This window comes from Armigeres subalbatus, chromosome 2 (genome assembly GCF_024139115.2).
Source record: "Armigeres subalbatus isolate Guangzhou_Male chromosome 2, GZ_Asu_2, whole genome shotgun sequence".
Taxonomy (NCBI): domain Eukaryota; kingdom Metazoa; phylum Arthropoda; class Insecta; order Diptera; family Culicidae; genus Armigeres; species Armigeres subalbatus.
Window position 1 is genome coordinate 395,351,616 of NC_085140.1, and position 140,975 is coordinate 395,492,590.

General features: G+C 38.8%; 3 protein-coding genes and 1 pseudogene across 4 annotated transcripts; 3 read left to right on the forward strand and 1 right to left on the reverse strand.

Annotated features, from left to right (window-relative positions):
* The first annotated feature begins 11,428 nt into the window (after positions 1-11,428).
* Positions 11,429-52,485, forward strand: LOC134217450 (phospholipase A1-like). Its single transcript, XM_062696216.1, has 8 exons — positions 11,429-11,707; positions 11,912-12,023; positions 46,639-46,784; positions 50,872-50,987; positions 51,457-51,583; positions 51,785-51,976; positions 52,037-52,232; positions 52,298-52,485. Exons 1-8 carry the CDS (start codon positions 11,662-11,664, stop codon positions 52,353-52,355), a joined length of 993 nt encoding a protein of 330 aa, XP_062552200.1. The 5' UTR covers positions 11,429-11,661; the 3' UTR covers positions 52,356-52,485.
* Positions 52,486-60,411: 7,926 nt separating this feature from the next.
* Positions 60,412-68,518, reverse strand: LOC134210219 (uncharacterized; annotated as a pseudogene).
* A 7,689-nt stretch (positions 68,519-76,207) lies between these two features.
* Positions 76,208-91,491, forward strand: LOC134217451 (phospholipase A1 VesT1.02-like). Its single transcript, XM_062696217.1, has 7 exons — positions 76,208-76,703; positions 77,297-77,463; positions 90,235-90,358; positions 90,416-90,661; positions 90,727-90,909; positions 90,973-91,180; positions 91,237-91,491. The coding sequence occupies exons 1-7, from the start codon at positions 76,643-76,645 to the stop codon at positions 91,325-91,327; spliced, it is 1,080 nt and encodes a 359-aa protein (XP_062552201.1). The 5' UTR covers positions 76,208-76,642; the 3' UTR covers positions 91,328-91,491.
* Positions 91,492-106,077: 14,586 nt separating this feature from the next.
* LOC134217452 (lipase member I-like) lies at positions 106,078-137,969 on the forward strand. Of its 2 annotated transcripts, XM_062696219.1 has the most exons (6): positions 106,121-106,190; positions 106,506-106,651; positions 106,717-106,980; positions 131,428-131,613; positions 137,024-137,261; positions 137,440-137,969. In XM_062696219.1, exons 2-6 carry the CDS (start codon positions 106,528-106,530, stop codon positions 137,498-137,500), a joined length of 873 nt encoding a protein of 290 aa, XP_062552203.1. In that variant the 5' UTR covers positions 106,121-106,190; positions 106,506-106,527; the 3' UTR covers positions 137,501-137,969. The 2 variants fall into 2 exon arrangements, with proteins under 2 accessions (XP_062552202.1, XP_062552203.1); XM_062696218.1 differs by having other exon boundaries at positions 106,078-106,651.
* Positions 137,970-140,975: the final 3,006 nt, after the last annotated feature.

Below are 140,975 nucleotides of genomic sequence, written 5' to 3' on the forward strand. Positions count from 1 at the left end.
TGACCGTGAACATATCCAATGGATGCATTCTATTATATGTACCACAAAGGGGTTGTATCATTTTTGAAACAAGGCAAAATATTTCTGGTTACGCGTGTAGATCTTAAGGCCTATTCCAGGGTTTTCTTGGATGGCCGTGAACCTATGCAATGGTTATGTTCTATCCAATGTATCACAAAACACAGGTCCAAGCTCCAGGAGGTTCTTGTAAAACTTTAAATACGTGAAAACGATGATGAACGTCTTACTGTGCGTTATCAAGGATCTGCACCACTCATGACTTCTTGATTTTTTGGCGTACCAAGAACATCTTAAGGCATTCAAACAATTGGACGACCACGATAACGGAAACAATTTGGACGACCCTAATACCAAAATTGGTAAAAGACACATCTTAAGACTAAAAGTGAGTTAAATATCAAATTTTGCTTACCTAAAAGATTGCAAACTTTTTTTACGCTCCAAATTCCAAATAGCGCTCCCTCCTTTTACGCTCAAAATTCCAAATAACGCTCCCTCTTTTTACGCCCTAAATTCGAAATAACGCTCCCTCTTTTTACGCTCTGATTCCATTTACGCTCCCCCGTTTTGGGCGCAAAAAGAGGTTTTGCAGTAGTATTAGCCCGTCTCTTGTATCAATCGATCGCCGGTTCGCTTGAACGTCGTTTGGCTTAATTATAATTAAACAAAATGTTAATCGGAATAGGAACATGCAGCATAGGTTTTACGTAAGGATTTGAAGAAAAATTAAACTTCAGTTGTTTTTCAAATTAATTGAGAATAGGTTGCTGTCAAAAACTGCAGCAATGTAGTTGACTTATTTAAAAATTCCAAGCATAAATACTTTTTTTATATTCGGTTGTGGATACCTCTATTAAATAATAAATAAATATATTACACCTCTTAGTGAATAAACGTCGATGAATGCATAAAAAGAATTTCTGAAGTTTGCATGCTAAAAATAAAAAAAAATGATTCCGGTCTGATTCACATTCTTCTGCCCTCTTTACCTTCTTCAAGGGCAAAAGAATGTGAATCAGACCGGAAGAGGAGACTGCACAGGAAAAAAACTGAACAACTTGCGAGCGAAATCAGCAGAGGAAGTCCGTACTGACAAACCCACCGTTCAGATCATCGAAGGATTCGTCGTGAACCGTTCGACGCAGCAGTTTACGGAGGAACAACTAGCCCACCTCAATAAGAGACTGGGGTTTGCGATAAAACAGAAATCAGTCGTGGGTCAGATCATCGTGGACATGGAGACAGCGATTTTCCGAAATATCGAGCAACAGGATCAAAATACAGCGAGGAACATCGTGGCAAACGCCACCAAAGAAGGACGGCTCGAGACATCGAACCATGACGAGAGATGGATTCTAAAGGAGCTAAAGGAAAAACCAGTATACTACAAAACCAGTGTACTACGTAAAAGCCGATAAGGGCAATGCAGTAGTGGTAATGGATAAAGAGGACTACGACGAACAGATGACGACGAAAATCAGCAGAGGACCTTATATACATTTGAGAGTGGATCCGCTACCAAGACTCAAGCCAAGCTAAGACTCACGGACAAAACAATAAAGGAGTGTAAGGCGATCATCGGAAATGCTCGAGTGAAGTCAGTAAACCCGGTTCTACCTAGGATTAAAGGACTAACAAAAATCCATAAACCCGGGAAGGTGATGCGATAGATAGTTTCATCAGTGGGTTCCCCTACCCAAAACATAGCCAAATGGTTGGTAAAGGCAAAGGAGTATGCCGAAACCATTCCCCAGCAGGTCAGTCATCAACACCCAGGAGTTCGCCAAGAAGCTTTTGGAATCAGGACACATCGAAGAAGATGACATAATGGTATCATTTGACGTAGCGGCATTGTTCCCTAGCGTTCCAATGAAATATGCTCTGAATCTTCTAGAGTATTGGCTGATCTAGCATCGTAGGTATTTTAAACCAATAATTCTTATTTTTTATGTGCTAAAATATTACATAAAGATACACATTTTTCTTAAATTTGTGTGGTGAAAATATTTGATTTTTCTCAAAATTGAGCCCGCAAAATTTCGGAATAAATAGTGGAACGGAACCCAATTTTAATTATCTTTGATATGCATTGATAAAACTTCGTAATATTTTAGCACATAAAAAAAATTAAAATTGTTAGTTTAGAATACATACGAGGCAAAATCTACTCATATTCTTTGTATTGAGCTAACAAAACCCAAAATCGGATGTAAGACGGCGAAAATACGACCAAAAATTTTTGCCTGTATTTTTCGAGGGTGAATCCAAACTTTTGGCGGGGAGTGTACGTCGACGACATCTTCAGCATCATCAACCGAAAGGATCTACCCAGGATTTTGGAAGCGCTAAACAACGTGCATAAGGACATCAGATTTACCTTCGAGGAGAAAAAAGAAGGTAAACTACCATTCTTGGATCTACTGGTCATCAGGGAAACAAATACAACATTGAGCCTCGAAATCTACAGGAAGCCCACGAACACCATGAGAGCCATCCCATAATCCCATATACATCGAACCATTCGTATTAACATAAAATGGCAGCATTTCATCACATGATCCACAGGATGCAGACGATACCCCTGAGCGAAGAAAGAAAAACGAAGGAACTGAACTACGACACATCTTGATAACAGCGAAGATCAACGGATACCAGGAGAGGACTGTACGAGCGATCATCAACAAGAAGGAAATGACCCTACGACGAAATGGGCTTACAACGCTGACACCGATTGATGAGCCACTAAAAAGAGTTTCGGTCACATATGGTCGGAGTTCAGCCAAAACACACCAGGCGTCAACGAAAAATAACCGATTTTTCTGCTCAAACTTTCGTTTAGCAGATTTAATTGATCGTAAATCGTATCGGATATCCCTGAATCCCATAACTGAGGATATCTTACTGCAAATGTACGTTTAAAGTGATATGAAACTATTTCCGTTGTCCTTTGACGAACAAAATATCACAAGTCAGTCGAAAAGCCGCTTGGTGCGGTTTGGCTGAACCCCGATCATATGATAAACACATCACCAGCCAGCTACACCCTCGACTAAAGAAATTCGGCATCGACCTAGTATTCTCCAGTAGAAACAACCAGCTCAAGTCTTTATTGGGTTCAACGAAGGATAAAGTAGAAATGTTAAATAAGGCAGGCGTTTATTAAATAAGTTGTTCCCAATGTGAAAAAATCTATGTTGGCCAAACAAAAAGATCATTAGATGTAAGGATCAAGGAACATATGGCGGAAGTAAGTAAGGCGAAAAGAGAAAACTATAAGGGATTACATTACGAATTTAGATCTAAGGTAGGCAAAGCATGTGTATAAGGAAAATCACCCAATTACAGCATCAAATATTAAAGTTTTAAGAAATGTTCCTTCCCCATGGAAACTCAATGTAGCTGAGAGTTTGAAAATCTACCGACAGGTATAAACGGCGCTGTTGAATCAGGGTCAACGGCAGCTCATGGCTCTTCATGTTTCTATCTTAGCAATAAGGTAATTAGTTGTATAGGTAAATAAAGTTGGCAAATTAGATTAGATTAGGTACCTAGCTTTGTATAAATAGTGTAAGCTGCGATTGTTTTCTTCAAGTCGAGTCAAGTACGTGACACTGAAAACGACCTCACAGTTGAGATCGAAATACGTATCTGCAAAGATAACAAAACTTAGTGGAATTAAATGGAAAGTAGTAAACTCGTCTAAGACGGTTGAATACATTCCACTAAAAAGAGCTTAACATATTTTTCCGTCATTTGTTCTTAAAACTAAAATTCCAATTACGCAATTTTCTATTTTTTTTAAATATTGCAGGATAAATGTAATGGAAAGGCGAATATTTTGTAGATAGTGACAACCTAAACACTAAATTATTGAAAATGTTCTCCTAGGAGAATTTTTTTTAATGAATTTATGAAAGGATAAGAGTCGTTTGGCCGAAACCCATTTGACCATGTGGTGTATGCCATCCTAACAGACAATCATTAGTGCTGTACACATACCATGTTGGATATTGTTAAGAGGTGAAATAAACAATGCGAGCCGTAGCTCGTCCACTTCTTCTAGGCTATGCTGGAAGTGGCTGGGATCAAATTCTGGCCCGGTCTTTATCGATGAATCGATTGAAAATTTTCTCGACTTTCTATTGGCTTTAAAGTTTCAACGAATGAACACTGAGCTATTGTTAATAATATTCCGCAAAATAGTACATTCCGCCAAAGGTCATTTGGCGAAATGTTATACAATCGGCCGAATAGGAAATTTGGCTGAATAGGGCATTTGGCCGAACAAGACATTTGGCCGAATAGGTCATTTGACCGAACATGTCATTTGGCTGAACAGGTCATTTGGCCGAATAGGTCATTTGAAAAGTGAGACATCTTACTTCTTACTACATCCAACCAGCGGATGGCAGATTTTAATACAATTCTGCATAAGAACCTTACAGAAACTGTATAATAATTTGGCATATACAATTTCGGAAGATTTTAATACAATTTTTGTATTGAAATAATACAGATTTGTATTATTTTAATACAATATTTGTATAAAAAGCTTACAGAATTGTATAAGGTACCCCGGGGCAAGTGGGACCTAAAAAACGCTAGTTCAGCAAAATCGCTAAAGCATACTTAGAAAGCAAGGCATTTCAGGACATTAGCCACGGATACATCATTATATGCTTCCGTTGTTGAAGTGTAGACGTGTTGTAAGCAATTTATTAAGTTACAAAAATATTGGTAGTGACTTAAATAAATTTACCTGTGGGACCCACTTACCCCTTCAAACGGGGCAAGTGGGACCTATTCTGCTCTATACTGTCGAACGAAACTAATTTGAAAAATGTAGATATAACGCTCATGTAATTTCTGAGTCGTAGTATTTCAGATCATGGATGAAGGTTTATTGCTTGTCAGACTTTTGTTTTTTGGCAAAACGAAAGGATTACAATGTTAGCAGATATAAAATCAAGGCAACAGCCGGATTACCGTTTAATTGTCTGTTGTCTGGCTTTACATTAGCTTACTTTCTTACCAAATGTGTTAGATGGAAGAGATAAGCAAATCTTTGTTCACTTTTCGAATGAATGTTTCTATGTTTAACACAAATCATTACATAAATTAGAACCTAAAAAGGAACGTTTTTATTCAGGCGGTGTTGTAAATTTGTAATAGAACGAAATGGCCAATTTATGTCTTAAGCACTTTATTCATCCTAAAATCTGTTAATCTGATGCGAAGTTTAAAAATAACAAAACACAAGACAAAACCTGTTGATCTATTGTAGAATAAGTAGATTGTTTGCACTGTAAACGGAAAATTTTGCATAGTTATAACCATTGCTCTTTTCCATGATGGAGATTATTTTCAGAAAGTAAAATACACATTCGGTAAATCAACTGTACACTACTTCTTAACAACTAAACCAACGATATCAACTGCATTTGATTCAGATCCATATGATATATGAGTGTCGAAGTTATTTTTCACTAGACAACAATCTAAAAACAGGTAAAATGGCCCTATCGAAAATGTTGTTCAAATATGTCCCACTTGCCCCATGTATGTTAAAAATCAAGGGAAAGTGAAAATTGCAGATTTTGGCTTCAATAAAAACTTTTAAATCGTTTTTGATGTCACACAATTATTTAATTGCTCAAAATATTCACTTTCCACATCAATGATGAATTTAGGAACGACTATTTTGTTGGAAATCCATTGAATTAAAATAAAAGTGATAGATTTTGCCGGTAGTTTAAAGTCATGATTTAACAATACCATTAGTATGGTGCCGCAAATGGTTTTGATTCCAAAATTTTTTGTGCCAGGCGAATTCGTTGATAATTCTGCTTCATCTTTCTATAACATTGTTACCATTAAAAACGTTCACCGATTAATTGGCAGCCATAGTACCCACTTACCCCGTATTTTCACTTGCCCCGGGGTACCTTATGCCAAGATTTTATACAATTATTGCCAGATTTGTTTCTTGGGTGTACTTATTTCCCACTTCTCACTGTGAAAAGTGAGTAGTGCGAAGTGAGAAGTGAGACATCTCACTACTAACTTCTCACTTTTCACTCCTCATTTCTCACTTTTCAAATGACCGATTCGGCCAAATAACTTTTTGTTCAAATGATCTATTCGGCCAAAGGACCTGTTCAGCCAAATAACCTTTTTGGCCAAATGTCTTGTTCGGCCAAATGACTTTTTCGACAAAATGGCCCATTCGCCCATATGACCTATTTGGCCAAATGATCTGTTCGGCCTAATGGAGTTTGCGGTAGCCATCGAGCAAGTAAGTACAGTGCGTGTTTCAGTCGTCGCGAAAATGAAAAATATCTATTTCGTGTTCGGTGGCTCATGCGCATGTACTGCGCTTTGCTCCGGTCGAAACAATCGTGATCTTCAATAGTTTGCGGTAGCCATCGAGCAAGTAAGTACAGTGCGTGTTCCACTCGTCGCGAAGTAGTTAAGATATCGAATCAGTCTGATGACTGATCAGACTGATCAAAGCAACGGTGGATAGTGTGCAAAACTGTGTGAAGATTTCGGGCGAACACTCCACACAGCAAATAATTTTTAAAATTCAACGGCGTGTAAAATTGCAGCTTATCCCATCAAACGAATTAACATTCGATATTCAATTAAATTTGACTGAATTTTACAAGCAAGCACAGTTTAAATTTATTTCGGTTTAAAAGAATAGTGAGATCGATTGAATGTTACGTTTATTTGCATGCTCCAAATATGTGCATGAAAATACATTTAAAATCACAACATATTTTTATCTGTGCAGCTCGTTCGAATCGCGCCGGGGACAAAGACAAGGTGATGGATTTTCGTGACTGTTGTTCAACATTGCGCTAGAAGGTGTCATGCGGAGAGCCGGGTGTAACAGTCGGGGTACGATTTTCAACAGATCCAGTCAATTTATTTGCTTCGCGGATGACATGGACATTGTCGGCCGAACATTTGCAAAGGTGGCAGAACTGTACACCCACCTGAAACGTGAAGCAACAAAAGTTCGACTGGTGGTGAATGCGTCAAAGACAAAGTACATACTTGTGGGCGGAACCGAGCGCGACAGGGCCCGCCTGGGAAGCAGTGTTACGATAGACGGGGATACCTTCGAGGTAGTCGGATCCTTGCTAACGCTGATCCCAAAACAAAACGTAATTAAAATCTGATTGATGTACGATACGGAAAAAGTTCTGAAGTACATGTTAAGAATTTTACAGTAGCTTTTCAGTTAACGAATGTCGTTTGAAAACTGCAACCCATTCTAGACGTCAAACGGTTGTCAATCGACGTCAGATGCAATAAAAGTGCATCTAAATGTGCAGCGCAATGCAGCTGTCATTGAGTTTGACATCAGTTTGAAGTTTAGCGTCCGATAACTACAAAACTGTTGCAACTATCGAATTGCAGTTAAATGACTTGCAGTTATCGAACGTCTACTGTATCATACTGAACTTTTTTCCGCATTTTAAAATTATCTTTCTGTGTGCTGTAGAATCTGTCAAAGTTAACACCACCGGTCATCTTCTTCTTAGTTTTACTTGGATTCGTCTATATCCAGGTAGATAATGGTGTAGTACACATCGACTGTTTAAGGAAATCTTGTAGATCAGCAGACTTCAATTAAGAGCAGATAAACATGGATTTGGCAACTTTTTTTTCTCCTTCTTCTTGCATGGCTCTTCATTCCAACTGAAACTTGGCTTACTTTTCAGTTTAGTATTCTATTAGCATTTCTTCGGTTATTAATTGAAAGTTTTCTATGTTTGCCATTGCATGAGTATGTATCTTGTATGGCAAGTACAATGAATACACTATGCCCAGGGAGTCGGGAATGTTTCTCACCCGAAAACATCAGACCGGGCCGAGATTCGAACTCGCCATCTCTAGATTGGCAATTCTACGTCTGAATGCGTTGAAATCAAGAAGAGAGTTTCATCTATTCGAGACTGAACTACCATGTGGAAATACTTTTCTTCCTAATCTTCCCGTCGTCTAAAGACTAAATCGAAAACAGCAAACTTTATTGATACTTTAGGGTATATGTATACAGAATTTTTGCCTATTCTACATTTTTACAATTTTTGGTTATTGCGGTTCTGCCCGGGCCCATCAAGCCGCCGTATGGGTTCGATGCGCGCGTTCAGAACGTGGTGCTGCTGAGTCTAGCACAAACAAATCGAACTGACCTATGCTGGTAGTGCACTGCACTGAGGCGCACTCGTAATTAATTATGTGCGGACGCGTCACTGTATGAATCATTTTCATTGTTTTGGGTACATCGGCGCGCGCCAGCGTCGTTCGTTTGGGATCAGATTTCTGTTGTGATTGTCGCGTCGGTAACACATACAGTCCTCAAAATTTATCTTAAATAGAGTCTATATTCATCATCTTGAAGGAACATGAAATTTGACACTTATGTATGCATGGTCCAAAATCGACCCCTTCATCGGAGGCCCCTTGGAACCTGCTATAAAAAAGGCAGTAGCCACTATCATCCTGAAAATATTTCTAAAATAATCGTCTCGCAAAACCATGAAGTTAGATTAGGTTTTTGCTTCACTACTGGAAAATTTCAGAGAATTTTGAGCAAGTTCACTTATAAAGTTGTATCAGTCTAATCTATTATATTTGCGAAACCAGGGTTGTTAATCGTTAATTTATCGTTATCGCCGATAAAGTTGATTGTGATCAACGTTATCGGTTGCTACGATAACGATGAATCAACTGAATTATTATCGGAGTTCGATAATTTAACGTAAGTTAACTCGATAATTTTGCGATAATGGGGTTACTAGATTACGCGAATGATGTTGGTGTAAAATTTTGACAGAAGCCGAGAATGAAACAAATTGTTTGCAGCTGGTTGATGAGAGTTAGATTGAAGCGGGGTACTCTAAAATTATTGCTTAATACGAAACAATGAGAAGTGAGGTGCTCTGTTTGTGGTTTAGTGCTTTTTTTCACTATGCAGCATAGATGTTCCAATGCATTCCAGGCAGCACCAGTACCGAGTAAACATTATCTGTTCTCGTCACCTATTCAATATGATTTGGTTAGACTAAACTGCTTAGTCTAACCAAATCATATTGAATAGGTGACGAGAATATTCATATAACTGGGTACTCCGGATCTTCAAAACAGAATTTTTTTTAATCATGCTAGATTAAACATAAGTATAGGTAGACATTGAAAATGCTCTCAGATTCTCTACTATGAACACCTGCGACTCTGTAAGAACTTTAATGATTGAATGAAATAGTGTTTTGGTCAATTCGGTGACCTCCTTGAATCCCAATTTAATTCCAGGATTTAAAGGCGTTCCTGAATATTATACACCCAGGGTTTTTTGCACGGTTTGGTTTTAGTTGATTAAGACCTTCAGCGTCAATGAAACCATAAGTTAACCCAACGAAAAATTTTAGAAAAATAAAAGAAAATTCAGGGGGTATTTAAAAAGCTGTGAAAGTTTAGGTTGACCGAGAAATTAATGAATTCCAACCGTGTGAAAAAAAACCTGGGTGTATGGCGATACAATATTTTTAAAATAGATATTGCAAATCCAACTTGTGAATATTTGCACTTTGAACTATAGTACATGTTACAGTTAACTCGATAATTGTCGATAAATCAACGAATACTCGATAACGATAACGTTAATTCAACGCTCACTTTATCGTCAGCGAAGCATTATCGTAAAAGCATCATCGTTATCGAAGTTGGCGTTAAATTAACGACGATAATTTATCGATTAACAACCCTGTGCGAAACAAAAAAGTAATTGTGAGGCGAAAATTCAGCATGACTACTCTTATTTTCAACGGAAAAGACCACCACATAAGATTCATCTAACTGGAATGAGGCATCCTTGCGGCTGTTTAATTGAACTCAAAATAATACACAGTAGATCAAACCGAACGGAAATAAACTTCTTCTCTACTTCCACTGCGTGCTTTTTATTTGCGTGGTTTATCCATCTTCAACATCAATCTCACCTAAATCATCCAAAATGAATCAACTTCACACCATACATCATGTCGAACAAAAACAACCACCGCAATTCTATCCGATCATGATCATCCTCTGCCACTAACATCTGTCTTAGCGTAATTTTCCGGAACATCATTTATGCTTCCTAACCACCTAACCAGACCGCATACTCCTCACATGAATTTATTTGTTTTGTACACATCTGCGGAGCTGCACTTTATAGCACCGCTTTTCATCATGATCATCGCAAATGCCTAACGTGGCTCTTGGTATCAAGGTCCCATAAAATGCATCACTTTTTGCACGACTCTATTGTTGTTGCATTTTATTGCCCCGCATGGTTGTGTTTACTCCTCTGATGCGGTATACGACGCGACGCGTTGATCTTACTTGATCGGGAAACCGAGAAAAGCTCTGTGAAAAAGTTACGTGTGTCTCCGGAATAGGAACTGATGCGTTCGTGAGGGGTGAGAGTCCCACACGTACGGAGGCGACAATAATAGAAGTATAGTAAGGCTTGTTTTTCTTCAACGTGTGGTGGGCGACAAAGCGAAGTAATGCTGAGATTGATTGGTGTGAATTAAACTGTAAACTTAACTTCAATTAGTTTTTTTATATGTTGAAAGTTGAGTTACAGTAGCAAAGTTTAATATATTGATTTCTATTCTCTTATTCCATGAAAGAAACCAATTTAAAAAAATCCTTCTTAAAAATATTTGACATAAGATGAGTTAGCACTATTAGTGTTAATTCCACCACTTTGTAGCTCTATGGATACGTATTCAACTCGTCTGAAGTTCGAGATACATTGACTTGACAAGGAGAGTCAAGTACGAGAAGTCCTTAGTGTTGAAGTGGAAGTACATATGTGAATAAGTGGAATAGTTCTGACTCGCCGATGGCAAGCTATCTCCTTAATGAAAAAAAATGTAGCTCTTAATTACAGACTAAACGTTTATTCACTTCTTCGTTTGTTTACACTCACAGTGCCAGTCAATGAGATTAAGTAAGCGATTCAGAAGGTGGAAAATGCTCTACAAAAAACTTAATTTGAACTAATTGCAAAATTATCACACTTTCCGCCCGATTGACGATCATCGGAAAATTCCGCCACAAAAGCCGTTGGACCTGTTTTGCTATATTTCTTGTGTTTCAAGCAGTGCTCGCCTGAATGGTACATACATACTGTATGGCGGTAGCGCAGAACCCATCGGCCGGGAAAACAACACACGAGAGAAATGGCAAATCTGGTGAAAGAAAAAAAAATCGCTAACTAGAAAATTGAGGTAGCTGAGGAGAGCTCCACTGGCAACGACCGTACGGTAGATGGATAGCGTGGGGCCCTCGTTTGCCGGCTCAGCCATCTGTGGGTACCCGCTTAGCGGCGCAAACTTTTCAGTTCTATTCGCGCTTCCGTAACGATGAGGTCGTACTTTCTTCGAGCCTTCGGTGGAAATTGTCGGTGCTTCGTGGTGGAAAACCATTTGTAGCAACTGCCCTCGAAAGGAGCATGAGCGATTATTGTTGGTGAAGTGATCAAGTTTCGATGCCCTAAGGGTCAATTATTGGCATTGCTGTTGGATGGTTTATTTTAATAGCGATTAGAAAACGTTTCAATTATCATAAAGGAAAATGAGTTCGTTGGTGCGACTGTTACTAATTCTATCGTTGCTAATAGGTAATGGAGTTTGAGCTATTTTCGAGCGGGCTAGTATGAGCCCGATAGTGAAATGGAAAGTGTTTTTCTACTGTTTCAACGGCCTCCGATTAGCTCTAATTTGAAACATGCAAAAATATTAAAAATTTATAGAGCTGCAAATGATCACGCTGAAGCGAAATTGTGGCTAGCTAGTAAAATGAGTGAGTGTTTTGATTGTTTCAGAGACGTGGAGCTTATTTTCCGGTGGCATTTTTGATCTAAATTTCTTCAAGTGCATGTGGAAGAAAGACTACGACTGCCCGCATGAGGATATTCGATTTTTCCTGTACACTCCGTAAGTATAAAGCCTGTGGCCCGCGAAGCAATTTTAATCCATTCTAATAACCTCCGGTTCAAGAGCGCTGTAACCTTTAGGTCGTTCAGAGATCATTACAATCATCCAGTGGACTAGAGGAATGGAATGTTTTAGCAGTTTGTGATCTGGGGTAAATTCAAGTTTAATTTTGCTTTTCACAGAAGCCACTGGAGATTCATAACGGTTCCGAAACGCACAGGAAAGATGTTCCGTTCATTATGATTGTAGATGCCTCTGTAAATAACATACAGGTATTTTGGATACTCACTGTAATGTTTGAAGAGTGTAGACAGATGTGTCAGAGTAGAAGCTGGGCTGTTCTCCATAAGTAGTTTAAAAGCAATGCGTAAGTTTAACCAGGGAGCAAACGCTTGATTCGTTTGAAACTTTGTACTAGTTCATAATGCTGGAAGCATCGAGTAGTGCTTGACCAGAATTTTGTGTAGGTTAGCGGTAAAATGTGCAGCTTCCATGTTGAAAGTTGGATTGAATCTTGGTTCTAGAGTAAGATCACTAGCGGAGCTAAGCTGGGGCATGATGGGGAAATTTAATTATATATGCCAAATTTGCTCTGAGAAAAAAAAAATTATTTTCCTAGAATTTCTAATTCTGATAAGTATTTCTTCGAAAATTCTATTGGAAATTCCTTCGTAAATTCCTGTAAGAATTCCTTCGGAAAAAGTTTTAGCAATTCCTTTAGAAATTACTTTGAAAAATCTTTCCGAAATCTTTTTCTCTAGGAATTCTTTCCACTTCAGGAATAACTTAGAAAATTACGTTCAGAAAATCCTCTGAAGAGGCGTTCGTAAGTTCATCATGATATTTCTTCATAACTTCCTCTTGCTTTTAGTAAAGCCATACAAGATTCCTTATAAAATTGATGCAGGTAATATCCCGAAAAAAAATTCGGAGACTTTTTTCCTGAAATAGAAAATTCTAAAGAAAGTTTTGGTAAAAATGTAATCTGATGAAATCAGATGAAATGTCCGACGGAACTCTTGAAGTATTTTCTGAATGATTCCTAAAAGAATGTCTGAATGAATTTCTGATTTCCAAAAGAATTTCTAAAGGAGTGTTTGAAAACCTTAAAGAATTTTTAATTAAACTTGAGGAATTTGCAATAAATTTTCTCAAGATTTCTTGAGTGAAATTATGAAGATATTCCCAAGATGAATTTCGAAGGAATTCCAAGAGTTTCGGAAGGGAATTCGTAAGGAATTACTGGAAGAATTTGTTTGAGAAAATCCTGAAATAATTGCTGATGAATACCATTTTAAAAAGTTGAAGGGGTTCCTTATTCAATTTGGGCATGGATTCCTAAAGCAATTTCCAAAGCAATGCATAAAGTATTTCAAAAAAAAATCTTCTTAAGAAGTTTTGGAAGGTTTTGTTAAAACAATTTTCGTATTTACATATAAAGGAATTTCTGAAGAGGTTTCCGTAGGAATTCCAAACACAATTTCCAAGTTTTGTAAAAAAAATACAGAAGGAGTTTCTAAAATAATTTCGGAAACAGTTCTCAAAAGAACTTGCAACGGAATTCTCGAAGGAATTTCTAGAAGCATTTCCGAGGGAATTTCTAAAGGAATTTTCGAAGAAATTTCCCAAAGTATTTCCGAAAATAATTTGGACTTTCTAAGGATTTCCTGAAGAAATTTCTGAAAGATTTCTCCTAAAACAATTTCCGTAGGTATTCCTGATATATTTCCCGAAGGATTTTCCAGAGGTATTTTCTAAGAATTTTCCAAATTCTTAAGGAAATTTACAAAAGAATTTCTAAAACATATTCGTAAAAGAAGTTCTAAACGGAATCTCCAAATTAAATTCTGTGGGAACTTTCAACATTTTTAAACATTTTTCTTGGACATTCTTTCAAGAATTCTTTCAGAATGTCTTGGGATTTCTTCTGAAAATCCTCCGGAAGTTGCATCGGAGATAAATCCAGAAATTTATTCGGATGAAATTGAAGGAAAATTTGAAAAGACTCTTCTTTAATGATTTTTTTTCAGTACTTACAACACAATGGAAATTGTTTTAGGATTGCCTTTAGAAATTCTTTTAGGAATTTCTGCGGAATAAATTTTAAGAACCCTAATAGTACTTTTTCAAAAAATCCCTTTGTAAACTCTAGGAAGATATTCTTGAAATTCCTACGAAATTTCACTCAGGAATTTCTTTAGAGCTTACCCCAAGATTTCTTTCGAGAATTCTTTTAAGTATTCCTTCGAATTTATTTAGCAATTCTGTAAGAAATTCTTCTAGACTTTCGAAGTTTCCATTTGAAATTCCTTCGAACTTTATTTCGGGAATATCTTCAAAAAATCCTTCAGAATTTCTTCTATGAATCCTTCGTAAATTTTATTTGGAAATTATTTTGAGGATTTCTTTGAGAACTCTTTAGATTTTTTTACGAAGTTTTCCTGGAAACCCTTTGAAATTTCCGTTAGAAGCTCCTCCAAAACTTCATTTAGGATTTTCTATTTCATTCTTCAATAATTTTCCGGATGAACTTTTTCAAAAAAAAATTCTGGGATAATGCATGCATGAATTTTGGAAGAAATCTTACATTGAAATTTCTGGAGAAATTTACAAAGGCCTTTCGGAAGGCTTTACGAAATAATCCTTGGAGAAATATCCAAATGAACTACAGGGGGAATTTTGTAAATTATTCCTAAAGGAGCTCCGGAAAGAATTTTTGGAGAAATTTTAGAAGAAATTCCTGGAGGCATTTGAAAATGTATTTAAGGAAGAATTTCCTAAGACCAACCCGAATAGATTTATGCCAATAATTTTGAAACGAATGACTGAAGGAATTTCCTAGGGAATTATTAAAAAATGCGGGCAGCAGGGACTATGTCCAAGGTCTTGACAATCCCTCCCCAGGCCATCTGCGAGTTGTGGGGCTTGCCTAGGATGTGGTGTGGTTTGACAGTGGGCCCTGTTAAATTCCTATAAAAAGCTGCATTGAGCGATTCCAAGCAACAGCATCAAAATTTAAGAAAATTTTTAATTCATGATTTTCTATTGAGTTGAAACTTTGCACAGTTTTTCAATTTCATCTAAATCGTCATTTTTCGATATCAAGTCTTCATATTGAGTCACGACTAACTTTTCAAAAGGGTGTATGTGAAAATGGTTCAAAAATATTTAAAAAGCTGCACAGCAAAAACGGAATGTTCGATTGTTATGATTTTTTCAGCAAAGTTAGACAACTAAATGGTGATTCTTAAGAAAATGTGCACAGTAAAATTTTTGCCTTTAAAAATATCATTTTGTCACAAAACTCAAATATCTCAAAACCCTATCTTTTTCGAACGTAATTTTTTAGGGAAAACGGTCCATTATATTAGCTATCTACCATAAAAATTTGGTGATGGTAAACTAATAAACAAAAAAGTTATGACATTTCAAACATTTCACAATTTTCACATATAGTAAACAAAAAAATTTCCGTGTATTTTTTTTTCAAGAATCGCAGTTTGATGCTGATTTTTATTGTTAAGGGCCTTGCGTGAGTTAAACAAGTTGTTTGTATGATATTCCATATTTATGTATTCATCGATATTATGTATATTATATGTATAAATATTATATGTATAAATAAATAAAATGAATTAATATTATCCTAAGTATTAAATTAAATGTGGCAGTTACACAATGTTGTTATAGAAACTCTAAGAGTTTTGGGTTTGAATTTTGGTATGGGTTATGATATCATGAAAACAGTTTATTAATACTTATTTTTATTTATTTTATTCAAATTTTTAAAATATCGAACACTTTTGAATTATTATCAGCACAGTTTGAGTATAGTTTTGCTTTAATTTTATTTTCCGACAATGGAATGAAACAGTGAAATTTTTGGGTTCCTTGGATCGTTTTCGCGTTATTAAATTGCTCTCTGAGCTCTGAAGCCTTTATTTCGTACTCTTCAGTAGTAGTAAAACAAAATGATAATTTGGTTAAATCTTTGTCTTTTCTACGATTTGCCCAATCAAAAAGTTCTTTCGCAGTGTTAATTGGAGGCTCACGTTCTTTGGCTAAACTTGCTCTTGTGGCCATGCGCTTTATTGTTCCTCCAATAGCATCACAAGGACCTTTGCCATGTGATGTAGCAAAAAATGCCATTCTGCATCAATTCCGTACATTGATTTAAATTGACATAGGCTCGAAAAATTCTTACGATTTTTGTACTGCGACGCTGCTCCATCAGACATGAAATATATCTTTTGACTTCTTTATGCTTATCAACGCGTAAAAAGTTAATCATTTTTCAATGAACAAGTTTACGGATACTGAATCGTGTCTTAAATCTTCGGAAATTATAATAAAACTTAAGTGTTCAATTTGCGTACTTCCATTAAAATAAATAACGAATGGATGAATTGTAGCTTGTTGTACGTTCCAGTGATGGGACTGCACTTCATCTTGCAATACAAAGCTGTAATTTTCAGAAAAATCACAAATGACTAAAATTCACCATTTTGTAATGTATTTTTCGTATTTTTAAAAAGCTGGATTGTTCTGTTTTAATGAAATCGTGAGGGATTAAACTTTCTAATGTCAAGCAAAATATGACACAAACTCATCTACAGGTTTTACAATAGTTTCTATGTCACACCTATCCGTGGTCACCCATTGCTCAAATGATAACTGATCAATATATTTTCTTCAAACTCAGCGAATAAAGTATTTTCCAATGATGAAGAATCTGGACAATCCGAACAAGATCGTAGATAGCAATTTGATGTTGTATTTTCACACAAAAGACTACCAGTTAACATTTTAATATCCTTTGTTAAATTGATTCTTTTCAAACTATGTAAAATAAGATTAATATTCTCATGGGTTGTGCACACACACATTATGTGTTCCTGAATTGGAAAGAAGCTTACATTGCCTTGGCCGAAGGCTTGCAAATGAGGAAAAACCTATTTTAATATTATCGTGAATTTCCTTGAAGCGTGTGTACGCTTCTTTCAATGTCGTCATCATTAATCGTTTTGGATTGCTTGACGCTTTCCATCTTTTTACTGATACATAATCTTTTTGACCAGGCATAGCTCGACTTACTTCATCATCTTCAAAATATTGAACTACTATTTCTTTTGTCTCATCTGTTAATGCAGTACTAGACCTAGTATTTTTGGTTGAAAGACAGTTATTCTTCAATTGTTTTGCCTCTTTTACTGTATTTCTATTGGTTTTGAACTCATCAATGGCATCCTGAATAGACCACGAACTTGGCAGCATCGACAAAATCAATAATTTTTCTTTCCTTGTCGTGGCTGCATTCGAGAACCTTTCCTTCATATTTATAATTACCTCATCGTAGTCTGTATTTTCCACATCATCAGGTCCTAATTTGAAGAGGTTTCTTCGTACAGCTTCGTTTATTTCACGGTATTTTTCTCCGGGTAATAAACGTAGTCCATCTTACTCCATTTAATCAGAGTCACTTTTATCCCAGCTATGCCCTCGTTAAAGCGTTCGATGTTGACCTTTTGGATACACTCATCTTCCGATTGATATGTTGAAACAGATTTCGCTGATGGTACGGTGGCAAGGCTCTCAGCACTTAATACTTCTGGTAATTCCTCAGTTGTTGTCGATACATCTGGCAATTCCTCAGTTGCTGTCGTTTTCGAACTTCCTGCGCTCTGCTCAACCGATGATATACAGATTGCTCTTTTGTCAACGTTTAGACGGCAGGACGTGCAAATGCGTAAATTTGTATTCAATGTGGACATTGGAGCATAACCAGTCGCTTTCAGTTTATCTATGGTGCTTTCGGTGAGATTTCGTAACTCTTTTGAAAACTTTTTTCCATCAAACGGCCTACAACAGTTGAGAAAGCGGCTACTCATGTTGTTCGTAATATTTCAATAAACAAAATCACTTTTAAGTTTTTACTGACTAGTTTGGTGTCATTTGCTTGACTGAAGAACAAAATTACTATAAGATCTTTAACAACCTTAGTAGTAGTAATTTTTTTGCTTTTTCGTGAGCATTGTCATGGTATGTACCTATCATGCATTTGTTGTTGTTGAAGATACCCGTTTCCTCCCGATCATAAAGTCTATTCTCTAAGAGGTATATTTTTTGCAGGTAAACTATAGACGTACACGTGTATATAAATCTTTGATTTTGCAGCTTTTGTCTTAAAAATAACATTTCTGATATGTTTCTATCAACGTTATTATCAACAGGTTTCAACACTATTAAAAGAATTTTTCGCCAGTCACGTGCAATGAAAATTATGACACTATCAATACTTTTGATCACAACACTGGATCGTGTCTAAGTTTCTTATAGATGCTATGAATAATTAAATCAAAATATCATGAAAACAACTTGTTTAAATCACGTCCCTTAACAATAAAATCTGCATCAAACTGCAATTCTCGAAATAACTTACATAGAAAAAAAAATTTTTTTACTAAATGTGAAAATTGTGGAATGTTTGAAATGTCATAACTTTTTTGTTTATTAGTTTACCATCACCAAATTTTTATGGTAGATAGCTAATATAATGGACCGTTTTCCCTAAAAAAATTACGTTCGAAAAAAGATAGGGTTTTGAGATATTTGAGTTTTGTGACAAAATGATATTTTTAAAGGCAAAAAAAAATTTTTTTTACTGTGCACATTTTCTTAAGAATCACCATTTAGTTGTCTAACTTTGCTGAAAAAATCATAACAATCGAACATTCCGTTTTTGCTGTGCAGCTTTTTAAATATTTTTAAACCATTTTCACATACACCCTTTTGAAAAGTTAGTCGTGACTCAATATGAAGATTTGATATCGAAAAATGACGATTTAGATGAAATTGAAAAACTGTGCAGAGTTTCAAATATTTTCGAAATGGTCGCTCAGGATCGACTGACATGCCCCCGTGGAATGCCTCGCATGTATCCGCAAGTAGGCCCCACCAAAGCGACCGTGTGCCGCTCAAAGCGCACAAGCTCAAGTCCTGGTGTTAGGTGGGACGATAAACAGCCCTGACACGACGGCTCTCCGTCAAGACAGGAGGTTTGCGCAGGCCAAATAAGCCGCCTGGAAAACCAATCATTACGAACAATATAAGAGATAATGCGACGATAGACCGGTCATCGGACCGGATAGTCTGCACACCGCATCGAATGACAACGGCCCACGATGCATGAACTTCGCAGCCTCCCGCGGAATGGTAGTCCGAAGCACCTTCTTGTCACGCAAAAATATCCACAAGGCCACATGGAGATCACTTAACCAAGAAACGGAAAACCAAATCGACCAATCGACCACGTTCTAATCGACGGTAAATTCGAACGTCCGCACTTGACGCAGTGCGAATATTCTATCCGACCACTACCTCGTTGCAGTATGCCTACTCTCAAAACTCTCGACGTTGTACAACATGCGTCGAAGTCGTCCGCGCGGCTTTACATTGGGCGGCTACAAGACGGTAGACTACCCCAAGAATACGCGCAGCAGATGGAAGTGGCACTCCCAACGGAAGAGCAGCTAGGCGTAGCGTCTCTTGAAGATGGCTGGAGAGATATTCGATCCGCCATTGGTAGCACCACAATTGCTGCACTTGGCACGGTGCCCCCGGATCAGAGAAACGACTGGTATGACGGCGAGTATGAGCAGTTAGCGGAAGAGAAGAATGCAACATGGGCAAGATTGCTGCAACACCGCACGAGGGCGAACGAGGCACGATACAAACGGCGTGGAACAGACAAAACTCGATTTTCCGGAGGAAAAAGCGCCAGCAGGAAGATCGAGACCGTGAAGAGACGGAGCAACTGTACCGCGCTAATAACACACGAAAGTTCTATGAGAAGTTGAACTGTTCACGTAAGGGCCACGTGCCACAGCCTGATATGTGTAAGGACATAAACGGGAACCTTCTTACGAACGAGCGTGAGGTGATCCAAAGGTGGCGGCAGCACTACGAAGAGCACCTGAGCGATGTGACAGACGAAGATGGCGGTATGGTGATGGACCTAGGAGAACGCGCTCAGGACATAGTTTACCGGCTCCGGATCTCCAGGAAATCCAGTAGGAGATTGGCCGGCTGAAGAACAACAAAGCCCCCGGAGTTGACCAACTAGCAGGAGAGCTCTTTAAACACGGTGGTGAGGCACTGGTAAGAGCGCTGCACTGGGTCATTACCAGGATTTGGGAGGAGGAAGTTTTGCCGCAGGATTGGATGGAAGGTGTCGTGTGTCCCATCTACAAAAAGGGCGTTAAGCTGGATTGTAGCAACTACCGCGCATTCCATTGCTAAACGCCGCCTACAAGGTACTCTCCCAATTTTTATGCCGTCGACTAGCACCAATTGCAAGGGAGTTCGTGGGGCAGTACCAGGCGGGTTTTATGTGCGAACGCTTCACCACGGACCAGGTGTTCGCCATTCGCCAAGTACTGCAGAAATGCCGCGAATATTGACTTCAAAGCCGCATATGACACAATCGATCGGGACCAGCTATGGCAGCTAATGCACGAACACGGATTTCCGGATAAACTGACACGGTTGATCAAAGCGACGATGGATCGGGTGATGTGCGTAGTTCGAGTTTCAGGGGCATTCTCGAGTCCCTTCAAAACCCGCAGAGGGTTACGGCAAGGTCTTTCGTTTCTGCTATTCAACATCGCTTTGGAAGGGGTAATACGAAGAGCAGGGATTAACACGAGTGGTACAATTTTCAATAAGTCCGTCCAGCCGACGACATAGATATTATGGCACGTAACTTTGAGAAGATGGAGAAAGCCTACATCAGACTGAAGAGGGAAGCCAAGCGGATCGGACTAGTCGTCAACACGTCGAAGCCGAAGTACATGATCGGAAGAGGTTCAAGAGAAGACAATGTGAGCCATCCACCGCGAGTTTGCATCGGTGGTAACGAAATCGAGGTGGTTGAAGAATTTGTGTACTTGGGCTTACTGGTGACTGCTGAAAATGATACCAGCAGAGAAATTCGGAGACGCATAGTGGCTGGAAATCGTACGTACTTTGGACTCTGCAAGACGGAGCGAATAGAGTTCGCCGCTGTACCAAACTGACAATCTACAAAACGCTCATTAGACCGATAGTCCTCTACGGACACGAGACCTGGACGATGTTCGTGGAGGACCAACGCGCACTTGAAGTTTTCGAAAGGAAGGTGCTGCGTAGCATCTATGGTGGGGTGCAGATGGCGGACGGTACTTGGAGGAGGCGAATGAACCACGAGTTGCATCAGCTGTTGGGAGAACCATCCATCGTTCACACCGCGAAAATCGGACGACTGCTGTGGGCCGGGCACGTAGAATGTCGGACAGTAACCCAGTGAAAATGGTTCTCGACAACGATCCGACGGACACAAGAAGGCGAGGTGCGCAGCGGGCAAGGTGGATCGATCAGGTGGAAGATGACTTGGACCGAGCCGAATGGAGAAGACTCTTATATACCGCACAGGCCACTTCGGCATAAGTCTGAATAAATAATAATAAATATTATTTCTCGGATTCTCGGAAGAAAAAAGAAAAAGAATTTCCAATGGAATTTCCAAACAAATTTCAAATGGAATTCTCGTATGAATTTTTAGATTTCTACAAGATTTTTTTCTGGAACATCAGAAGAAATTCTTGCTCGAATTCTGCCAGGAATTTCTCCCGGAAGTCCTTCGAAAATTCGGACAGCAGTAAACCAAAACCCTGTTTTGAATGTGGAATAAGACTTGCCAAAAACCAAAAACAACGGAATTTCAGTCGATCCACCATCATGCTTCTTCGGATATTCTCGAGAATTCCTTATAGGAAGCAACTTCCGATCTTCCGTCTCCTCTCGCCCATCGGCAAGCGCTCTCATTATTGTTACGTAGCGTGCTTCCGTCGAGGTAAGTTGAGTGCAGATGTGCCGAGCAACAGGGGTGGCATTGCGCATCTCGATTCGAACGAAATTCTATCGAGTCGAACATGTTGGGCATTGCGGCTTTCGATTCGATCTCGACAACGACTTATCGTTCGGGTATGCTTGTGGAGGTACAAGAATATCGAGATGTTTTGGCATTATGGATACTAGATAGCACACTGGAAAACTTCTCAAGTCGAATGTAAAACACACGTCACCTTTATAGCTTTCGAATCTTGTTCGAGAGTGATTTCTTGATGAGAGTTTTTAATTATATTTGTTTTTATTTCTGTACGTGTAGAAAATAATGATTCATTATTGTATCTTTAAGCAAAGAATGTCATTAATAAACCTTCCTTCATTGTTTCCAGACAATATGCTATCTCTTATTATCCAGAAATCTGCGCAAAAATGACTTTAACGAAAATCTTTTTTTTTTGCAAAGTTATCTCTTGTGCGGGTGGCATTATAAACACGAAGACAGCTATCTCTTAATATGTCTGTTTACAGTCTAATTGACAGAACATACTCGATGAGCTAGTACGGCACCATTCAAAATCTTGTACTGCGACTGGGTGAAGTCGATAGAAATACATAATGCCGCAGTTTTCTCGAAACGAATGCAAAAACGTACAAATCGAGTGATTCGATTCGAGATGCGCAATGCCGCCCCAGGATAGCTTCTCGAACGGAATAATGGTGGATCTTATACCGCTGCATGGTCAAAGCTCCAGCGATTGAAGCTAAACACAGGTATACTTTCGAAAATTCTTTCAGAAATTCCTTCGTGAATTTCTTCTCTCTCCTGAAGAAATTTCTCCAAAAATCCTCCGCAACCAAACTTAGAAATACCTCCAAAAATTCCTTAAGGAGAAATTTTAGAAACCCCTCCGGAATTTCCTTCCATCGAAAATTCCATACCATCGGCTTCCGTGTTTCCGCTGAAATTTCTGAACGAATTCCTGAAGAAATTTCCGAAATTCTTGAATTTCTCTGTGAAATCCTCCAAGAAATTCTTCGGAATTTCCTTCAGGGATTCTTTCGGCAAATTCTCAGGAAATTACTTTGAAGATAGTTGTTTCTTCAAAAATTCCTTTGCAAAACCTTAAAAAAAATCCTTATGAGTCTTGAGAATTTCTGCAGAAATTCTTCCAAGATTTCTTAGAAAATTCCTTCGAAAATTCCTTTAGAAATTCCATCGAAAATTGCTTTGAAAATTTGGTCGGAGTTCCTACAAAAAACTCTTCGGAAATACCTACGGAAATTTCTTCAGGAAAATGTTCCTAAATTCCTTTAGGAGAATTTCTTAGGAAATTTCTTTATGATTTCTTTTGGAAATGGCTTTAGGAAGGAATATAGCATAGCAAAGCATACACTCCCGGCCAAAAGTTTGCCCTCGAAAAAATAAGGCAAACATTTTTGGCCGTATTTTCGCCGTTTTCATCTAGTCTGCTTACTTAGCAGAAACACGACAAAAAAGGCACTGATTGATTTTCATTTCGACCGAACAGAACAACAAAATCGGATACACCTTCGGATATTTCTTCAAGATTATTTTCGGGAGTCACTTCTGATATTTATTCAGAAATTCTTTTAGAGTTCTTTCGTAAATTTCATCTGGACATTCCTTTGAAATTTCTATTACAAACTCTTCCGAAAATTCCTTTAGTATTTCCGATTTCATACTTTAATATTATCGGATAAATTCTTCGAACAAAATTTCCGGAATAGCTCCTGAATATGGTTTTACTAAAAGAATTTCCGAAGGAGAAAGTTTCTAAGGTATTTCCGAAGAAATTTTCAAAGGAATTTAAAAAGAATTTCTGAAGAAATTTTTAAAAGAATCTCTGAAGAAATTTTTAAAAGAATTCGTAAATTCAAAATTTTCTTAGAATTGCTTCTTTGAATTTTCAAAAGAATGACTTGGGGAATCTTTGAAGAAATTGCTCCATTTATCTCCGAAATAATTTCCAGAATATTTTCTGGAAAAAATCCCTATACTAAATTTTGAAAAAATACTTGTCCAAAGATATTCTTGGACAAATTTAATGTCGAAAATGCCTTGAGGAGTTCCGTTGTCAATTCCGTTAGCAATTCGTTCGTAAGCTTCCAAGGAAATTCCTGAAATTTTGTCCTAGATTTGTGGCAGGGTTTTTTTCTGAAAACTTCGCAAAAATTACTAGTGAAATTTCCGAGAGAATAGAATTTCCGATGGTATCCAAAAAAATATACTAAAATTAAAATTAAAATAAATAATTTTTGAATTGGATGTTTTTGGAAGAAATATACCAAAGAATTTCTAGAGACTTTTTAAATAAATTAGATGATTGCATTGCATTCTATAGATGATCAATTTTAATATTTGAAATTGCTTGACATTATTTAAATTAATTTATCCAGAGGTGAGCCAGCCTTGGGCTGCAAGCCTCTTTAATAAAGAAATAAAAAAAATAATAATTTATCGCTTGACTGATTTCGCCCCCAATTGTAGTTTTTACTACTGACGCCAAATTATAAATGAACCAATTACGCCAAAAATGCTGGTGCCCCACCATCACCAGATCACTGGCGCCACCAGTGATTAGGATTATCAGATTAATAAAAGTGGTTAAATCAAATATGCCTTTTGTACAATGATCAAACTCTTAATTAGAACTAGTCCTTCTTCTTAATCCTTATCCTTATATCCCCAACTAGGACATTGCCGCCACGTTGCACACGTAGCCAGCACTTCAACAATTTTTTTTCCTGTTAGGGTGTGCCACTGCGGCCAATTATTAAATCTATTGTAGCGTTACCCGTATCCTTAATGTTTAAGTGCATGTCAAATTACTCCAGTGCTATTGAGAAGCAATGCAGTATCGGTTTCGATACAGTTGTTGTTTTGTTTTCTCAAGACCACCATGACAAGGTCCCGCTATTTAGACCCTTCATAAAGAGCAATCCCATTGAAGGCGCGCCCCTTATCAATAGGAAATCAATCCTTTCTTGAGTAAACAGAACAGTAATACTGTTTTTGGCTATGTATCGGAGCCCTAGCCGCATCCTTGTCTTGCTTCTAGAATATCACCAGTAAAACTCTTTGAACCCGGGATTTAGCTCTGTCTACAAGATCATTTCAAGCAAGAGAATTTGTTCAGTAATAAGAACTTCCGTGTGTTCCCTCACTACCATTGCTCACCAGTTCAAGAAGAGTTAGTACGTATTTAAACCCCTAACTCGATTTTTACAGCAGTCAGTTCAGCCTAGGACCGGGCTCCGAGGTTTTTTAACTAATTGCTTGAAAAGTTGTTTCCGTTGCATACAGTTTAGCCTCAAACAAAGGGAATTCGAGTATTTCAACTGTCTGCAAGGTAACTATCATTATGTTTTATTTCTGAGACTGCTGTTGGTAGCTGGGACTAAATACGATGAATCTTTATTTACCACAACTTATTGCCCTAGCTAGAAGAATGGATTAAGCTAGGGCTCTGTTTGGTAGATCTTACACCGCAACACACTACGTGATCTACTGTGTTACGGGAACTTGATACTTCGACAGTTATTGAGCTTCCTTCTACCAAAGCTGTGGCACCACCAACGAGCTGGGAGCCGGCTTCATAGTTTTGGGGCAATATGTGCCAACGCGTAATTAGTTTCTAAAAAAAGTTTATAGCTTAAATTATCCTTCAAATAATAGATTGATAAATTAAAAATTTTACCTAATAAATTTAAATTTATATTAACTAATCTACAATTTAACTAACGCTAAAAAAATATTTGTATTATTTGTATAACCGCGATAGCTGGCACAAATTTTACCAATACATCCAATATTTTTAGGATGTATTTATTAAATATTATTCATAAATTATTAAAATATTTATTTAAACATAAATTTTAATAAATTAAAATTTATTAATTATGATAAAATTAGTATATAATATGTTTAATGATTATTTAAAATAAGAGGTTTAAATAAGGAATCCGGCAAATTATATATTCACCTGTTTATCAAAAACATGTCTTTGTCATGTCATGTTATTTGAATTTAATTTAAAGTCTAACCTGCCCACTGATAAATATTAATGGGCCGCAGTATTTTGACTGTGCGAAGGTAGCATAATCAATAGTTTTTTAATTAAAAGCTTGTATGAATGGTTGAATGGTTATCGCATTATTGCACGATTAATGGGCGATACAACAAGTCTCAAGACAACAACATGAATGACCATGGCAGACAATCAACGCAAGGATGGGCAAGTTGAGGATAAAAGGCCGCTTCTTCAACTATAGCATCATTAACGTGCTGCCAATAGCATCATCAACTGCCTTCAAGAAGGGAGACCTGACGATGAGAAAAAAGCGTTCTATGCACAGCTAAAACAGACATACGATAGATCCCCACTGCGGGACGTCAAACTCGTCACCGGAAATATGAACACTCAGGTAGGTAGGGAGGGAATGTATAGACTGGATAGTGGATAGTCTACATACCGTATCGAACGACAACGGCTCACCACGCATCAACTTTGTAGCCTCCCGCGGAATGGAAGTCCCAAAAACTTTCTTCCCCCGCAACAAGGCCACATGGAAATCATCTAATCAAGAAACGGAAAACCAAATCGACCACGTTCTAATCGACGGTAAATTTTTCTCCGACATCACGAACGTACACACTTACCGCACTACGTACTGAATCCGACCACTACCTCGTTGCAGTATGTCTGCGCTCAAAACTCTTGACGGTGCACAACACGCGTCACAGTCGTCCGCCGCGGCTAAACATTGGGCGGCTACAAGACGGTAGACTAGCCCAAGACTACGTGCAGCAGCTGGAAGTGGCACTTCCAACGAAAGAGCAGCTAGGCGCAGCGTCTCTTGACGATGGCTGGAGAGATATTCGATCCGCCATTATTGGGAGCACCGAAACCGCTGCACTAGGCACGGTGCCCCCGGATCAAAGAAACGACTGGTTTGACGGCAAATGTGAGCAGTTAGTGGAAGAGAAGAATGCAGTATGGGCGAGATTGCTGCAACACCGCACGAGGGCGAACGAGGCACGATACAAACGGGTGCAGAACAGACAAAACTCTATTTTCCGGAGGAAAAAGCGTCAGCAGGAAGATCGAGCCGACCTTCTGCAGCTCACGAACCAGGACATCAACACGTGCGGGTTCATTCAAAGTTCTCACTTTCCAAGATCCGACTAACCAATCGTTGTCCTTTGTCCGTTGCCGGATCTGCGTTACCTACATCCGGTTGAAGGGGCTGCCTTCTCTATGCAACACAGTGTCATAGTATTGTTTAGAGTCCGTTGCTGGTATTGGGACGATGATCAGCCGCCATTAACATGCACGGAGAAATTCTATTAACCCATTAATGGGTACTTTCATATGCAATCTCTTTCTGCATGCAGGCAAATTTACCCATTTTTTGTAAATTTAGCGGAATAACTCATTAATGAGTTATGCCGCCGAACTTCGAAAAATGGGTAAATTTTTCTGCTGAGAGAAAGAGATAGCATTTCCGTGGCGCCGGGAGGGGTAGGACAAGTAGGACATGTCCTACGCACGAATTTACCTGGGTGGGACAGTTAAGGCATTGTCCTACTCATGATTCAGGTGAGGCAGTTTAACGTATTATTAGTTTAAATGGATTATTAGAAATACACAAAATAAAGTTTTGTAGGAACTTGGAAGGATTAATTGAATTCTACGAAATTACAAACAACTTTAAGCTCGCATCAAGAGGTTTTTACCTCCCCAAATGATAAACTGACGATCATACGCTACGGTCCATAGAATTTTCTAAAATGTTCTGAGGTAGAAGGGACAAAAATTCGAATAAACCAAATTTAATTTTTTTTGTTTTTGCCTTTCTCGTATACAAAGTATACGTAAAGGCTATATGTTCGCTCCAAAAATGAACTTTTTATAGGAGGCCCGGAGACCTATAGTGTTATATACCAATCGACTCAGTTCGATGAATTGAGGTGATGTCTGTGTGTGTGTGTGTGTGTGTGTGTTTTTTTTACAAGGGTTAAAGGCCATCAAAAATTTGCGCGACAGACACCTCGAGCATCCACACTATGCTCGAAGGGATGGGCTCCTCCCGACCTGCTAAAAATGTGCTTCCCGGATAAACCGGGTCCCTTATCCTCCTTGCCGCGATCACCCCGGGACCACGGGATGCTGCGACTACTTCGGGAAGGGGGGGGGGGCTGTGTTCATGCACTTCTTCTAAAATTCCGGCCCCTAGCTTAGGCTAGTTCGCCGACTGGCTTGCTGAGATCCACTGCTACGTTGTCTCGATCCGGTCGGCGGTCGTGCCGCAAACTTCCTCACTCGAATCCTCCTGACTTCCCCCGGCGTCGAGGGTGGTCCACCAGTTCCGGTGAAGGATACTTCCGCACTGATGTGTGTGTGTGTGTGTGTGTGTGTGTGTGTGTGTGTGTGTGTGTGTGTGTGTGTGTGTGTGTGTGTGTGTGTGTGTGTGTGTGTGTGTGTGTGTGTGTGTGTGTGTGTGTGTGTGTGTGTGTGTGTGTGTGTGTGTGTGTGTGTGTGTAAGTGTGTGTGTCTGTGCGCACCCACCCAAAAAAAAATGTCACTCATTTTTCAGGTACTTATCTTTAACCGATTTATAACCAAGTTGCGTTCGACGCAGGATACTCTACCATTGTTTCCTATTGAAAATTGGTCAGATCGGACTATGGGCTCGGAAGTTATGGCCAAAATACCACTTTTTTTTATAGAAAAAATGAGTAAAAAAATGTCACTAATTTTTCAGGCACTTATCCGTGCAAGGTGTGGGTTATTTAGGGTTAAGGCAGGCATTTTCGTCTTCTCTTCATAGTCTCGAAAACCAATAAAAGAGACACTTTTTTGCCAAACTCATCGGTACCAAATCGTAAGCTCAGAAGAAACATTCTGCTATAGTGAAGTTCTAGTGAATGGACGATGTTTTCGTTGGTTTTAGCCCCTACGACAATGGACGGAAATATCTGCCGTGTCCCTATTCTCTAGTCGCGAGATAGTGAAGTTAAATAATTATGAGGTGAACCGGTCAAGGGCCGAAAACCTCATTAATAAAGACAATAAAAAAAAAAAAAAGTTAAACAATTTGTTCTGGATGGGTCGCGCACTTGTGGAACGCGCCGTTTCTGCAAAAAAAAAAAAAACGTGTTAAAACGACTTCATCAATAATTAATTTTAAGTCGTTTCCACATGATTCCAGATCTTTTTGAAAACACGCGTAAAAAAAATTCGCGTAAAAATGAACTGCGTATAAAATCGCCTAAAATGCGACCCCATTCTACGTGATGCAATATGCATTCGCTTATCAAGCAACATTGAGTGCGCGTGTTATTTTTTTATGCACATTGAGAGCGCGTTTGAGAGAAACATGGTTTTCGTCTTTATGTCATGAAGTACAAGTAGCAATGTAAAATGAAATATTTAGTCACTTTCCAAAGCGTTTTCCTGTACATCACCACCCCTCTTGTAGCAAAGATAGTCGAATTAATTTTTCTCTCTTTATCCAGAATGCTCAGATAGAAAAAGTTATTGAAATTTACACGAAAGTAATGCACATAAAGGGAATGCCAAAAAGAGCGTAAATTTAAACGATATTATCACCTGAATGTATGCAATTTGTATTGCATTATGACACTTTTTATACGAATAAGTGTCATAATGCTATGTAAATTGCATACATTAAGGGCAAACTTGTTGGAAAAGACTCATGTACGCCCAGAATAGTGTAATTTTCCACGTCTTTATTATTTACGCGTCGATTACTTTTCATTATTTCATTCTGTGTACATTGAACATCGTTTTGATTAAACGACAAACTAACAACTGCGAAATATGCAATCATGCTAATTGAAAAAGCAATATCGAGGATTCTGTACGGAAATCCATATTTTTGAAAAATTGGAATGGTTTATATGTTAAATGTGCATCGATTACATAACACCAAAACTGTTTCCCAAATCGTCATTTTTCCTATTTGTCCTACTCTACTTGGAACGTGGATGCGCCTCTGAGCATTTAAAAGTACCCATTGATGGGTAAACGAAAATTGGGGGAACAGACGCTGTCCTGGGTAGTACTCAGGGCCGGATTTAGCCGGAAAGGGGCTCCGGGGCCGACAGCTTGTGGGAGCCCCAAAATGTATAAAACAGGTTGATTTTGGTACATAACATTTGTGGGGGCCCGGGGCCACGTCCCCCCGCCCCCCCCATATATCCGGCCCTTGTAGTACTACTGCGAAATAGGCAGGGAGATACAAGGAAAAATAAAAACAATAAAATTACACACACAGCGCCGTCGATAATTGCAGCACTGGTTGTGAGCCGCTCCTACACTGAGCCAAAACTTAATCCTGATAGCGAATTATACTTGATTTGGTCTTGCCCCTTAACGAGAATCATTCGCTTTCAGGATGATTGTCATTCGCCTGTTCTCATTCGCTCGACTGCGACGTGTATGGTATTCATCTAATTTCCATTTCACAACACAGTTGCTTGAAAGATGAAGAGCATTCGATTAACAGAAGGTTTTAAGGCAGTTTTGAAATGCATTTGATTCCAAAATGATATGTTTAGAAGATGAAAATTGTTTTTTTTTTCGTGTAAAAACAAACTTGAAACAAGATTTTAGGAAAGCATACAAGTTTTATTATTCATATTTTTAGAGATGAAAAAGGTTTCTGAATTACATATAATTTATGTTTTTGCGTTGACTGCACGGTAGCAATTCATTTTTACTACGATCCATTGCTTGATATCCACTTTTGCACGATCTTCCTGAGATAATTTCTGCGATGGTGATGGTTGGCTATTATTATCACACAACGGTGACCATCCACGGGTCAATAGCCTGGAGAAATAATAGAACAAAGTTTGATTTTATTACAGTCCACGAGCTCCTGAATGATTTTTATTTAGCTTACCTAGTGCTGCATTCGCGAAACATTTTTCGACCATCCCACGACGAACTCTTCAGACAGCTGATGGTCTGTTAGCATGGAAATTATTCCTAATTTGTACCAAGATTTCCACACAGATTTTTTTTTCTGACACACCTATTTAATAAAGTTTACTCCCGCAATTGGAGCCATCAACTTGCCAACGAAACTATTACAAATGGCGACAATTGGTCGATTATCAAAATATTACGACCCATGATAGAAGAAACATTTCCAAACTAAATGATTATCATAATAGGGCGCTACCAAAACCAACATCATTTGATTTTTGGCTTATGTTCAGTCGGTTTGGCGTCATCCTACAATCGGATGACAAATCATTCGGAAATGAAATGAAAATCTGCTATTTCTTGTTAGATTGTCTTATGAGATTTTACTTTTTCGGCATTTGCTCTATTCTATCATGCGTAAATAGGAGGAGATCTTTTCTGGATATTGGAAATTACAAATCAGACTTTTCTGAGAGGATGTTTGGGTTCAGTGTAACATGAAGATCAGATTTGTAGATCCGGAGAGGAGCTGTTGTGCGGGTTCATTCATAGTGGGACTAATAAAGCAATTTAACGGAACGGCGACGGAAACGGCAAATTTGACAGAAAATATATGGGCTAACTGTCAAATTTTCCGTTTCCGTCGCCGTTCCGTTGTATTGCGTTTGGGGATTAAGGCTTGCCTGTCATAAGACGAGTTTAAACAATCCCATTGAATTCCACCACTTAATTGTATCTTGACAGATACGACAGGTCGAAATACGTATCTGTCAAGATACAATTAAGTGGTGGAATTCAATGGGATTGTTTAAACTCGTCTTATGACAGGTGAAAACATTCCACTAAAAAGCTCAAAATAATTTTCTTATCGATTAAGGCTTGATTTTTAAGCATTTTTTCAGAACAAAGTAAAAATTTCCCCATGGCATATGAAAGTACCGTATTGAGACTATTCGTGAAGTTGTGATAAAAACCAAACGCGATCATTAAACGAGTACCGGCAGTGTACTCGAAAGTGTGCAAATTGCTTGATGATAATACTGATACTGAAAACCGCCAGATGAATCTACCAAGATACAAACAACTATTCGACCCAAATGTTTTTTTTTTTAATTTCATTTTATTAAGGATGGATGAAATGTTTAACCTTCGTATCTTCTCCAAATGATGTCTGGTTGTTGTCTGGTCTGACAGTGAATGATTCAGCCCATTGAACATGAACTTGAACAGTAGACTGTAAATATTATGACTCACTAGGGGTATTTAACCCACATTTTCATGTTATCATTCATCGTATAAAGCAAATGCAAAAAATAGGAATTCGGCGCTTGTTCACAGTTAGCGAAGTGTTTCGTTAAGAACACTCATTTTCACTCACAATGATCACCACTTATTATTAATTGTTTTCGCACCCTACCAGCTTTTTCATTGTCCATTTCTACATTTTGGAACAGCACATGTAAAGCGAAATTCGTGCATTGTTGGTAGGAACATCGGTTTAGGTTTCATAAAACAATTTCTTTCGTTGGTATTCTTTTTTTAAATTGAAAGTGAAAAATAAATAACTTATTAATGTTCCACCGCTAAGCTAAGTTCATTGCTATCTAATTGATCTCAGATTGAATTGCGCATCAAAGCTTGCTACTTATCACTTCCATTCAAATGATGTTAGTTTGTGACTTATGCGTTTGTTCCAGCACACGCTTGATTATTTTGTTTCTCTATTATTCTGTACGCCACTATTGGCGCCAATGAGCACCCGGGGGAAGACCGTTCCGCTCCCGTCTATCGATAATTATGTAACCGATGGTCAGCGTGTTTCTCATTATCCACAATTAACTCGCATTACATTTGTTCGATTCTGTTAATAAACCCTCTTCATTTCTCCTTTGATTCGATGTTCCCGACGAATCAGAAACGCTAACTCATGCAACAATTTACGTTGAACATCAGGTGGAAGCCTACATAAAGCCGGTTGAAATAAAAGTAAAGAAAACAAGCGACGAACCTGAGTGCTGGGGCTGCGTAGCTTGAATGGTATCCTACACACGATGCACCAGATAGTGCAGTGTGAAGCAGGAAAATTCACTTTCATCCTCAACTCGACATTGATCTTGAAACTGGTTCGAAAATAGTAACTCGGTGACTGAGTATGGGTGCGACAGCATTTGTTGCCAATAGCCAACCTTGCCATTGCACATGGGTGAATGTGAACCGTTGCACTAGATCTGGCTGTGATGACTGCGGTCTTGGGAGTTGCCCGCATCAACCACTTGAATTTCCATAAAAAGCGATTCTGATACGGCACTGGGCTGGAGGGCACAGGTGAGTGAATTACGCCACATAATGCTGGTGTTTGGAAAGCATCCAGACAATTTCCCACTTTTGTGACAATGAATGTTACTGCTTGATGCCAACTGGGGCTTGAATTAATATTGCAGCTGCAGACGCAGTGGAGTGGAAAGTAGGTAGGCTTTGGATTAAAAAAAAACTGCTAGATTGGTAAGTGCTAAAGTACCTACCTACCACCAAGGAAAGTGACGTTTGCCTATAGGTGAGAGTAGGATTCAGGGAATAACGGTGATCAATTCTGGTTCCATAAGGAAAATATTGTATACATAGCGCGCATCCACAAGATCCAGCGGGCATCTGGTTTTGTGGTGGTCAACGAAAAAACTATCCGGTTTGATATGAGGAGAAAAAACAGTTTATTAGATGGTGGAAGAATGTAGCAGTACAGGTGCATTTTGCATATGAGTTTGACACCAAATTGTAGGTCAATGGAGTGCGACAAGTGGTGAGATGTATTGTCCTTATTCGAGAGATTGTTAGTCTGTAACAGACTTATTGAGTAATAATTAAGTGGCAAACTAAGCTATGACTTGAACTGGTAAATTGGTCTATCTTCAACCCCAAATGTATTTTATAATCCTATTTTTCTTACTTCTGATTATACGCAGTATCGCCTTATACTCAACATAGAAAATATTCAGCATTATTTGTAGATAATCTCGAATTGAATTATAATCGCAGCAAGGTATTATTTTAACGCAATTATGTTAGTAAGGGGTATTTTACACACCTTCGGTGGTGTAAAATGCCGACTTGAAAGATCTCCATCCTGAGCGATGTACAGCTATCGATTTAACTTGTTGCCAGGTTAGATTTCGGTCGACTTCTTTAATTTCTTTATTGAGGCTTCCCCCCATGAGCTTCTGGGTCTGCCTCTGCTGCGATGTCTCGCTGGGTTCCAGTCTAATGCTTGTTTACAGATTTCGTTTCCGCCCCTACGGAGAGTGTGGCCGACCCAGCCCTACGCCCGATCCCGAATTTCAGCTGCTATCGGCCTCTGGTGACAACGACGGTGGAGCTCGTTGTTTGAGATATAGTTGGGAGGCCACCAGGCCCGAATTATATACAGCAGGCATCTGTTGATGAACACCTGCAACCGTTGAGTGTTTTACACTGATACACACCATGTTTCACTAGCGTATAACAGCACAGATTTCACGTTAGAGTTGAAAATTCGTATTTTGGTGCGTTCACTTATCTGCCTGTTTTTTTTTTTAGATATTTCTTAAATTCGCTTCTTGATCCGTGCGCCTATGTCGATCTTGGTACCGAAGTCTAACGCCATTTGGCTACCAAGATATTGGAAGCTTTCAACATTCTCCACTGATTGCCCGGCTACTGTGAAACTGGAAGGGGTCACCGTGTTTACATCCAACCTGAGACGAGACCTGCAAAGACGCTGCTTCTTTTCTCTTGTTTTGACACTTGTTCTTCTTTTCATCACAGTTGACCATCGAGTTTCAACTGTTTACTTGACTGTTTCACCTAAGCCCCAGGTGGACCCTTCTGAGCACAATAAAAGTGTATCCAATTCACGAAATAGTTAATTCATTTTCATAAGGATTTTTATATCGGGAACAAAACACAGGTTTATTACTGATTATTAACAAGCTAAACGGAAGGTTTGGAATACTCGTTAAAGTAAAAATGTCTTGGTAAAACAAAAATGATGTGGAATATTTTATTTGGGATACCAATACTTTCACTCAAAAAGCTGCTGGTTGCACCTGACAGTTCGTGACAGCAGTTGACTGGCAGCAGCTGAAGTTACATTTTTTCCTCTTTGCAGGTCTCGTCTCAGCATCCAACGATTTGGTTTTGTTGATGTTGATGACTAAACCTGCCGAAGAGAAGCGCTCGGCAAGGTTGTTGAGCTTACTCTGCAAATCAGAGCGCTGTTGAGCGAGTGCAACGTCATCGACCAATTCGAAGTCGTTTAGGAGCTCCATGGTTATAGGCTGCCATAACAGCCCGCGGTTTGGTTCACGGTCAATCGCAATTACCAGAATCTCGATGAGGAACAGTAACGGAAATACAATACATACATCCTTGCCTCACACCAGCTACGATCCGGATAGGGTCGGAGAAGACCCCATTTTGCATCACTCTACACTAGAAGGCCTCGTATTGTGCCTCGATAAGGCCGATGATTTTCTCAGGCACCCCCTTGCGTCTCAGGGCGCCCCACATATTCTCGTGTCTGAGACGGTCGAAAGCTTCTCCGAAAATTTTCGGAATTCGTTGACCTGCTCCAGAATGATACGTAGCGTGACAATATGGTCCACACAGGATCTTCTGGCACGGAATCCGGCCTGGTACCGCCGGAGAGTCGCATCGATCTTCTCCTGGATCCGGGCTAGGATAACTTTGCATAGAACTTTGAGAACGGTCCACAGCAACATAATACCTCGCCAGTTATCGCGTACAGTCAGGTCACCCTTTTTGGGCACCTTCACTAAGATACCTTGCAACCAGTCGAACGGGAAAGTTGCGGTGTCCAAGATATTACGAAATAAACGATGCAGTAGTTGAGCGGATGTCATGGGGTTAGCTTTGAGCATCTCGGTTGATATGCGATCGATCCCTGAGGCTTTATTCGATTTCATGCTTTGGACGCAATTATGGGTCAATTAGTTTTTGGTAGTATCTTCGATTTTCGTGACGTTAACTGATTGAGACAAGATCGAGCTTGATTAATTATAGAGGAAATAATGTTTGTTTGCTTTTATGTACAGAGCAAAAAAATGACCCATATTTTTTATTTTGAATCGTCGAACATATTAATGAGAAGGCTAGACCCAATCGCCCCTTGTGTTTACGCAAAGGAATAGGTATTTCACACACGCCTTACAAGATTATCATTTTTAGAATAATTCGCGCATAATTCCGATCATTAGAGGGAAACCAAATTCTTTCTATAAATTCAAACTCTCAAACATATGACTTATCCACACTCACCATCAACAAATGTGTTCATTAAAACATTCCACGCGCCACTTGGTAAAGACAGAAACTGCGAAACGGGACGGGATAGCAGCAAGATCGTGTCTTCCTACTTCGATTCCATGATAGATGCAGAAGCGTGTTCGGTTTCGATGCAATACGCGTGCATAGCTCTAGCAGGTTCACACGATCTTAGCTTCTACCGCCTGTTTAATGCAATGACTTGGTGACACATCGAAATTGTTTAGGAATATACGAACAGAACCGCTATGTTGGTTTCACTTTCATCCTTCTGTGCGAAACGAGTTAGTTTTTGCTGTTTCCCCGATGTTCAACAGCTCTTGGATTTCATTAGTTACACTACCGACCATATGATTGGGATGACTAAAAAAGCGCAAATTTTAAGTAAACTATTTTCAAACACGTCACAATAAGTATTGTATTAATTTCCTCATTCCATCTGCTATAATAATAGTGATCATGAGAATGAGTATCATGGCCGTGCATTTCATAGTCTCTACTTTGTGATTGACCAGAACAATCGCACAGGAAACAACAGGGATTTGCTTTCCAACCTCAATGTGTCCGAGAAATGTAGTATTTTTAAATGATCAATATTGCTGGCCACGTCCACACGATCTATCGAAGATGGAAATGAATTTATAAGGAGATTATTTTGAGCTTTCAGTGGAATATCTTCACTTGTCATACGACGAGTCCATTCTATCCCATTTAGTTCCACCACTTGTTTGTAACTTTAACAGATACGTATTTCAACCTCAACAGTAAAGCCGTCTCCCTCTCCAGTGTCTCGTCTACAGTCGAGTCAAGTATGAAACACTAAAGATGCCCTTACCGTTGAGGCTGACTGAAATACGTTTCTGTTGAAGTTACGATCAAGTGGTGGAATTAAATGGGATAGTTCAAACTCGTCTCATAACCAGGCTTCGGAATGCGAACTGGATTTTTCATGTTGCCCTGTGAGGAAGTATTCTCACGCAACATTTTTATCCGGATAGAATGGCGTGAGCGCCGGCTCGCCGGATAATTTAATTTTAATCCACAAATTTTCCTTCTCGTCGCCTCTCCAGATTAATTTTACAAGCATATTTACAAAAATTTAGGACTGCAACGGGATTCGAACCCAAAACAATTTTTAAAATGCTTAAAGCGCCCACTATAACCACGCCACCACATGAATTGATTGAAATCAAAGGGAAAAACTGCTGTATTGAACCTTCTGCTTATCGTGGGGCATCGTCAGATTGAATCAGCTTGGAGAGGCAAAGTAAGCAGCATTTGATTTTCGCGAAACATGGGAAGAAGGATAACAATTTTTCGCACCATCGCTTGTGCCGGAGTTTATCGCACTGTAATTTATCCGGATTAAATTTTAGTGATCAGTTGTCGCATGAGTTAGTGAGAAATCCGAAACCTGCTTATAACAAAGAAATTGATTATGTATTTAATCGCCCACTGCAAGCAGAGTAGATCTCAGCACTTGCCACAAGTGCATGCGGAATTTTATTGGAATCTGTGGACTTAAGTTCTTTGGCAGAGGTTCGTCTTGGTGATCAATGTGATATAGGAATGAAGGAAATACTTAGTGCTTTCGTTCATTTCAAATTCTGATTTACTGTTACTTAAAGGTGTGGAGTCCATTTCCAGTTCTAGCGATTGCTAGCACTTGCGAAATATATGGAAATGTGCAAAGTAGTAGAATGGAACAGGCATGGGATTATGCCCACGACCTCCTGCGTGTGAGGCAGAAACGGTAGCCATATGACTACCAAGCCCGTTATTCCATCTGCTATAAAAATAGTGACAAAAAAGGTTCTCATGGTGTCGGTTGAGATGCGAGCCACCTTAGAGAAGATCGAGTAGCCAACACTGCTTTCAGGGAAGGGGACGAGAGGTTTGCTGCTCTTGAGATGTACAAAGCTAATCAAGCGGCTGCCCATCAAGGACAGGCTCACCAAAGCGTCTGTTTCTTATATTGGGGGCGCCTGATTACTGTCCGACTGCCAGCGAGGGACCTTACGCAAAACTATTTACTATGGTCCTCCAAAGATTGAGGAGAATGGTCCTCTTGATATTTGGTATGCTCTGCGCCTTGTGCTGTGCAAATCAGCCTAAAAAACCAATGACCAAACTAGTCAAAAAGGCCTCGGAAAAACAGACCACTTGTCTGGTACAAAGGAGGAGGGATGTGTAGCCGAAAGACATTTGACATTTGTAGCCGAAAGACACTTGAGCTACATGGTCGAAATACACGAAATATACCGAATTACATTTGGCCAATTGAACGTTTGGCTGAAACGGTTATATCGGGTTGCAAAAGGAAACAATACCGTGAATATTGTCTGGAGAATGGGTCATTTGGCCGGAAATGTCGTTTGGCTGAATAACGAATGTAAAAAGCGAGACAATGGGACACTGGGACAATGGGAGATTGCCGCCTCGCTGCTTAGTGTTCATTCAGAACTTCCACAATTATTAACCGCGAGGTTTCTAACCCAACTTATCATTTTTGCATTCGTATACCATGAGGCTAACACGATGATACTTTTTATGCCCAAGGAAGTCTAGACAATTTCCAAACCGAAAATTAGCTAGACCGGCACCGGGAATCGAACCTAGCCAACGAACCTCTCATGGTCTTGCTTTATAGCCGCGCATCTTACCGCTAGGCTAAGGAGGGCGTGACTAAGAGGAGCATTGTTACAGATTTTACAACCCTCATTCAAGATTTTTGTATAGATAATACATTGTATTTCTAACATAATCCATAAGCAAGTAACATAATCCCTCCCTCATAAATGGGTACGTAATAAGTATACGGGCCCTAATAATAATTAAGCGGGAAGTAAGGGGCCGTACACTAATTACGTAAGCAATTTTTCTGGGTTGTTCAACCCCGCTCCCTCATGTAAGATTTTTCCCATATACATTATTTTTTATTTATATGGAGCGTAAGAAAATGGCAGACTACCCCTCCCCCCATGAGTGCTTACGTAATTTGTGTACGACCCCTAAGAAATAGAAAGTGAGAAATACGAAGTAAAAAGTGAAAATTAAGAAGTGAGAGGAGTGAGAAGCGAAAATTACGTCTCTCTTTTCACTTCTTATTCCTCATTTCTTACTTTGCACAGTAAAAAGTGAGAAATGAGGAATGAGGAGTGAAAAGTGCGAAATGGGATGTCTCACTTCTCACTTGTCACTTCACATTTCTCACATTTCATAATAAGAAGTGTCAAGTGAGAAATCTGGAGCGAGACGTGAGACACGCACGAGACCGTGTGTTCAAGGCTCGTTCCTATTAAAATAAGTTGCATGGACTACATACATCACTTTCCTTGGTGAATATTTTATCTTTGCTTCTGTTTATCTACCCTACAAAAATTCCTTCCGTAGTATTGTAGGGATGTTCTCGATCTCTAGTAGCAACAGTAACTACACACTAACATTCCCCTCCTTTCCCAATAGGAGCACATAGAACAGACATGGAGGCTCGAACAAAATTTCTTGCAAAACATGTGTAAACAAACACACCGAACTTCAACGCCATCGACGTCGACATTGCAACTCACAATCTCATTTTGACAACACGATGGCGCTGGTATGCTCTTGCGTACGTAACGACACTAGCGCACAGTGGCATTTTTTGATGACGCTAGCGCTGATTATGCACGGGATAACGGCGACATTCCAAAGTTATTCAAAATAAACAGTAAAAAGTTATCACAACATTGCGAGTACAGCTTCAACGTCTGTTCTCTGTGATAGGAGGTCGTCAGTTGCATTCTAGCAAAAATTCCGCTTGAGGCCCTTTCAAAACATTTTAACAACAGCCACTACACCTGATGGTATAATTGGAATATATCCATTATCAGGCGACAGGTGGTGTTGCTGCGAGTTTGTATCAATGTAATATTGCATATACACTAGTGACTTCTGCTGTTCGATATCGTAAGCTTTCAATGTTCCTTCCACACACACGAGGTGGAGAACAGTCTTGAAGAAATAGGAGATCGTCAGTTGCATTCTACCAAAAAATCCGCTTGAGGCCCTTTCAAAACATGTCAACAACAGCCACTACACCTGATGGTATAATTGCAATATTTCCATTATCAGGCGACAGGTGGTGTTGCTGCGTGTTTGTATCAATGTAATATTGCATATACACTAGTGACATCTGCTGTTCGATATCGTAAGTTTTTAATGTTCCTTCCACACACACGAGGTGGAGAACAGTCTTGAAGAAATTGAAAGTAAACAGTAGAATTTAGTATGGAGATACGATGAAATCTCTTTTATTGTTTAGAACTGTAACACAAGTCGTGGGTACAAAAAATCTAAAAAATATTTGTTGCTTTTTGACCTAGCTTTCATATTGATGCGATGCGTAGTTGATGAGAACGGATGATTTGTCCATACAAGGAAATTCATTTTACTTTAAATGTTGTGGCGCCATCTCTTTCAAACAGCACCTTTGTCTTTGCCTTATTGACTGTAAGGACTTGGCGGACACCCTTATTGATCTTTATTTGTGAGATAACACTGAATCAACAATTTGACGCCACAATACACGGTTCGAGGCCGCATCTCTTCATCCTCGGATACGCTCAACGCTCGCCAAGTCGTTTTGCACCTGGTCTGCCCATCTCGCTCGCTGCGCTCCACGCCGTCTCGTACCTGCCGGATCGGAAGCGAACACCATCTTTGCAGGGTTGCTGTCCGGCATTCTTGCAACATGTCCTGCCCATCGTACCCTTCCGGCTTTAGCTACCTTCTGGATACTGGGTTCGCCGTAGAGTTGAGCGAGCTCATGGTTCATTCTTCACGCCACACACCGTCTTCTTGTACACCGCCAAAGACGGTCCTAAGCACCCGTCTCTCGAATACTCCAAGTGCTTGCAAGTCCCCCTCGAGCATTGTCCATGTTTCATGTCCGTAAAGGACAACCGGCCTTATAAGAGTCTTGTACATGACACATTTGGTGCGGTGGCGAGTCTTTTTCGACCGCAGTTTCTTCTGGAACCCGTAGTAGGCCCGACTTCCACAGATGATGCGCCTTCGTATTTCACGACTAACGTTGTTGTCAGCCGTTAGCAAGGATCCGAGGTAGACGAATTCCTCGGCCACCTCGAAGGTATCCCCGTCTATCGAAACGCTTCCCAGGCGGGCCCTGTCGCGCTCGGTTCCGCCCACAAGCATGTACTTTGTCTTTGACGCATTCACCACCAGTCCAACTTTTGTTGCTTCACGTTTCAGGCGGGTGTACAGTTCTGCCACCTTTGCAAATGTTCGGCCGACAATGTCCATGTCCTCCGCGAAGCAAATAAATTGACTGGATCTTGAAATAAATTGACTGGACTTGAACAACAGGCATGAAAGTCCATCGTCTTAGTCCCCGGCGCGATTCGAACGAACTGGTGTGTTCACCCGAAATCTTCACACGGTTTTGCACACCATCCACCGTTGCTTTGATCAGTCTGGTAAACTTCCCAGGAAAGCTGTTCTCGTCCATAATTTTCCATAGCTCTACGCGGTCTATACTGTCGTATGCCGCCTTGAAATCAACGAACAAATGGTGCGTTGGGACCTGGTATTCACGGCATTTTTGAAGGATTTGCCGTACAGTAAAGATCTGGTCCGTTGTCGAGCGGCCGTCAACGAAGCCGGCTTGATATCTTCCCACGAACTCGTTCACTAATGGTGACAGACGACGGAAGATGATCTGGGATATCACTTTGTAGGCGGCATTAAGGATGGTGATCGCTCGAAAGTTCTCACACTCCAGTTTGTCGCCTTTCTTGTAGATGGGGCATATAACCCCTTCCTTCCACTCTTCCGGTAGCTGTTCGGTTTCCCAGATTCTGACTATCAGTTTGTGCAGGTAAGTGGCCAGCTTTTCCGGGGCCATCTTGATGAGCTCAGCTCCGATACTATCCTTACCAGCTGCTTTATTGGTCTTTAGCTGTTGAATGGCATCCTTAACTTCCCTCAAGGTGGGGGCTGGTTGGCTTCCATCGTCCGCTGAACTGACGTATTCATCTCCTCCGCTGCCTTGACTTTCACTGCATGTACTCTCAGCGCCATTCAGATGTTCTTCGCAGTGCTGCTTCCACCTTTCGATCACCACACGTTCGTCCGTCAAGATCCTTATCCCTGCACATTTCGACTCGCGGCACGAAGCCTTTGCGGGATGCGTTGAGCTTCTGATAGAACTTGTGTGTACACAGCTGTTCCATCTCCTCGCACTCCGCTTCTTCCAGGCGGCGTTTCTTCTCCTGAAAAAGGCGGGTCTGCTGTCTCCGCTTCCGTCTATAACGTTCCACGTACTGCCGGGTACCTTGCTGCAGTGCGACCGCCCGCGCTACGTCCTTCTCCTCCAGAATCTGTCTGCACTCTTCGTCGAACCAATCTTTCCGTCGACTTCGACCCATATACCCGACGTTGTTCTCCGCTGCGTCGTTAATGGCTGCTTTGAATGTGTTCCAGCAGTCCTCAAGAGGGGCCCCATCGAACTCACCCTCTTCCGGCAACGCTGCCTCGAGATGCTGCGCGTATGCAGTGGCGACATCACGTTGCTTCAGTCGCTCTAGGTCGTACCGCGGCGATCGTCGGTACCGAACATTGTTGATGACGGATAGTTTTGGGCGCAGTTTAACCATCACCAGATAGTGGTCAGAGTCGATGTTAGCGCCACGATATGTCCTGACGTCGATAATGTCGGAGAAGTGCCGTCCATCAATCAGAACGTGGTCGATTTGTGATTCTGTCTGCAGTGGTGATCTCCAGGTGTACCGATACGGAAGGCTGTGTTGGAAGTAGGTGCTGCGAATGGCCATATTCTCGGAGGCAGCGAAATCAATTAGTCGTAGGCCGTTTTCGTTTGTCAGCCGGTGAGCGCTGAACTTCCCAATAGTCGGTCTAAACTCCTCCTCTTGGCCAACCTGAGCGTTCAAATCTCCTATGATGATTTTGACGTCGTGGCTTGGGCAACTATCGTACTCACGTTCCAGCTGCGCGTAGAATGCGTCCTTATCATCATCAGTGCTTCCGGAGTGTGGGCTATGGACGTTGATTATGCTGAAGTTGAAGAACCGGCCTTTGATCCTCAACCTGCATATTCTCTCGTTGATCGGCCACCACCCGATCACGCGTCTTTGCATGTCGCCCATCACTATGAAAGCTGTTCCCAGCTCGTATGTGTTGCCGCAGCTCTGGTAGATGGTATGATTACCTCTATCATTGATCGCATCATTGATCCCTTCCAACAATCCACGGTCCTTGAGCACATCGGCGAGTATGCGTGTGCTCCCGATGAAGTTGAGAGATTTGCAGTTCCACGAACCGAGTTTCCAATCGCTAGTCCCTTTTCGTCGCAGTGGTCTTCGTCGATGGTTCCGGTCCGTACTCTCTTGTTGATTGTTCGTTGCGTGAGTTTTTTTTTGTTTTGGCTGGCTTGCAAGGCCTGACACTAAACCCCCTAAATTTCCGGAGGACCATTCCTCCTTATTTCCGGTGGACCATGGTGCACAGTTTCACTTAGAGTCCCTCGCTGGCACTCGGACGATGATCAGCTGCCCCTAACATGGAGAACAGACGCTGTTGTGAGCCGATCCTGACATGGAGAACAGACGCTCAATAATATTAGCACCTCCGGAGAGGAGCAAACCCCCCCTTCCCTGTCAGCATACGACCATAGTTCCCACCGGGGTTGGTTACCCGATCTTCCCTAAGGTTGCTCGTATCCCGGCCAGCACCGCCGGGAGGTAGGGATAGGAGTTGCTGGGTAAGAGGCTAAGGACCGCGAAATGGGGTCTATTTTATTCCTTCAGGTACGCGAAGTACCAATGGTACGCTTTACCCAGCATTTGCCGTGCCAATATGTCGGCCATATGTCTATTCCGGCCAAATGAATTTCGGCCGGGTGAGTATCAAGTCGAATATAGACCGCGTAGAAAAAATCAACCCTTCTCGAACAGCTTACAGACTGACGACAACAATGGTCGCCGGGGACACGAAAATGAGATGGACTTTCGGGTCCTTCAATATTGCGCTTGAAAGTGTCATGCGGAGAGCCGGTGATTTTCTACGGATCCAACCAGTTTATTTGATTTGCGGGTGTCTCAACATTGTCGGTAGAGCTTTTGAAAAAGTGGCTGATCAACAAATTTTTATTATATCGATGAAACCGAAACTAAAATAATACTAATAGATAAAAAGCGCTTATTTTTCACAATTATTTATATTCATGGTAAAATTTCTTGCCAAGCGCATTTTTTAACGTACGGCCAAATTTATTAAAATTATGGATCATAATCACGTTGAACATTGCGCAAATTTGATTTTTTATGGATCAAAATATATTTTTTTCATAGATTATTTTCCAAAGATTTATGGATCATTTGCCATGCGTTCATGGGAGCAGAAATGGTATTTTTTTCTTGGTCAAGTATAACGGAACATATTTTCCTACTGATTGTTAAATTTTAGCGTAGTTAGGGAGCTTAAAATTATTCTTTATGGGGGTTCTCGAACTATTTATGGATTAATGATTAAAATTAATGATCATTCCCCATTGTTTATATGCATAGGCGTAACTAGAGTTTCGGTCTAGGAGGGGCCATGGCACCAGCTGTGGGATGTAATTTTCAAAGGCGATTTAAAGCACTGTGCGCATGGATTGCAATAGAATTTGACTAAGTTTACTAAGTGTTTTCTGATACGAACTGGTTTCTAAATCTAATTTTTTTCATCCTAAAAAACAAATTCTAACTAAAGCAGGCACAAAAGAGTTTTCCGATGATCCTTATGAAATCGCCAAAAAATTAAATGGAACAAGATCTTTTGAGGATTATAAAAATATTTCTTTAATGCAATCTCTGTTGTGAGTGCGAAGGCTACCTAAGTTTTGTCCTAATACTTTCAATGGAATGCGTTGTTGATTTTTCTGTCATTGTAACAAAGATTCTTAAGTTTTATAATTTTATATCTTTCTGTGCCATAATTATATAGCGAGAGCAAAAAGCTCCATAGGAATTTGATCAACTGTTTTGTGGCATACCTTGCGATTAACTCGAAGATTTTCGAAAGAATGGTCGTTCGAAATTTCATTGATCGGATTTGTGTACATCTACTCATTTTGATGTAGTTGCTTCAGTCTTTTTTGAAGCGGATGGTAGTTTAATAGAACAGAAATATTTATATCTTAATACAATTATGTTTTCATGTTTCTGCGACCAGGATACTAGTCAAACAAATGCAGAACAAATTTATTATTTTAAGTTAGCAACTGAATTAGAAGCGGCATTGATTTTAGCTTAAAAATCGAGAAAATGTTCCCGGGGGTCCAACTTAAATATTTCGATGCTTTGCTGAACAAATGGTCATAGATGTGATAACGCAACAAAAAATATGTTTATAGAATTCATAATCAAAATTGAGAAATATGTAGGAAATATGTAAATGAAATAAAAACTGACTAAGTTGGAATTACTTTTCAAAATTTTCTGGGGGGGCCACAAGTAGGTCTGGAGGGGGCCAGGCCCCCCCGGCCCCCCCTTATTTACGCCAATGTTTATATGCAAAAGTTTGTTTTGCCCTTTGTAAAGTGTAATGGCTAATGGAAGCCAAACAGAAAAAATAGTATCACTTCAAGCTTTAAACTATTTCATAAATATGTTCTCAAAATTATGATCGGTAGTGTATCTGGCAAAAAAAGAATGAATAAAAGATATTTAACCAACCGTATGTACCGTGTTTTTTTTTTCATCTCGAATAGTATATCTTTGAACCAATCCGCAACAAAACGATGGAATGACAAACAGGAAAATGTTTTGTTTTTGATTCGATTTACCGAAGCCCGTCTGCAACAACGATGATGATGGGAAAATTATTTTCTCAGCTTGTAGGAAAGTGAGTTGAAACAATAATTCACTAAATATCAAATCACGATTGTCACTCTTTGTCACCCAATAAAAAGTCTCGGTTTCTTGATGTTTTCCACCAAGCTGGAAGATTGAGGTAGGCCGCCAAGTAATAACACACAATGCATTAATTGAGTTTCAAATTGAAGACACACAAACAATTTTCATCGCGTATGAAAGGATCTATTATCACGGGAATGAACTGTGAAAACACACATTTCTCCTATCTATCCTAACTTTACAGACTTTGTAGCCATGCCTTTGCTTCATGGCGTTCATAGCGATCGTTTTAACCATGGATCGCGAAACGGTTTGTGTGTGTTATAATAGTTCTTCCGCGGCTATTAACTATGCTATTGTCATTGCTTAATGAGTATCAAATCATAATCGGATCGAACGATTTCTCGCAGACAAACGACGCAACTATTGCAATGCACCGATGAAAAATGAAAAACAACCAGTCACGGCGACATAGTTTCAACTGTTTTTTCCCCTTTTCTTCTCTGCTTATTTTCACAGCACTAGTAAACGAGGCAAAATTGTGGACATGACCCGGCCGAAGACATTTTTCAGAGCAGGCTTCAGACCGCACCATGAAACGGCGATAATCATTCACGGTTTCAACGGGACGCAAACCAGCAGGCATATCATGTTTCTGAAGGATGGTATGTTGCATTTGAGTAGTTGAAGGAAGTGATCTATCTTATGTTATATCAGCATTAAATCAATAGATAACGTATTTTGTACGTACGTACGTATGAAGAATATTGACTATACAAATAGGAGGTCATGGGATCAATCCTAGGCTTATTGTACATTTCCTACTTTGCATTTCTAATTGAGTTTTTTCTGTGTTTCACGTTCTGGAGCATGTGAATTTTTTGTATTTGTTTGAACATTGCTAGGTTTAGGATAACAACAGGTATTCACAACACATGATTAAAATCAAGGATTAAAATATTCTTTTATTCCATTCTAATCAGACTATTATACAAAGTAGCTAATTGAAGCACGACCAAAATTCTGTTTTAGAGAAGCAACGAAGAATAGTCTGTCGGGAACACATATCGGTTTCTGGAAGCTGCACCAGAAAATGTATAGCCAGCTTTCAGCTCCCATGTATCAACAATACGAACTTTTAGTTTTCCAATCCGCTAGGCTAAGCATTTGCTACATGTTTTGAAAATGGGCTTGGGCAAAAATGGACAAAACGCTCAAATGATGGTGTAAAATGACTCAATTGCATGTAAAATAATGGTGAACACTTGGTTGTTTGTTTTTTCTTGATGGATTGAACTACAATCGCAAATCGTTAAAATTGGGTGTATAAGGGATTTTTCTATTTTTTTTCCAATGGAACTCTGTAATGGATAACTAATTTCGAATTATAATTGTAACTCTCTAAGTTGCCTCGATTACCTTTGGCTTGATATGGAATTCCTAATCAGAAAACAAAATTCCAATAAGTGTCATCCCATAAAATAATTTAATATGTAGAAATGGTGAATATTCATCAAAAGACAAAAAAATAGCAGAAATTCAGCAATGCGGAAAACAGACTTGATGTTTTTTTTTCAATAATTTTTCGAACAAAGTTCGGCATCTTTAAGGACTCTTGAAAATTATAAATTAAAGTAGACAACTTTGAAAGCAGTTGAGTGGTTAGGTGTTTTCGGATTCTCGTCTTGATCAAGACATGTCAGCAACTGCTTCTCATTCATTTAAAAAAATCAAACACAAAAAAGGAAAAATTTTCATTCGCGTAATGCGTAACATTTGGTAGTACCCAAACGGGGAAACTAGAGGAACATCGCCCAAGAACGACGATTATGGAGCTCCACTATACGCCAGGCATATGTGCATCGACGCTGTAGCCAACCAGGTATCCTGGTAGGTAGTAGTCCGCGGTTCATGGTCAATCGCACCTACCAGAATTTCGTCGATTACGATGAGGAGTAGTAGCGGTGATAGAATACATCCTTGCCTTACACCAACTACGATCCAGATGAGATCCGACAAAATCCCGTTGTGCACTAACACTACAAGAGAACGCTTTGTACTGTGCTTCGATAATGCTGATAAATTTTTCAGGATAATCTCAGTGATAATATATTCTTGTGAGTGGGGTGTTCGAAAGCTTTTTCGTTGTCAATTTAAACCAAATAGGGGAAGAGGCCCCAAAACGATGGGAAGGCTGGAAAAACCGATATTTTCCACATTTTGACGAAGCATCTAACATTTCGGCGAGCCAAAACGCCCTAGGGCAACTAACCTACAATGTACTACGCGTCTCCACGCACTGTCCATACCAGAATGCTGATTTGCCGATACGTGGTGCGTTGTTCCCTAATAGCTGCCAGCAAGAAGGCGTTTTGTCTCATGAGTGTTCCGACAGCGAAATATCACCACTTTTTTTTAAATTTGAATAGGGGGAATGACGGCTTTGGCAGGTTTTGTTCTATTATTGGTAGGGGGTTTTTTATGACTGACTAGGCTCAAATTTTGCCTAAACATTTTTTGTAGGGGGACATACGGTTTTGGCAGGTTTTGTTCTATTATTGGCAGGGGGGTTTTTGTCGACTAAATTTTATGAAATCTGGCCACAATATTCTTTGATATGCAAAGAATGCTTAGGCCAAATTTGAGCCTAGTCAGTCATAAAAAACCCCCCTGCCAATAATAGAACAAAGCCTGCCAAAGCCGTCTTTCCCCCTATATCAAAGAATATTGTGGCCAAATTTCATAAAATTTTGTCGACAAAACCCCCTGCCAATGATAGAACAAAACCTGCCAAAGCCGTATTTCCCCCTATTATTAATATGATTGAGATTTTCTACAATTTTGAGATGGAATCAGTTAGCTATATTGTTTAACTGTTGCATGAGGTAAAAATACCCATGAAAATCGTAACAGCTAAGACATTAAAGTAGTCTTCGCTAAGCTTAGAGTCGCATCGAGCTTTAGTAGTGTGGATGTCATGGCTAATCCTGACTTGACTTATTTGTAATAAATTTGTTATGAATTTATGGAATGAAAATTTTTATTATGAATTCATTGTTTTAAATAAGATTAAATACGTTTTATTGGGATTTCTTCAGAACATTAGAGTTGCATTATCAACAGAAATTTTTTTTTTTTACCTGTATAGTTGGCTAATTTCCGTGAAAATAACTGCTTTTTCTGCTTCATTATTAACAACCTTCAAACTTTTCATTTTAAAAGTATTTTTACTACACATGTAGTAGCTGTCATGCATTTCACTTCATCGATACAGCGTTTTAATTGGTTCGAAAGAACAAAAAACATGCCATTTTAAAACTCTCAGTAGAGACATTTTTATAGGCACAGGTACCGTTGACATTCTTTTCTAGTTTGTATGCCTACTTATCGAATATGTTAGCAAATAAGTTTTACATTGTATCTCATTTACTTCCCGGGTGAAAAATATCTTGAAAACAGCCACTCACCTATGTTGGACTGCAAAAAGGTGCATTCCATCACTATTGCAAGATACCTCACACGTGTAGTTGAGAAAGTTTATCACATTTTTTTGTAGTTTTGTTGTTTGATTTTCTACAACTTTGACGCAGTTTTGTTCATTTATATTTTTTCTTTCGAAATGTCGAAGCCTTGAGCTTCGCGTACTTGCCGTCTGAGTAGGGTAAAAATCGATTTTCAGACTGCATTTTTTTGAGTTGAAAACTACTATGAACTTTTTAAACATGTGGCTTGAAAACGGTACGGAATTATATTGTGGTCCGAACGTCATAATATGTTATTAAACACAGATAAAAATATGTTGTGATTTTAAATTTATTTTCTTGTACATATTTTGAGCAGCATGCAAATAAACGCAACATTAATTCGATCTTACTGTTCTTTCAAATCGAAAAAGATTTGAACGGTTCTTTCCTGTTAAAAATTCAAATTTAACTGAATATTGAATTTCAGTTTGTTTGATGGGATTGGCTGCAATATTACACGTCGTTGAATTTTCAAAACTATTTACCGTGTATGTTAATGTTAGACAGCATTGTTGTCCAGATGAATGCGAAAACCAACAGCCTTCTTGAAAAACGCAGCTGATTGGGATCAAGTCTAAAATACAAAATTTTAGGAAGGCGAGGTTGTATGTTTACGCGTTTGCAATCATCTGCAAATTTTGCAAGGCTAAACGCCTTCGGCAACGATCTATAGCCTCCACAGTCCACACGTTCCTACGCACTGTCTATAAATAGAAAAGCGGACGCATGGTACATTTCTCCCTGCGAGGACAGCCAACAAATGTTTTTAAGTTCTTCGAACAACCGCGACCTTGTACGCGACGCAACTGTTGCCATTGCTTGGCGACTGCATTTGTGACGCCGTTGGTATGGAAGTGTAAACGAAACATTGCATGCGACCTAGCGATAGAGTTTGCGACAGTCGCGTCGCGTGTGTTTGGGGGTTTACCGGCAGCATTGAATCATCATTGGTTCAAATATTTAACTAGCAAATATTGTGCGAAATCAAATGTAAATTTTTAATGTTTTTACCTTCTTTTTCAGTATTAGGTCTGTAAAAGCGCTTTGAAGTATGATAGTCGAATAATGCGATCACATTTATATTATCAGTCCTGAATGGGTCGATAAAGTTTACCAAACCTAAAGCTTCGGAAAGCTTTTTTATTTACTCCAATGTATTCACCACAAACACCTAATGGATTCCTATCGTTTTGCTCTCACAAATCCAACAAAATTCACCATCGGAAAGCTTACCTCTCGCGCAAGTATAACGTGTTCGCCGTAGATTGGGAGCGGATCTCGCAGTACCCATGCTATCTCTCGTCGCTGTCCAACACGAAGCTAGTCTCACAATGCACAGCCCAGGTAGTTATGCTTACCTTTATAAATCACCTTACTCGTAGTACATAATGCGTTAGCATGAGAGACCGTCTGCTTGTCGTTGCGGCGTCATAATCACGGTTCAATGAATTATTGGCAGTGGCTGATTTTCTACTCGCCGCAGCCACATCCAGGCGCTATAGTATATGTACAAAATAGCCAGCAAGAGTTAACCACCAGAAATTTGTATGGCGAAAGACATCTAACGCTGGTTTTCTCAAAATTAGGAACTTTTAATGAAAAACTATTTGGTATCGGTTATGAGGGATGGTGTCCGCTACTACGCCTACCAAATATTTTGTTGATGAAAGTGCTTAATTTTGAGAAATCGAACCTTAGATGCCTTTCGCCATACTGATTTCAGAAAGTTAACTCCTAGTGTGCCGCTGTAAGCACGCTCAAAGCAGTCGATTCATTGATATCAATTGTTGGCTAAATAGTTGCATATTCACAGCTGTACTCATTCATTACCTTTACCGGGAGCCACAGCAAGCAGATCACGTGCGTTGGCCATTCACTCGGAGCTCATATCTGCGGCATGATGTCCCACCATTTAACAAAACGGCAGTACAAAATCATAGGTGAGTACTAACACGGTTATGATTGGTTTCCTTCTTCTGGACGGTCTGTTTGATTGACAGTTCGAGTGGATTATAATTGTTATTTACAATGCAACAATGAACGGCATAATTGTTTGTTTGTAGAAGCACAATTAAGTTGGAATCAATCATTTAGGTTGATATATCTGTGATGACTCTGTTTTTCTTGAATTCCATGTCCAGGTTTAGATCCAGCAAGACCACTCATAGAGAAGCATGCCTCGAATCGGTTCCGGTTGACGAAAGACGATGCCAAGGTGGTGCAAATTATTCACACCAATGCCGGTTTCCTGGGACAAAGTGCGTTCACCGGAACGATCGACTTCTGCGTTAACGGTGGCCAGACGCAACCGTATTGCACGGGCAACTCCATCAGTAAGTTTTGTTTTATAAGATTTTGAAGATTATATAATGCAATGACGAGTAATCCTTCAGAACGAGCTCGATGCAGTCATTTCCTCAGCGTGTGCTATCTAGCCAATGCAGTGTTGTCGGGGGAACCAACGATAGCTTTCCAGTGCCCTACGGGGTGTGTTCGGAATAATCGGATACCATTTGCTCCTTTGCGGTATTCAAATCGAATACGAGGTAGGATGAAACATTACCATATTGGGCAGGATACACCAGATGAGTGAGTATTGATGAATAATTTCGGATTTTTCTGAATGCGACATTGATATTAAATGCAAATTTCAGAGCCACCGGAGGATATTGTGTTCATATGGATCAAGCAATGAATTGTCCATACAACTAAAATAGTCAGAGAGGGTTGCGTTACCAGCGTGTAAATATGGGTGTAAAATTGTGATATAAATAGATTTAAGTAGCATTAAGTATACAATAAAAAGTGAGACCGTTTTTATACGTTTTTTGTACTAATTAAAGTTTAATCGATAACAGCTTGATGGCTTCAGAAAGTATATCCTGCGTCGTTTCTTCATTAGGAACCTTTTATCCATCAATTCGATACAACAAAATACCTCGTCGATGTGCGACCTGTGTGTCAAAGTTGCCCGAAATACTCACTGGGTCTAAGCCGATTACCTTTTCTACAATAGTATCCAAGGCATCGCTACACTGTTCTATCCACCACATTGTAGGGGCATAGCATCTGCAGAAATACACACCGTTGATTTTTGCAGATCTGAGATACCTACCATTCCACTTTCAACATAGCATTATCCAGCATTTCGTCAAAATTTCCTGGAATGAAGCCGCATATGGTCCGCATAGCTTTTGTATATCCGAATCACAGTGTCTTGGATCTCGACTTCATGTTTATCTCCAATTAGATCCGCCTTCGGTTATCTCTTCCAAAACCTTACATTGGATCACATCCACATAGAGCATACACAGTAAAAAATAAAAAGTAATATCACATCAGATTAGATGCACATCATCGCCGTCGTCAATATAATGTTTTATTACATCTGATTGACGTAACAAAAAGTTGACGTACTTGATATTTTATTTTCAAATTAAAGCAGTGTAACTCATTTTCGACGTAATATTTTTGATGTAACTAAAAACAACGTAAAACCAGGTCAGGAAGAATCCCGCTTTCGGCAGCGGGGTTAGGGGTACCGTAATCCGGGGGAACATTGATCAGCGGGGTAACATTGATCAGTTGAACCATTTTCAAAAGATGAATAAAGTATTACTTTCTGTTATTACGATTACTTATTATGAGTTAGGTATTTTAATCTTGACTAAATTTGCTACCGAATAATATAATCTCCACTAGAATTTGCATTTAATTTTTGCCATAGTTTGAAAAATAAAATCAACATCATTTTGTTAACTCACAGTAAGCTGCCAAAAAGCACTCAAAACAAGCATAATAACAAAAAATTGAGATCGTACCTACAATTGGGTGATAAGTAATCTTATTTTCTTTGTTTATCCATATTTTTGTTTCAAAATTTTGATTTTTATTGTTGAAAAACCAGATAATTCACCTAGCGGTCATGATGCCTTACTCGAAACAATCAATACGCTTCGCCTCAGTATAAGGATTTCAAAAGTAATTGCCTACCTTAAGGCGTTTACAAACGCTTGCTTTATAGACGTAACAAAGTGAAATGATTGATGATCAAAGTTACCCCAAATTGGAAATTCGAAAAACTAGACAAAACAGATTTTTAAAACAATTTTATAATTATCAAATAATCAAGAACAATAGCCTCAAACGTTCTACACGTAGCAGTACTCGTTTTAAAAATATGAAAAAAGCAATCATTTAATTTACGGAGGAAATATTTACAAAACATTGAAAAAATTGATCAATGATACCCCGGATTACGAGGAATTCAAAACGTATTTTATGGTATGTACAAATACTTGAATCTTTAAATTAAAAATTTACAGTTGATTTTTTTAAATATTTTTTTAATTTTTTAATGTTAAACTATTTGTTTTTAAATTTTAATTTTTAATTTTCAATTTTTATGTTAAATTTTTATTTATTTTTATGTATGTATATATATGTAATTCAATTTATATAAGTCAATATATTTTTTTAAAATTATTATTTATTTATTAAATTTTATCGGTGGTGACATGGCAGCGTCGTTGGTTATCGGCAATAAAGGCGGGGCAATTTGTTCGGAAGTTTTTTCAGGAAGTCCTCCGGAAATAGCTTTGTAAGTTCTTCCAAAAAATTCTTCGGAAAATTTCCCAGGCATACCTCAGGAAGTTTCTCCAGAAGATTGTCTGGAAACTCATCCAGATATTATTTGGAAACCCTTCCACTAAATTCTCTGGAGAATCCTCCTGCAATTCTCGCATAATTTCCTTCAAAAATTCCCTCGGAAATTCTTCCAGGAATTCCTCCAAAAGCTGCTACGTGAGTTCCTCCAGGAATTCCTCCGAAAGTTCATCCAGGAATTCCTCCAGGAACTCCTTCGGAAATTCCTCCAGAAATCCCTCAGGAGATTCCTCCAGGAATTCCGCAGGAAATTCCTCCAGGAATACCTCCGAAAGTTCCTCTAGGAACTCCTCCGGAAGTTCCTCCAGATATTCCTCTGGAAGTTCCTTCAAGAATTCCTCCGGAAGTTCCACTAGGAATTCCTCCGGAAGTTCCACCAGGATTTTCTCTGGAAGTTCCACCAGGATTTCCTCCGGAAGTTCCTCCAAAAATTCCTCCGGAAGTTCCTCCAAAAATTCCTCGGGAAGTTCCTCTAGGAATTTCTCCGGAAGTTTCTCTAGGAATTCCTCCGGAAGTTCCTCTAGGACTTCCTCGGGAAATTCCTCTAAGAATTCCTCCGGAAGTTCCTCTAGGAATTCCTCCGGAAGTTCCTCCAGGAATTCCTCCGGAAGTTCCTCCAGGAATTCCTCCGGAAGTTCCTCCAGGAATTCCTCCGGAAGTTCGTCCAGGAATTCCTCCGGAACTTCCTCCAGAAATTCCTCCGGAACTTCCTCCGGAACTTCCTCCAGAAATTCCTCCGGAACTTCCTCCAGGAATTCCTCCGGAACTTCCTCCGGAACTTCCTCCAGGAATTCCTCCGGAAGTTCCTCCAGGAATTCCTCCGGAAGTTCCTCCAGGAATTCATCCGAAAGTTCCTCCAGGAATTCCTCCGGAAGTTCCTCCAGGAATTCCTCCGGAAGTTCCTCCAGGAATTCCTCCGGAAGTTCCTCCAGGAATTCCTCCGGAAGTTCCTCCCGGAATTCCTCCGGAAGCTCCTCCAGGAATTCCTCCGAAAGTTCCTCCAGGAATTCTTCCGGAAGTGCCTCCAGGAATTCCTCCGGAAGTTCCTCCAGGAATTCCTCCGGAAGTTCCTCCAGGAATTCCTCCAGGAATTCCTCCGGAAGTTCCTCCAGGAATTCCTCCGGAAGTTCCTCCAGGAATTCCTCCGGAAGTTTTTCCAGGAATTCCTCCGGAAGTTCCTCCAGGAATTCCTCCGGAAGTTCCTCCAGGAATTCCTCCGGAAGTTCCTTTAGGAATTCCTCCGGAAGTTACTCAAGGAATTCCTCCGGAAGTTCATCCACGAATTCTCCCGGAAGTTCCTTCAAGAGTTCCTGCGGAAGTTCCTCCAGAAGTTTCTCCAGAAATTCCTCCGGAAGTTCCTCCAGGAATTCCTCCGGAAGTTCTTCCAGGAATTCCTCCGGAACTTCCTTCAGGAATTCCTCCGGAAGTTACTCCAGGAATTCCTCCGGAAGTTCCTCCACGAATTCTCCCGGAAGTTCCTCCAAGAATTCCTCCGGAAGTTCCTCCAGAACTTTCTCCAGGAATTCCTCCGGAAGTTTCTCCAGGTAATGTTCCGGAAGTTTCTCCAGGAATTCCTCCGGAAGTTTCTCCAGGAAATCCTCCAGAAGTTTCTCCAGGAATTCCTCCGGAAGTTTCTCAAGGAATTCCTCCTGAAGTTTCTAAATTATAAATTATAAATTATAAATTTAAAATCAAAAAATAAAAATTAAAAATTAAAAATTAAAAATTAAAAATTAAAAATTAAAAATTAAAAATTATAAATTATAAATTATAAATTATAAATTATAAATTATAAATTATAAATTATAAATTATAAATTATAAATTATAAATTATAAATTATAAATTATAAATTATAAATTAGAAATTAGAAATTAGAAATTAGAAATTAGAAATTAGAAATTAGAAATTAGAAATTAGAAATTAGAAATTAGAAATTAGAAATTAGAAATTAGAAATTAGAAATTAGAAATTAGAAATTAGAAATTAGAAATTAGAAATTAGAAATTAGAAATTAGAAATTAGAAATTAGAAATAAAAAATTAGAAATTTGAATTGAAAAATTAGAAATAAAAAATTAGAAATTAGAAATTGTACATTATAAATTAAAAATTAGAAATTATAAATTTTACATTGTAAACTAATAATTATAAATTGAAAATTAAAAACTAAAAGTATAAATAAAAAATTAAAAATTAATAATAAATAATTAAAAATTGAAAATTAAAAATTTATAGTTAAAAATTATAAATTTAGAAATAAAAAATAAAAAAGTAAAAATTCAAAATCAAAAATTAAAATTTTTAATTTAAAGCTTGAAAATTAAAAATTAAAAATTTCAAAATTAAAAATTAAAATTTAGATTTTTTTTTCATGATTTTGTTTTTACGGCGGTTCAGGGCTCTAACTCTTTTTCCTTACGAAGATTATGAGATTTAGGGTGCGACCAGAGTAGACGCGAAGTGCGAAGCGAAGCGTCCATACGATTTGACAGCTCCTTATTATTGACTGTTACTCCTTTGCGTGCCGTTTTCGCGCGGCGTCACGTAGACGTGTCTTCTCTGGCAGGCACCTTACGCCTTACCAAAATAAAAAATAATACAAAAAAATGTTGCCAAAATCGAACAGGGTCTGTATTAGAAATAATCACTTTTTCGTCATTTTACCGGGTAGCGTTAGAATTTTCCATTTCCTGTTAGCAGCCGTTCAGTCGCACCACTTCTCCCCCGTTTTGCTTGAGGCCGAAAACACCAAAAATTGAACAGTGACACGATAAACTCCGGAATACTCGTTGGCTGGACACTTGTGCGTAAAATTCGGCAATGACTGCAACAATAACATTTCAACATTGCAATAAACCTCCTGCCGATCGGAAACTTACCTTTCATCCTGAACCTAATTTAATTCATCCTGAACTGACCAAACACTCGATTCCCGCAATTATATTTGAACTCCATTAAATATGAACACTTAAAATGAGTGCGATTCCTGCAATGTTCTGCAATTTCACGTTGATTTAACATAATATACAACATAAGTATGTAATATTACGCTTTTTTTCCAACTGACATGATGTGCATCATTTTATGTGTAAGAAATTACCGATTTAGCGAGGTAATGTTACGTACTTTGCGCGCAACCGAAAAAATATTTTGTCCGTTAGATTTTACATTCAGTTATGTAATAATACATCGAATTGACTTGAAAATACATCAAATCGGCGATTACATAGGTTTTTTAAGTACATTGACCAATGTTACGTCATGGGATATTAACATTTTTTTTGCTGTGTAGGAAATCTCGTCATTCAACTTTTTAGAAGCTCTTCTGGGCAGCATTCTGCTACAGGACTAGAATTATCTCACCCTTATTCGTGTTATCCGTTAAGGATACTTTTGGCGTCTTCTCCTAGACCAGATTTGCATCATTGCGTGTTCTACTTCGTAAAATTCATCGGAATAACTTTCTTTGCTTAAAACAAAGGATAACAAATCCATACGTAAACATAAAATACGCTTCTATTCAGTATTGACACTTTTTGGAGCGAAATCATTTTTCAGCGAATGAGCGAAACGATGCGATTCTGCGTGAAAAACTCATGCGCGATGCTCTCCATGCAGAATCGCAAGTAAGTCAGCTCGTACATCAGGCTTCGGTGAGTAAGATTTGAGCATGATTCTACCAACACTAAATGTGATTATACATAATGAATTTCATGGTAAATTTCTTATTTACCACATGATTTTCTATTCCTGTTTCCAACAACCCAAATCTGAAGTAAAAATTTTCGTATCAGTTCTGGAATTGAAGTCGATCGTTTAGTAGGGGAAACTGGACACACATAATCCCCACTTTTTGTTTCGCATATTTCTCGATGTAGCAGGCATACATTTATACGATGTAAGATGGACTTGACAAACAATTTAATAAGTTATTCAAAAACATCATTGAAAGCAATTATTTTTTCATGAAAATTTCCAAAATATCGATTTTTTATGAGCTGCGCATGTTTAGGTTCCTGTAAGTCTAATTAAAGGCCAAAATGGTTTATTTTCAAATTCTGACAATTATTTATAGGCTAATGTAGAAACAGTCGTGTGAAAATGAAATATTTTTGGTATTTTGGTTCTCGAATAGAGTAACAGTGACAGAGGAATGTTTGCTTTATCAACATAGTTGTCATGCTGATCGTGAATTATCTGCAAGTAATCCACTCCATTGAAAAAATGGTCATATTAAATACGACCCAGGACGGGTTGGTTCGATGTGGAGTGTCAGAGAGTGACAGACGAGAAAAACGTTGCCAGAAGCCGGATGTTGGTGTCGGGTACCCGATCGAATAGAGATCGGTACAAGGAAGCAAGAGAAGCCGAAAAACGAACCCACCGCAGGAAGAAAAAAGAGTACGAAGAACAAGTTATTAGTGAGGCGCAGGAAAAAATGGAGCAGAACGATATGCGGAGGTTTTATGAGTCTGTCAATGGCGTGCGGAGAAAGACAGCGCCATCTCCCGTCATGTGCAACGACCAACAAGGGAATTTGCTGACAGATAAAACTGAAGTGGCTGCCAGGTGGAAGCAACACTTCGAGACTTTGTTGAATGGAGGAAGTGACGGTGCATCGGTGAACAGAATAAATATTAGCGACGATGGACAAGCTGTGGAGTCACCTACACTAGATGAGGTTAAAAAAGCTGTTAAAGAGCTGAAAAACAATAAGGCTGCGGGGAAGGACCAGCTCCCGGCTGAACTTCTCAAACACGGCAGTGAGCAGCTTTATGAAGCTCTGCACCTGCTGCCTGCTAGCTGGTTGGACGGCCTCATTTGCCCTCTATTTAAGAAAGGGCACAGAAAGTGCGCCAATTATCGAGGAATAACCCTCCTTAATTCGGCGTACAAAATTATGTCCCGTATTCTGTTCAACAGATTGAGACCGCTTGAAGAGTCCTTCGTCGGTGAATACCAAGCAGGTTTTCGTGAGGGCCGATCAACGACGGATCAAATGTTTACCCTGAGACAAATCCTTGATAAATTCCGGGAGTACAACTTGCAGACAGATCATCTGTTTATTGATTTCAAGGCGGCGTACGATTCAGTGAAACGGAATGAATTATGGCAAATTATGCTTGAACATGGTTTTCCGGCGAAAATGATACGGCTGATTCGTATAACGTTGGACGGATCGAAATCAAGTGTAAGGGTTGCGGATGAAATATCGACGTCATTTGTTACCTTAGATGGATTAAAGCAGGGTGATGCACTCATGAATCTACTGTTCAATATAGCGCTCGAGGAAGCGATTAGGAGAGCTGGTGTGCAAAGAAGCGGTACCATTATCACAAAATCGCATATGCTCCTGAGATTTGCGGACGATATCGATATTATCGAAATTAATCGCCGTGCCGTGGAAGAGGCTTTTGTGCCTTTTAAGAGGGAGACAGTGAGGATTGGACTCACGATCAATACCAGCAAAACGAAGTACATGGTCGCTGGCAATCAACGTGGGTTCATTAGTGGTGGTGGTAGCGAAATGGTGCTGGATGGTGAAAAATTTAACGTGGTGGAAGAATTAGTGTATCTTGGAACATTAGTGACGTGAGATAATGATGTTACCCGCGAGGTGAAAAGGCGTATTGCAGCTGCAAATAGGGCTTATTACGGACTTCGTAACCAGCTTAAGTCCCGTAGTCTGCAAACGAAAACAAAACTCGCGCTGTATACTACACAAAAGAAATACGACTGGAAGATTTGGTGTTTTATTGTGTGGCTTTCTCAGTCTAATTTAGTCAAAACGATTCGTTTTGTTTTGCCCGACGTTTCGGCCTGTATTTTTGGCCTTTTTCAAGGGTGAACTAAAATAAGAACATGGACTTTAGGAGGTACACAACATAATACATAAAACATAGTAAAATATAACCTACACAGTCTACCGTTTTTCGTTATTAAGTTTGCCGTTTTTCACATAGGGAGGGCTTCTCGTAATCCTACAAATTGTAACACATAAAAACATAATACGGCCATAACATAATTCACATAAAAATTGTCTTACAGTTTAAACATTTAGTGTGAGCGTAGGGACTTTGGTAGACACTGCTATTGCACACGACTTGCACTACAATAATAGACAGGAATAGACAATGTTCAATGGTTGGTTTAGAGATGGTGGTGTCGGATGCTATAAAATTCTCATCTGTTCAGACTCATTTACACTTTCTGATCTAGTGTGGTGGTGAGCAATTTCTCTGCGAGAGGAATTGGCTTTAACGGTGTGGAGTATACCTGCGTATGTTATATTCAGACCCTCCACATCAGTACGGTAGTTTACTGTATTAGGTGTGTTTTGAATATGACACATTTCTAATATTGGTAGGGCTGTTTGTCGAAATGTACGATCTATTATTTGTGTGTTGTCTAGATTAAAGGTGTGTTGATTGTTTATCATATGTTGGATGAGGGCTGTTTTGGCGTGTATGTTATTTTCTGGGCTTTTGCTAATCTTGTTTATGTCGGATCTGTGTCCACTGATACGTTTTTTTAAATTGTTGGTGGTCATACCAATATAAACTTGATCGCAATCGTTACATGGAACGTTGTATACGACGTTGTGTTGGTCATATGGAAGCACTGGATCTTTAACTGGTTTCAGCAGGGATTTTGTTGTTTTGAAATTTCGTCTGGCTATTTTTATGTTTTTGAAGTCTTTTTTTCAGGATGTTGGAGATGGTCGTCGTCAGAAAAGGAATGTTGAGCATGGATCTATAGGTGGTTTCTTGGCTGTTTGGATTGGCTTCGTTTGGTGGACTGGATGGTTGAGATCTTGGAGTTTGGCTGGTGTTTACGTCGCATGGATCTATTGATGGGGTATGTGTCGGAATGATCAGAAAAGGTGGACTGGGCGGCGATGATGTGGTGGGCTATGTGAAAAACGGCAAACTTAATAACGAAAAACGGTAGACTGTGTAGGTTATATTTTACTATGTTTTATGTATTATGTTGTGTACCTCCTAAAGTCCATGTTCTTATTTTAGTTCACCCTTGAAAAAGGCCAAAAATACAGGCCGAAACGTCGGGCAAAACAAAACGAATCGTTTTGACTAAATTAGACTGAGAAAGCCACACAATAAAACGCTGTATACTACTCTGATTCTTTCGGTGGCTTTATACGGCCATGAGACATGGACGTTAAAGGAGGCTGATCGGAGAGCTTTCGGAGTGTTTGAGCGTAAGGTGCTGCGGACAATACTCGGTGGTAAATAGGAGAACGGTATCTGACGGCGTCGCATGAATCACGAATAGTACCAGGTGTATAAAGGGCTGGATATTATTAAGCTTATACAACACGGCAGACTACGGTAGGCTGGTCACGTTGTTCGTATGCCGGAAGAACGTCAAGCGAAAATAATATTTAGTAGAGAACTCGGAAGAGGCCACAGGCTTCGTGGAAGGCCGCGTGCACGATGGCTTTTTGCAGTTGAAGAGGACCTGAGGGCGCTCAATGTTCAGGGCGACTTGAAGCGATTGGCCCAGGATCGAGTTCAGTGGAGAAGGATACTCCATTCGGCGTAGGTTCATCTCTGAGAGAGCTGTAGCCCATCAAGTAAGTATTAAATACGTCAACCATGATGTTTCCAAGAGGATTTCTTTTTGTGGCTGATACAGCTATGATACCAAAACAGGATGACCAATACGGGTTAGGGACAAAAGGTCGAAAGACAAAAGGTCGAAAGGACAAAACGTCGAAAGACAAAAGGTCGAAGGGACGAATGGTCGAAAAGGACAAAAGGTCGAAAGGGACAAAAGGTCGAAAGGATAGAACGTCGAACGGGACAAAAGGTCGAAAGAAACAAAAGATCAATAAGATCAAAAGGTCGCAAGGGACAAAAGGTCGAAATGGACAAGGAACTGAAACGGAGAGAGTCAATCTAGCACCAGAGATGCCCTACACAGTTAGGAAAAACTCTTTTATTTTTCACCATTTTTAGCAATTGAATGAAACTCATTCAGTGAGTACAACTAAGAGATGGATGTTGAGTTTTTTAAATGTCACTTCGTTCTCTCTAAATGGCTCTCAAATATACCGCCGTATATTACACGCCGGTGTATTTTCAATGCGTGCGCCTGCGTGGCTGCAAAGTGCACTATTTTGACAGATCGAAGTGACATTCAGAAAACCTAGATATTCATCTATTATTTGCACTCATTGAATGAATTTTATTTAATTGATAAAAATAGTTTAAAAAACATTCATTTCCTAGATCAACAATCTTTTTTTTAACTCTAACAGAGTTATCTAGATATGCATAATATTGCTTCATGGTAATTACTCCTTCTTTGAAAATAGCTCATTCTTCAACTTTGATTGATGTGATGAGTGTGTTATTTCTGCTTGAAGTTAAATGCATTTCGTAAATTCTTTTGGAATACACCCAACTTGTTATCAACTTGTTCTTGACCAACCTTTTGTCCTTTTCAACCTTTTGTCCTTTTCGACCTTTTGTCCTTTTCGACATTTCGTCCTTTTCGACCTTTTGTGCCTTTCGACCTTTTGTCCTTTCGGCCTTCTGTCCCTTTCAACCTTTTGTCTTTTCGACTTTTTGTCTTTCGACCTTTTCTCCTTTCGATCTTTTGTCTTTCGACCTTTGTCATAGATTCATACAATACATAAATATATCTTTGTTATTTTCAAAACTATAAGGGACGATTCAAATATGACGTCTACTACTTTTTGAGATTTCTAGACCCCCCCTCCCCCCTCTGTCACGCTTTTTTGTATACCTAGTATATTCAGTGTCACAAAATCTTAGACCCGCTCCCCCCCTAAAACCTGTGACATCATTGTTGAACGACCCCTAAACTTTTGTCCTTTTCGACATTTTGTCCTTTTCGATCTTCTGTGCCTTTCGACCTTTTGTCCTTTCGACCTTCTGTCCCTTTCGACGTTTTGTCCTTTCGACCTTTTGTCTTTTCGACTTTTTGACTTTCGACCTTTTGTCTTTTCGACTTTTTGACTTTCGACCTTTTGTCTTTCGACCTTTTGCCATAGATTCGACCAATACATAAATATATCTTTGTTATTTTCAAAACTATAAACTTTTGTTCTTTTCGACATTTTGTCCATTTCGACCTTCTGTGCCTTTCGACCTTTTGTCCTTTCGACCTTCTGTCCCTTTCGACGTTTTGTCCTTTCGACCTTTTGTCTTTTCGACTTTTTGACTTTAGACCTTTTGTCTTTCGACCTTTTGTCATAGATTCGACCAATACATAAATATATCTTTGTTATTTTCAAAACTATAAATAGATAAAATTATCCCGAATTTTAATTTAAAATTGCTCGCACCTCAAAAATCATGGCCATCGCATATGAGCAAGTCAAACCACCTTCCTTTTGCCAGTGGAGATATATCAGCTTCCACACTGATATTCTTCCCTCCCCCTTCATACGGGAGCTTGGCAGAAGGAAGGTCGTGTGATATGTGCCATCACAAATATTGCCCTCCGCTCGCTTTCAAATCGACTTCTATAAAACATTCTTCATGCCTGCCGTATCCTAACGGAACTATCAATTCTATACTTTCGCCTCTAATTCTATCATGAACATGTACGTCCAAGTTTGGAAGATGATATTAGCATTTCCATATCATTGTAAATCGTTTAACTTCACGTAGAAGTAACACACACGAAATCATTAATTTAGTATACACCCAGGTTTTTTTTTACACGGTTGAAATTCATTAATTTCTCGGTCAACCTACACACTTAACTCATTTCACCGTATTCGGTAAATTTTACCGAAATCTCAACAGCAGATCTGTTCGGTAATACATTTTACAGATTTTTTGTAATTTTTTCCATTGCTCAACTGTCAAAATCACCGGAAATCAGTTAAATTATTTACCGAACAGTTCTGCTGTTGAGATTTCGGTAAAATTTTACCGAATTCGGCGATTTATTTTAAGTGTGTAAGCTTTCACAGCTTTTTAAATACCCCCTGAATTTTCTTTGATTTTTTGTGAATTTTTTCGTGGGGTTAACTTATTGTTTCATTGACGCTGAAGGTCTTAAACGACTAAAACCAAACCGTGTAAAAAAAACCTGGGTGTACTGTATGGTTCTCTATTGTAACGGGTACGAGGCACTAGCATCCGACTCCTAGCAGTATTTTCTCGTCCGTCACTCGCTGCCACTCCTAATCAAACCAACCGTTTCGTTGGCGTGCCGTTGAATCCATATAGAATAGTAAGAACTGTTTTGCAGCCCTTACATTGTACCGTTAAATGTGCAAAGATTATCCATAAAAAAGTCAAAAACATCCCGTGTTCCATAAAACGACGGGTTCCATAAATCCATAAAATAGTTATGGTAACAATGTTATAGTTTTTCTTGGTCATGTCTAGCGGAACATAGCTATTTTATTATTGTTTGCTTAATTATAACCTAGTTATCTTCAACTTTTCTTTCTGCTCATGTCTGTGACTTTCTGATACTTCGATAAGATAAAACAATTGAATTGAAGTAAGTTTTACAAAACGAGTGTAAAGAATGGCTATTTGGTCACGTGAAAAATCTCACTATCTGGATCTGGGGATAGCTACAAAAGAACAAAATTGATCTTGTACCACAGTTACATTATGATTTGAACAAACCATAATCGTCCTCTAAAATATGGCAAATATTAGTAAGTAAGGAGAAACAACAAAAATTTGAGTATTTTTTCTCAATCCCAAATTTTGTACCAAGTTTACAACATGAGGATCTTATATTCCTTGCACGTAAAGTACTTTTGAATAGCTTTTGTACTACATTAGACGCCACTTGCACGGCGTTTCAAAAAGCACCGGTATTGGGAGGTGTTTAGCGATGGGGGTAAACCCCCAATATGAAAATGTGAAATTACATTTTGAAAATTCAAATTTCAAATTAGGCAAGATGTACCAGTCGTGGCTATAGCACCAGTTGTCGCACTAGTGCTTTAAATGCGAAATGGCCAATCAAATCACCACAAAACAAGTTCAGATCGATAAAGCATATTCATATGATACGATAACACCGTTGAACTCCTTCTAAATAAGCAAAGCATAATTGTAAAAATTGATTTTGCTTGTCCTTTGCATCAGTTGTCACACTAGTGGTCCCTATTTGGCCAATCCCATAAGAAAACAATGGGATTTGCCAAATAAGGAACCAAAATTAAGAATAGTGCCACAACTGGTGCATGCGTTCCTATTATGGATTAATCAATTTTGAGGATAATAAATAAAATTATTGTGGTTTTCACAGCTGTTCTCAGGAGCAGGAAGTAAAACCTTTGGCTTGATACATTGCGTTGCGTTGCGTTGCGTAGCGTTGTAACGGAGAATTTCGTAGATTGCATACTGATAGCTCTCATGTATATTCTTTAACTTCTAACTCCAACTGCTTGTCGATTACTTTTTGGGAGTTAATAGCAACCCGATTGGAGGTCCAAATTGATAAAGCTTGAAAGCTACCATTGCCGGCCACGTTCATCTTACCGTTACTAGGAAAGGTAAGGAAATGATGACATGACATCTACTTAACGAGAGGCCAGCGACTTACTGACACCCTATATGTCAAATAGTTGGATGGTTGGTAGGGAATTTATTTTTGGAATATCATCATAAGCAAATGATATGGTAAGTTTATTCAAATGTTGGGAGTGACCATGCTAAGAAATTTATGTCACTTCGTTTTTCTAGATGTTTAACTTCCTGGGATGGGACAAGGTATTAGACTTGCCCTGGCTAATAAGCCTAGGTTTAAGCGCCATTGCTCGCTCTCTGAAACGAGAAGAGAAGAATCATATATGGAAAACCCCTCTCCGCATGTGCTAATGTCAAATTCAATAAAACCTTTGGCTTGATACATGTATATAAAGTCGACCCGCATGCCTTTCACTTATTTTTAAAAAACAGGTGTTCTTATGTATGGCGACGATTGGTACACCCACCCTATTAGTTTCTCATTCGGCGTTCTTATTTTAACTACAGTAGAACTTGCAAGATCTGCAGCAGTTATGTACTTAAGAGATACGACAGCTGACATAAAATCTGCATAATAAAACCCGCCTAACTTAAACAATTGCAAGCTTGATTGCATGTAAAAGATAATTATTTCCTTCCATTAACCAACTGAACCACTTGATGTTTAAGTTCTACTTCCCATTCAATCATCAGATGCTTCCTAAGTCGTGAAATCGGACTATTGCAACAAGTACAACGGACTATGTGCATTGCAGACATTTTACGCACCATGTACATTGCAGTTGAATCGTAACGCGGCACAGCTGTTTCATTGCCACAAATAGTTTAACAGACATTTTCCCATATTACTCTCAGCCCAGTGTTGTTTGCAAATGCTACCTATTGTAAAGGGATCTTCTAGTGATAATTACATGTGATTGTATTTCGATGGTCGCTTCCAGCAATATGAAGAAATTTAACGACTATTGGAGAGATTTGGTTGTTCAAACACAAACGTTGCCATTCCCATATCATATTATGTAGCGCACCAATCACAATGATTGTTTTGCCGTAAATAACACTAATGTCGGCATTCAGGTAGGTTTCTGTTAATAATTAGCCTTTACGAGCTCGAAAGCTCCATTCTGGGTTTTTAAGTCACTAGTTCTGTATACATTCTGTAAATCTCTCTAGCCTTCATTTCGTTGGGTTATAACATATTGATTTTCTATACGATGATGTGCTAGCAGAAAATATCGTAAATTCCTTGTTTCTTATACAAGGCGTTCAACCGGTAACTTTAGCTAAACGGAATTGAAGTCATGGCAAAATTTTTATTCAAATCACGCGTTACGCATGGCATCGATCGGTTTGCGGTTGGGTTAAATTTCTTTCACTCGTTTTGATGCTTCAGATCTCCGGAATTGCACGTTGTGGTGATGGCATTTGTGGTCGTAAGGATGCTTTTGGCGCATATTGGCACAAGTAAGAAACAATTAATATGGGTGTCACGGTCGAACGCTTCCGTACATCTCGGTACCGATTTGTTTAGTTTAAGAGAAAGCTGTATGATCTCATCCAATATGATCATTTTAGCAGCGTTCCGCGAATTATTGTTTAGCATCAATACAATATTTTGAAAAATATAGTGTGATTATGTGGGAACGCATATAAAGTAGCTATATCTTTGAATATAATAATCTTTGATATAAGTATTTCTCCCTGTAACCTACCAGTACTATTTTGTTTTTTTTTACTACATTTTCCATCTGCCTATTTATTTACCAAGGTCAGTAACATGACTCTTACAGCCCGGACTCTAACGTCAATACCCATCAACACATAGACCAGGACATTAATTAACATTTCATCGTAAACAAGTATCAATAATGCAACAAAGTCTTAAATTCAAAGTAGTGACACTTCGTTTATTTAATTTACAACAAACCATCCACAAAAGTCCACCAACTCAGTTGACATTTCGAATAAGCAACAAATCATCGCCGGCGAAACAATCGATAACCTACTTTTTTGTAACGGTTCTCCGTTGTCGGGGTTCGTCGTCCCATCATGCCGTCAATGATGGTGAAGCTTCTTCTATTTTGTCGTTCATAAATGGGCTGCATGTGTACGTCCGCTGCTGAAGTGTCGTAGCATTATGAATGAACTAAGAAATTATTCATTCTCAATCGCATGTACATGGATATGCAGCAGAAACCATCATACCGTTCAGCGCCCTCCAATCGACAGCCCTTTAAGTACGTCCAGCCGACCGAGAATGGCCGGCCAGACCACCTGTCAGGGAAGGTGTCGGCGGCAAATTGCATAGGCATGTACTTTGTATATTATTTTGAAGATGAGGGTCGAACAATAATTGTTATTAAGACTTTGTATTAAATTGAATTAATTTACCAACGTATGTATTTGCAAGCCCCAAGATGGTGACAATATTCTTCTATGAGCTAAGAATGAAAAATACATAATTTGATCACATGCGATAGCATATGCTAATGACCGATAAACTTTGTACCGAGATAATTCAAGTCAATAGTCGTCGGGGTCTCAACTCGAGCACTGGCTATCATCCCTGCCTATACCTTCCAGATAACAGGCCCGATATCTGATCCTGCTATCATCACAACTGCTTCGAACTTCGGAACATGTATTTCTAAAGCTGCTTCCAGCACTGATCTTGATTGCCCTGCTGGAACCTCCTTCCGGATGTTCCAATTCATCTTGTCAAATGAAGATCTAGTGCAATATGTACCTTCGACTAAGGATTTTATACTCAAGACTAGTTCAATCTAAGCTAATATTCCATTGTAAACTCAAGACTAGTTGCATTAATGTTTTTTCTTCTATTGTTTAAATTAGAATAAGTTTTGCTTTAAGGACAATCCTCATGGAATCCAAGTTTGAAAGTACTCGCGTTTTTCGCGCATGCGACGCAGCAAAGCTGAAATAATACAAATGACCTCAGTCAGAAAATTTTGCCATGACAGCGTAGTAGACTTGAAATTTATCAAAGTTTAATGACATTTCTTACGAATTTTATACTTTTCACGACAAATGGACGTTTTTCCTACCTAATAGCCTATTCAGATTACGCCATTTATTGAGCTAATTATCGTGTCAAATATTAGAAAGAGAATTTGATGTATGGGGATTTTCATCAAGTTACTCTTTATCATGATATTTACTTTCATAAATGGCGTAATCTGAATAAGTTATAACGCGTTTTGCTTTTATAAGCTACCAAAATCGTTTTTGAAAAAGCAAACCATGCAAACTGGCATACAAAAGAGCTGTCGAAAGGAGATGCGCAATGAGGCCCCTGGTTGCTTTCGGCTGGGTCGTTTATTGGATTCTTTAACTGAATTCCAGCAGCCCTTCAGAAGGGCCTCATCGAGATCACCCTCTTCAGGCAACGCTGTCGCGATATGCTGCGCGTTTGCAGTGGTGACGACATCAGGTTGCTTCAGTCGCTTTAAATATAAATATCTCAAATAGTAGTGGACGTCCTATAGCTCTATTGGCCGAAATGGTCGTTTGACAGAAAGGGCATTTGGACGAAATGGACATTCGGTCGACTGGATTGGTCAGAAAATGCCGAAATAGTTGTTTTGTAGAAAGAAAATTTTTGGGCCAAATGGCGCTTTCTGCCAAAGGACCAAAATGTCAAATGGCATTTTTCACCCACATAACCAGTTAGGGCAAATGACCAGTACAACCGAAAGAGAAGAATAAGACAACTCTGCAGTATGTCGCTTTTGGTCAAATGACATTTACTGTCAAACCATTTCCGACCTAACCACTGTTTCCGACAAACGTTCAATTTAACCTAATTGAATTCGGCTAGATGACCTTCGGCTTAACGAGTAATTTGGCCAAGTGGCATTCAAACAAATGGCTTTCGACCAAACGACGCGAAGGGACATTTGACCGAAGGTACAAAGCCGTAGGATGTTTGGCCGAATATGTCATTTGTCAGAACAAACCTTTAGACCAAAACCAAAACGACAAAAAATGTCGGTCGGCCGAATTTGTCATTTGGACGAGAACTTCATTTGACTGAAAATACCATTTGTCAAAATGGTTCTTTGAAAGTTTAAAATAGAAAATTTAGTGATAAAGTATCGTTCATGTGCAAAAAAATACTTTATTTAAGCGCCAAAAAAACTTTGGCCGAAAAAGACGTCTGGTTGAGATGGTCGTTTGGCAGAAATGCCTTTTGATTATAAATGTTATTTGGCCAAACGGGTGGACATTTTTGACCGTCTTGTCTTACCGTATTCTGTCATAGGACCATATCGACAAAACAAACTAGGACAAATAGCTTTCCGTCGAATGATTTTCGGCCAAACAGCCCTTCTCCTTTTTTAACAATTTCCCGTGAAATTTCCGTAGAATTTCTTATGAACAATACGAAACATCCTCTGTAGAAATAAATAAAAATTCTTCTAAATTCCGAAAACAAGAATCATTGAAATACCAAACAGTTTTCAACGAAAATTTTAAAATTCCAGAAAGTTTTTCATGAAAACTCCTTAGTGCTTCCCGCGGATATTCCGAAGAACTTTCTGTGTAAATTTGGAAGAATATTGAACAGAAATTCCGAGGAACTTTCCGTGAGTATTCTAAACAATCTCCTGTAGAAATTTGAAACAATTTCCCGTGGAAATTCTAAAGAATTTCTCATGCAAATTTCGATGAATATTTCACGGAAGTTTCAAACAATTCCCCTTGGGTGGGAATTCTATTGTATTTTCCTTGGAAACATCAAAGAATTCTCTAAACTTCCTTAGGAAATCTAAAAATGAATATTTTGGATTAGATCATTAGATTTTTCCGGCGGAATTCAAAAGATTCTCCCGTTTATGGCTTTAAAATATCTCGAAAAAAGGCAGAAAAAAATGTTTAGGAAACAAACGTAGTAAAAAACGCGAAAACGCCACCGCCACCGATCAGAATTTTGACAAACGCCATCGCCTATAATTTTCTGACCGGCGCACACCTCTAATGAAATATAGACAGCAAATTATAACATTCCCAAGTAACATTTCAAGTTTTATTCCGCTCTAGGAATGGTTTTCAAGATGGAATTACAAGAACTGACAATAAATCCCATTATTACAGGATTACCTTCTGATGGCCACTATAAGTGTAAGATATGTCCAAATGGCCCTCTCTAGATTACCACTATAAACCTCTTATAAGAGTATATAAAAATCCGTTTCAAGCCGCCCGCAACAAATAAACAAACAAATAACAACAAACTAAAGTGTGGATGAAAATCATGATGAGGATGACTACAAAATAATACTTTGACTTGAAGATGGTTCTCCATTTCCAATATGGCCATTCAAGATTTCGATCAGAAAAATGTTGCTCTTATTGAATACCGTTATAAACACTTTGCAATGTAAATATTCTTATTGGGGTTATTCATTTGACCACATTACGACCCAAAATTATGGCTTTGATCAAGCTTTGAAAATTGGACTTATTATGCTCTTCGTTACAACCTTAAAGCTGCTAACAAGACCAGTCGGCATTTGACGTTTGAAGCTTTTCGAGCAGATTTATTAGAGGTTTATTGATGGCAATAAGATCGCCAATAAATCTGAGTAACTAGCCATGGTGACTGCTGTCATAAATCCGCTATAAGAATTAAATAAATCTAACAAGCATGAAAATTGTTACTTGGGATTGTTTTCCTGCGAAATTATTACGGATGTTTTTTGTAGCATTGGAAGGATCTAAATGATGTGTAATGATTGCTGATTGACGTCCAACGTAATCGCAGATGGAGATACCGTCAACACACCGATGCATACACTATTGAGCGTCCAACGATATCGCGCTTTTCAAGAGGGAAAAACGAAAATTGGATCAATACCGACAAAACAAAGTACATGGCCCATGGTAATCTACGTGGTTTTATCAATGGTAGTGAAATAATTCTGATTAATTAATCATTTAATGCTGTATACAAAGATGATATACCTTCACACGACTGCATTTATTTCTTTATTAAGGCTACACCGGCAGCAGCACCTGGGTGTGCCTCTGCTGCGATATCCTGTCGGGTTTCAGTTCAGCGCTTGCTTGCAGGCCCGAATTATAAAACGTTGATTGATGAAAACCCGCATTATTTGCCTGATCTCAGCTGAAATACACCAAGTTTTCCAAGATATCAAGTTAGAGTTGAATATTCGGAATGTGGTATATTGAATAATCTGATTGGATCTCCAAGTGTTTCGTATACTCGGAAAAGCAGTCCTAGCATTCTTGATCCGTGCTTCTATGTCAATTTCGGTGTCCACGTCAATCTAACTGGCTATCAAAATATTTCAAGTTTCCGACCTTCTCTAATGTGTTAACATCCATCGATTTGTTTTTGTTGATGGTAATGACCCGTTGTATAGAAGTGTTCGGCCAGGTCGTTCAGTTTACTATGCATATCAGAGTGGCGTTACGCTAGTAGAGAAACGCCATCAGCCAAATCGCAGTTGTTTAGGTACCTTATAGTAATAGGCTGCCAGAGCAGCTCACGGTTTAGTACACGATAAACCGCACCCACCGTGATCTCGTTTATCACGAGATTGAATACATTCCTGCATCACTACAGCGACTAGGGTCAGACAAAGATCCGTTATGCAGGATTCTGTAGGTAAAAGATTCATACTGCGCTGCCACGATGGCGAATATTTTGTCCGGAACCCCCTTGCGTTTAAGGGCGCCCACAGATTTGTATGATATTCAAATAAAAGGACTCTTGGAATTCGTTGATCAGGATGACAGGATGATACGGAGTCTGACAATATGATCCACATATGAATTCCTGATGCCGCGGAGAGCCGTGTCTATCGTCAATTCACAGTTACATGAAACTCCGACAGATGTCGCACACAGCCACATCTAAAAAGACTGTTATCGAGTAATCTAGACCAATAAATAAGGCGTAACAGCCAAAAATTGTTTCTTCTGATAGGGGGAATGACGGCTTTGGCAGGTTTTGTTCTATTATTGGCAGGGGTTTTTTTTATGACTGACTAGGCTCAAATTTGGCCTAAACGTTCTTTGCATATCAAAGAATATTGTGGCCAAATTTCATAAAATTTGGTCGACAAAAACCCCCCTGCCAATAATAGAACAAAACCTGCCAAAGCCGTCTTCCCCCCTACTTCGTCCACATATATAGCTATATATGTAGACGGCAGCGTTTTCCAAACAAACAATAATTTCAAACCATCATAACTTTTGAACCAATGGACCGATTTGCATCACCAGATTTGCCTAGACCGGCACCGGGAATCTAACCCAGCCACCCTCAGCATAGTCTTGCTCTGTAGCCGATAGGCTAAGAGCATTACTTCAAAATGCCGATCAGTTACATAAAGTTGTCGAGCTTGTAACTGACCAAACATAATAAAGTACTTCAAGGATGCATGATTGGTCCCATGTTCAATGTTGATTTTATGATAATGTGTTCTCTGAGTAAAACTTTTACAAATTCAGATTTTCTTAGTTTACCAAGTCGCAAGCCTTTCCATAAAATGTAGCTCAAAAACGGCTTAGTGAACCCTTCCATTTTTCAACTACTTTACACATAAAAACGTTTGAATTTTCATTGAAAAAAATAAGAAAGTACAGTCGTTGTGGTCCAAAAGGTTGTAAATAAAAAAATCAGATATTTTGATTATTTAACTGACTATTTGTATTTAAACTATATTTTTTCTCAAATCAATAACTGAACATGTCTTCTTTCGCGCCAAAAGGTTGCAAATCGGTCCATTGCAATGAGGTGTTTCTAGGGGTGTTGAGGAGTCGTGTAACTTGTTTCGGTGCAAAATGGCGCACACAACTTTTTAGTACACTGAAACTGCTGTATGTTTACTCTTGTCTCGCGGTTGAAGCTTGTGTTTACACTAAATTACACATGAGTTATATAGATTTCAAATGTCCCACTCTTGTCCTTACTTGTACACTAATGTTATGTAAATGCTATAGGATCACAATAAAAATTAACCTGTGATAGGTGGCCAATAGGCCCATAGTATATTTCAACTCGATGAGCTGAACTGATGTCTGTATGTGTGTATATTCGTGTGTATGTGTGTATGTATAGACATTTTAAAGACACACTGTTTGGAAATTAGCAAATAAGAATTTCTCACAGAAAGCTGCATGAGGAATTTGAGTTCATTATTTATTATTGAAAACTTGTGAATGATGAACGGTGGCGGATTGGTGGATTATAGTAAACGAGAAAGGAATCTCCACCGATGTGTGTAGTATTCTGTTTTTTTATCTTTTCTTTGACTCCAAAAAATAATGGAAAGAAACTCCCCATGCAGTTTTCTGTGAAAAATTGTTAATTGCTAAATTCCAACAAATGGATCTATAAAATGTCTATACATACACACATACACAAGAGTATACACACATACAGACATCAGCTCAGTTCATCGTGTTGCAATATACTATGGGCCTATTGGCTACCTATCAAAAGTTAATTTTTGTTGTGATCCTATAGCATTTACATAAAATCAGTGTACAAGTAAGGCAAAAAGTGGCACATTTGAAATCTATCTATTGTAGATCCAGTTGAAAACCAAACTGAGCTCTCGCGACAATCGTATTTTCTCCCATTTCTGAATGTCGCAACTGCATCGCGAGTGGTGCGCATGATGGCGCACGGCTATGGCACAGATGCGTACTACTCGCGATGCAGTCGCGACATCCGCAAATGGGAGAAAATGCACAAGCTTCAAGCTTAGTGCACTAAAAAGTTGTGTGCGCCATTTTGCGCCGGAACAAGTTACACGATTCTTAAACAAACTAAGAAAAAACACATTTTGTCAAATAACTTTTCAAGTTTAAAAGATAGAGCTTCGCAATGTTCTACAAAAACGTGTATTTTTGTTAGCCAAACAACTTTGTAGAAGATAGTAAAATGCCTGAAACATAGAAAAAAAAATTATGACCAAAAACTGATTTCAGGGACCTTCCACAGAAAATGTCACATATCTTGTACTTTATAAGTCATAGGTATGGGGTGTCTTTGGCGAAGTGGCTTGAAATACCATCCGCTACAACTTTCCTGAAGACACTAGGCTCATATCTGGTTTCGATGGTTAAGCCAAATTTTTATCTCACTTTTAGGTGGATTAATCATTTAACAGATTTTCTCAAAAAAAGGCCCTTTTCATATCTAACGTTTTCTCCAAACAAAAAAATCAACAGAAACAACAACACTGTGTATTGGTTTAAAAGTTATGACGGCTTTTTTTTTTTTTTTTTGGAGAACGCCTTTTTTTACCGCCCTAAGACCGAAACAAACAAATACGGATCAAATTATTTTTTTTATTTTTTTTTTCACCGCAAAATCGGTGAAGTTTTTTTTTCGAATCTATTCTTTTTTCATCAAGTGTCAAACCAAGCCACCTGAATTTATTCACCTACGTAAGTTTGACAACCTAGCCACTTGAATTTATAAACGCGAATTAATACACAAAACTAAAACGCTATTCAAATTCCAACAAGGAATGCAGCGCAAAAAAATACTAATAAAAACGTTCGATTTCCTTTGAAAAATAAATATTTCCCAGGGATCGCTTAATTAATAAAGTAGTCAAAAACAGCTTTTTCAGTAGTGGATAATGTTAATAATGTTCGCATGACCATCCTTAGTACCGTCAACTGGGGGGAAGATGATCATTTTTAAGACAAAACATGCAATAATAATGTGTGTTTACATTTTAAATCGAAACAAATATTTTCAAAACATGTACTGCTATACGTTGCAATAATCAACAACTTTAGTTTTCTGAAATGCGTTCGCATTTATTAAAATAAATTAAATTACGGCACAATTTAATTATATCTGGTTTGGGGTGAAGTTGATCAAGACAGCTCTACTAAAACCATTATGACCTAGTAGTCAAAAAACACTAGGTTATTTGTATGAATGTTGAATTTACTACGTAAAGAAGTCTAAGAAGTCAATATTTGAAACGAAAATAGCATAATTTATGACTATCTCTCTCTTTCTTCCACAAAATACATTTTCATGATTATAATCAAAAAACTTGGATTTCTACCTAGCGGTAACATTACTTGAACGGAGAATATTGTTGACTACCGTTTCATAAAAAAAAATGGCACTTTTGACTGACATATCAAATGATCATCTTCACCTCAATGATCATCTTCCCCCCAGTTGACGGTACCAGTTTTACACATGTCAAATCAAGTATTAAGAATCGAGAGAAGCGTCTAAAGAAAACACGCTCAATAAATTATTGAATAATATTAGCTTATCAATATAAGACATTGAGGAAACTTATTTCACAACAATATCGTCACTATCTATCTAGTTTTAATTATACTCTGAGTTATGCTTCCATGCATAATTTTATCATAATTGATAAGCTTGAAAACTATTTATTTGAATTGCGCCTTTAACATTATCATTTTCTGATAATCCACATTCTGCATTTACAAACGCCTCTGGTAAGTTGTAGAAGAGCTCTGCATGCAACATATATGAACATTGGCGAAAACGTTGTGGAAGGTAGGTACGAGGTGAAGTGCTGTAAGTCAGTCCAACCTGACCGCGGACCAGCAAAGTGCACTAACTGGAAAACCTGCGAAGGCTGCTCATTTCGAATCGACGCGTTTTCAAGAGCTGTTGTGATTTCAAAGTCAAGAGGAAAAAGATTCAGTAATAATTTTGCGCGCGCGACGTTAAGTTTGATTGTAATATTACGGGGCAATTGTAAAAAAATAAGTGCGTTGATTCCATCTTATCATAACATAAAAAGTGAAAAGAACAAAAACTTGTGATATTCGAAATGATCATAATGATAAAAATATTACTGACTTCTGTGCTTGTGTGTGGCAGTTTCGTGATTTGTAAGTGTGCAATATGTGAAATCATACAAAGAGAGAGATAATTTATTGCAACCCAGCCGCTGTTCATCATTACATGGCATCCAACCTACATCGGACCAACTTCATCGGATTGCGTGCCATATCCCGTCATCGACATGCCAACCGACAACATGCCCATAGAGAGAGACTTCCTGCTTCGTCGACCTTCCACCGATGGCGCCGATTCGAATCGGCTTGACCACAAACCCATTACGGACCCAACCGCACCAACTTACCTACTGACATTTTCCATTTTCAACCGATCGCTAACCAGCTGTTTCACTTGCATTCGTGTTTATTTCCGTTCTACTGCACTCTTGACACCTTGTTCGTACTAGTCATGCACGCACAATTTCTATCGCCTTAAAGATTTCTAAGTTCTACTTTTCATCTGCATACCTCCATATTCACGTAATTCGATCTACATCCGAGCACCATTCTGTCTTATCTACTTTGCCAAACTTGTCTTTTGCCTCTCTTTATCCTCTGTCCTGTAGCTCGGGGCACCCGATTTTTAATTTAAACGCATGTGATACGATCTAGTGTACTTTACAAACCGCAAGATCATTTTATAGATGCGCAAGCGCAGCATCTGCTGACCCAGGCGCTCTACCTCGGCGATCCGGCATCGTTCAATACGACCAAGGATGACTGCATTTGGAAGCGTGGCGAAGAATACTGTCCTGATCCGGACATCAAAACCATCCTCTACACGTCCGGTATCGTGAAGGACAAGTTTTTGGTGAGTACTTATTTAGGGTCAATTTGTGGTGATTGATGGGATGAATATGCGAAAGTTTTGTGAAGAGAGATCAGTCGTTCCGGTTATTTGGTTCGGTTATTCTGAATTTGAAAACATTGTTGTTTATCGAATTTAAATATTTGTTGAAGTGTTTGAATCAATGTTGTTGAAATGTTGAAGTGTAAAGAGTTCGTTGATAAAAACGGGCATAAGCAAGTGGAAATAAGTATAATTAGATAATAATAAATTTTATAGCAATTGGTAATCTCCTATTTTTCAAAGAAATATATCAACATGAAACATTCTTCTCGTTTCCTAATGTTTTTTCGCGAATCTTTTGCAACTGTAAAATGCCGTTCGTCACCCTGCTACTAATAGAACAAACATAGTTCTGCGGCTAAGATCATTTGGACAGTTTGGAGAGGCATATTGTCGTAACTTATTAAAAGGAAAGTGCAAAACAATACTTCTTCTTCTTCTTCTCATTGGCATTACATCCCCACTGGGACATTGCCGCTTCGCAGCTTAGTGTTCACTCAGCACTTCCACAGTTATTAACCGTCTTACCGCTAGGCTAAGGAGGGCCCCCAAAACAATACAGTTGAGTTCAACTTCAATCAAATGGAATAGTTTTAATCCCAAAAACAACTTGGGCTGAGAAACAATTTCACTGATTCAGTCAGTTTTTGTTTTACTCTTGCGTTTATTTGGAATGCTCATTTGCCATTTGAAGTTGTGGAGCCGGAATTTTTTTTAGCAATTCATTTTGCATTTTTGTAATTCTTTCTCATTTAATTTGTAAGATATTCTCATTTAATTCCGCCACTTGATTGTAACTTTACATATACATATATCGACCTAAACAATAAGGCCGTCTCCAGTATTTCGTACTTGACTCGACCTAAATGGGATAGTACTAACCCAACAAACATTGGAAAATTGTTATAACATTTCACCGTAAACTATTTCGCAGAATTCATTTTCGCGGTTGAACATTTCGCGGAATAACATTTAACGGTTTGTAACTTTTCGGGTTTAGTGTTCACAGCAATTATTACCTGCGAGGTTTCTAAGCCAAGTTACCATTTTTTGTGCATTCGTGTAACACGAGATCAATACGTTGAAACTTATGCCTAAAAAAGTCGGGAGAATTTTTCATCGATAAGTTTCGTAGGCCGGGCCAGAAGTTGAACCCAGCCTCCATCGACATAATCTTGCTTGGCAGCAACGCGTCTTCCCGCACGGCTAAGGAAGGCCTCCCAGAGTATGTAAAAGTGGTTTTCGAAATTGCCCCTTACAAGTCTTTTATTATATCTGACAGACGTGCCAGATATAATGAAGGGATTATCTCCTCACTTTTGATTTGTTACAAATGGACGTTTTTATGTTTATTGATTTTTATTTTATTTCTTCCTTTCGCCTTATCCCGAGAAAAAGTATTCATTTAAATATGGCATTATATCCTTTTTTTCCTTCGTTTTGTACCGGGCAGAGGCAACCATTTGAAGAAAGCATTACCCCTTCCTCCGCTTTATACCTGGTAGATGCGTTTTTATAAAAAAGGTTTTATCAACTTCTTTCGTCTTTTACCGGACAGACGCATTCATTCAAAGAATTCATTACCCCTCTCTTCGTCTTATGTCAAGCAGACGCGTTCTTTTAAAGAACGCTTTATCTCTTCCTTCCACTTTATAATGGGCAAACGCTACCATTTAAAGAAGGCATTACCCCTTCCTTCGTGTTATGCAGGACATACGCATCAATTTAAAAAAAACCTTACCCTTTCTTTCGCATTTTGCCGGGAAGTTGTATTCTTTTAAAGAAGGCATTATCAACTCCCTCCGCCTTATACCGGGCAAATGCATCTATTTGGAGAAAGCGTTACCCCTCCCTTCGCCTTATACCAAGCAAACACGTTCTTTTTAATAAGGCATTAACAACTCTATTCGCCTTATACCGGGCAGGTATAAGAAGGCGTTATCCCTCCATTTGGGCAGACGCGTTCTCTTAAAGAAGGGATTATCAAGCGCCTTATACCGGGAGGACGTGTTCTTTTAAAGAAGACAATATCAACCCCTTTCGCCTTTTACCGGGCAGACGCATTCATTCAAAGTAGGCATTGGTTTTTCCCTTTGCTTCATACAGGCAGAAGCGTTAATTTATAGAAGGGATTACCTCCTTTCTTTTCTTTAAATCACAATCCAAAAGAATTTAGCTTGGATTGCATGTAATTAAGCAGAAATCGGTAAAATGGCATTCCGCGGAATGATTTTCGGTGAAAAGGTACATTAAGCGAAATGTGTTTGGGAGAGTTGATATGCCGCACAGCGAAAAAAAATCCGCGAAATGTTTTTCGGCAAAATAGTATACAATCGGTAAAATTATTTGCATTTTATTAAAGTGTTGTATGGGTGAATTTATTATTTTTCTAGTGTAAAAGAAACGAAATTTGCTCAAACTACACTTCAGAGAAATACTAGTAACTTCGCCGGTTGAACTAAAATCTTCTCACGGTTTTCAGTATAACATTTTGTATTTAATTCCATAAGAACTGAAGGAATATCCTGATGCCATCTAGCTTTAAATTAGGGGCCGTACACATATTAGGTAAGCGTTTAAGAGGGATGGGTGGAGGGTCTGTCGTTTTCTTAAGCACCATATAAATCATTTGTATGGAAGAAGTCTTACATGGAAGGGGGAAGGTGTTCTTAACACCCAGAAAAATTGTTTACGTAATAAGTGTACGACCCCTCACTGTTTTTCGTTTTCCTCACGTTTCTTCAAACATTTTTTATTTTTTTCAAAATACAATTAGTTAAGCACCCTCCAAACCAAACGTTGGCTGATGTGGCTGAAATTTTGTTCAGAGCATCAAAGCGTCAACATGAACTAGAATAAGAGGAGGCCCAATGAAATAATAACACAGATTTTTTTTTATACTACTTTAAGCCACCCTATTGTAGAATGTTTGAGCATGAGCAGGATAATCGTACAACACGTAGTTGCTGCTCCGTGATTGACTAGAACTTGCGAAATTGCACAGGAAACCAATTGAATGCAGCTTGAGTTTTAGCTATTACCTATTAGCGAAATCATCTAATATGAAATAGGAAAGGGCCAGGGATCGAACTCTTGATCTCCTGCTTATGATGCAGCAGAAGCAGTGACACAAGGCCGCCAAGCATCTCATTAAGCCAAACTATTGTACATAGAATGATTGATTTACATAAAGTTTTAAGGTACAAGATTTGAAGTTTGATTCAAGTGTTTCCTAAAAATTACTTTGCTACACCCAGGGCTAAACTTTGCCGAGAGGGGGCCCGGGCTGATTTTGGTACATAAGGTTTTGTGGGAGCCCAGAGTAATCGCTCCCATTCGAGTTCATCGCTAGCTACCGATTTGACTCAAATTCCGAACACGACTCACATTCCGAACACTCGCTTTCAATTGGCCATTTCAACTTTATTCGTGTTATTCTTTCCATGAGATATTGAATTTATTTGTATTCTTGATCCATCGTATATAAAACCGATGAAAATTTTATTTTACAAGTGCAAAAACGCCAGTGTCGGAATATATACAGTACAATTGTTTCACTACTGAACATTTCACTGTGTTGCAACTATTCGGAAAGAAACAATCTTTGCGTATGTGCCATTAAATATAACTGTCTTGCAATGTAAAAAGCGCAAGAGGTGGAGCCAACGGAAACATGCTTCGATTGCAGTAAAATTGCAATAATGTTGCAAAATACTACAGCGGAAAAAAATAAAATAAAAATATAAAACTGGATTCGATTTATGGATCTTGTGATTGATAGTCCTTCACTCTACCACAGCACCATTCAACACTTCGAAGGGACTGTATGTTGACTCACCATAAAAACCATACGATTATGAAGTTTTGTACTCGGTTTTCCTGTTACTTGATTGCACCATCACTGAAATAAAAGTGAGTTGTCAAAACTTTGAACTATGCTAAATTTAACGTGAAGACACACTCAACTTATCTGCAACTTAATTCAAACAAACAATTAAATTTAGAAATACGCATTGAAATTGCATGGTAAAAAATATGCAACTTAATGATTTTGTTTCGTGTTTGCAACATGAAGTGCAGTATTCTTTGGTTGTTTGTTTCCAGATGTCAAACACGTACTGCATTGCAATTTCAATGAAACATTCGAACGTTTTTGACATCTTGAAGCAACTTTTTCGTACTTTGATGTTTTTCCAATGCCTCTAATGAAACTGAATAGAAATAAGGTGCTTTAAGGAAGATGTTGCGTATGCTACTTAGGATGAGTCTTGTTCGGGATTTGCGTCAAAGCGGTATTCATAGACGACTAATTACAATTTCCCCTGTGCCTACTTAATGTTTTTTCGTTTCATCATTTTTATGCCCCACTTACTTTTTGCGAGAATTATAACCTAAAAGAAAAAGTTTTAAAAGTTTTGGTTTTATAGAGTATAACCGGAACGGAATTTGAATCTTGACATCAAGAAAAATGGCGTTGTGATGCGGTCGCTCTAACCATACCTCTAACTAACCACATCGACTGCATACAGGAGCTAGGCTGATTGTTCCATAAAGACTAATATTGTTGCAATTGGTAATGGCACGAAAATTATGACAAAAGTGAGAAAACGAGCAAATCAACTTTCGACGGCACTGGTAGTGAGGGAAAAATGGTTAGCATAAGCATTGGCATTCAGCAATTCGCACACATTCGTAGGTGGTACAAACGTGGACCACTGTATGAGAGTAGCATCACTTCCATCCGTTACCACAGACATTAATTTGGAACTAAAAATCGCTATCTCTTAGATGGCCACCTCCTTGCGAATGTTGAGGAAAGATTAGTTGGATACTTACTTAAGAAAGACGCAAAGAACTCTACGACCTCTCATAGATGCCACGGGAGGTTCTGGAATTGTTATTGTTGAAGGTTATAACAGTATGAGTTGTTTTGGTAGAACTTGAAACACATAAAGAACTAAGATAGAACTACAAACTATAAATGGGACGAGCGTGGAATTGAAGCCTTGCTTTCAAAATGGAATTGTCTCCTCACTTAACTTATACCGACAAGATGTGCCAATTTTAAAAAAAAAGCATCCCCTACTTTCATTGCTTTGAACCACAATCCAAAGGTATTTAGACCGGATTGTAAAACACTAGCACTGTAAGCTGTAAGACGAGAGTAAACCTTGTCAAACCACTCGCCATGCACCATAGGGCCAAAAGTCGAGCGTCCGTTATTGACTGCGGACTGTTCTACGACTTGAAACTCACCTGCTTGGCCTACTCGAACCAGACGGACATTCTATCACCGACTTTTATCCAGTAGTCCAAGAGCCCTTAGGACAAGAGCATCCGAGCTCATAAGCGCCAGAATACGACTTTCGCCTTATATACACTCTCGATAGGTAGCATACTGCGAGAGACGTTTTTCGATAGCTGTTACGATAATGAACTGATTCGGGGAGCTTCAACCTATGATAAATTTTCTTTTAATATGCTTCAATTGCGGGAGGCACCGGTTCTGATGTTGCATTTCAACTTGTTTTACACAGCTGTGCGAAAAAAATATGGTCCCCAACATAAAAAGAGCGAGAACAAAGCGTTTTATCAAACCTCTCGGTGGGGCCACCTATCGGAATCAGTTTTATTTTTTTCAACTAACAAGTGCGATAGCACTTGTCATAAGACGAGTTTGTACAATCCCATTGAATTCCACCACTTAATTGTATCTTGACAGATACGTATTTCGACCTCAACAGTAAGGCCGTCTTCAGTGTCTCGTACTTGACTCGACTAAGTCTCGACTAAGTCGAGTCAAGTACGAGACACTGAAGACGGCCTTACTGTTGAGGTTGAAATACGTATCTGTCAAGATACAATTAAGTGGTGGAATTTAATGGGATTGTACAAACTCGTCTTATGACAAGTGAAGACATTCCACTAAAAAGCTCAACATAATTTTCTTAACAAGTGCGATAGTTTTGTTTTCATGGCTTGTAATGATTCGAAGAGGTTTTTGCCTCTTTTATATCGTTGTTGATTATTTATCGAGAGCGATTTCTGCAAACCCTGGAGGCGATCGATCTTTTGGTTTCTCAAGGGTTGCTAGTTGTATCCGCCTGTATCCGGCCATCCCAGACACCACAATCCGGATTGTAAGTCTCATATCCTATTTTCAACTGTTTTGCTACGTCAAGTATCATCTCTTCGCGTACATCAACATTCCTTTCAACCCACACGGCTGCATCTACCGATGTCTTTCTTCAAAACGATCAAGAATACAAGAGCTTAGCGTTCTTATCATTTGTTTTGTGCAACAAAACTTATACTCTAAAACCAAGTTGTCGTTCTGATAAGTCCTACCCAAGCAGCACCCGCAACATCTTTCAAATAGGTGTTTGTTCCTAATAAATGGCATTGAAGACACTGGACACAATGTTTCATTTCCGTTTAAGTGGCGTCGCAATATTCTACCCATCTAACTTCTTGGGTGGTTTAAAATTTGATGTGTTTCATATCAGAAACAAAACAGATAAGTTGCAGAATTAATAACAGTTCGGTTCATTGCTGTTACGACAATGTTTCTGATATGTTGCAGAACACTTTGAGCTCAGCACTTGTAGCAGAATCTCCAAATAGAATTGTTGGTGTGCTGGTTATAGTAGAAGGTTGCAAATCTCAAGGTCCACGATTCGATTCCCGGTTGGTTTTGTGTGTTTATTTTCATTTCAGCCGCAAGATGTTGCAAATAGGCTCCACCTCTTGCGCTTTATGTGTCACAAAGGAGTTCCAAATACGACGCGTTGTACATAAGTCAGACCTTTAGTAAGTCACACCACAGTTCTAGACCAACATTTGAAAAGGGCGTAACAGCCAAAATTTATTCTTTCTGATTCTTCGTCCACACATAGAGCTTTATATGTAGACGAAGAATCAGAAGGAATAAATTTTGGCTGTTACGCCCTTTTCAAATGTTGGTCTAGAGTTGTTGTTACTCACTGAGAAACAAGAGTTGTTGCTTGGGTAAGCTTTCTTGTTCTGTGCCAACATTTCGTTCGTTGAAAACAGCGTTAGGACAGGAATGTATTTTCGTCCAAAGCAGTCTTCATCTGGGGAGGAGCACGTATCGTACATGATCTCAACGATGTTGGAAAGCAAGCACTATATACATCGGGTATTGTTTGACCTTTCCGGTCTTCCCAAGCATCAGTTTCTGTACGTTGTCTTGTTACAGTCGTCCAGCGTTTTTATCAGCTAATTATTGGTTGTATGACATTCGCCAGAAAGTCATTTGCCAGAAGGCCTTTTGCCAGAATGGACCATTCCTCAGAAAGTCGTTTGCCAGAATGCACCATTCCCCAGAAAGCCATTCGCCAGAATGCACCATTCCCCAGAATTGGTCGTCACCTATTTGCCATGCGCGCGTTTGCCCAGTATGCGCAATAATTCTTAACGCCATGAACTTTAGGCATAACTATGAACAGCGTTAAAAGAGAGGGTCATTTGGCATAAGGGACATTTTTTATAATTTTGCTTTGTTGTTGTTGTATAGTTGTTTTCTACTGAGGAATAAAACACCGCACCGGTCGATAATAGAATTGAAAATACCTAATCTGTACATAAGACGTATGCATACATAAGTCGAGTATAGCAGCTTGCCTGGATTAAGGCAAAATGGCGGATGGGATCCTTTCTTTCAAATATGTGTTTGCCCGGATTAAGGCAATGGTGGGTGTGATCCCTTCTTTCAAAATAGACGCTTGCCCGGATTAACGCAATGGTTGATGTAATTCGTTCTTTAAAAGTAGGCGCTTTCCCGGATTATGACAATGGTGGATGTGATCCCTTCTTTAAAAGCAGGCGATTACCGGGATTTAGGCAACGGTGGATGTGAACCATTCTTTAAAAATAGGGGATTGCCAGGATTAAAACAATGGTGAATATGATCCCTTCTTCAAAAGATGGCGCTTGTTCGAATTGAGGCAATGGTTAATGTAATATCTTCTTTGAAATTAGGTGCTTGGATTAAGGCAATGGTTGATGTGAACCCTTCTTTAAAAATAAGTGTTTGCCAAGATTAATGCAATGGTGGATATGATCCCTTCTTCAAAAGAAGGCGCTTTTCCGGATAAGGGTAATTGTGCATGTAATTCATTCTTTAAAAGAAGGCGCTTGCTCGGATTAAGGCAATGGTGGATGTTGTCCCTTCTTTAAAAGTAGGCGTTTGCCTCAAATGAAGCAATGGTGGATGTGATTCCTTTTTTAAAAGTAGGCGCTTGTCCAAATTAAAGCAAAAGTGGATGTGAACCCTTCTTTGAAAATAGGCGTTTGTCAGAAATGAAGCAATGGTGGATATGATCCATTTCTTTAAAAAAAAAGGTGCTTGCTCCGATTAAGGCAAGGATAGATGTTATCCCGGTGTCCTCCTTAGCCTAGCGATAAGATGCGTGGCTATAAAGCAAGACCATACTGAGGGTGACTGGTTTCGATTCTCGGTGCCGGTCTAGGCAATTTTCGGTTTGGAAATTGTCTGGACTTCCCTGGGCATAAAAGTATCATCGTGTTAGCCTCATGATATACGAATTCAAAAATGGTGACTTGACTTAGAAACCTCACGGTTAATAACTGTGGAAGTACTCAATGAACACTAAGCAGCGATGCGGCTATGTCCCAGTGGGGATGTAATACCAATGAAGAAAAAGATGTTATTCCCTCTTTAAACGTAGTTGGTTGCCCGTGTCCGTGTTTGAATATGTCAATTGTGGATATGATTCCTTCTTTAGAAATAGACATTTTGCCTAGACTTGTAGATATAACATCTTCAATGAAAGCAAATGGCGTCTAGTATGACTTGAAGAGGGATTATCCAATTGTAGATATGATTTAATTTTGAAATGAAAACTGCGTTCTTAATGAGACGAAGAAATATGATATCCATTCGTAAGCAGTTTGTTTGGTATTAGACAAATATGATTTTTTTTGGTAAATAGTATCCGTCTTTCTGAAAGTTGTCTAATATGTTGAATAATCCCTTTTATGAAAATTAATTATACCGCAATTCCCTTCATTATTAAATAATGCCAAATCCACCAAATAATGCAAAATAACTTTCTTTATATAGGGTAAAGTGCCCAATAGTGGACCCCCAACTAATAGTGGACTCTCCAGCCGTTTTTGCATTATTGCAGCACAATGTAAATATTTTGCTATGTAATTCCATCGGGAGAACCTACCTTACAGTCCTATGATTTGATAAAATACACTGGAAATGCTTTGGGAAGTTTTTATTTTTTTTAAATTCTTTATTTAGGTGTTTTTTTAATTCTAGATTAAGTTCAACACCGGATCCTTTGGGAAGTAAAATTAGATGATTTTTTACAATTCTATAAAAAATAAACACAAGAGTGTCCATTATAGGAATATTTTGGGGGGTCTACAATAGGGAAGAAGAACGTCCCGAAACGAAATATGAAAGTCAAATGAAGTGTCGACTATAGGGAACCAATTTTCTACTATGGACCCCAAGGGGTCTACTATAGGGCGAATTCATTCAGACTGTTAATTTCAACTGTAATGTTAATTTCAACGAATAACGTCGTGTATTTGAGTGTATTTGAGTATCTTATGTATGTATCGTGAAGAGGAGATGCAGAACTTGTTATTAGATATCAAGCAGAATTATTATGTTGAAAATTTCTACTCCTTATGACAGGAAAAACAAAATTCCGCTACTAGGGGGTCCACTATTGGGCATTTTACCCTATTTTTCTATTCTTCAGCCATCAATAATAATTGGAATTCCCAGTTTTACTATTTCTGGGGAATGGTACATTTTGGCAAATTACATTCTGGCAAATGGTCTATTCTGGGGAATGGTTGTCTGGCATATGGCCCATTCTGGCAAATCGGTTTCTGGCAAAAATCATTCTGGCAAATTGATTCTGACAAATGGTTTTCTGGCAAATGTCATACAATCAAATATTAATTTCATTTCAAATTGTCAGTGTTAGCTGTTCAATATTATTTCATTATTGTTTAGCGTTAAGTGTAGCCTTCATTAATACTATTTATTCTCATGTATTTGGAAGGACCCCAAGTTGAACCTTAGATAAGTTTAAATAAAGTATTCAAGCACCAAACTAGTTTTGGTATCCTTTTCAAATGACAAGTGAATAAAGAGCTGTCGCATTAAACGTTTATTTGTAATAAAACAATTTTTTTCACGCCTACAGCTTCCCCGGAGGCACTTAGGGACAATCACTACATAAACTTTGTACAATCACTACATAAACCAACTTCTGATCATATTCTTCTTCTTATTGGCATTACATTGCCACCTAGCTGCTTAGAGTTCATTTAGCACTTCCACAGTTATATACCGCGAGGTTTCTAAGCCAAGTTACCATTTTTGTATTCGTATATCATGAGGCTAACACGATGATACTTTTATGCCCCGGGAAGTCAAGCTAATTTCCAAACCGAAAATTGCGTAGACCGGCACCGGGAATCGAACTCAGCCACTTCAGCATGGTCTTGCTTTGTAGCCGCGCATCGTACTGCATGACTTAGGATGGCCCCTATGCCCCATTCCTTCTATAAAAAGTTATTCCTTGGGGCAAACATTAAGACTTTACGCACACTTAATGTTCCATAAGGAAAAAAAACGGCTCTCCCCTAGCTATTCCGAAAATCCTTGAGTTAAATCAATTAATCCAATGTTAATTCAATGAAATTATTGAACAAAAGATACTCAGAACAATTACCGATTTGATTTTAATTATATGTCACTACTCCTCTCAAGTGAAGGTCAAGATAACATGGGTTTTCCACTTACCCTATTCCACTGGGGTAAATGGAAAAACAACTCCAAACTTTCAAATCTATTTTCATAAATTTCAAATGTTGGTACAAAATTGACGATTTTTCCTTTCCCACTTCAGAATACACTACAAGTGAAGTGACTTTAAAAGTATTTCCAACTAAAACGTGCCTTTTCATTAAACATGCATACAAGTAACAAATATATATTGAAAATTCAGGTCATTTTAGGCTGCGAGGGCAAATATGCCCTATTTCGAATCGCTAGAAATTGAGATTTTGATCTTCAAACATGACCATTCTACATGAAAATTAGCAATGATGTTATAATTATTTCCGGAGGTGTATCTGTTAAGTAAAAACATTCGACAGAACAAGCTCTAAAAATATGTTTCTTTACATCCAAATTCTACTTAAAACTAGTAGCATCACCCTGCAATCTAGATAATCAATTACAAGCTCTGTAATATAAAAAGATTGATAGGTCACGTGAGAACAGAGATCCAAGTATCACCGTGTAGAGCAGTTTTGATTGCCGGCTTGATACACCAAATGATTGCAGTGATTAAGAGGATGGTGGACGTGAATACTTGAATCAATGGGTATACGTGTTCTTTAGATACAGTGTCAGAATGAGGTAGCTTGTGCTGGCATTGGAAGAACAGGTCCTCTTGTACTGCCTAGAAGTTGTTCGCACTACAAAAATGCAACATATTGATTGGCTTGCACTGCAGATAGCAATGGATGGGAAAATTCAGCTAATCGCGATGAAGCGAAAGTTCAGAGGATCAAGGGCATATCTAATTACCTGGTAATACTTGTGCTGGTATGCTCATATCGGCACATGTATTTAATCTAAGAATTAGCTATAACTGCAGTGGTTACTTGGTAAATGTTGGTAGGACTGATGATTATCCCATGCAGTTGTTTCATTAATCAACCGGTAGCCATTAAACAGATTTGGCTCAAGTAATCAATTTGTATTCTCAATTCTTATGCTAAGTTTGACTTGACATTCCATTAAAAAGCTCTTAGAATAATTTTCTTTTCAAGATTCTCGAGGCTGTCTGATGGAACAATATCAGGATTTGGAGGAACAATAATTAGAAAATCTACTTTTGCCAATATTTTTCCTTATTTTCTCTCTAAAGATAGATGATAGAAGAAACACAAAAGTTTACTTGTCATAAGACGAGCATAAATTTATTCGAATCACACAAAATAGAACAAAACATTCTGAATCTTGCGATCAACTTTTCCGGACAAAATATGGTAGGCCGAAATTTTCTTTTGAATCATAATACACTGAGGTGGCTTTTTACGCGGCTAATTTTTATTAATTTCGCAGTCTACCGCAATTTTCACAGCTCTTCAGATACAATCTTTTTGTTTGGTCTTTATTAGGGAGACTTTCAGCCCGTGGCAGGCACGTCTCGTTAGATACAATCTAATTTTTCTTAGATTTTTATTATTTATTTTGAAAGTATTTTGAAAAAATCCTAAGGCCAGAAATATCCAAAAGCAAATCGCCTAAAAAGTGACACCAGCGTATAAACTTTTACTTTCCAATACACAGTAGCGCAGAAGAACATAAAAACTGAATTATTCGTATCCGACTAGTTCAATTGCACATCGCAATTTCACGCAGCTATTTTTTTTTTCTCGTCCTACATCTGGTGTATTTCAATCATACAATAGCAGTGATCATCGCTCAATGCGTGTACATTTACATGATCTTACTAACGCAGTTGCCCCAGTAACCGAACTCATTGCCACGCTGATCTCTGAGGCTTGTAACCAGGGCGTCGCATTTGATAGCATATCTACCGCGTGTAAATTTATTCTAACGAGATCATTGTGCCCCAAACCACGCATATTAATCCACTATGTTTATTCTGAGCCTTTAGTGACACCTATCTTAATTCGCAGTTTAATATGAATCACCCGGATTGGCTGAACGATACCGAATGGGAGCCGTCGAAGGAGAATATCATTCTAGTTCATGGCTACGCCGGCGGAGATGACACGCTGCCGATTGCGGTTTTGCGGGATGGTAACTTCATGGAGCGCTTCAATGAAACCTTTTTCTTTATGCTATCGATCATTGCAGCTTACGTTAATCACGGAGGATACAACGTGTTTCTGGTCGATTGGGGTGCTCTGGGTCAACCGCCATGCTATGTTGCTGCCGTTTACAATATTCGACCGATTTCTGCATGTCTCGCTAAAATGCTGATGAAGCTACGAGCCCTTGGACTGCCAGTGGAAAAAACGACTTGCGTGGGACATTCTCTCGGAGCGCATATCTGCGGGCTGATGGCAAACTATCTAAACTTCCGACTGGAGCGCATTATTGGTAATTAGCTATCGGTAATACTTGATTGGCAGAAATTGTTTGAACGTTTGTCACACCTATGTTAGCCCTGGACCCTGCGCGACCACTTATGAAACCCGGAAATGTGAACCGTTTGGATAGCGGAGATGCCAAGTCGGTTCAAGTGATTCACACCAATGCGGGCCATTACGGTGAAGGTGGACGGGTAGGACACATCGATTTCTGCATCAACGGCGGACGAAGGCAACCATATTGCGGAAATAGCACAAGTTATCCGAATATTAATGCACCACTATGAATATTGTTGAATTTATACATGTTCTGTATTTTAGACATAAATTTATGTAGTCACATTTGGGCCATTTGCTACCTTGCACAGTCAGTGTACGATGGTATGGAGCCAATGGCGGAACCATGCCACCGGAGGTGCCCCACTAATGTGCTGATGCCACCAGGAGCGAGAAACGGAAGACATGGAAAAGGTCGCTTTGGTTACGCAATAGGTTATGCCATCCCTATGGGCCAGAAAACTCCCCTGAGGTAACATTCAAATGCTGCATAAAGAGTAATGTTTAAATGAAATTTTATGATTTTAGCGCTTTTGGATCATACTGCGTCAAAGATCCTAGTCCACCATTTTGCTCAATAAACTCTGCAACGCCTGGTGACAAACGATGCTGCATTTAAAAACATGACTGTAGTGACATAAACTATTATGTGTACACATAGTGAAACTAGATATATTATAAGTATTAACAAACAGCTACTAAGTAGCTAGCAACGATTTACATGTATTGAAACCAAAAGATGAGCAGTGTAATAAACGATGGTGCTGAGAGTTTTTAATTGATTCTATTCCACCTAACAGCAATCAACACTACCTAACAGCAACAAAACATCCTTGACCGGGCCGAAATCTGACTCATCATCTGCGGGTTGGTAATTCTACTCCTTTCCTCACAAGGCTCCAGGATCTCCAGTTTCCTCTCCGCTTATTATAATGGACCAAAATGAAAACTCCCCAATAAAAAATAGGAAATGTCCAATAAAGACATTAGAGTAGAAGCAATGAATAAATATAAAAATTTCCCTTACCAGGTAAAATTTTCATAAACTTGTTTTTCAAATACCAAACCGATATTTGCAAACATTTCAAATGTGAAATTTGCAATTAATAAAACTGATTTTTCTATAAGAAAATCCAAATTTCCCATTGAAAAAATAAAAATTCCATAAATAAATCTAAATTGGCAAATAGATTGCAAAAAAATCTGCAAAAATAATATTTTCTTCACAAAAAATCAATTTTTTCCACAAAACATTAGAAAAAGCAACAAAAATATATAAATAGCCAGAAAAAAAAGAAGAAAACAACGTTAGGTATGATCTCAGCTCCTCCTTTAAATTTTTTGAATTTACTCAATTATATTACAGTCGCCTCTCCACATCTCGATATTGAAGGGACCATCGAGATAGAGATTGAAGAATAGAAGGAAAATTGAAATGGGTACTAGATTCGAAAAAGCTTGTTGCTATGAAAACGACATCAAAACAAATGTCATTTATTATTTTTGATGTGTTTGTTATTATCCAAAGATGGTCTAGTAGCCTAAAAATTTGAACATATCGACATAAGGAGAATGAATCCTAAACTAAATAGATCAGTGCACATCGGGATAGAAAGATATCGAGACAGGGAGCTCCGAAAAATAATTGTTAGAATGGGGTTTACTGAGAGCGCATCAGTTATATCGGGGTTTCGCACCATATGACACAGAAAATCTCATTAGGCAACTGAAATTGATGCAATATAGACTAATTCTGCTTTCATTATGTTTATCAATAATTTAGAATATTTTATTTCAATATTTGATTTGGAGTTTTTGGTTTCATATACAACAAACTTTATTTTATTTTGTTGAGACTGAACGAAATTTATTATTTCATGCGAATGTTTGCATGAAGCTAGATTTAGAGCACTCTGCAGGCATCAAGATCAAGTGGCTTAGAAAAGGTTTTAAATGAGATCAATTTTCTTTTATGATAGTGTACAAATGGATTTCAAAAGGTTTTTGGTGCCATATTCAAAATCAGGTTTTGTCACATTTCGGTCTTAAAATACGTTTTGCATTTACCCTTCAAAACCATTTCAAGAGTGGGCCAACTAGGCAGATACTACTCTTCAAGAGGTTTTGGTGTAAGCGATGAAGGAGCAAATGCCTTGACTAGGATTTTAATGTTGTAGGATATAAATACTCTTGTAGTAAATCATTAAACTCAAAATGTTATTTGGGAGGTTATCGAGACGTAAAAAGCCAAAATGTGTGTGTAGAACATCGAGATGTAGAGAGTTGTCTGTATTTGGTTTTGTGAATTTTTGCTTTTCTCGTTACTAAGCATACGTAAATGCTATAGGATCACTTCAAACTCCAACTTTTGATAAAAGGCTCGGAGACCCATAGTGTTGCATACCAATCGACTCAGCTCGAAAAACTGAGGTGATCTCTGTATGTGTGTATGTATTAGAGTGGGGCATCATGGTCAATTTTCTTAATCAATGGGTTTCGAAACAATTCGGGGTCTCAAACAGCTGTGCAGAGTCTTCTTCTTTTTGTTGGTATTACATTCCAGTACTGGGATATGGCACACACAGTTTTTCGCATCATTTTTTTTTGACTTATTCCCCTTAAAGTGAGATGGAAATTCTCTTTCTTCCAATTATGAAGATACATCATTGAAGTCTTCGAGAAACTTAAAGAAAAAGTTTCTACGAAAAATTTTGCTAGATAAACTTTATTTCTATCTGCTATAGGAGTCGAGATATGGGTTGTTATTTATGAACGACCACCAAAAATCAGGTCTTTCACGATACTTTCGTCAATATATTTTTTAGATTTTTCAAATGTTCTACAAAGGTGTCCGTCGCGATGAAAAACATGAACCTTTTCAGGTTACATGAACCAGTTTCTTCTTATTTTCAATATTGACGAAGTTATTGATGATTTTCGGTTCAAAAATGAGTATTTTGACATTAACTGCCTACATTTAGGGGCAAAATGGGACAGAATTTTATTTAGGTAATGGAAAGTATAACTCATGCACTAATGGTTGCATTGCAACATATATGTGATATAGCTTGACATAAGTGCCGTATGAACATCTTTTTATTCTCTTCTTTTTATATATAAAAATGAATTGGTCTGTATTGTGCATAACTAAAAAACGGCTGGATAGATTTTCTTCATTCTTTCAGCAAATTTGTTTATCAACATGTCCGACGGATTTACAGAATATTTTCTCATATAAAAATTTCGACTAAAATTGGAAAAAATATGAAAAATTGTATGGAAATTTTAGAAAGGTAGATCACAACACGCATTCTCGCCTACTGTGCAGGACAACGTCTGCAGGGTCATCTTTAGTCGTTACACACAAAATTTTCTAAATGATTATTGATGGATATTTTACAGAACTGACATGAATTTCAAATTCCACTGGAAGAAAAAACGCGTAATTTAAAAATATCATAAAAATATATAAAGCGACCCCAATGTATTTAAGACAATTGTATTATTTTAGAAATCACCATACAGCCAGGAATGTTAATGAGAGGAACTGCAGTATCGGGTAAATCAGTATTCTTTATTGAATGGAAACTATGGTTAGTGACGCTTCAAACATCATAAGTTTAAATATAAGTTTATGTAAACAATTCGTAGGTACTTCTTTTACCTATTTTCTTTTCGAAATATCCAGGAATAATAAAAAGCCGGTTTGCTACCTCTAAAACATGTTACCGTTTAGGTTCTTCACCCTATGGAGAAGGCTCTAGCCGGTAGAGAATTGAGTACAGCAGGCGAGTGCTCCATATACAGTGAAGCAGCAGAGTTGCACTATACTGCTGATCATGTCAAATCGATTCTGTTAACCTATAATATTGGCTTCTAATAGGAATCAAGTTGAAATTAAACATTTGTAGACTAAATAGTATTACTAAATTATTACTAAAAGAAAAATCAGAATGCTAATTATAAATAACGCACAAAATTAATGAAAAGCTGTAATAAAATTATATATCTAGAGTTAAGAATAAACGTTCAACTCAAACACAAAATTATTGTATAGACACCCACCCGACATACATTAAGCTACACTATACCGGTGTCAAATAAGGGAAGAAAACGGAAAATTTTTGGATTGATAAGTAGGTTGGAAGGGAAAGTTGGGATACGAGGAATAAGAGAGGTCTGCTACTAGTTCGAAACCATTTTAAAGATCTTTTCCAAACGAACCGCCAATCGATTCAGATCAGTGCAAGTGAAATAAGTTAAAGGTCGAAGCTTGATTGTAATAGGCCATTGTGTTTGGAAAATACCATACCTAAGAGGTATCCAACAGCAGAATCAGGTATGAACTAATACTGGATGACTTGGTAGCAAAGGCCTAAAATCCTGCCCTTTTCCTGATTCCACGTGCAGGACCCATTGGGATCTTTGTCTAGATCCCCTGCATTTTCGACCATTTCATGAGAAATTGTCGTCAACCGAATCGAGCATACGCTGTTCCCCTCGGTCCAAGTTAATCAAGAGGAGATTCGGGCCACTATAAAGTCCACCGCTGGGAGAATCCAGAGTGCCCCCTCCAGATCTACTACCAGAGAGAGTCGTCGTGCCCATCATCCCGCGCACGGACACCCGTTGCTCTCGAGTCCGACAGGATTGCTACCTAAAGCAATAGATGCGGTAGAAGCACCAACACCTACTACAACATCGAAGCTAGCCACCGTTTCGACCTGTCCATCTCCCGCAAACCGCTGCTGATTCCCCCTTGACCCCACACGCCGGCCGGCATACACTCACCACAAACACACTCTTTGTAAGTAAGTCATACGAGTAAATAGACCAGTGTTTTGCCTCTTCCTGTTTTGCTCTTCCTGATCAGCCCATGTCCATGCCGACCCTGAGAGGGATTAGTTCTAGCTTAATTAACTTTTCAAAAGGACCTAAGTGACATGTTTTTCATGAATTAATTTGAATAGCGCAATCAACAGAAAAACATGAAAGCTTTTGATTGCAGTACTCAAATTAATTCATGAAAAAAATGTTACTTAGGTCCTTTTGAAAAGTTAAGCGAGAGTTGTAGACTCGAGCCCAGATACAGAGAGTCAAGGCTAACAAACATTACAATATTGCAAAACAGGTTAACAGAAAAGTGTTCCAAATTTTTTAGTTTATTTCTTTTCATTTGGGTCATTCCGCGCCAAGTGACCGAGCACGCGCAATTAACCTATTTAAAAATAATGAAAAATACCTAGCATATATTAATTTTGGTCAATTATTTTGAATAACCATATGACCATGGTGATTGACCCACCCCTTCGACCAAACACCTCTCCCTGTTTTTGGAGATTTTAAAAAACATGCTATTTTCATATATCGATATCTTAGCCCCCGATAAAGCTACAAGAAACTTTAATACCAGTTTTCCGCTTGAAATTTGATGAAGTTTTTAGAAAAAATACTTTAAATACTGAGCAGTGTTGCCAACTATATTATTTTTCTCACAAAATAATAAAAAAGCATTTTTCTCAAAATACGTATATTTTTTTCTTCGATTTCTCAACGGATTCGAGCTCAACAGACTTTTTCCAGTCGGAAACACTTATCGATACAAAGTAAAATGCGCCGTTGCTGAGATATGGCACCTTTAGTAAATCTTATTTGGGTCATTCCGCGCCAAGTGACCGAGAAAAAGTGAAAACATCCAGGTGAATACTATGAATTCCAACCAAACCAGATGCATCTACTTACTTTGGGCCTACATTTCGAAAAAGCATTTGATCCGACCGTTTGAGCCGCCCCTCCGACCAAACACTCCTCCCTGTTTTTGAAGATTTTTAAAAACATGCCATTTTCAATAATCGATATCTCCGCCCCCAATAAAGCTACAAAAAACATCAGTACCAGTTTTCCGCTTGAAATTTTGTGAAGATTTTACAAACAATATTTCAGATACAAAGCAGTGTTGCCAACTACATTATTTTTCTAAAAAAAAATAGCATTTTTATCAAAATACGTATAATTTTTTTTAAATTTCTCAGCGGATTTGAGTTTATCAGGCAATTTCCTGTCAAAAACACTTATCGACCCCCAAGGTAGTCGCGGGATAATCATTGATATGCCGCGAAAGACAACTCTTGATTCATACTTGAGTCCCTTTTTTGTCCTAAAAATGTATACCAACTTTTAGATTTGAATCTTATAAGTAATGATTAGATTTGAAATACTAATAAACGAATGACTAAAGAACAACAAATTTTTAGAAGTAAATAGCCTTCTTTAGGTATCCAAAACATGTGAAAATATGAATGCTGAAGTGAGCTGGTCGTCAAAATCCATGTCCAATCCAAAAACAATATAAATTCAATTGAAAAATCTATTCGAAATTCAATCCGTATCTAAACCAAATTCAAACTAAAGCAAATCAAAATCCAGTCAAATCATATACAAATCCAATTCAAATCAGATCCAAATTCAATCTTAATCTAATCCAATCTAAATCCAATCAAAATCTGATCCAATTCAGACCCAAATCTAATCCAATCCAAAGCTGATCCAAACCCTATCCAAATTCAATCCAATACAAAACTAATCCTAATCGTTTGAAATGCAATCCAAATCAAAATCCAATTCAATCCAAATCCAATCAATGAAGGAATATAAAGTAATTTATTATGATTTGCTCAATATAACTCACTTTTTATTAAATTTCTAAAAATCAATTCATTTTGCACCTTGTCGGTCGCAAACAATATTGGATTCTGCTAGACTCACCTAGCATATCCAAAAGGTTTGGGAACATCTGTACTTAGGAATTAAAGAAGATGGGGTTCGAAAGTGTATCGTGGTTTATGGGCCACCCCTTATTGATTATAAATTTATGTTCTGACATAATTATCAAAATTTTATTATCTTCAGACGAATTTCAGTGTTCAGAACGCTTAGTAAGGAACATGAAAAAATGCGTTGACACAAAAGGTATTTTGTGCTGCCCCAATCTTAAGAGGGGTAATCCCCTCCAACAAGAAATCATACAAAAAGTTCAGGAAAAAAAGAGTATAAAAGCGTGCGTGAAGGAGGAAAACGGGTGCAGAAGCAGAAGCGTTTGGTTCTAGCGAATCTGACTGAAATATTTTCCCCTTTTTAAGGATTTTTTTTTTACAAAATTGGATTTATCAAATTTGACGAACATCGGCCGCCCGAATGCGTTTTAGCAGGAGCAGCAGGCACTCATACAGTATGTGTATGTGTAATCCACGAGTACTTCAAACTGATGTTTACAGGAGCAAAACTTGATCTCTCTTGAAACTTGAAGTTAATGGAATCAAAGCATTTCCCTCGTTTAAAGATCTATTGAAACTGAACCTTTGTAGCCCACCAGCAGAGCTAATTGAGCAAAATGTAGTCATGTAACTACTGTCCTACACCCAACCGGCGGTTGTTAGATTTTCTAACAATTCTGTGTAATAATCTACCAAAACCTGTATAAAATCTGGGCATATGCGAAATTGTTAGATTCGTATACAAGTATTGTATAAGAATCTAACAATTTTGTAAACTTTTCTAACAATATTTGCTTGTGCGCTAACATTTATTGTATAAGAATCTAACAATTTCGCACATGCCCATATTTTATACAGGTTTTGGCAGATTCTTATTCAGAATTGTTAGAAAATCTAACAACCGCCGGTTGGGTGTAATGTTGGTTTGTCATTACAGCACCCAAATGAGTGCTTTAATGAAATTTATGCAACCCATTTGAGTTGCATAATGGTCATTAAATCACCCATTTCGTTGGTATGGAAAAGTAGGCCGTTTTATCAATCAAAGACGAACTGTAAACCAGGTATTATGAACAGGAATTGCAAAAATAACTTTAAACCATTAAAACATATTCAGTGGAAATCTGGCATCACTGGCCTCAAAAGCATTATGTGCTGCAAAAATATGTTTTTTTTTTGTAAATTATTCGAATAAAACTAAAAAACTACATTATTATAGTTGTTTACCTCTAAAGAACGAATTGAACGATATGCTGAATGAAAACCTTCGATTATGCCTAACTAAAACCGTCATAACTCAGCAACTGCTCATTTTACTTTGTAACGATAAGTGTTCCTGACAGGAAATTGCCTGATAAACTCAAATCCGCTGAGAAATCAAAAAAAAAAAATTATACGTATTTTGAGAAAAATGCTATTTTTTATTTTTTTTATAAAAATAATGTAGTTGGCAACACTGCTTTGCATCTGAAATATTTTTTGTAAAATCTTCACAAAATTTCAAGCGGAAAACTGGTACTAACGTTTTTTGTAGCTTTATCAGGGGCGGAGATATCGATTATTGAAAATGGCATGTTTTCGAAAATCTTCAAAAACAGGGAGGAGTGTTTGGCCGGAGGGGCGGCTCAAACGGTCGGATCAAATGCTTTTTCGAAATGTAGGCCCAAACTAAGTAGATACACCTAATTTGGTTGGAATTCATAGTATTCACCTGCAAGTTTTCACTTTTTCTCGGTCACTTGGCGCGGAATGACCCATAGAATTTTCTGGAAATACCAATATCCCGATATATTGGTATTTTTCTGTAAAATATCCGTCGATTCGATAATTATTATTTTCAAAATTTGGACATTAAGACAAGACATAGGTCTGGCGTAAGTGTTTGTATCATGAACAAGATGACCCGGCAGACGTTGTCTTGCACGCTTGCACAGTAGGTGAGGATGCGTGTTGTGTTATGCCCAGGGAATCAATATTCGAGCAACGCCTAACAATATACTCTTTGTCATCAACAGAGTTTGTTACTGACAAACGCACCTAGCGACAAACCTCTATCAGAACCCGAACATAATATGACAAGAATCATTTGCCTTACATGCTCTGATATCCCCGAAAATACGCTGCTAATTTAGTAATCATTGTTCGATTCTCGAATATTTCCATAAAAGCAGAAACTATGATAACATAAAACCTAAATTTTCACTAGAAATAATGCAAAATAACGGGATGAAAAGTTAGCAGCAAGATTGTCTTCTTTTTTGTTGCTGACAAAATTTTACGGATCTTTGTCATTATTATCTCCGACAAAAACAAAGCTTTGTCGTTGGTTCTCTTTTGTCGCTTGTTTCGCAGGCACATTCCAAAAAATTGATTCCCTGTTTATGCCTATACAAAATACCCATACAAATTCTAATTTGAATTATTGATATGTTTCCAGTTTAAGTCGTGACTTTTATATAAGAAAATATTATGTAAACCCATCGGAAATTGTGATGAAGAAATTTGAACCTAGCCGTTTCTTAGTTATGCGGAATACAGACCAATTCATTTTTATATATAACAAGAAGAAGAAGAAGAAGAAGAAAACATATCCATACGGTACTTACGGCAAGCTAAGTCACATATCAAGCTCTATCTGGTAAAAGGGCGAATGTCGCAAGAGAGAATTCTCTTCGTCGACTTCCTCTCTTTTAAATAAAAGTGACAAGCAGAGGATTTCTTTGCAGTTTATCACCTCAGAATGCAAGTTCGCATCGTTTTCTATCGTCCTGAGGTGATAAACCACAAAGAAATCCACTGCATGTCACTTTTATTAAAAAGAGAGGAAGTCGGCGAAGAGAATCCTCTCTTGCGACATTCGCCCTTATTCCAGATAGAGCTTGATATATGTTGCAATGCAACCGTTAGTGCTTGAGTTATACTTTCAATTTCCTAATTAAAATTCTGCCCCATTTTGCACCTACATGTATGCAGTTAATGTCAAAATGCTCATTTTTGAACAAAAAATCGTCAATAACTTCGTCAATATTCAAAATAAGAAGAAAAAACTGTCTTCGTAAGGTTCATGTTTATTATCGCGACGGAGATCTTTGTAGAACATTTGAAAAATCTTAAAAATATATTGACGAAAGTATCGTAAAAAACTTGTTTTTGATGGTCGTTCATAAAAAACTACCCATATCTCGACTACTACAGCAGATAGAAATAAAGTTTATATAGCAAAATTCTTTGTAGAAACTTTTTCTACAACTTTCTCGAAGACAACAATGATGTATCTTCATAATTGGAGGAAAGATAATTTCCATCTCACTTTTAGGGGGATTAGTAAAAAAAAATCCGTAATATGGAGCTTAGCATACTGAAACTTGTCTCCGAAGTCACCGAACCTCTAAAATCAATTTTTCATGGCCAAAACATTTTCGATCACGAATTCCTGGGTTAGAAAACTCTTTGCGTTGGGTCGCTGCAGGTAATGTTCTATTAACGCTTCCATACCACCGGCGACAGAATCGCTGTCGCCAAGCAATAGAATCGCGTCGCATGTGTTTGGGGGAACCTTTACTTCTGGAGGATAGGCTGTAATTAATGCACATATTCACACAGGAACTCACACCATTTGAGACTTACTTGATGCTCATTCTAACACTCCACTACCATGGCTCGAGGAGTCAATAGCGGTAACTGACTTTGCCAATAGATACTACGCTAAGACACTCCTAACCCAGCATGTGTAGTCTATGCACAAACTTCAGCCATGCCATGGGGTGACCATAGCGGTTACACGCTACGACACTCGTTCCTCCTTCCTCCTTCCAGATCACTCGCTCTCTGCTGAAGCAGCACACGCACTACCCTACCGAAGTAGGTACAATCCGCATGCCAATTGGCTCTGGGCTCCTGTGCGCTTTGAGTGGCACACGGTCGCTTTGATAGGGCCTGCTTGCGGACACAAGCAGGAGCCCACTACCAAACCCCACCACGTCCAAGGCAAGCCCCTTAGCTCGCAGAGACCGTGGGGAGGGATCGTAACGCCCTTGGACATAGTCCCTGCTGCCCCAATGTGTGTATGTGTGTGTATGTCTTTGCGAAAAACACGTGCAAAAAAACTCACTCATTTTTAAGGCACTTATCCTTAACCGATTTGCTTTGCTAGTTGCATTCAAAAATTGGCCAGATCGGACTATGGGCTCAGAAGTTATAGCCAAATACATTTTTATACCAGAAATGGACGCGTAAAATTTTCTCACTACTTCTTTTGCCATTTATCCTTAAGAACATAGTCGGAAGAGTACCACGATGGTAGTCAAAATGGCACAAAACCCTCAACGATTGATAATTGATAATGATAATTAAACTTCTCACAAGGCATCAGTGAAACGTGCAATTCCACAAAGTTGCCTGAAGTTGTCAGTGATATCTTTCGCACCTGAATCAACAATGTTGCATTTTGAGTAGGTAGTTACGCGAAAACTACGGCAAGGTTGAAATCGAATTGTTGGAACGATTGGTTAAGGGAACATCCATCAATACTTTACTTTCAATACTTTCAAAGTTTTGTTTTGGGTAAATACTCAATCCACCTTCACCCTAACCGATTTGCGAAATTGTTTGCTAATGAAAGATGAAACGGACTATGGGCTCAAAAGCTATTGCCAAAATACTATTTTTATAACACACGAAAAAGGCTCCATCACTGCTAGGTGAATAAATCTGTTTTTATTCTAGTTTATTTATTTGGTTTATTTATTGGATCTTTCTTGATTTTTTTTTATAGAAATTTTCCAATTTTCTATAGAAATTTTATCTCGTTGCCATGCCGCGCGCGTGTATTTACATGTTTGAGCGCGAGCCAAACCATACATCACAGGCACCTTTGATTGCATGCGTATGTTTTTCACTTTGAGAAGATGGAGGAAGCTAAGCGCATCGGACTAGTCATCAACACGTCGAAGACGAAGTACATGATAGGAAGGAGTTCAAGAGAAGACAATGTGAGCCACTAGAGTGATTCAAATTTTGACTTTTTCGCTCCCCTGTGCCTAAACGATTGTTTTTGCTATTTTAATAGTCCTCCCAAATTTTTAGCTGATTTGAATGTAATTAGGTTGTGCACGTGCCGTTTGAAGGTTATATGAAAATTACTATGAGAATTGCCACTTATGTAAAGGATCGTTTCGTGAAGGAACCCAGAATCTATTTAAATATATTATTAAATTGAATTTCCCACAATTCAGTATCTTCCTAATAACTTTTGTTGCCAGCATCAAATCGTTTAGCAACAACGACGATATTTTCCCTTGTTAAATTTCCCATGTTGCTAACGTATTCATACATTTTTACAGCTTAATGAGCAATGATGGGGAACGGTTTTTCACAAAAGTTACTGTTTTCATAGTAATTTTCATACAAGCTTCAAACTGCTTGTGCTCAGTCAAATTACATCCAAATTAGCTAAAAATTTAGGACGATTATTAAAATAGCAAATGTCATCGTTTAAGCATAGGGGAGCACAAAAGTCAAAATTTTAATCACTCTAGTGAGCCACCCACCTCGAGTTTGCATCGGTAGTGACGAAATCGAGGTGGTAGAAGAATTTGTGTACTTGGGCTCACTGGTGACTGCCGAAAATGATACCAGCAGAGAAATTCGGAGACGCATAGTGGCTGCAAATCGTACGTACTTTGGACTCCGCAAGACGCTCCGATCGAATAGAGTTCGCCGCCGTACCAAACTGACAATCTACAAAACGCTCATTAAACCGGTAGTCCTCTACGGACACGAGACCTGGACGATGCTCGTGGAGGACCAACGCGCATTGGGAGTTTTCGAAAGGAAAGTAAGGAAACTGCAATTGCAGTTTCAATATTTTGGTCGGTTATGTCTAAAATTTTACCATGCAATATATTGTTCGACGAAAAAAGTATATTGAAAAATCTCAAATTTTGTTTTGTTACGATACTATAATCTATCAACCCGTATAATCTTTTGCGAAAACTTCGATCACAAATTGCTATGATTTCATCTACAGTATATTATATAACTACTTTATTGTATCAAATGGTAGTGTTACAATAAAACTTATTGTTTTTCTATCATATTTTTATTCGGGTATATTCCAGAGAGATATGTAATACCAATAAGAAGGAGAAGAATTCTCCTTTATTCTGCAAATAAAATAATTTTCCATATTTTCATCAACAGATTGCGACAGAATGCATGATAAAATCGAGGTTTTCCAGCGAAACTTATTCTGCTCATTCGTGTAACGCTGCATGGACATCCCGAAATGAAATGTAAAGTATGCGGCTGAGATTGCGACATCCGTTGTAATCTGAGATGGATTAACGCAGGATGATGCCATTTTTAAATTTGTATGCATTGTGAGATTCCGAAAAGAATCTGTATCCGTTTCACTTAACATAATTTAATTAGTTTTCAAAAGAGGTAAGTTCTGGTCTTTCTTAATTAACACCTTTATTTGTATCTGTTCAGATGTAAGCTCTTCGAATGTAAGGTCGAAAGGGGGATATCCTTCTGTAGCAGAATAATATTGAGTAGCGAAAACAAAAAGCTTCTTAGGAATTGACTACAACTACAACTATTTTACGGCATTTTTGGTTTTTGGTTTTAGTTACGGTATTCGGAGGTTTTTGAAAGAATGATCGTTCGAAATTTTATTGATCGGATTTGTATACATAAGCTCATTTTTTTGTAGTTCTAAAATGCTTCATTCTTTTTTGAAGCGGGTCGGAGCTGACTACTAGCTACTAGGTAGAACAGGATTTTTTATCTTCAAACAAGTATGTTTCAGAGCTTGGTTTATAGCGAATGTCAATGATACTTAATTGTGCAAATGACCATACATGCGCGCATTCGGGTGTTGTAAGTGTTTGATGCACGGTCAGTCTTTAGCTGATATTGATGATGGGTGTTTGATTACAAAATGAACATTTCATTGAAACTTTGAAACCTTTTGACCGATTTCGCCCAAATTTAAGAGACATGTTCTCTGTACTAAGTGGACGATTATAGGGAATAGGGTTGTTACAAAAAGGGAAGAAGTATTTTTTAAGAAACTAGTAGTTTAGTTCAAGCGATCGCATGGGTCAATTTGAAGCAATATAGAAAATGCAGAAGAAAAATTTAAAAAGGAAAAGAAAAAAATAGAATGGATAGAAACATAAATTAGAAGGAATAAGGGAGATCGAGGAATGAAGGAAAACGCATTGAAGTAGAATGACCATTCTTCAGACAGAAAGAAAAAAGAAGTTAGAAGGGAGGTAGAAAATATAAATAAAGAAGAAATGAAAGAGGGATGAAGAGGGAGCCTAAGTAATATTCAACCCGAGATTTGCGGTTTTTCAACTTATTATGTAGTGTTAAGCCAAACGGCATTTGGTCAAATGGACACATAAACAAATCGGTGCAGCCGCCATATTGAGAAACCGATCACAGTGTACACATCGAGGTTCATCTATGTTCATCTCATAAGAATTTTTCATTCACGCTGGATATCTCAGCAAAGCACTAGCTCAAGGAACATTTTATTTTCGTTCTTTCTTCATTTCAGTCTTCATCTTACACTTCCTATACTAATCCTATCAAAATCTTCGAATTACTTTTAAGTAGTTTCATTCATTCATTAGTTTTTCATTTTTGTGATTTTTTTTTCAGCAATTAGCGAGCACGCATGACTGTAAAACAAATCGATGAAATTGCTGCTTTATCTTTTTCTTTCCAATTGAAATGATTATTATAGTTATAGTGAGAATAATTTCCCCACATATCAATTAATTGCATATTATTAAGCTTCTCAGCCGTACGAAAATCATGTTTTTGTTAAACATCTTGGCTGTGCATATGCACAGCAAATGTTCTGGAATGTTGTGCTGTGCATGTGCACAGGCAAGATGTTCCCCACATATGTTTTAATAGTAAATGTGGAAGGAATTATAGCTGATAATATTGCGATAATGTAGCAAAAAATGCTTTGGTTTTAGAGCTTTGCGGCAATATGTTGATATAGTTTGTGTACGTTACTTGCAAAAAATGTGAAAATTCACAGAAAATTAGTAATTTTTCAAACTTTCATATGATTTGTATGGAACGAAAAACTATTATAAAACTTAACACCTATATTTCTCAAAACTTGCGTTCGACCCCCTCTTCAATATGTACATATAATTGTTGATCAATTTTTATTTTGTTTTCATATTGTACACTATCCGCCACTTTGCTCTCTTAGAATAACCAGCATTCTCTCGATTTATTCGAATGTACATATATATAAAAACAAAATTTGTTGCCTCAAGCTTTACCCGCACCATGAGCTTCAACATAAACCGGCTAATTGATTATCTTAGTATCCGCTTCTAAAACTGAGTATGTGATGTGCCTTTGTAGCTTTTTTCGCTGCTGGTCGTGGCTGAGTATGCTCACCGCGGTTCTCGTTCTACTAACTAAAAGCTCGTCGAGCTTATAAGAATTTTTCACTCACGCTGGATATCTCAGCAACGCTAGATGCACATTTGATTTTCTTTCGGTTTATTTTCTTTCGATCACTACTGAGAACCCCTACCGGAGACCGAAGTCCGGAGGTGATCTGAACCATAGACAAGCGTGTCGATATTTCAGTTTGAAAACGCGCGCCAAACAGTCAGAATGTGTTTTCGGGAGTTCGAATGAGTTTGAATTGAATGATCATATCCAGTGTGTATCGATAAAAATTCAAATGAAAGAATGCCTCTGATAGTGGAGAATGACGAAATTAAAGCAAATTAAAACAGATAGCCAAACGGAAGTTTGTGAAAGTGCATGCATTGAAAGACTCGAATACAATGAATAATCGATATGTGTGAAGTGAAATTGAGTGACAATGAGCAAAGTTCCGTTAAAATTGATTTTGTTTGCAACCTCATTGATATTCATCGCAATACACGCACGGGAGTTTACCATCGGCCCCTGTCAGCTTCAGTATTATGAACCATGCAATACCAATGCTATAGTTTTCTATCTCTTCACAAGTGACAGCCCAAATGATGCCCCAATGCTGCTGGATAATATTGATCCCAAAGTTCCCGATAACGTTGATCTCACCTATCAAAATAAATTGATAGTGCACGGCTATAACGGACATATCGATTATAACGCTACGAAAATAATTCGCAATGGTTCGTGTCCCCTGCGGAAAACTTCTGCTGAATTCAAATCACCCAAGCGTTTTGTCCTATTCCAGCCTATCTGAAGCAGCCTCGCACAAATGTGTTCGTCGTCGATTGGGGGAAGCTCTCCCGACTGCCCTGCTACCCAACGGCGGCATTCAACACCAAACAAGCCGGCGAATGTACGGCGACTTTTCTCATTGGTCTCAAGGCCAACCATCCGGAGTTCAGCTGTCGGGATCTGCACTCCATTGGCTTCAGCTTGGGCGCACATGTGCTCAGCTTCACCAGCAACGCACTGGAAAAATCAATCGGCGTGAAGTTCAGGCGGATTACAGGTTTGGTAGATTTTAGAATTTAGGTAGTTCTCAACCGCTTCGTAAAGCTTTTGCTGAGACTGTAGATAACCGTAATTATAATAAAAGTGTATTTTTTCAATTTCTCTTAGTTCTTTATTATGTACAAATTTTTCGTTGGATTTATTAATATTTCCACGTTGAGTATGTTTTGTATACATTGATTTGAACAATTTCGTAGAAGTTATTACTTGCGAAGTGCAACTTTGTACACGCTTTATATTTTAAACCTAACGAATCCTTCTCTGCTGGCATTTTAACTTCCGAAGAAATGCTTTTTATGTGATCAGCTGGACGCCAGACATACATGTTTTTAAATGCGTCACCTTGGCGAATAGACACTTTTCGTGCAAACCTGGTAATTGTGGCAACTAATTAGGATTTACGACTTCATACATCTCAATTATCATTCTACGTATCTATCTCAAAGATTTTCATTATCACAGTTCTTAATTGAAGAATTTCTATAGCTGCCTCTATATTTATAGTCCAGCTTGCAATTGCATCGATAAATTATGCCCAGGAAGTTCAGAATTTTTCCGATGTAGAAAATCATCAATGATCGAACCGAGTATCGAACTCATCATCTTCGGATTGGTAATCCCACACCGTTGATAGCATGATTGACTGAAGAATTCCCGCACGAGTTATTCTACTTCTATAGCTCAAATCCTAACTGGAACTTGACCAGCTTTTCAACTTAGTATTATATGTATTAGCATATCCTCAGTTGTTAAGTGAAAGCTATTTTATGTTTGCCATTGCTGGCATGAGTATGTCTTAAATATGTGACAAGTACTATGCAGAGGAACCATTATTTCCCGGGAACCGAGAATGCTTCTTACACGAAAACATCCTGAACCGAACTCGCCATTTCCTGAACCGAACTCGCCAACTGAAGACAATGCGCTGTTCTACGGAGGGTTAATTTAGGGCAAAATTTGCAACCTGACCCTTTAACTGCCTTATAGATTGTCCTTTGGTTGATAAACGGTTTAGAAAGTCAGCTCTTCCCGAAACTGATGTCCGTAAACAGACTGTGTCTCGAGTATTCAAGAGCAGTACTAGAATTTCTCATTTTCGATGAGAGATGTCTCGCGATGTTTACTTATCTCCCCTTTCAATATCTATAGAAACGCGAAGGATGAATGGCATGCTACAAAAATCTCAAAAATATTTGTCCCGTGACATGACCTGAAAGTGTGCAATATCTGCTTTATTTTTGTGTTGATTAGGTACCACTTTCAACCCGGTGAATTAAAGAAATTAATTATTAATTTATCGACTAGTCACTATTCTTCGCATATATCCATTAAAATGATTAAAATCATTAGAAATTTTAATTTTAAAATAAAGCACAACATCCTTTCATGGGCCCCTCCTTAGCCGTACGGTAAGACGCGCGGCTACAAAGCAAGACCATGCTGAGGGTGGCTGGGTTCGATTCCCGGTGCCGGTCTAGACAATTTTCGGATTGGAAATTGCCTCGACTTCCCTGGGCATAAAAGTATCATCGTGTTAGCCTCATGATATACGAATGCAAAAATGGTAACTAGGCTTAGAAACCTAGCAGTTAATAACTGTGGAAGTGCTTAATGAACACTAAGCTGTGAGGCGACTCTGTCCCAGTGTGGGGATGTAATGCCAATAAAAAGAAGAGGAAGAAGAAGAATCCTTTCATGACTGCTTATCATGCGAAAATGATATAAAAAAACACGATTCTTCCATTTGGAAATAGGAAACGCGCTTTGCTCTCTGTCTAATGATGATCACAACCTTTTGCAGTAGTGTTCAAGAGTAATTGGCTTTATCAGAAAAAAATATTCGATGGCATGTAGTGCTGATCAATGATGGAATCAGATATTCAATCTTTGAGATACTGAGACCAGGGAATTCGTGCTTACCCGGGTAGACGATAATAGCTCATTAACAGTAAAACCTGATATTGATAACAAAACATGATATGAACTTGCTTGAAATAAGAGTAAAAATAACAAGTGAAAATAACAAAAAATTGCGCCGAAATATCATAAAAATATCAAGTTTTGCCATTAAAAAGAACTTATCAATATCTTGAGCTATTAGTTTGTTCTTGTTAATAGCAAAACCTGATATTTTCGGGATATTTTGGTGCAAATTTTTGTTATTTTCCCTTATTATTTTTACTCTTATTTCAAACAAGTTAATATCATGTTTTGCTATCAATATCACAGCTTCTACCCGGGTATGGAAAAGGGACCATACCAGACTAGTAGTGTAGGGCTAGATAGGATAGGGGCAGGATGAATGGAGGCTGGAGCCCCCCAGCTGATCATTGTGATAAAATGTCAGGGCTAGACTGGGTTGCGGTGCCCGATCACTGGGGGAGGTTAGGCTTAGAATCCTTGTTGAAAACCAGAGGAAGGCCGTTAGCCACTGGAGAAAGGGGTGGGACTTATACCCGGGTTGGGGTGTCCAGAAACCGTGTATTGAAGAAGGCAAGGGCTGTGAGTAGACAGCATCATCAGCCAGAGCGTCTTGGATGCTGGAGGAAATCCCGTAGTTGAATGCACATCATGCTTCGGGCACCTGCAAATCACTCGGGCACCTGCAAATGCTCGACAGAATCTAACACTTTGCAGTTCTAGCAAACATTCTAGAACGGACCTCCGCCGAAGTTGCGTGAAAAGCGCGTGTGATCGGTATGAGGTGGTGGATGATCTTTTTGTAGTTGGAAAAATCGTTCCATGATGCATAAGTAGAATGTCCGTCACGGTTAGATTGCCACCAGTCACCATAAGTGTAACAGTGATTGTGATTCTAATATTCAGCGCCCAACAGTTCCGCCACCGATCGTCGAAGTGTATAGTGGCAATGGCGAAGTGCCAGCTCATGAACACTGAGGGGAGCCCGACGCCGGCCACCCGAGTGCAGGAACCGGAGAGGGATCCTAGATTAGTTAAAGGGTAGTGGTAGAAGGTCGATGACAGGTCGTCTACCAGGTTACAGTGGGCGAGGCAACCTATACAGAAGCTTGCTGTCTATGATTGCTTTCCCAGTCCGTAGAAGAAAACCCACATTGGTGGTCCAGTGGATCATAGATATTGTCTTTGTCTGGATTAGATTTAGTTTCAACCGACTTAGACATCGGTCGATCGACACCCCGGGGAGCGATTGATGGGTATTTCGCCTAGTTTGATACTTGACACGGATTGGATTGACGCCATTTGGATTGGATTTGGATTGGATTTGGATTGGATTTGGATTGGATTTGGATTGGATTTGGATTGGATTTGGATTGGATTTGGATTGGATTTGGATTGGATTTGGATTGGATTTGGATTGGATTTGGATTGGATTTGGATTGGTTTGGATTGGTTGGATTGGTTTGGATTGGTTGGATTGGTTTGGATTGGTTTGGATTGGTTTGGATTGGTTTGGATTGGTTTGGATTGGTTTGGATTGGTTTGGATTGGTTTGGATTGGTTTGGATTGGTTGGATTGGTTTGGATTGGTTTGGATTGGTTTGGATTGGTTTGGATTGGTTTGGTTGGTTTGGATTGGTTTGGATTGGTTTGGTTGGTTTGGATTGGTTGGATTGGTTTGGATTGGTTTGGATTGGTTTGGATTGGTTTGGATTGGTTTGGTTGGTTTGGATTGGTTTGGATTGGTTTGGATTGGTTTGGATTGGTTTGGATTGGTTTGGATTGGTTTGGTTGGTTTGGATTGGTTTGGATTGGTTTGGATTGGTTGGATTGGTTTGGATTGGTTTGGATTGGTTTGGATTGGTTTGGATTGGTTTGGATTGGTTTGGATTGGTTTGGATTGGGTTTGGATTTGATTTGGATTGGTTTGGATTGGTTTGGATTGGTTTGGATTGGTTTGGATTGGTTTGGATTGGTTTGGATTGGTTTGGATTGGTTTGGATTGGTTTGGATTGGTTTGGATTGGTTGGATTGGTTTGGATTGGTTTGGATTGGTTTGGATTGGTTTGGATTGGTTTGGATTGGTTTGGATTGGTTTGGATTGGTTTGGATTGGTTTGGATTGGTTTGGATTGGTTTGGATTGGTTTGGATTGGTTTGGATTGGTTTGGATTGGTTTGGATTGGTTTGGATTGGTTTGGATTGGTTTGGATTGGTTTGGATTGGTTTGGATTGGTTTGATTGGTTTGGATTGGTTTGGATTGGTTTGGATTGGTTTGGATTGGTTTGGATTGGTTTGGATTGGTTTGGATTGGTTTGGATTGGTTTGGATTGGTTTGGATTGGTTTGGATTGGTTTGGATTGGTTTGGATTGGTTTGGATTGATTTGGATTGGTTTGGATTGGTTTGGATTGGTTTGGATTGGTTTGGATTGGTTTGGATTGGTTTGGATTGGTTTGGATTGGTTTGGATTGGTTTGGATTGGTTTGGATTGGTTTGGATTGGTTTGGATTGGTTTGGATTGGATTTGGATTGGATTTGGATTGGATTTGGATTGGATTTGGATTTCAATAGGATTTGGGTTTGGATTGTATTTTGATAGGATTTGTCGAAGTCATAGCTTGCTAGTTAGCTACATAGCTCACTACAACTTGGCCTCGGCTATCCTGATATTTTCGATATCATCATTGAAACAATCATGAGTCTGGCAATCATCATCTATTCATTTGCAAATATTTTTTGGTGAATAAACCAAATTGAAATCAACGACATATTGATCGCTTGACATTATTTTTGAATTGTTTTATGTTTCGTCCAGGGTGGGACGACCCTACGTTGAGTGTTTTTTTTTCTAATGATGACTCTCCGGGCGGCGAGTGAAAGAAACTGCTACTTGAACTATTGATTACTTCATGTTTTATAATTTACTAGATTGTTTTTGAGAACCGATTATTTTCAACAAAACAAAACGTTCCTCTCTATATTGCTTGCAGCATTTGGTTTTTTTTTATAAAAACTTTGTTTATAGTGTTGCATTCTTAATTTATTTTTTCTTGGGCGTTTGCCCGCAGTTCAGGTAGATTAGGAGGTTCACACGGTTGCCAAGTAGAATTGATTGCATTTCCGGCTGCACCAGATTGTTTAGTTGATAAAACAGGAGCCTTTACGATTGGATACATAGATCTACTTTTTTATTATTTTTTTTATCTGTTAGGCACTCTGTGTTACTTAACCGCTACTGTGCCCGGATCTACTGTGATATTCTGCTGTACAGAATCCACATAGAATCTATTATTGGATTTCCATTACCATTATTGTTACCAGTCCATCTCATCGCTCAATGCTAATGCTTAATTTATTGTTATTTTGTTTTCAGTTAATCTTAAGTATAAGCTTAATTTATTGTAATATAATTTATTGTTATTTTGTTTCCAGTTTAAAACTGGTAGATTTTCAGTTTGAAGATGTTTCTACAACTCTGCATAACAGTTTTTTGTTTGAATTCCTCTAATATCGGAGTTAAAGCGCTAGTTACAGTAACAGCACATTTCTGACAAACTTGTTTGCCACTACTCTCATATTTCTTGATTTGGTTGCGTATGAGTCACAGAAACTTGATTATGACAAGTGTGCTGCTCGGGAAGGCCCCTGGCATTTACCAATTCAATTTCTTAAATATTCTTTCACAAATTCCTATAGACATTACCTTACGAATGATTGCAGCATGCAAGTATGCATATTATGCTTTCTTTAATTTATTTAGCAGCTTCAAAAATCTAATCAAACATTTCATATTTTTCGTATACCGAAAACTGTGACCATCTTTAGATTTTTTTCAGAAAATATTCGCCTTACGGATCGAAGGCTCTAATCCTAACTAAAGTATTCCCTACCATGGCCTCTTAACCTGAGAAACATGTATTCTTCATTAGTCTCAGCGGACACCTTCATTAGTCTCAAGTATTGTTCGATTTCTGGCGGGGGGAATGGGATGATTAGTCTAGTTGAGAGGGAGTAGGTTTTAGTGGGTCGGGTATAAGGACACTATGAGCACTATGACAATTGACAACTAAACCCTATACTAATTGCCTTACAAAGGTATCCGATTGTCCGTTACCCTTTACACATATAAAAAAAGTATGTGGAGACGCAAGGTTGCTCACCAAAGAGTTTGTATGGCGAATAAATTATTTTTAATTTATATTATGGAAGAAAGAAGAAATAAGATGGAAAAGGGTTTGTAGGGTTTCTTGTACTGAACTAACATCTAATAATGCGATTTGGGATAGTGGTTCGTTCGGGTTAGTAACCTCATCATGGGGTAGTGACATTTGTGGTGCCGAAATGTAACCGTGACATTGGTTAAAGCAGCAATATCCCATTTGAGGGATACGGTCTAAAAAAAATCTTTGAATGGTGTTGATCCTGGAAAGGTCATTTAAATAAGTGAAAATATCAAATGATTTACTAATCGTGGCTCTCACGTTGAGAAACATCACCGGTGGCACTGTACAGTTGCATGATGTATATTTCTTGCCAGTTTCATTCTGATTCACCAACCGTTCGAATTGCAGCTAGCTTGAACTAAGAATTACATAATCAGTATATTCAGACAGCCGAAGGAAGAAAATCTGTACTAAACTATAGAAACGCACTGATTGCCAGTGGCAAACTGCATCGTTTTAATAATTGGCTGTGACTGTGACAACGTCACTTGATCGAAGAACCCAACCCATCGCCGAGTGAATGTTCTTAATCCAGAGCTCGGCATAATTGGACTACTTAGTTCCACATCGAATGATAATTGGAAATCTGTTGGGCTCGTGACATCTCACCTTTGTGCAATTATTCTAAATTTTGCCCGTTAACCATGGTCAATGTTAAAACTAGAAGCTGAAGCTGGTTGGGCGTGTGCCGATAGTCGATCCCCCAACGATTATTTTACGAGTTGTTTGGTGTACTTGCCAGTATGTGCGTCCGTTACAAAACGCAACACACCTCTTTCGATAGTTGATCATTTGGGAGCCTCATAAAAGTTGTTGATCGATTAAGAGTTTGTCGGTCTTGTTGTTATTTGCATTGACACCATTTGGCACAGTTAGTTTGAACATAGTTAGCTGACCGGTTGACCGCGGTAATTTAAATATAATTTATGGCATGGGTATGGATTGGAGATGAAAGGTGATTTGTTTTGCGATGGCGTGAGGATAGGGTATTTGAACTGTAATGAATTATGCTACATTGTTCAACAACATTGACCTTTCTAGGTGGTAGGCGGTTATCTTAAATAGGGTTGACTGTTTGACTGGGTTTAAGATTTCTTTCAAACAATGATATTTATTCGACAGTATTATGCATTACAAAGAAAATAGCCACTATAAGGTTATTTGTCCACTTCTACATCTTATAGCTTTTTTTATTCATTCTTTAAAAAACTAAATAATGAAAACAAATTTTCTTGCTGGTTGGCTACAGCGTCGATACTCCTATGCCTGGCGTATTCTGCTGTAATTTAATAAAGTGACTTATGCGCCAAATTACAACATGTCACATGTTTCCCATTTTTCTGTTAACGAGCTCGATGAGCAGTACACGTTAACACCGTTTATGGGAAATAGCGTATACGTAACATTCAGCAGTATTGTTCCCAGGTCCAAATCCACCGTATGCAGCCTGCGCGTTCGTGGCCTTCCACGAAGTCTCCGGTCTCTATCCAGTTCTCTCTGGAACATTGTTTTCGTTATTCTTTCTTCCGATCTTCGCACCAAGTGACCAGCTCACTGAAATCAATTGTTTTTCATTTTATTTATAAATCAATATTTTTCTTTTCACTTCACGCATCTGCGCCAAACACCAACAATTTTCGCTCGAAAACCCTGGAAGCTTCATGTTCATAAAGGCCCACTGGTAGAATGAGAGTTTTATACAGAGCAAATTTCGTTTCCGTCTGCATATTGCTGGACCTCCTTAGCCGTGCGGTAAGATGCGCGACTACAAAGCAAGACCATGCTGAAGGTGACTGGGTTCAATTCCCGGTGCCGGTCTAGACAATTATCGGATTGGAAATTGTCTCGACTTCCCTGGGCATAAAAGTATCATCGTGTTAGCTTCATGATATACGAATGCAGAAATGGTAACTTAGTTAGTAACTTCGCAGTTAATAACTGTGAAAATTCTTAATGAACACCCATGTCCCAGTGGGGAATGTAATGCCAATGAAGAAGAAGAAGATTGCTGGACCTAAGCTGGTCACGAAATCCACAGAAGGTCCTATTTGCAAAAGGAATACGTTTTTCCAGCTCACGGGAAACGTCATTGTCACAAGCGTTCCAAGCTAAACAATTTCTTCAACAACTTCAATCCTATCACCATCAAGCACTGCCTGATCTGCAACCCAGCTAGGTCTACCCTTATATCTACCCGCAAACATGTACTTTGTTTTGGTAGAGGTGATGATTAAGCATATTCTGACCGTCTCTCTCTTCAGTGGAACTAAAGCCTCCAGTACTGCCCTGGAATAGATTCCAATGAGGTCGATGTTGCCGGCAAAGCGCATGAGCATATGCGCCTGTGTGATTTGCATTTGTATTTGTCACGCCCACGAGTGCAATGTTGAACAATAAATTAAAGGTGCATTACACTGCTTCAATCCATCTAAGGAGATGACGTTTGGGCTTGTTTGACACATTGAATTTCCTTCATTTAAGACACCTTGGTTGATACTTCGCCTGCAATCCGAATATTTGATTTCGAGCCATCAAGCGTTGCACGTAACCAATGTCGCCGGAAAACCATGTTCAGGCTTGATCCGCCACAGCTTAATTTTTCTTACTAAATCATACGTTGCATGGAAATCACTGAACAGATGATGAATCTGCAAGTACTCCTGGAATTTACCAAGGATCATCCGCAGGCTAAATATCTGGTCCCACGTCGACAGCCCTTACGAAAACCTGCCTGGTATTCGCCGACGAAAAAGTTATTCATCCTCCCATATTTTTGAATAATGTGATGGATCGATTGATGCAGCCAGCATCCAAGTTTGAGAAGCTCGACCAGGATCTCTTTCTGCTTTTTAATACATCTTCGTTTTCATCGTTCAGCAAATCTTCGAAGTGCTTCTTCCACCTGGCTGCCACCAGAGTCTTGTCCCTTCTTGGTCATTCCACATGGCGGCCATTGGCGTAGCCATTTGCCGCGTACCATTGATAGTTGCTTTAAACCTCCGCAAATCGATTCTATCCATTTTTTCCTAAAATTCTCCCACAATCTGCTGACGTCGCCAGATCCATTGGCATCTCCTATCCGCTTGTTCAGCTTCTGACAGTACAGCATCCCCTTCGACTGCCGAGCATTGAATATTGAAATGCATCGTTATGCGAAATAATGCTGATCGCCATCCCTCTAGCAGCATCAAAGGTCACAAGTAGCAGACCATTAGGGGAAACTGGACACACATGATCCCCGGGGACACATGATCCCCCCTGTTTTTTCGAAAACTAATGACATGTTTATGCAAGTGATATGTGCAAACGGATCCGTTAGATAGATTATTGAATCTGAGTAACATTTGATATTAGTTACTTTATGTATATAGGTTTTAGAGAGGTTTTATTATTTGAGCATTCTCAATCCTTTTTTTCTTCAAAAGAGAAAAGTTTAATAACTTTGAATATGTCCAACCAAAACGTACCAAATTTTTACTGGACAAAGTTTTATTATTGTAGAATTGAATAAATTCATCCAATTTACTATTACTTATTTTCCATTGAATACAAAAAACAAAACAAGATAAATACTCAACATGGACACACTTGATCCCCCACAGTTTGGACACACTTGATCCCGAAATTGCATATATTAAGGCGTTTGTTGTATACCGTTGCATATTATTGTATGTATTGTATGTAACTAATTGATCTGTTAAAATTCTTTTCTAGTTTAAAAGTATAAATAAATTTAATTTCCCTTTAATTTTGTCAATCAGACGATACACGCGCAATTTGAATTTCTCAATAGCCTTATTTCATTAACCAGAACAAAATGTAATTGAACATACTTATTTTTGATTAATTTTATTAAATGCATTTTAACATTATTTTCAATAAAAAAGTGTATAAATTAGGCTTTGAAAATACTTAACAAATCAACAAATCACAGGGATGAAAATGTTCGATCTGGTACTAAATTCCGTTTGAACTAGGAGAAGTTTGCTTACAATCACCATTTATTTGTAAATCTTCTTAAAGAATTTTTCAATAATAGGCACATTCAACAACTTTTAGTCAGTTGTTTAAGAGAAATAGCATTTGTGTAATAATAACACACACTACAAAAATGATGATGCGTGACAGTACCATATTGATGTATGAAGTCACCATCCTGGTATGATCACGGTTGTGGTATTGGTAGTAAATAGTCTGGCGATCCCGATGTATCACAAGTTTTTATTGATCTCAAAACAGGTACTTAGGGATATTTACCATTGACCATGACATTCGCAGTGTGGCCAATTTTCAGAGATTTAATAAAAAAATAGATTCTAAAATTACAAAGATATATTTATGTATCGTATCGATCATCCATTTTTGGAATCATAATTGTATCAATCACAAAATGAGATCCTCTTGGGCACATCATGGTTGTCGTGATATGACCACTGTCTTTTAACCGATTCAATCCGGATGGGTCATATATGACCCAAGACGAAAATCAGTTGTCAAAAATCAGTTTTAAGAGATAGAGCCTTGCTTTCTTCAGCAAAAATGTTCAAAATTAACTGTTCCATCCAGGAAAAATATTGCCCAGGTCAGGTTATGGTCACTAGGATGATCTAGAGCATCCAAACTATCCTTGAGTTCAAAATTTTGATGTTCTAAGGAATCAACACCATTTTTACCACATTCTGATTAAATAATTGAAATTGAAATGCTTTATGATAATATCCTGCACCTGTCCTGCAGTATAACAGATCTTTTTCAATACCTAAGATACTCCAAACAGTTCTAGAACTCAGATCTTAATATTCAAATCGGTCAACAAAAAGACCTACGATGTCCCCACTATTTTTATGAGTTGGGACAGCTCCACGGTTCTTCATTACACCATTACAGACACACCACAGAATTAGTTCGACACCTACGACACTCCAAACTATCCTTGAGTACAGATCCTAATATTCAAATCGATCAACATGCAGATCTTCGATGTCCCCACTAGTTTTATGAGTTGGAATAGCTCCAGGATACCTCGTAACACCATAACAGACACTCCACTGAATTCGTTCGACACCTACGACACTCCAAACTATCCTTGAGTACAGATCCTAATGTTCAAATCGATCAACATGCAGATCTTCGATGTCCCCACTAGTTTTATGAGTTGGAATAGCTCCAGGATACCTCGTAACATCATTACAGACACACCACAGAATTCTTTCGATATCTACGACACTCCAAACTCTCCTTGAGTACAGATCCTAATGTTCAAATCGATCAACATGCAGGTCTTCGATGTCCCCACTAGTTTTATGAGTTGGAATAGCTCCAGGATACCTCGTAACACCATAACAGACACTCCACAGAATTCGTTCGACACCTACGACACTCCAAACTATCCTTGAGTACAGATCCTAATATTCAAATCGATCAACATGCAGATCTTCGATGTCCCCACTAGTTTTATGAGTTGGAATAGCTCCAGGATACCTCGTAACATCATTACAGACACACCACAGAATTCTTTCGATATCTACGACACTCCAAACTCTCCTTGAGATCAGATCCTAATATTCAAATCGATCAACATAGAGATCCTCGATGTCCCCACTAGTTTTATGAGGTGGAATAGCTCCGCGATACCTCGTAACACCATTACAGGCATACCAGAGTTCGTTCGACATCTATGGCACTCCAAACTATCCTTGAGTACAGGTCTTAATATTCAAATCGATCAGCATGAAGATCTTCGATGTCCCCACTAGTTTTATGAGTTGGAATAGCTCCACGGGATTTTGTGACACCATTATAGACACATCACATAATTCGTTTGACATCTACGACACTCCAAGCTGTCTTTGAGCGCAGATCCTTATATTCAAAACGATCAACATGAAGATCTCCGATTTCTAAACTATTTTTACGAGATGGAATAGCCCCACGGGACTTCGGTACACAGTAAGATATACACCACAGAATTCGTTGAACATGTACGACACTCCAAACTCCAAACAAGCTCAGATCCCTATTTACAAATCGATCAACTAGATGTCCCCACTATTTTTATGAGTTAGAATAGCTCCATGAGACTTCATTAAACTATTATAAATACATAACAAAATTCGTTGAACATCTATTATACTCCAAGCTATCCATGAGTACAGATCAGAATATTCAAAACGATCCACATAGAGATCTTCGATGTCTCAACTATTTTTATGAGTTGTAATAGCTCCACGGGATTTGGTTACACTATTAGAGACACGCCACAGAATTTGCTCGACATCTACGACACTCCAAACTGTCTTTGAGCTCAGATCCCAATATTCAAATCGATCAACACGAAGATCTTTGAGGTCTCCACTATTTCCATGAGTGGAAATAGCTCCACGGGACTTCGATACACCATTATAGATACAGTACAGAACTCGTTGAACATCGACGACACTCCAAACTGTCCATGAGTACAGATCTCAATACTCAAATTAATCAACATGAAGATCTACGTCATCCCATCTATTTTTATGAAATGGAATAGCTCTACTGGACTTCGTTACACCATTATAGACACATTGTAGAATTCGTTGAACATGTACGACAATACATATTTTCCATGAGTTCAATTATTCATATTCAAATCGATCAACAAGAAGATGTACGATGGTCTAGCATGAATTTACCGCCAAAAAATTGTATGGTGAAGGACATCTAGGGAAGATCGATATAGTACGTACAATTACTATTTTCAACACCCCTCTCCTCTTCGCCACTTCTTGTAATGAACCTCTAGTTTTTTTATTATTCGTCACGTAATTTGTGAATAATCACCTTACACAAATTACATCAATAAAGAGAGCATTTCTCGAAAAAAAATGCTATGACCTGTTACCTGTTAGTCTACTAAATATTTTTTCAATGAAGAAGATTATTATTGAGAAACTTAACTATTGATTCCTTTTGGTACACTGCTTTCAAAAAGTTTACTCCTAGTGTGCTGCATGTTTGCAGCAGTGCACCAGAGCTTAACATGTCGATTCGAAAGTTTTACTGAAACGCCTTCTGTTGACGATCTCGCAGAATCACATCAAATGGTTGCAGAGGAACTGAGAGAGATTTTTTAGCAACATGATTTAGCTATTACATTTAATTCATTTTGGGATAAGTATGGAGAAAAGCATTTGAAATGAAATTTTGTGATATTATTCATACGTAAATTACTTTACTCTTACATATAAATGTTAGTCTTAGTAACATCCACTTCCGTGCAATACTGAAACCAATTATATTGTCGATTGAATGTATTGCGAGCTTTATTCAGTTATTGGTTCGCAATCCTCATTTATTGGTTAGACTGTCATCTCATGATACCCCTTGGTGGTTTCAATACGTATAGAATGGTAAACACTTGGGTAAACATATCGTATAAAATATATAATATGTATAATAAGTATGAAACAAGTAAGTATGAGAGTACCAACGCCTTCAGGGTGCAACTTACTCTAATTCTGATCGATTATGGAGTAGCAATAATTCACATGTATAGCCCAGCCGGTCATCAAGAGACGCCGTGGTACCAAGCTTTATTCTATAACACTTCTTCTTCTTCTTCTTCTTATTGGCATTACATCCCCACACTGGGATAGAGCCGCCTCGCAGCTTAGTGTTCATTAAGCACTTCCACAGTTATTAACTGCGAGGTTTCTAAGCCAGGTTACCATTTTTGCATTTGTATATCATGAGGCTAGCACGATGATACTTTTATGCCCAGGGAAGTCTAGACAATTTCCAATCCGAAAATTGTCTAGACCGGCACCAGGGATCGAACCCAGCCACCCTCAGCATGGTCATGCTTTGTAGCCGCGCGTCTTACCGCACGGCTAAGGAGGGCCCCTCTATAACACTATAGATGATAAAAGGAACGAAAAAATTGTGGATGCGATGTTTGTGATCACAATAGCACGTTTATTTTTCGTACTTACGTATTGTGTACGTAATGATGTCGATTTGAGCAATTCCAACTAACAAGATTTTTATATAATGGTGTAATGATGTTCCATGATGGTTCTCCAACTAACAAACAAGCTTCAGAATCCATGAATCACTATGTTGGTCTTTTAGACCTCCAATATCTGAACTCATGTAAGGCGCCGTAAATATTCCGGGAATGTTATGATTTGTATATACTGGTATATTCATGTCCCATGGGGTTTCTACAACTGACACACACGCTCAGGATAATATGATTCACTCTGTTGGCCTCGTAGACCTCCAATATCTGAACTCAAAAATCGTTTGGAGTACCGTAGATATTCTTGGAATGTTTCAATTTTCATATACTGGTGTAATGTAAATAAATCATGGGGTTTTTACAACTAACACATAAGCTGAGTTGCCTTTGAATCACTCTGTTGGTCTTGTAGACCCCCAAGGTCTGAATTCAAGAATGATTTGGAGTACCGTAGATACTCTGGGAATATTGTATTTTGTATATACTGGTGTAATGATGTTCCATGAGGCATCTCCAGCTAACACACAAGCTCGGAAATCAATGAATCACTCTGTTGGTCTTGAAGACCTCCAGTATCTGAACTCAAGAATGACTTGGATTACCCCAGGAACTCTGGGAATGCTGTGATTTTCATATTCTGGTGTAATGATGTCCCAAGGGGTTGCTCCAACTAACGTACAAGCTCAGGACCCTATGAATCACTCTGTTGGTGTTGTAGAACTTCAAGATCTGAACTCAAGAAAGGTTTGGAGTACCGTAGATATTCTGGGAATGTGGATGTTTTTATATATTGACATAATCACGTCCCATGGGGTTTTTACAACTAACACACAAGCTCAGGAACCTATCAATCACTCTGTTGGTCTTGTAGGCCTCCAAGATCTGAACTCAAGAATTGTTTGGAGTACCGTAGATATTCTGGGAGTCTTGTATTTTGTAAATACTACTGTAATAATGTTCCATGGGGCTCCTCCAACTATTACACAAGCTCGGGAACCTATGAATTGCTCTGTTGATCTTGTAGACCTCCAAGATCTGAACTCAAGAATAGTTTGGAGTACCGTTTATGATTTGGTAACACTGCGATTTGATAAAAAATAGGTTAATTATGTCCCAAGTAGCAATGCCAACTTCAACTAAGGATTGAGGCCCCGTAAAACGCTTTGTTGTTTATGTAGATCATCAAGAACTGAACTCAAGGAAGGTTTGGAAGCCCTAGAAGATCTCAAAAAAATTATTTTACCCCATATTTCTACTTTTTCATGGTTTGCATACGTTTTTGAAGCAGAATGTCCAAAATTTATGTTGAAATACGACGAAAAAAAATCCGGATTGAATCGGTTAATGCAGTGAATGGTTTGCAGATGAATCATCATCACTATGCCAATTTTGTTGCTATAGCAGTCATTCTATCTGTCACTATTACTCTATTGAGAACCAAAATACTTGCCTTACTTAATACCAACATTATTTAATTTTCGCACGACTGTTATTAAGACAGACTATGAAGAATTGTTAGGATTTGAGGCTCAATTTCCCCCTATATGGGGATCAAGTGTCCCGCAAGTTTTGAAAATGCCAAATTTTCTATCTTTTAGCAAAATCGATTTTTTGGTAACTTTCATGAACAAATAATTGCTTCCAATGACGTTTTTCAATAGCTAATTAAATTCTTTATCAAGTCCATCAAGAAGCGTGCAAATCTGTGCATGTTACATCGAGAAATATGCTAAACAAAAAGTGGGGATCATGTGTGTCCAGTTTCCCCTATCGTTGGTAGCGGAATGAGCGTAGCGGAATGAACGTAGTGGCTTCCCGTACTGATGATAGGCTGAATGGTCTCCCGATATGCGTGTTTGCATCCTCAATGATAATATTTAAATCGTGTTTTGAGCACTCTCCGTAGCCCCTTATCATGGAACGCATCATTCCCGTCATAAGGCTTATCGTTCTTTAGGGCATAGATACTGATCAGGCTGTAGATGAAGAATTTGCCCTTCCTTCTCAAAATGCGTTGAAGAGACTGCCCTCTCGATGCTGACTTTTTCGCTCCCCTGTGCTTTAAAGATTGTTTTTTAATTGCTATTTTAATAGTCTTCCCAAATTTTTAGCTGATTTGTATGTAATTTGATTGTGCACGTGCCATTTGAAGGTTATGTGAAAATTACTATGAGAATTGCCACTTATGTAAAGGATCGTATCGTGAAGCAGCCCAGAATCTATTTGAATATATTTAACGTATCGCCATCATAGAATAAATTCTTAGCTGAAAGTCAGTTGTTGTTGCGAAGCAAAATTATAAAGAAAACAGAAATGCTAATTATTGATATTGATGTTATTCTTTTACATGCTAAATTGAATTTCACACAATTCAGTATTTTCCTAATAACTTTTGTTGCCAGCGTCAAATCTTTTAGCAACAACGACGATATTTTCCATTGTTAAATTTCCTATATTGCTAACGTATTCATACATTTTTAGAGCTTAATGCACAATGATGGGGAACGGTTTTCCACAAAAGGTTATATGGGTTATGGGTTATCTTAACATGTACAAGTGAACAAGTATGAGTTATATTTAGCAATGGTTCAGTTTTACGTTTATTTTTTTCCCTGTTGTAAAAACCACGATTTTTTACCTATTTCTTCGCAACAAGTTGCATTGGATGCGGATGAATCCCAATTTTTTATTCCCATTGGATTTGGGTCAATCCTTAGTACGGTATGATAGTAATGATATTTTCGTTGTTCTTGGCCCAGTCGGTTTCAATTAGGCCACAATCCGGCGGACCTCCGGAATGGCCATTTCCTAAATTGAGCCAAAATAGGTCATGTGACATCTCAAACTTTATGATTTCACAAAGGCATTCCTCCGGAAACCTGGAAATATCATTCCGATCATTATTTTGTGAAACCATGAAGTTTGAGATGTCACACGACCTATTTTGGCTCAATTTAGGAAATGGCCTTTCCGCAGGTCTCCCGAATTGTGGCCGGATTGAACCCGAGTGGCCCAGAAACCCTAAAAATATCATTCATATCATTGTTTTGTAAAATCATGAAGTTTGAAGTGTCACACGACCTGTTTTGACCTAAATTGGTTAATGCTCAATTTTTCCGGGGACTTGTTGCGAAGAAAACGGTCAAGAAATGTGGTTTTACAGCATTTTTGAAACCCCTTAAAAACAGACTTCAGGGACGGAAAGGTTATGCAAAAATCTCATTGAGCTTCAACTTGATTGACTGCCCATAGTTGCTACCCCATCATGACCAGACCAGCTGTTCTTGTACAGAGAACCAACAGATGTTTGCTTGGGACTAGCACTCATCTTCAATGTACAAGCACTGGTGAATTCGTGTGTTAGGTCATACTGGCGCCTGCTACGTCAGATGGCAAGTCAATGTAGGAAAGGGGGAGGAAATGATTATGTAATCACTCGCCCACTGCAAAACGAATATACCTCTGCACTTGCCACAAGAGTTCATGCGGAATTTGTTGACATTTTGGGTTAGGATTGAGGGGCAGAGGTTCGTCTTGGTTAACCAGCTGCTACTGTGACAGATAGGAGAAAGCAACTGATATATTTTTTTATTGGATGTAGGGATGTAGGTAACCCTAGGGTCCCAAAGATTGCTCAAAAAGTATAAGTGATAGAAATAGTTGCTCAGTGTTTTTTTAAGAATTTAAAGAAGACTGAAATCATGTGTTGCCTAAAACTGGGTGGACTGTATCGACTGGGTGGCGTTGTGTTTCATGCTTTCCCAACCAGGGCTCTTCGATCAATTTACGACGTCGCTAGTATTTGTTAGTACTTCTGGATACTGTCGAAAGTTTAGAATTAGTTGCCCTTTGAGCAAAGATGTTAAAGTAGTGGTGGGCTTCCTGCAGATCTCGAAGTATAATGTTGCATTTGTTCTTTTGATGACCAAGAAAGGGAAATTACCTTCCTTTTCCTCCTCGTGAATGAATTTGATGTCCTTATGCACATTGTTTACAGCTTCCAAAACACTGGGTAGATCCTTCCGGTTAATGAAATGTTGATGTATCTCCACCATTTCTCGGATAATACTCCTTTTCCATGTAGGTTGTCCTATAAATTCGCCATGAATAGTTTGCACAAAAACGGTGATAGCGGATTTCCCATTGGTTCACCATTTGTATGTTTGTAGAGGCTTCCACGGAATATCAAGTACTTCTCCGTAATGTATAGCTTGCCAGCTTTAGGTACATCGTCACCTTTCCTCGCCATGCTATTTTCTTCCTTTCCGTTTCCGTTTCTGAACTCCTGGGTGTTGATGACTGACCTGCTGGGGGAAAGGTCAACATACTTTGAAACTCCTTCACTAACCATTTGGTCAGGTTTTGGGTAGAGGAGACTTCCCTTGCATCTCCTTCCCTGGCTTGTGGATCTTTGGCAATCCATCAATCAATCCTTGGTAGCAACGGATTTGATATCTTCACTCGAGCTTCTCCGATGGGCAGCCACTTATTTATCACTCATTTATCGTTTTCTCCGTTAGTCTCGTTAATCATGGTAGCGTATCCACTCCTGAATGCCTGTATGGTCCTCCGTTGATTTGACAATCCTTTTTGACTACACCATCAAAATACAGCCCCTACAAAGGGTAATCCAAGTACCGTAATCCAGGGAAACTTTGATAGCCGGGGTAACATTGATCAGTTTTACCATTTTCAGGAAATGAATAAATTTTTATTTTCTGTTATTACAAGTACTTATTGAGAGTTACAGGGGTTAGACAAAAAGGCTGAGATAGGCAAAATTTTGTCTAAGTTCAAGTCTGCATAACTTTGCGTAGAATGATCCGATTTTGATGAAATTTGGTCCATCGGACGTGTAAACTCTTATAGTATACTATCCTTATGCAAAACCATAGATTGGTCCTTGGCCACCAGAGATGTTCAATATTTTTCGAAGGTATGTTCAAGATGCATTTTTTTCACTGTTTGTCATTTTATATGACGTTTTCTTTCATCATGTTTTATGCTTTGTCCAAAAACTATAACAAATATACCGACCAATCGTGGCTGTACTGCCGTAATCTAAAAAAGTAAGGAAAGCACCAAATTCAGAGCCGTAGCGTGGATTCCCGGCGCCCTTGGCGAAATTTTTTAGGGTGCCCCTCTTTCATTAAGGAAAAAATACACCGGTGGAAAAAAATATAAAGACAAGCTCGGTTTCCATACAAAATGGCCATGTTGCGAGGACAATATCTCGATTCTTAACGATTCGATTGGGCTGATTTTTTTTGCCAGCAAGCCTAAAATGACTTGAATTTTTATTCAAAGGAAGTTATATTTATGTATATATTCTACTTATAAGCGTTTCTGTTGGAAATAATTATAAATGCAGGTCGTTTTTATGGAGCCCCATATAAAAAGTGGTGTCTTTATAATTATTTCCGGATTCAGAAGTCAAAATCATTAGAAATGTATACAATTCACTCAAAGATCGAAAGTTCAAGGGAAAAACAGGTGCCTATTAAAATTTTAGCCAAATTGAATCGCTACGAATCGAGATTCCGATTTTCGAACATGATGAAAATGTATGAAAAACATGCTTGTCTTTATATTCATTTCCGGTGGTATATGCAATATTTTACATTCAAACATTTTGAAACTCATCTAAAAATAAGATTAAAAAGTATAGTGGATTGAAGGTGATTTAAACAGCAAGCAGTGTTCAGCGGAATTAGGGAAGATCTATAAAGAACGTCACGCAAAAACTGGTAATTTTCAACTCCCCTCCCCCCTTCATCACGCTTTTTGTATTTATTCTCTAAATTTTTTGTAATAATCACGCTTCTCGAAACCCCCCTCCCCCCTAAACGCGTGAGGTACTTTAATTGTGCATGGCCCATTACCCCTAAAAAAATGTTTTTACATTTTCTCAGTATTTGAAAAATATTGTGGAATATGTCCTTGCAGAGTCGTGAACAATTTTAGAACTTGATATGGAATCAGTACAAACATCCATCTTCTTCTACTTCTTCAATGGCTCTACAACTGGAACTTGGCCAGCTTCTCAACTATTCTATTAGCATTTCCTCAGTTATTGATTGAAAGCTTTTCTATGCCCGCCATTGCATGATAATGTATCTTGAGTGGCAAATACAATGGATACACTATGTCCAGAATGTCGAGAAAGCTTCCTAGAATTGAACTCGCCATCTCCGGATTGGCAATTCCACGCCTTTACTCGCAAGGCTTCTGGAGACCCTCTCAAACATCCATAATAGGTTGAAAGATCATAAAAATTGTAGATGGATTTTTACTAATGATTCCTAGCACTCAATATCAATTGAAGGAACTGGCGTACTTGAAAGTACATAGTGGAGAAGAGGGATTCGAAAATCGTAACAAATCTTATGCAAATTTCAGAAGCTTGGTGAGTCAAGAAAATTCAACACTGAAATGAATCGGTTGATGGTCGCATGGGTTTGTCAGTACTGTTTTACTTCGTTGGGTCAATAAAATCCAACTTTTAAGTGGTCGGAATCGCTATCGGAAACAGAAGGACCACGTGGTGAAGTGAGGCGATGAATACTTCCATAGGATTGAGAAATGATAACCAAAATAGTTATTTTGGCAAGGTATGTTATCTCTGCCCATCGTATATTAAACAGTTTCCTCATTTTCTCATAGATATACAGGGTGTCTGCAAATTATCCGTACAACAAGACAGGGTTTTAAATATTTTTTTGGAATAAATTAAAGAACCAGCATGCATTGCATGTTATTATAATAGGACTACATAAACCAAGCTGAATTTGTTCACATTAAAATGACCCCTGTATCCTGAGTTGTACGCCTTCGATCGTATTGGAAAAAAATCACGATGGCCGCTCGTTTCTATACAGATACTTTTCCCACATTTTTGACGATTGTGACATGATTTCAAATGCCTCGATAATATGTTCGATGTTTTGATGGCTGTTGATTTCAAGATGGACCATACCGAATGATAAATTCAATCCAAATCGGGTGAGGCAATTCTCGCTCAACTTTTCAAAAGGACCTAAGTAACATTTTTTCATGAATTAATTTGAATAGCGCAATCAACAGAACAACATGAAAGCTATTGATTGCTGTATTTAAATTTATTCATGATAAAAATGCTACTTAGGTCCTTTTGAAAAGTTAAGCGAGAACTCCTTTTTGTTCGGAAAATCGGAAAAAAGGCATTCACAAAGACTTAATTTTGTTTATACCTGAAATGACGCTCAGTGTTCTCAGAATATACATCTGTTACAGCCTGCTGAGTTGTTATGCCCATATAGCTACCGATTCAGTCCATTATTGTCTGTTTTTGCTGTGTAGAAGCGAACTATCAAAATCTGTACGGATAATTTGCAGACACCCTGTAGGTTTCTGGTTTGCCGCAAGATCAAATGCGGTCGTCGTGTCGACTTTGTAGTCGATTTTTAATTAATTGGCCATGTAACTAATTAAACTGTTCTGTTTATCATGCTGTAATTCTTGATTTCGGCGCCCCTGAGAGATGGCGCCCTTGGCGGGGGCCAACACGGCCAACCACACGCTACGGCGCTGGCCAAATTACAATATACATGTTTTCCATTTTTCTGTTAAAGAGCTCGGTGAGTACTACTCGTTAACACCATTTTTGTAAAATGGCGTATACATCACTTTTTCAAATTACGGCAGTGTAACTAGAATCCATCAAAACTAAGCAGAGATGTGGCCATATCCGTAAAACGGTCCCGGGAACATGATGAAATTATAACAAATCGGAATAATGTATCTAACTTCATGGCTTTGCGAGACGAAGATTACAGAAACATTTCCAGAATGATAGTGTCCACTGCCACTTTTATAGCAGGTTGCAAGGGCCTTCCAGGAGGAACCGGGTTTGGCACCATCTGGAACCATGCATATATGACGATGAATATAGGATCTTTATTAAAGATACATTTTGAGGACTGTGAGACTCTCTGGCCAATTTGTAACAGGTTCCGGATGTTCTGCGAAAGTGACATTTGTTCAGGGTCTATGGCCAATCCTGTACCGTTTTCACGAAAATGACCATACCTCTGCGTATACCTAATTGATTTTCGATCTGCAGTCAGCATTGGTCAGTTATAGTTTCTGGGGAAAGCATAAAACATGATGGCAGTAAACGTCACATAAAATGACAAGCAGAAGAGAAAAACATTTTTAACATACCCACATAGCACTCAAAACAAGTATAATAACAAAAAATAGGCTCGTGCCTATAATTGTATGGTAAACAATCTTATTTTCTTAGTTGATCCATATTTTTTGTTTCAAAATTTTGATTTTTACTGTTGAAAACCCAGATAATTTTACTAGCGGTGATGATGCCTTTCTCGAAACAATCTGCACATTGCTTCTGTGTAAAGGATTCCAACTATGATTGCCTACCTTGTAGGGACTACAATTATAATTGCCTAGGCGTTTACAGACGCTTGATTTATAAATAAATGGTTAGAACGTTAGATGACCAAAGCTACCACAATTTGAAAAATAAAAAAACTCGACAAAAAAGATTTTTTTTTTTAAATGAGTTTCAAAATTATCAAAAAATCAAAAACAACATCCTTATACATCCTACATGTAGCAGTACTTTAAAACATGAAACAAAAATCCTTATTTCACTTACGTGGAAAATAGTTACAAAACAATAAAAAAAATGATCAATGTTCCCTTGACGCTTGACAGTGGGCTCACATTCCGAGCACATTATTGCTATGTTTTTCTTGGGTTCATCTTTTGAATATCTTTACTGGTACGATCCATTCTGGAGTCAAGTGTTGTAGCCTGGTGTCCTATTCACCTATTAGTTGTAAAACTGCTGAAAGGAGAACATAATGTCCCGATTATTCTCGTCGTCATCAACATCTACGCTCCGGGAGGACAGTACTATGTCGGGATTCTCTTCATCTTGGAGCATGAAGTGTAGAATATGGACAGCTTGATCCTATTAGGTATATGTGCAATACATTTAGCGTAGTCTTTTACGTGTTTGATTTTAATTGTTTGACCTAGTCCTTCAAACAACGACTCTTTTCAAGACGATGTTTGTTACTTTTTTTAAAGGAAGTATTCTTTTTTATACCTTGTTTAAATTTCGAATGTTTATTAGGATCACAAGATGAAAAATTAATCAAATAAATAAACTAACAAATGGGCACTTTGTAGTTTTGACCACTCCTTTATATAGGGCTGTTTAATTGTGCTTTGGAGCGTGCAATCATTGAAATTACAAATCTAATTGATCTAGATAATTCAATCAAAGATTACTTACACTTGAAGTGAAACTGTCTCATGTTGATGGGGACCTAAGAAAATATAGGACAGTTTTACTTATATGGGCATTAAAATTATCGCTAGAAACACTATAAGATTTCTGCACAACCTTGTGTGCCTGACATACATAATCATGAACTGAAAGTCACCGCCATCGATCACAATAATTTATTACCCACTAGAGCACGAGCCCTACCCATTCATCATCTAATGAGTACACACAAAAAGTATACGTACACGCATGTGATTATCATTATCCTTGTTCAGCAACTTAGGCCTACAATCATTGGACGACGGTGATCTAAAAATCACTACCGGTTTGATTATTTTTTATCTCTTTCATCGAAGGTTTGATACCTTCTTGCCATCTAGAGAGGTTGCGCTAACAAAAATAGCTCGATATCAAAGTCAAGTTCAAGTGGAACACTTTAATGACAAGCGTAATTATCCGCACAGTACAAGCCGGGGCAACATAAGCAACGCCAGTACTCTGCGGTGGATAAGCCATACATATTTATAGTTGAATGGTGCGAAATGAAATGTGCGGGTAGCTTCTAAAAACCTATGATGGTAGGTTCGCTCACATATTATCTTGCTGTTTCTTCTACCGGCGCTTACATAATGATGAAGCTTGCCGGTTGCAGTGTGAGAAGTTGTTTATGTTCAACAGACTGGTTTAAAGGTATAAATCTAAAATATCCAGATATATTTGGGTTGATTGCGATTGAATAAAAGCTCATTTGTTTGAGTCAGGAATTCTACCAAGAAGGTATAATTCATCAACATGATAAGCTCTGTCATTTATTTACATTATTTACCATACACACGACACCGAGAAATTGCCCGTTGTTAGTGCGTTTACCGATGTGGTCCAACCTTGGTGGTCCAGTCTAACGCATGACGTTTACTTAATTTTATTTATTCATTAAATGCAACGCTCTCATCTTTTACAAATTCAAATGAAGAGCTCCTAATAGAATGTGTTCTCTATTTAGGTCTCGATCCAGCGCTTCCCTTCTTCGCTACGGCTCGCCAACAGTGGAAACTGGACCTCACCGATGCAGATTTTGTCGACGTTATTCACACAAATGCCGGTGTGTTCGGCAAAATTGAAACCTGTGGACATGTGGATTTCTACATGAACGGCGGCCAAAGCCAACCGATGTGCGAAAACGCAACAAGTGAGTATCTTCGAAGTGGAACGTGGAGGGTTTCCCACCATGTAGCGATGGGATGATAAAAAAATTATATCGAATGATAAAAAAAGTTCTATTGAATAGGAATGGAAACCTTGGAATCGCTCTTTATAAAGATTGAGATTGATTTTTTTGGAGCTAGGTACATATGTAACGCAAATCCTAGCCTAATAGGAAACAGTGGCTTGTTCTAGTTCAGCCGAAAGGTATATTTTATCGTTTAGTGTGGATATGTGGATTATGTAGACCGCATTATTTATCACAGTGTATACAGATTTATAGGGGTCTCCAGATAACCTAGCGAGACTTGTTTGGACGTGGCCGTCATCATATTTAGCTCCAACTACTGTATTCTCAGAATTTAACATGATGACGGAAGCTACTCTTACTGTATCTTACTGCGCAGTTTCCATTTTACTGTTCAATAACGGAGTAAAAACTACAAATAATATTCTCCCATATTTTCTCATGTTATTCGACCATTCCAATATTACTAGACCATTTTCCTTATTTCCTTTTAATTATGCCTACCTTCTTATTTCTTCACATTTTTTTATCTTCATTATTTTTTCGTATTTTTGTGCCTTTTTTTTCCTACCTCCTTCTTCTTTCTCGTTTTCTGTATTTTTTCACAAATTTCCTTCATCTAGATTCTAATTTTTTCTTCTTTAATTTTTTTTTCCTTTTTGTCTCTTGTATTATATTCATTTTTTCGGAGATCAAAGTTAGATCATATATATCCTCGAGTCCACGCGCTATCTTCTGTATAGCTCCGAAACTATTTGGACGATAGCCGATAAAACGGCGTTCCAGCCAACTTCATCTTTACACATCCTCCGGACTAGGTTGTCCGGGGTAGTGTCCAGACCACATGTGGCAAGCATGTGGTCACGCATTGTGCGAAAACGTGGGCAACACGAACAACACGTGTTCCGCCGTTTCCTCTAAACCTGCGCACACCGGACAGTCGGGCGAAGCCGAGTGTCCGAACCGGTGTAGATACTGTTTGAAGCAACCATGGCCTGTAAGGACCTGGGTCAAGTGGAAAGTGATTTCCCCATGGCGCATCTTGACCCACGTACCTATCTCCGGTATCAACCTATGTGTCCATCCTTATTTGAACTGTCCCACGCACGCTGCCTCTCGTGCCGCGCATTGCGAAACACTCTATGTCTTCACCGATAACGATGTCAATAGGCATCATACCGGTGATGACGAAAAGTGTATCGTGCGACACGGTACGGTACGCGCTCGCAACTCTCAGGCACATGAGCCTATAGGTACGTACTATCTAATTTCGTTCTGTAGCAGTTAATACGCAAGGGCCATGCCCCAAGCTGCCCCCCCATACCTCACTATGGACAGAGCGACACTAGCCAGAAGCTTGCGCTTGCTGGCATAAACCACAGAGCTATTGGACACCATCCGGGACATGCCACTATGCCACTAACCTCAATCTTGTGGTGAGCCGTTCTAACTTCCTGGAACTCATTCATTCCTCCACAATTGCGATCGAATGGGCTGCAGTCAACTCCACCTCTTCGATCGATTCGCCGTAGACCTCCAGCGTAATATCGTCAGCGAAGCCGACGATTACCACGCCCACCGGGAACTTCAACCGTCGTACATGACGTTCCATAACACCGGACCCAGTATGGAACCTTGCGGAACCCCTGAGGTTATGTCAACGCACTTCCGTCCCGCCTCCGTGTCGTATACCAGTACTCGATTCTGGAAGTAGCTTCTTAGAATCTTGCACAGGTACTCGGGAATTCCAAGACGCAGGAGCGCATCTGCAATAGCTGCCCAACTGGCACTATTGAATGCATTCCTCACGTCGACAGTCACTACTGCCCAATAGCAAACTCCCCTCCTAGCTCCTGGCAGCTCCACAAAGTGATGCCAGGGACTTGGGTCATGACGTGGGAAGAGCCCCGCGATGATCCTCTCCAGTATCTCTAGATACCGCGCTGTAGGGTCCATCGCCCCACGTGTATTGGCCATTACGACCCTATAGACGTCACCCCATGGATTCGCGTTGGCACTTTGAAACAGGCCCTCGAAGCAGGTTTTTTTGCTTGAGCTAATCTCAGTCTTCAGAGTGGCTCTAGCAGCCACGAATGCCACTCGTCGTTCAACACGCTCCTCTCTGTGCGTGCTTGCTGCATTCGCATCCGTGCCCGTAGGCAGGCGCGGCGCAGGTTCCCATTCCTAGGGAGGACTTTCCTAGGCATGGTGGCATCGTTTACCAGCTGCTCGCCGCTCAGCCCGAGAGTATCGTCCACATACGAGGGCTAGGCCTCGTCCCTTCTTCCGTCCGCTGTATGCTGGTCGTATAGTCGATACTGTAGCGAACCGCCAGGTGGTCGCTGTGAGTGTAGCCATCATCTACCCTCCAGTTCGAAATACTCGTTTGGCCAGGGCTCCAGAACTTAACGTCGATAATCGACTCGGCCCCGTTCCAGCTGTAAGTACTTTTGGTACCGACATTGGCCAAATCCACATCCAACATGGCCAGTGATTCCAGCAGCATCTGCCCCAGTTGATTCGTGGAACAGCTTCCCCATTCCACTGCCCAAGCGTTGAAGTCCCCCGCTATCACCACCGGCTTACGCCCCATTAAGTTAGCCGTCAAACAATCCAGCATACGTCCGAACTGCTCGATCGACCATCGAGGAGGCGCATAGAAGCTGCAGAAGAAGACCCCGTTGACTTAGGCAATGACGAAGCCCTCGTGTGTCGGAGACACCAACTCTTGGACTGGGTATTTCCCCGTTGTTCATATCGCCGCCATTTTAGACCCATCGGTTACCCAATTACCGTTCCTGGCAGGTACCCGGTAAGGATCCGCTATGATGGAGATATCCGTCCCCCATTCAGCAACTGTCTGACACATCAGTTGCTGGGCTGCATCACAGTGGTTCAGGTTTATGTGCGTTACCTGCACTATGTTTTTGCAGCACGCTTAAACGCCGGGCACTTCGAACCCCCCACGGGGTGCTTGCTGTTCACAGCTTTGATGGAACAATTGGGAGGTTTCGTGCAGCATTGTACCTTATGTCCCTCCAATCCGCAGAGTCGGCAGAGCTTGCGGCGTCCGCTACAGCTGCGGTGGACGTCTGTGGACACTGTCGCCGCAGTGCCGTGACGAGCTCTTCGACTTCGGTGATCTCATCCAGGTCTTAAATGCTTAGATTAACCTGGTTGTAATTTGGTGCATACGTCACCTTTTCAGATTACGGCAGTCATAATGACTCGAGATCAGTTTACAATGTTTAAGAATGGATGAGGCTTAGGATTTGAGATCAGGAAATTTCAGCTTCTATTTCGGGCATTTGGCGTAAGAGACGATATGGCGTGTCATCGTCCTCGAGGAATGGTTCGACTGGGAGCATATTCCGGATGGCAAGAGCTTTGGAGCTCTATGGAGCAAAAAAGTGAAGACTAAACAAACAAATTTCGAAGAAAGAAATAAAAACAAAATATTAGATTTTGATGTCAGAAGTACAAAGAAAACTATAAATGGTCTGCATATATACAAGATCACGATCTCCCAAAACATCTTGAACTTCCCTAAAGGATTGTTTACCTCGGGCCACAAGGGTATGCAATAATTGCTCTATGGAGGCGTCATTTTCCGAGCAGAACTAATATACGTGATCGATGTCATCATAACCGGCTCGGCACCTACATAAGTTGCTATCGACAACGTTTATTCTGTAGAGATATGCGTTTAGTGAATAGTGATTGAACATAAGCCTCGACATCGTGGGAATGAAGCCTCCTCCTAAGTCCTCACCTCTGAACTACGCTCGCCCAGAATCTTTTGGAACTATGAAAAATGGCCACCGTCCAAGTTCGTTGGACGACGGCGATAAACTGATTTCCAGTAAACTGGATGTAGGAGAATCAGATGTGAGTGATGAGTGAAAAGTCGTAAGCTCGTATCGGGCCACATAATTGTGAGTGGTGTAGGTAATTGCTGAAACAGACCCCATCAGAATTCAAGACAAAATTTTCAAAACGACTTATCTGCTTTTGTAAACAAAGATTCAAACGACGATTTGACGAATCTGATAGCTCTCCCACGCAAACCAACACCATCAACAGGTAGCGGAAACCTTCTGCTACCTGTTGGTGGTGTTGGTTTGCGTGGGAGAGCTATCAGATTCGTCAAATCGTCGTTTGAATCTTTGTTTACAAAAGCAGATAAGTCTTTTTGAAAATTTTGTCTTGAATTATACTGAAGCATCAGTTTCGGTGGAACTTCTTCTTCTTCTTATTGGCATTACATCCTTACACTGGGGGACAGAGCCGTCTCGCAGCTTAGTGTTCATTAAGCACTTCCACAGTTATTAAACTGCGAGGTTTCTAAGCCAGGTTATTATTTTTGCATTCGTATATCATGAGGCTAGCACGATGATACTTTTATGCCCAAAGAAGTCGAGACAATTTCCAATCCGAAAATTTCCTAGACCGGCACCGGGAATCGAACCCAGCCATCATCAGCATGGTCTTGCTTTGTAGCTGCGCCTCTTACCGCACGGCTAAGGAGGGCCCCACGACCGCCGTCGAAATACTTTCGGTTGGAATAGGCTAGATCAATTGCCGGAGACTAAGTCGAGTATGCTAAGGCTCAAGATGTTGGTGTGCTAACTGCCACAAATCAGGGAGCCAAAAGGCTCAAGAATCAAGTAGCCGAGTAGCCTTGATTAAAACAAAAGTGCCAAAAGAATAACTGAATGGCTAGGAAGAGGAGAAAAAATCAAAGTGCTGGAATAATTGTGGTACAAAAAAGACATCAAATGTAAAGAGGAGCGTGCTGTTATAGACAGAGTGCTTGAAGCAGAGCAAGCGATTTATGAAACTTGAGGACATGCAATTTAAGCTTTGTTTCATCGGTATGGAATTTTAGTAGCTCAGTTTAAAGCTAAGGGACGATAATATTTATTGAGTAAAATTCATTACCAATGAGTTGCAGACATACCCTGATTGTATGACAAAAGTCAATGTCATGTATTTATGTCCAATCCAAAATGTACATGCATTGTTTTTATAAAAATAGAGTTTCTACTATGTGCGACGTTTATAGATTTCCAAATTACACAAAACAACCCAGGGAACCAAACACCATGACCACAACCTAAGCACTTCGTTTTGTTCTACCATACCTATTAAGATCAAAGTCAGTAACATGCAATGTGATTATGATCATTCGATCGTAATAATAATGATGTACTGAACCTTGATCGTTATTTTGCAGCACCAGCTTACTACTATTATATATTTTTTCCTTTCTCGAACCCTGCCGACACCACGAACCACCGATGCACTTCTTATCCGTGCAATCAAATTCATTGTGCATCGCATAAACGCCGGAACCCATCGAATGCAGATCAACCACTGTGCAGCCATATGATGGCCCCTGCCTTCTTTGCCGAATCAATCTCCAGCAAGAGCGGCTTCTGGGCAACCAAGTGCACCAGCTATTTTTCCTACTTCTTTGGCTTCTGCCGGTACAAAGCCGAACAGAAGCAGTTTTCGCTGTTTGACGACAGTCAAAGCCAGGAAATCAACGACAACAGTGTGACCGATAGCGATCGGGTATTGATGGGCGAGCACTGTTCAAATACGTGAGTAGACTTTTTTATCGATTCTAATTTAACGGTTTTGAGCAACTGAATTGACTTTCAAATCCACCTAACAACTTTAGTGGTGTTAATCAAATTTCTCTAGGCTGCTGGTTAAATTGGATTTTACCAAATGAATTCAAATCACTGATTACGCTATTTTTTCTTTATCGTTCATCAGCGCCGAAGGTGTATATTTCGTGCCAACTAACAAGAAACCGCCGTTTGCAATGGGCTATTGAGAAGATCCCATGGTACACTTCCACAGCACAGGGACGTAAAGCAGCTGGATCTGATTATGAGTTGCAAAGTTGTGAAACTACCAACGAAAAGTGAACCATCGCAATGGATAGTTATCTCGTGGCAGCAGAATGTTCGATGTAAATATGATGAAAACAAAAAAAAACACTTAGGAATGGAATGATCGATTATTATATAGTGATGTGTTTCTCTAAGTTGGAAATAGTGAATAATAGCTTAATATATGTCTATGTTACCACTGAAAGATATTGAAATATGGAGTAGTAGAACTGTATTAAAGTTATAAATGTAATATTGGATCAGTATTTATAAAAACGAATCTCTAGTTTTAATTTTGTTCTGAAATCTCCAAATAATATAGAAAAATAGGAATATGCAACTTTTAGCTCATTAACATTTAATAAATTCGTTAGTATCGTTTTCCTATTTAAAAATGAAATATAACAGTAGGTAATTACAATAAGAGATTGGATTAAATATTTTTGAAATAAAGAATGTTTTTCTCTAAAAGTTAGTGGTACATTTTTTATGTGATTCATAAAATACGGTTGAGAAAACGTTGAAATACGTTCATATACAACCAGAGGCTGTTAGATTTTCTTACTGGGCATATGCGAAGTTGTTAGATTCTTATACAAAAAATGTAAGCTCACAAACAAATATTGTATGAAAAGCTTGCAAAATTGTAAGGTATCATACAATATTTGTATAATAATCTATAGCATTATCCAGAGTTTGCAGAAATCGCTCTCAATAGATAACCAACAACGATAAAAGAGAGGCAAAAACCTCTTCGAACATAACAAGCCATGAAAACAAAACTATCGCACTTGTATATAAGTTGGAAAAAACTGATTTGGATAGGCCCCCACCGATGGGGTTTGATAAAACGCTTTGATCTCGCTCATTTCATGTTGGGGATCATATTTTTTTCGCACAGCTATGTAAAACAAGTTGACATGCATCATCAGAACCGGTGTCCCCGCAATTGGGGCTTATTGAAAGAAACTTATAATGGTTTGTAGCCCCCCGAATCAGTTCATTATCATAACAGCTACCGAAAAACATCTCTCACGCTATGCTACCTATCGAAAGTGTATACTGCCCATGATCACATATTTGACGTATAAGCCAAAATGACCAAATCACACTTTTTTGCGAATATGGATTCTTCGTACAGTTATAGAGTTCAGTGCATGATCTCTCTTGTTTCGGACAGCAGAACGATCGCGCGGTCGGCCGAATTATTGTGTTCTGCATTGCGCGGCCGGTAATAAAATTGATCAGTTCAGTGCGTGATCTCTCATGTTTCGGACAGCAGAACGATCGCGTGGTCGGACGAAATATTGTGTTCTGCATTGCGCGGCCGGTAATAAAAATAATCAGTTCAGTGCATGATCTCTCTTGTTTCGGACAGCAGAACGATCGCGCGGTCGGCCGAATTATTGTGTTCTGCATTGCGCGGCCGGTAATAAAAATAATCAGTTCAGTGCATGATCTCTCTTGTTTCGGACAGCAGAACGATCGCGCGGTCGGCCGAATTATTGTGTTCTGCATTGCGCGGCCGGTAATAAAAATAATCAGTTCAGTGCATGATCTCTCTTGTTTCGGACAGCAGAACGATCGCGCGGTCGGCCGAATTATTGTGTTCTGCATTGCGCGGCCGGTAATAAAATTGATCAGTTCAGTGCGTGATCTCTCATGTTTCGGACAGCAGAACGATCGCGTGGTCGGACGAAATATTGTGTTCTGCATTGCGCGGCCGGTAATAAAAATAATCAGTTCAGTGCATGATCTCTCATGTTTCGGACAGCAGAACGATCGCGCGGTCGGCCGAATTATTGTGTTCTGCATTGCGCGGCCGGTAATAAAAATAATCAGTTCAGTGCGTGATCTCTCATGTTTCGGACAGCAGAACGATCGCGTGGTCGGACGAAATATTGTGTTCTGCATTGCGCGGCCGGTAATAAAATTAATCAGTTCAGTGCGTGGTCTCTCTTGTTTCGAAGAGGGCGTGGTAGTCATATGGCTACTGCTTCTGCCTCATACGCAGGAGGTTGTGAATTCAATCCCAGGTCCGTTCCATTCTCCTACTTTGTATTTTTCTCTTTATTTCTCATGTTCTAGCAATCGCTAGAACTGGAAATGGACTTCCATACCGTTTCCATTACTATTCCTATACCTTCAATTTGAGTATTCTAACAGTAATCTGCTAGAATTGGAAATGAACTTATAGAGCTCGTTTCCTACATCCAATTAGAAATTCCATCAGTTACCTTCTCCTATCTATCACATTGGCAGCTCGTTAACCAAGACGGACCTCTGCCTCTCCAACCTAACCCAGAAATTCCAACAAATTCCGCATGAACTCGTGGCAAGTGCAGAGGTATATTCGGCTTGCAGTGGGCGAGTGATTGCATCATCATTTCCTCCCCCTTCCCTACATTGACTTGCATTCTGACGTGGCAGGCGCCAGTATGACCTAACAAATGAGATCACCAGTACTTGTACATTGAAGATGTGTGCTAGTCCCAAGCAAACATCTGTTGGTTCCCTGTGCAAGAACAGCTGATCTGGTCATAATGAGTAGCAACTACGAGCAGTCAATCAAGCTCAAGCTCAAGCTCAAGCTCAATATGGATTCTTCGTACAGTTATACATATGCTCCATGAAAACATATTCATGTTTTGTTCGGAAACATTCGAGTTATGGCGATAATTGTTTTTGGAAAAATGGTTATTTGATCGCATAAGTTGACGTACCTTCATTACCTGCTGCAATATGGAGCAAAAACCTGTTTCATATTTTTTCGACATTCACAATCCACTAATTAAGCACAACATAGGTTTTCGTTTTACTTTGTCTTATTTCAGGACTACTTTATGATTTGGGCTGATTTTGTAATCAAACATTAATATGCAAGTTCCTGCTAAAGCAAGCATTTCTTGTGAAATCCACGGTATAATCCGAAAAAATAAGCTTTCAACGTAGGTCTGGAGATAAACGTTTACATTCTTTTGAATCAATGCTAAATATTGTCGCCAAAAGTTTTGATTTAAGACAATCGCGATCATTCAAAAGGAAGTATAATATAAAAGAAGAATGAAAATCCATTAATTATGCAACGCAATGATTAGCCATTTGTGTCACACTTTTTTTTAGAAGCATATTAAAATTGTGTATGGGAAATCAGGGCTCGGGGCCCTCCTGAGCCGTGCGGTAAGACGCGCGGCTTCAAAGCAAGACCATGCTGAGGGTGGCTGAGTTCGATTCCCGGTGCCGGTCTGTACAATTTTCGGATTGGAAATTGTCTCGACTTCTCTGGGCATAAAAGTATCATCGTGTTAGCCTCATGATATACGAATGCAAAAATGGTAACCTGGCTTAGAAACCTCGCAGTTAATAACTGTGGAAGTGCTTAATGAACACTAAGCTGCGAGGCGGCTCTGTCCCTCT

Bases quoted from the DNA above. Each gene is read 5' to 3' on its own strand.
- LOC134217450 (XM_062696216.1), top strand. From the start codon at position 11,662: ATGAGTTCGTTGGTGCGACTGTTACTAATTCTATCGTTGCTAATAG. The intron at 50,988-51,456 runs GTAGTTATGCTT...GCATATTCACAG, and splicing joins TCTCACAATGCACAGCCCAG to CTGTACTCATTCATTACCTT. The intron at 51,977-52,036 runs GTAAGTTTTGTT...GTAATCCTTCAG, and splicing joins TTGCACGGGCAACTCCATCA to AACGAGCTCGATGCAGTCAT.
- LOC134217451 (XM_062696217.1), top strand. From the start codon at position 76,643: ATGATCATAATGATAAAAATATTACTGACTTCTGTGCTTGTGTGTGGC. The intron at 90,359-90,415 runs GTAACTTCATGG...CGATCATTGCAG, and splicing joins GATTGCGGTTTTGCGGGATG to CTTACGTTAATCACGGAGGA. The intron at 91,181-91,236 runs GTAACATTCAAA...TTATGATTTTAG, and splicing joins GGCCAGAAAACTCCCCTGAG to CGCTTTTGGATCATACTGCG.
- LOC134217452 (XM_062696218.1), top strand. From the start codon at position 106,357: ATGAGCAAAGTTCCGTTAAAATTGATTTTGTTTGCAACCTCATTGATA. The intron at 106,981-131,427 runs GTTTGGTAGATT...TTCTCTATTTAG, and splicing joins GAAGTTCAGGCGGATTACAG to GTCTCGATCCAGCGCTTCCC. The intron at 131,614-137,023 runs GTGAGTATCTTC...CATCGAATGCAG, and splicing joins GATGTGCGAAAACGCAACAA to ATCAACCACTGTGCAGCCAT.